Genomic DNA, 137,297 nt, shown 5'->3' with positions numbered 1-137,297 from the left:
AAGGAACAATAACTATTTTTTTGTGATGTTAATTTGTTCAGCTCAAAGCATAGAAACTGCTCATAATGATCCACACGGAGGTGGTTCTCCTTCAACCTGATTTGGATCAGAAGCTGTTGAGTTTCTCTAACAAACTCTTGATTAAAATTGCTGCACAGATGGGATTAGTGAGGCACTTCACTGACTGAGCCTCCATTTTCATCTCCTCCTGTTAGGAAGTGAAAGCGGTTTTCTTTGGCTAAAAAACCTCCACATATACGGTGTGTAATTGTTCCACTTTCACCCACCGTGCAGTTCACCGATTGATCTTTGAAGAAAAATTCATTAGTGATTGTTGTTTTCTTTTTAATGGTAATTGTCCAAACAATTACCATTTAGTTGTAAACATTTCGTTGTTTTTTTTCATTGAAAATGAATAAAAGGGGCTAACAACTGTTCAGCATTGTTTAAGAGAGACTTGTGGAAAGTCATTCTTTTCCTTTTTTTTTATTTTTATTTTTTAAAAAGCCATTTTTAAACGATTTATTCATTCTGCTTCTCATTGTTGCAACTATCAAGTTGTAAATGTAATTCCTAAACGTAAGGAGTCATTTTTTCTGACAGATTTTTGAATGTTTTGTGATGTGGAGCTTTGTCCAGGTCCTTAATGTTAAAAAGCTTTTGACTTCTTATGAATCTGACCGTAACAGAACTTCAGATTGTTTGATCCCAGGCAGTTATAGATTGGAGTTTTTGAGTTTTGAGCTATAACTTTCAGTAAAAACGTGATCTATACATCATGATCTAACCTCTTTTATTCATAACAGAAAAGCAACAATTCTCACTATATTATAATTATATTACTTAAAATAATAATTATATTATTTAAAATATAGTGTCTTACTCAAATATACATAAAGTTCTAATAGCATGTATAGATGAAAAAAAATCAGTTGGTAAAGAGTAGATGATTATTGCACAGAATATTATACCGTACATCTGTGCCGTCATGCTTTTAATAGAGTTACACAAGTACTGGTTAACTGGACTGTACTTTCAAAAAAAATTTAAATTAACAAATATTTGCCAAACTTGTCTTTCTTGTTAAGGAGGAAAAAGTTTAGAATCTTTATTTCAGCTAGCTTAACAGCAGTGTGCAGCAACAAATTAGAAATGGCCAGAACATTCTCTCGCTATCCCCCATACAGCTAGGGAATACGGTACGGCAGACACATTTTATTGTTTTTGAAATTCTCCATTTACCTTGGTACTGATTGATTCAGTACCAATCAACAACTGCAGGCTTGTTGTTTCTAGCCTGCATTTTCTGTATGTTTACAGTGTTGTTCTGTTAGAACATTCCGTTCCCTCCAGCCCATGTTTCTTTTGTCTAGAATCACATTTTCATGTATCTTTCAGGGTTCAAGCGTCGCAGCGGGTTTATGTTGAAGGATTTTAGCTTTTCTGATTTCTAGCATCTTCACCCGGATACTTCGGCAAACTCGTGGATCTTGGACTCAAACCAAGGAGCTCCCAATGTGACAGGAATGTACACGCTCACCATCGCTATTCAAAAACTTGGGACAAAGGATGTGTCGGTGAGATTAGACTTTAGAGAAACATTTTGGTGTGGATTCTGGAAAATCATCAAAGATTAAATGACCTCAGACGGACGAGGAGAAATGATTTGAGGACATTTTACTGGCCAAACACAGATCTTTAAAAGACATGATTAAGGAATATGAGACCGTCATGAACGGCGTTTTACGGCCAGAGGAACCTAAAGTCGAGCTGTTTGGGTTTCTGCTGTTTAACTTGGTTCATACTGACTGAGATAAAATTGAATGTAAAAGCATTAAAGCATAAGGGTCCCAACTCCCCTGTACGTACTCTCCTCGCTGACTGTGATTCGCTTACTGTTTCACCAGTTTTCCTTTTGCTTACATGACTGAAGCCAAGGAGTTATTTTTGGCCATAAGCCATTTCTCTGATGTAGAAAAAACTCACTTTTATTTAAAAACAAAGAAAAGTAAAGCTTTAGAAAATAAATTGCTTTATGTTTCAACATATTTACTTTCACCCTCAGGTTTATTTTCTGGTAATTTTCCTTTGGGATCCAGAAACTATTTTTGAATTGAATTGAATTTGGAGAGTTTTAAAGGAAAAAGGAAGTCCAACATGGTTTGTAAAGGTCACTTTAACAACGTTTCTGTTTTGCTTTATTTCGTCCTATGTCCCGTTGTTTTTTTAGGTTTAGATTTTCTGGCAGCCTCTTAATTGCTCTTTGGTTCTTAGTGAAATTAAGTCACATCTTGTTTAGCCCCTATTACAGAATCTGTGTTATTGCAATTTTCTGGTTAAATTGTAAGTTTACAAAAACACGACCAACAAACGCATTAGAGTGACGATATGCAAAATGCTCGTTAGTGAGCACAATAAAAGGTTTATGGCTCTGATGGCAAATAAAGGTTCTGCTGCTGATTAGTAAAAAGAAGGGATGTGAACATAAGCTAAAAAAAATAATAGAAGTAGCATAAATCAACACGTGTTAACATTTGAAGCATTTGTAAAATTTTGGAGGGGCGTGAATAATTTGTTGTATGTGTGTAATCAAACAAAATTAGCATTCATTAAAACTCACTAGGTACATTTTCTCTTAATTTCAGAGCAGTTGCAAAATAAACACTATCTGGAGCAAAAAAAAAAAAAAACATGCCAATAAATTACTAAAGGGTTTATGTAATTCATATAGCTCACCACTGAGTAATAATTAGTCATTTGTTGCAAGCTACTGCCACTTAGTCTACTGTTTGTATGAACTTTCTGAAGAGTCCAGATTTAAAAAAATAATAATTTGTGGTCACTAATAAAACAAATCATTTCACAGATTTTATTTTGTGATGCTAACGTAAGATTATTAAACCGAAGAAAGGACTTCCATTTGTAGTGTTTGGGTTACGTGGATATTTCAACATTATTTTAACCAGAATAAGGTTTAGATGGTGAGATGTCGGCACACTTCACAAACTATCAGCTCTAATAATACGCAGTTAGCTCAACAGGCTTCCCTTGTAAAAACCACAGCAGCTTTTATTGTCTGCGTACTTGATCTGTCGCCTCTTATAATGCCTTGTGTGCAATATGAGAACAAGCAGCGATGATGGATGTTACTGCAGGTTGTGTGTGTGTTTGTGTGCGTGTGTGTGAGGCAGACAGAAGCTGAAGGATGATGCAGAGTGAGTGTTAAAAGTGAGCCCTGTAGTTTGAAGGGATTTTCTGCTCCTTCCTCTCCACTCCACAGTGGCTGTCAGCTTTAATTATCTTTGACAAAGGGCTTTCTGAATCCTAATTATCCTGAGCTTTGTCTTTCCTGGAGCCCTTCAACGTTAACTCGAGCTGCTTGACGCATTCACTCGTTCCACTCCTTTTCACCCCAAATTAATTGGCCGCGTTTGCAGTTTTTCCTCCTGTCTCCTGACATCTTTTGGGAATCAAAGGTCATCATTATTTCGGGTGAGGATGTCGGGCGACAGCGAGACAGCTATGCATCAGACATCAGCGCTGTCATGTGGCTTTCCTGGTTATGACAGTGACCAGTCAGGCCACAGTCTCGTATGTGGAGAGTCGTTTAGCCGGCTGTGATCGCTTGCTGAAGCTGTTTGAGGAATTGTATTCATAATGTTTTCATTACTTTATTCTGTAATTGTGAAAGGTGCTCATAAAGGGTGATCTTGTCAAGCACTCACTTTTATTGGATTTGAGAAATGATTACATTGATGATATGGTGCCTTAATAAAAAGGTCTTCTATTGTTATTTTAGGATTTTATGTGATTGTTCAACACAAAATATACCATATTTGTGAAGTTGAAATAAAACGATTATTGGTTTAAAAATTTTTTTTAACAATAAAATCTGATAAGTGTACATTTTAATTTGTATTCCCTCCTGATAGGACCATGATGCTGCCACCACCAGCTTCACAGTGGAGAAGATGTGCAGAGGATGATATGTCTTATGTCATTCTTCTTGCCTGTCTCATGTTTGAAGAGTGTGTGAGAATTTGTTTTTTATTTTGTCAACAGGTTACACCTAAGCTGTGGGTCTCTGCAGTTCCTCCAGAGTAACTATGGGCCTCTTGGGTGCTACTCTTGTCAATGCTCACTTTGACCAGCCTTCATTGTCTTTCCTGGTCTTATGATGCCGTTTGTTCATTAAATGTTATTAATTTAAATTAAATCGTCTTGTCTGAGTAAACAAAATCGCAAAAACCTTTAGTTTTGCACGCGTTTCTCTGGGCTTGTATAAGCAGCCAATATCTTAGCCGTATTAAGCAACTCTCTGAATAAACACCTCATCAGGTCAAAGTTAATTCTTCAAAGGTTGAATAGGTATCCAAAGCAGTCAAGAGTAATATTGAAATTTCAGGCAATGCATCTATACTGTGGCAGTGTTTGACACAGAAATAGATGTTTTTGTTCTGCAGAATTGTCCACTGACTGCATTTATATAAAGACAAGTCTTTGTCTTTGTGGACCTGTGACTCTTGCGGGTCTCTTTTTTTAAAAATAACAATTAATCCTGGTTGATTTAGTCTGGATAGTATCATAAGCATTCATATCCAATTTGAAATAAAATATATATATATATATTTACATATACAGAAAGAAAATTGTATACCACAATTTTATCTCTTCCTTTTTTTGTATCTTTCAAATTGACAAAAACTAATTTTCAAAATAGGATATTTCTGCTTGCTTGCTGTAATTGAAACAGGAGGGGGTTCATTTTACTAAGTCAGACAAACCAACATTCCCAATCAGCAACTCTTATTGTCTGCTTAAAATAAGATAGGCAGTCAGATTGTAACATTAGCTTAAATGTATCTGTTGCAATCACTGTTTCATCCACTGACTATGTTATGGTTCAAATGTAATTGTATATTTGTGAAAAGTTGGAGATTTCTGCTTCTTTCTTATTTAACGTTCATGTTGTGTCTGAATATTGGTTTGATTCCCGACTATTTTAGGGGAGGAAAACGTTCCTCTTGGTTGTAATGTGTCCTCACATATCTTATCATGTAAAACCCAAGCTCAGAACGAGCAATTCAAATGTTCTATCATAGTTTTACCCAGAATGCACTATGTTGAATATGAGTGAGACGCAAAGGGCAAAGCAGGCTCTGGCTTCTGTCCAAAGAAATCTCTGCTGAAGAGGAAAACGAGACATATCTGAGAGGAGGATCTGTTTTCATTGCTTAGATAGACCACTAGACTAAGGTGGGGTTTCATTTTCATTAGCTAAATGCATGGCAGTTAACATTACTTGTTGGGGCCTGCCATAGCAATGCATAGGTCCTACACCTCAAAATAACTGCCTCTTCCTAGTGCCGCTAATGTGGTTCGTACCGCCGCCTGCCCCCTTCACAATATCAAAACGTGCGGCTCGATCCCATGAGGAGAGCTATTACTTTTGTTGCCATTTCGAGTAGTCTAACTGTGGCGACACAATTAACACAAAACGAGCCAAATTCAACTCAAAACAAAAGTCTAACTGACCCAAAACAGTGCCATTCAAAAATAGACGTAGACTTTTGTCTGCCCCTCTGAGCTGCTCTTTAGAACTACAGACATGGCGGAACACTCCGTTGCTAGTCCTTTTCCTTTTGTGTTTAATTTACCGTTGTCAAAGCAACTGAACTAATGGGCGCCGGGAGAAAAAGAGCAATGACGGTTCTAGTTAGCTGAGGTATAAACCTGCTGTACAGGAGCTGAATTGCGATCTGTTTATATGCTTAATACACCGTCAGTTATCAGCTTTGAGACAAAACGGTTCTGGAAGTTGTTGGAAAGTAATATTGACATGTTGTTTAGATTGTTTTTTCGTTACATGAGTCAAATCTGTTTAGCTATATTGTGTCTTTCTGTGAAAATGTGTACAGAAAAAAAAAAACAATCACCGCCTGGAGTCACTTCCTGTCCATCAGACACATGCTGAGCTTCCTCCCGGTTCCTCCGCGGTTCACCTTTGACCTCATTTAGTCTTTTTTTTTCAGTTTGTTTTCCTGTGCATGGTTTGCTGGTTTCAAAACGTTCTCACAGATTTTAATGAATTCTGAACAAAATGCTGAAACTTTCCAACAGAAATCAAAACGCTGTGAGTTTTTGTGGTCGCCCAGACAGAAGGGGTCTCACTCCCAGAAGGAACAATAGCAGACATTGTTCCTTCTGGCAGACATTGTTCCCAGGTACTTGTGGTATTCCAAGTACCTGGGAATACCACAAGCAAATGGCAACCTCGATGAGGTCACAAGGAAAGGAGCCACAGCCAAATACCTCCAACGAATAAGGCAAGTCCTGAGAAGCCAGCTCAATGGCAAGAACAAGATCCGTGCAATAAACAGCTATGCCTTACCAGTAATCAGATACCCTGCCGGAATAATTAGCTGGCCAATGGAAGAGATGAAGGCCACGGATGTTAAGACTAGGAAGCTACTAACCATGCATGGAGGATTCCACCCCAAATCCAGCACCCTGAGACTGTACACGAGCCGTAAGGAAGGAGGCAGAGGACTAGTGAGTGTGAGAGCCACTGTCCAGGATGAAACATCCAAGATCCATAAATACATCAAGGACAAAGCCTCAACGGACGATGTGCTCAGCGAATGTCTCAGGCAATGGGGAACAGAAGACAAGGTGCTGGAAGTACCATCATGTGGCTGATGTCAGGAAAACCTACCAATGGCTGGAGAAAGCTGGACTCAAGGACAGCACAGAGGCACTCATCCTGGCCGCCCAGGAACAGGCCCTAAACACCAGAGCAATAGAGGCTCAGATCTACCACACCAGACAAGACCCAAGGTGTAGGTTGTGCAAGGAGGCCCCTGAGACAGTCCAGCACATAATAGCAGGGTGCAAAATGCTGGCAGGGAAAGCGTACATGGAACGACATAACCAAGTGGCGGGCATAGTGTACAGGAACATCTGTGCAGAATATGGACTGGAAGCCCCGAGATCAAAGTGGGGAACACCCCCAAAAGTAGTGGAGAATGACCGAGCTAAGATCCTGTGGGACTTCCAGATCCAGACAGACAAGATGGTAATGGCGAACCAACCGGACATTGTGGTGGTGGATAAAGAACAGAGGAAAGCCGTTGTGGTGGATGTAGCAATACCAAGTGACTACAACATCAGGAAAAAGGAGCATGAGAAATTGGAGAAATACCAGGGCCTCAGGGAGGAACTGGAAAAGACCTGGAAGGTGAAGACCACAGTGGTGCCTGTGGTCATCGGGGCCCTCGGGGCAGTCACCCCCAAACTGGAGCAGTGGCTCAAACAGATCCCAGGAACAACATCAGACATCTCAGTCCAGAAATGTGCAGTTCTAGGCACAGCCAAGATACTGCGCAGAACCCTCAAGCTCCCAGGACCCGAGCTCAGAGGATGAAACAGACTACCCGCGGAGGGTGAGAAGGGAATTTCTTTTTATTATATATATATATAGTATATTTTTTATGCAGAAGCAGATTGGGGTTATTCTGAGACTTAAGAGTGACATAAGCTGTACCTTTGCATTAAAGGAGCCAAAACTGTTTATTACAGGAATAAGTATATTGTCTAGAATGACAAAGAAAATAACGTGGACACAATGATTATTTTGAAGAAAGATCAGATATGGTGCTGTTTGGAAATGCTAAATATTTAACCAGAACAGATTCCGGGAGGATTAGTGAAGTACATATTTGTTTCTGGCTCATCCCTCCAATCTGTTCTAGACTTTTTACAGGAAAATCAGCATCTGTTACACTGACACCAGCCCTTATATGTGGAACACATGCTACAATCTTTAATATGTTTTCTGGACATGTTGGCATCAGGGCCACTGCTATAAACTCATTGCATCTCTGAATAGTGCTGCTACCATAAGGTAGATCATCTAGCGGTGGAAAAAGCAACAAAAAAACTATTAGGCTATACTTAAGATGGAATATATGCACATATATTCATGACATGCGAAAGCATGAATTAAAGTAATTTATCCTCAGTGCAATCCAGCACCAAAAATGTACTTTATACATTCTCAGTCTTTCACCTGAGAATGTGAATGTACTAGGCTGATTCTGTGCCTTCAAATAATTTCAATGCTCCTGTAGAAGATTCATAACTTAAAAGTTACACAAACCTTCAAGTTAACATATAAGGAACAGGTTTGAAAAAACACTCTGTGTGCTACACTCAAGAGAGAGATTTCTTTGATGCATCAAAGAGTGATGTTATCACTGATGATGTCATTGTCACCATAGGAACTAAACATTCTAATGGCGCGTTCACACCAAACACGTTTTGAGAGTCAGGCGAGTCTGCTTTATATTCAAAGTCTATGTGAAGTATTAGATGCGCTGGACATGTCAAACACGTCAAACGCTCCAAACGGTTCAAATGCCGCTGTGCTAGATGCTTGAAACGAGCCGCAACAGCCCTCGACACGCCTCTACATAGAGTTTGAATGTAAACCAGATGCGCCTGACGGTCAAAATGTGTTTGGTGTGAACGCACCATTATATGTCCAGTGTCATGTTAGGTCCACCATATTAGGACCAAAGACTTGTCCTAATGTGATGGATTCATTGTTTTGGGTCAGGGGTAATGTTTAGAGGTAAGATGTGAATTAAGGTTCTGTTAATGTTAGGAATAGACTAGTATCGGTTTAGGTTAGAGAAAATGTCTGGGTTAGGCAAAATCGCAGCTAATAAAATGAAGGGAAATGAATGCAAAGTTCTAATATGGGTCGAAATAGTTTTGACAAGCCTGTATAGAATTTTGTTTTCTAAATCATTCTATAAATAATGATAGAATGATCATTATTTATCATAATGATCTATAATGATCATTATTGATCATTAATAATCAATAATGATCAATATTATTGATCATTAATAATCAATAATGATCAATATTATTGATCATTAATAATCAATAATGATCAATATTATTGATCATTATTGATCAATGGTTTGGGTTAGGGAAAATGTCTAACCCATTTCCCTAGTAGTGTACTACTAGTAGTGCACTAGTAGTAGTGGTAGTACACTACTACTAGTGTACTACTATTAGTAGTGTACTACTAGTGCAGTACACTAGTAGTCTAATGCAATGAATTATGGGAAACCAATCAGAACCAAAGGGCAAACTTTTTTTTCTGATTGGTTGTTTCTGCACAGTAACAGAGCCAAATGAATTTTCACAAATTCCTTGTTCTGTATTCTATTGTCAACTGTTTAACAAATATCCCTCCAACATGGATGATGACGTTAAATGATGGATGAATAAGGAACTTGTTAAACAGTTAAAATGATAATGATGAATATTTGTTAAACAGTTTGAGGCTTTGCCAAATTTGTGCAAAGCCTCAAATTGCCATAATGCAAAGTGTTAGCAAAACACTTTGCTAAGTCAAAACACTTTGCTAAGTGTTTTGCTGGGTGGTACTAACCTAGTACCCAGGTGGCACTAGGTTAGTGCCACCTGGGTGTGGGTCGCTTTAAAGGCCGAGCCGGGCTTAGCTTGACCTTTTTGCCAACGCCAACATGAAGACCCTCCACGGAACCAGTGGAGGTTGGTCGCATGGATGTCTGTTTTTCCTCGGACCTCCATGTTTGCGTGGAGGTTTGGCTTTGCGTGGACTCCTCTGTTTGCAACTTGAGTGTGGGTCGGCGCAAAGGCTGAGCCAGGCTATGTATGGATACCCCTTGTTGATTCAAGGTCTGTCTTTCTACAAACCTCCCTGGTTGATTGGAGGTCTGTCTTTCTTCGGACCTCCCTGGTTGATTAGAGGTCCATCTTTCCTCTGACCTCTCTGGTTGATTTGAGGTCCGTCTTTCTTCAGACCTCCCTGGTTGATTGGAGGTCCATCTTTCCTCGGACCTCCCTGGTTGATTGGAGGTCCCTCTTTCCTCGGACCTCCCTGGTTGATTGGAGGTCCATCTTTCCTCGGACCTCCCTGGTTGACTGGAGGTCCATCTTTCATTGGACTTCCTTGGTTGATTGGAGGCCCATCTTTCTTCAGACCTCCCTGGTTGATTGGAGGTCCATCTTTCTTCAGACCTCCCTGGTTGATTCAAGATCTGTCTTTCTTCAGACCTCCCTGGTTGATTGGAGGTCTGTCTATCCTTGGTCTCCACTGTTTGTAGGGAGCCTTCTCTTTGCAGGGGGACCTCTGGTCGGGTGGAGACTCTAGGATGGTTGTTTTCTAGAGCATGTTTCAACTCCACCTTCAGGTCCGCAACCTGACCCTGCAGAGCTTTCACTGTTTCCTCCTGAGCCTTAAATTTGGAAGCCTGCTCAGAGTGACTTTTGAGCTGCTCCTCATATTTAAGTCTCACTCTATATTCTTCAACCATCACTTCAATCAAACCATTATTGTGGGAGGCGTATTTTGCAGCCTCCCACTTGAAGTACTCCAGCTGTTGAAGAACGCTCTTGTCAGTTGTAACTTTGGTAGAGCAAGAAACCTGTTCACGATTGACTTGCAGGTGACGTTCTTTTTCCAACAGTTTTTGCAGTCTTTGAATCTCCTCCTGCTGGGATTTTACTTCAGCCTGACATGCAATCCTTCTGTCTCTTTCCTCATGGAGTTCAAAATTCTTTCTCTGCAGTTCTGTTTTAAGATCGTCTACCTGCTTAGTCAGATCTTTGACGTGTTGGCTAGTCTCTGCCACGTCTTCCACTGAGGGGGTGATCTTGAAGTCAGCAGAGGGTGTTGTTTCCTGCTGGACTTCCAAAGATGTTGGACTCTCAAAGTCGCCGGAAGGACTTGATTCCCCCTGGATCTCTGATTCAACTTCCGGCTCAATGGGGCTGTCATCTTCAACAGGGAAAATGACAGCGTCGTAGTCGACTTGGATGTTGCGGTCTACTATGTCGACCCATGAAAGCTTAGCTGGAAAAGCTTCATGTTCGCAAACAATCTGTTGTTGCTTCATGTCTGTATTCTAGTAACTTCTTGCTTCTCTGAACTTCGAACGTGCTCTGAAGGGTGATCTGTTGCGATAGAACTGTGGAACGGATCAGAAAAAATTCTGTCTGCAGGTACATTCAAGAGAGAGATTCCCTTGTGATATCATAGAGTAATGACATCACTGCTGATGTCATTGATACCATTGGAACTGAACATTCTATCCACCTTACTCCTGGGAGGCTTACTGGGGAAACAATTATGGGTCTTACTTCTGGCGGCTAGTGGAAGTAGCAATATTTCATTGTAATTTAAAGGATTTTTGGCTAATCTATATTCATGATAAAAGTTACATCTCTTCTTGTCTTTTAGCACAAACATTAGCATTTCACTACTACCCATTAGCATTAGCCTTTTCCCTAAAAATAGCTTTTATCTATTTTCCTTATTTATTAGTCACAGTACACTGAATGAAGGAAGAAAATGTAAAACAACATGTTAGCGACAGCATTTAGGCTAATGTTAGCAATTTGGCTCATTTTAACTTGTAAACTAATTTTAACACACAGAATGGAGTAAGTCCATGTTACTCAACATGTTTGTGACTCTCCACATGTTATTGAGTACATTGCAGCTTACTTTAGCATTGATGCTAATTTGTAGCATCAGACGGGCACACTTTGGCAGGCCCCATTTAAATTTCTTCAGAAATGTTCTAGTTTGAAGTATTACTTTACACTCTGGCTATGGAAACTCTAAAAATAAGACTAAACTCTGTCCTTTACGAAAGAAATCCAGACATACAGAATAAACAGTGTGTGATCTGAATTAGAGAGAAAGACAGAGAGTGAAAAAAAAAATTCAACTGTCATTTATATAGTTAATGTTCTTTTCCATTGCTAACCCAAACCTCCAATCTACAAGGTAGACCATATATATATATATATATATATATATAGAGATATATAGATATATAGATATATATATTATTTTTATTTATTTATTTTTTTTAATTGAAGTGGATCAAAATATGAACAGCTCAAAGAATGTCAGTTTTGACTTAAAACCTTTGGGTATTTACTAAAAAGTTGAAGGTTAAGATTGAATCTTTGCAGGGCAGAGCGGGGCGATATTGTCTAGTCAAGCTGAGGGATCCTGAGAGATTCCAACCAAAGAAAGAAGACTGAATCCCAGAATTTAGATCCAAAAGGGTTTGAAAATGCATTATTTTAAGAGTCTGGGGTCAAAAGTTGCCACTGCGTTATTGCAACCTTTAAGACCTTTGTCCTTCAAACAGGTTGACAGGCTTTTGACTGTCATATGTGGAAAAAGTTGAAATAATTTACAGCCCTCTTATTTTTTACTTTGCAAAATCTTGGCATTTTAACAAGGGGGTGAACACATTTGGGAATCACTTTATATAACAGCACACAGTAAACATATTTTACATATGAAATCCAATATTGGTCAAAATGTGAATTTATGTGAATTTACATAGAATGTGTTTGTGAGACATGATATCTTGCAATCAGATCAGAAAGAGTCTAGCAACAGGTTAATATATTAAAAAAATGTGAATTGATGTTAACTCAAATTAAATGTTAAAAGCTTTTCTAATCATTTTTAATTCTTGTAAATGTGCATTACAATGTAAATAAAATCAGAATGCTTACATTCCAGCCAGTATTTTAAATATATTTCTAAAGATGTTCATCTAAGCATGTATTTAGTTTACATTTAACCACTTTAAATGTAGGATAAAATATTTCTCCAGAAATGTGTGGTGAAATGTCTTTCGTGTCCCCTCCCCATGCTCCACTAAATTTAAGTTTTTTTCTTCCATCTTCTTTTCTTGTTAAAACAAGCAAATCACTTAGTCCATATTCATCTGTTTAATTAATGAGCATAGAACCAGATTGCAGAGAATCAAATTAAATCTTATTATAGCACAAGGGCTCATCATGGGTTCTTAATATTCTTTTTTATTGTTAATTAGAACTGAGATTAAAGGTCGCAATAACCTTGTTTTGTTTCTTAACCCTTTTTTTTTTTACCTGTCTGATCAAAGTAAAGGAACTCTGCTCCACTTTCACGTGACACAGTCGAGTCAGTAAATAGAGAAACAGGGACGGATTTGTTTAAGAAGAGAGAGAGAAAAAAAAGGCTCTTAAAAGAAAACAGTGAGAGGGGTGGGGTGATGATACAGAGATTGGGTGATAAATCTTGTTCTGATCAGGTTTCTGTGGTGCTCTCACACCTCAGTCTCTTTCATGGGGTAATTAATCAATCCCAGACTGGGGCCATTGATCGGCCTCTCGTGGCCCTCGCTATGTTTACACTCCTCGATTGTGTTTGCCACTAAGCCCCTCGATGCCGTTCAATCTCATCGGCAGAAAATGTGACACTCCACCCTCTGATGCCATCAGCAAAACAAAGCATCGATTGACATCTCGATGAAAATCAATCTACTTATATATTTTTTTTGTTGTTGCATGGAGAGGGTGGGATTTGAGTTTGCCGTAATCCTCTGCCGTAATCCCGTCCTCCAGGTGTCAATGCACAAAGTTTTACTCTGAGCAATCATAACAATCCAGGAATAAACAGTGGAGACTTCTGCATACAGATATGGACGTAGGAATGCAATGTGTTTACCCAGAAATAGTTTAACTTAATTTGCTTTATCTTTTAAAATGTCTTCCTCTTGCTTAAATACTTGTTTTAAAATGTTTATAAAATCTTGGGAATTCAGATAAACTGCATCAAAATTAAAATACTCCCCCTTCGCTTCAAACGCTCAAACCAACAGCTTTGATTTTGCTGTAACCTCTGAATAATTTATTATTGTGAAGTCTTGACATTTTCTTTTTTCTTTTTTTTTTTCCTCCTCTCTGGATAGAAACGTTTTGTATGACTTCCTATATTATTCCTCAGCGTTTCACAGACTGCAGCTCATGATTCAGTGTCTTATTCAAAGATGTGAGCAATGACATGTTTGGCTGTGAGCTCCTGCTGGAGGACAGGAGGACGCAGCAGAGAAACAGCCAGACGTGAACACTGAATTAGTAATATGAGGCAGCGCTAGAGTCACTGATCCCAAGTCATAAGATATTTGCAGAAGTTCCTTTGAATTGTTCTTGAACATTTTTACTGTTTTTTTTTTTCAGGTTAAGATAAAGTAAATCACAGACTTATTTACACACATTAAATTTTTGTTATAGTTTTCAACCACAAGATGCAGTGTTTCTTAATGGGATTTTATGTACTAGCACAGGACGAAAAATGGGATTTTCGACAGCTATTGACACCTTGTTCTGCCGTACGCATGGAGATTGAGGGCTTTCGGCAAGAGGTTTTTGTCAGAGTCCAACACTGCCAAAAATGGTCAAAAACACTGTGTGTCTGTGTTCCCCTATCCCCTTCTAGCAGAGGTTTTCGTATTTAAATGAAGTTGCTGAGTGCCATGGAAATGCAAATCAAATGTTGAGCACCGCCTTTTGACTCTTATTCATTTTGTAGCTAATCCTTTTTTACCTTCTGTTCACCATAAAGAAGTATGTTTGGAGAAAGACGCATATAGTGTAATACAGAAAGTGCATGAAAATCAAAAGTTGAAATGAATGTCATGCATCGGTCCTGATACAATAACTTAAACTAGAACCGCTTTCCTTTGCTGTGACATTCGAGTCTTTTTGGATGTATTTCTACCAGACTTCATCTAGATGATGGAGAACATGTGAACATCAATTGTCAAGTCTTGCCTCTGAACCTCAGTTAAATTTAGTTCTGAACTTTATCTAGGCCATTCTAACACGCAGAGGTGTTTTGATTGAAAGCGTCCAACTGTAACTCCAGCTGAATTTGCAGCTCCACTAGAGTCACAGTTGAACTCTTCACTGTTCTTCTGATTACTCGTCTCCTTGCCTAGTGTGTCACTTAAGGTGGATGGATCCAGGTTTCAGTTGAGCCATTCTTGAGCCAAATCGTAAGATGTTCTAGACTTAGGATATTGTTTTGTAATCTAACCGTTCTTTTTGCTTCTTCACAACTTTATCTCAGGCCAGTGTTATGTGTTCCTTTTGTCTTCATGATGCCGTTTGTTCACTAATGTTTCGTAAAATAACTTCACAGGACATATGGAGTTAGACTGAGATTAGACTACGCCCAGGCAAACCCTGATTACTAATTAGGCTACATGAAATTAAAGTTTGCGGTTTTACTATGACAAAGTTCAAAAGGTCTGAGCAGTTATGCAATACTCTGCTGACAGTTGTAGCTGCAAAAGTCGCTATAAGCTATGATGAAAGCAGAAGACCAAGACTCACCTCTGCTCCAGAGGATGACTTCATTCAAGTTAACAACCTCAAAAATCCCTCCACATTAGACTCACATGGAATACACAACCACTTCAGCATAAGCTACTTGATTCAGGTTCTTATTATCAAACTAATACAAAGAAAACAATTAAAACTAATGGGAGAACTCTGAGAACTACATAAAAAACAGAAGAGTTCAATCAATTTCTGATAGTTACCAAACTGATGTGATTTGATGACGTTTTAGGGGCCAAAGGTCAGTCCAGATTGAACTGGACCCCCAATGCCTGTTCAGAAATGCTTTGCATCATAACAACCAAGACTATCTGGCAGATTATCATTATGTTCCGACTGATCAGTGTTAATCTGACACGTTGGGAAGGTAAAGAAAATATCCAAGTTTAACTGAGTCTCTACATCTCCATATTTTTCTAAAAGGTTGCTGACAGTTTTAATGTCAAAAACTGCCCTGGACCACCTCTATGCTTTTGGCTGACTCATCCATCTCACTTCACAGTTTGCACCATCTGGCTCTCACACTCCTCTGACCTAAACACAGCTGGTAATTTCATTGTGTTGCTCTTTTATCCTTTTTACACATCAAGCTAATAAAAACTAGATTGGTCTCGCAGTTCATTTATCAGACTGTGAAGCCAAAGTAAGACATTGAAATTCACTCACGCATAAATGTCATGACTGTGGATTTTGATAATTATTATTTGTTTTGAACAGGGTGATTACACAACATACATTTTTTAAAGACAAAAATTGGAAACACAAGATTCAATTTATTGTGAATTTTCTCTAAGACAGAAATAACAATAATAATGCTGACTTATTTGGTTAAATGTCCTCTAACAGTTTGAACCTCAACCACAGACTTCTAGTAAAAATCAACAGGTTCCTGGTTGAAATTTGGTTGCATTTCTTTTGGGAAAACTGGAAGAATTCACTTTAATTAGATGGATTTTCTTGCACAGACTTCTCTTTTAAGCACAGTCCATACCTTTTCAACGCTCTTGAAGTCTGTGGTTTCTTCTCTGATGTTGCTGATTTTATCCACAAACCTGCCTCTCACTGGATGTTTTCTGTTTTGTTTTTTTAACTGTTCTTTCTAAACCAAAGAGTTGGTTGAGCACGAAAATCCCAGCAGCTTCCGAAACACTCAAATCAGCCCACCTGGCACCAACAACACCACGTTTAAACTCTTTCAAATAAACTTTCCTTCCCATTCTGATACTCGGCTTAAACTTCAGCAAGTCGTCTTCAGCAATCTTGATGCATTGATGCACAAAGTTGCTGGTATATGATTGACTGAGCCACTGTTTATGTTCACAACTGAACAGGTGTGCCTAACATAAGTTTCTGGTGAGTGTGTATACATATATATTGTAACTATATGTACGATTTGGGTCCTGTAAAGTTTCAAGAAAACGTAAATTAAGTCAAAAGCGTTTTTAAAAACGCTACAGTTTTTTAAAAAAATTAATTTTTCACCCTAAAAATCGTAAGAAATGCGTCATTAAAAGTGCACGGCGGATAATGCGTCCATGCTAATGATTATTGGATGGAAACGTCTGACCAGAACTAGAACTATGTGAGGCATGAGCTCCAAATCTATTTTGAGATATTCTTTTGTGCGGTTATAACTCATCTAATCTGAATTGATTATTTCCTAAGTCCACACAAGGACACCCCTCCCACGCCGGTAATTGAAATATGAAAAGACTCAGTGACACAAGGACATGCACCCAAATTGTTAGCTGGTTCGGCTGGAATTAAATAATGAAATCAAATAACACAATCGCACCTTGATTTTTGCTTGAATGTCCCACCAAGGACAACTGTGATTGCTTCTCCATCTAAAACACGGGGCAGGAGCAGCTTTGAGTGGGTGGTGTGTAAGCGCACGCTGTTGCCACCCCCTGCTGTGCTCAACGGTCGAGTCCAGCCTTCTCTTGGTTTTTCAGCGGAGACAAAAACAGAAATAAACAGCCAGATTCAGAAAGAGCAAAATGAGAAAAATACTGAGGCGGAGCACACATGGTGTGTTATCGGTTGATAAACACTTGGGTCACATAATGTTTCTGTTCATATTCCTGGCTGCTAATGAGGGGTCCATTCACTTTCCTTCCCATTCACCACTTCAGCTCCTTGACAAACCTGTCTCAGCTTTGATTGTCATAACCACATTTGAACTGCGCTTAGCCAATCTGACCAGGCTACATTAAGGTCATACATATTTCATGCCCTATCCCACTTATCTGACAAAGCTTTTTCTTTTTTTTCTTCTCTTTTTCCTCGCAAACCGGAATCACACCTCATATTTTATTAGGCTCTCGTCGAGCTTTCGCTCCGTGGTCAGATGGGCTGTATGTTTTATTCATGTCCTCTGAACATCTGCTTGTCTGGGTGTCAGAAAAATCATCAGACTCCCGGTGGACTCCTGCCTGACTGGTTGTAAATGAACTCTGAAGCTGAGACTCAAAACAACCTGTCAGGGCTCTCCACCACCAGAGGAAACTCTGGGCACAGTGAGCCGTGTAACGAAGATCCTGCACTGGACAGGAGTGATGGAAATGAGCTGCGGACAAGCAGCAAGTCACTCCCTTCCCAGCTTAAATGCGATATTTAGAATCTGATTCAGCCGTGCGAAAGTGCAAAAAAGCATCTATCACAAGTTGATTTTTGTTTGCCTTCCCACAGCTTTCGGTGAGTTTTGACACTGTTGTTCATGCTGGCTCCTGGTCGACAAGTCTCCCTGAGTCACTGGAGGTTTGTGCCAACTGGAGGGAAGGAGTCTGACCACTAACAAGTGCTCACTGACTCATAGCCGCCACAGTATGTCCTACTGTGTTTGTGCATGAGTGACTGTGCACCAGAGTTTTATATACTGTTCACTTATATACTTGTCTATGTATCACGCTTCCCACAGAAAATGTGTCCTTTTAGAAATGATAATGAGTCTTAGCTCACATGTGCTGCCCTTTAAACTTGCAAACACCTGTAAGACACTTAAGTCTAGTCTGACACCATAATGACTAACCGCCAATTAGTTGCGTCAAACCGTAGTGGGCATACAGTCGCTTTGGAGAAGTATTTTCATAGCTTGAACTTCCTCACGTTTTTCATAAGAATACCAGATGATTATTAATCAGATTTTATGATCAACACATAATACTGGATTATTGTGGAAGGGATAAGATACATGATTTTCAAAGGTTTTTACTAATAAAAAGCTGAATGTGTGCTATGCAGTTGTGTTCAGCCCGTTTACTCTGATACCGCTAAGTAAAATAAAACTCAAAACAATTATTTGCCTTTGGAATTATTATCTGGATTGTCTCTAAAACTTTTTGTAAAACCTTCTGTGAACTAATGAGAGAGAAGAGGACCGTTTGGGAAGGTGTGTCCCCCATTACATCTGGCGTAAAACTAACTAAGCATCTTAAAAATGGTGGTGGCTGTGTGATGGTTTGGACATGCTTTGTTGCTTCAGGACTTTGAAGAATTTCAGTAACTGAACCATGAACTCTGCTCTTCAGAAGAAAATCCCAGAGAAAGATTTTCCACCTGGTCCCAGACTGCACTTAAATTTAACTAAGAGGCTGTAGCCTAATCTTAAACACGCTGTTAGTGTTCAAAAACACAACAATGGTTTAATTGAAACAATTTTGCAAACAAGGGAAGGTCAAATTCCTCCAAAGGTGTAAAATACAGATGGGTAGTTGTTACAAACACTTGAGGCGGTTATTACCAGCTACAACCAGTTATTAGCTTTAGGAGATAATTAGTTTTTCAGGTTTGTTTGGATTGTTTTGTTCCCCCTACTTAGTTAAAGAAATCCTCATTTGAAAAGCTGTTTTTGTATTTACTCAGGTTCTTTAAATCTGATATGAATATTTGTTTGATAATCTGAAGCATCTGTGAGAGGATAAATACTTTTTCACAACACTGTACAGTGATTCTGTGAATTATCCTTAGTTAGTTTTTCACTGAATCCTCACCAAGTCTTTCATGACTTGGCCATCAAGTTGTTCTTATGTTGCGGATTGCTTTCTGTTTCAAAATGTTCACCTTCATTAAGATATACCAGCCCAATGCCAGAACCATTGGTTGTTTGTTCATGTCTAAGTAGTCCCAAGGCTAGAGCTCGGTGGTGGAGTATTCTTGGAACGAACCCAATAACAACGACTGCCATTCAATAACAAACTGAAAATTACATGGGACCTTGTTTCAGGGAAAAACTGAAACTGAATGTATTTATATACACTCCGACATCCTTAAACCATGAATAGTGTCTCTGCAAGGTGTACACAAGGCCTTTTATACATTACAATATTGGGTTATGGTGATGAAAAATAAAAAGCAGATCATGATAAATTACTTCAACGTTTTTTATGCATATACTTTTACATTTGTCCTGTTTAATTCAACTGTAAAACAAGCTAATATATTAGTGGGAAAAAAATAAAAAGCTTTAATGAAGGTTAGGCCCTTAAAGTAATACACTTTTCAATTCAGTTTCAACTTTTTATCTTTCCTTGAGTTTACATCTGTTGTCAGTGATGGTGAATTGCATTAACCTGAATTAAACTTCCACCGTCCTAGTTGGATTTTCTTGATATTTGCTCATCTGCATCCAAAACCCAAACACATATTTTCTAGAGAGGTTGCAAAGGATCGAGCGAATCTTTTTATAGAAAGCATCAGTCAGGGGAAGAGTGCAAAGAAAAGTCCACGCCATATATTCGTATGGAACTTAATTTCTTTTTCCAATATGGATGAAAATGATGCATGGCTTCAAACAGTGTGTTTTGGCTCAAAACCTTGAATTATCTGCCAGAAAGTTGAAGATGAAGAGGGATTTTTATTTTTCATCATCACAGTGACTCCAAGAATGCATCCAGATCAACTAAAGAATGACTTCATGGGAAGAAGATTAAAGTTTTGAATCAGGGACCGTAGACTATCTAATGTTGAATGCGGCTCAAAGTTCAACATTTTGACTTTTGAGTGGAAACAGAATGCTCCTCTTTCTGCTTGTTGCAAAATTATTGTTATTGGTAAAAGAGTGGATAAAGTGCCAATATTGACATCAGTTTGTTCAAACCCAATTATTTCTAATAACTGGCTTTCCCACACCCTCTAAATAAATTACTCAAACTGCAGCCTGAAATTTTCTTTTTTTTTTTTTATCTGTAGCATTTCCTCCTTTTTCTTTTATTTTATAGTATTTTATTTTAGCCTAGGTTTTAAACCTGCAAAGCAGAATTGTATTGTAGATTAGTCTCACAACCAGGTCAAGCCATGACAATATCTACCAAAATATAAAACATCATACAAGAAATGAAAATTAAAATAATAATAATTGAGGAGCTGAGAATATTTAGCATCTAATAAATCAACTATAATAAATAAAAATAATTTTAAAAAGTTAATATAAAAAAATCGAATAAAACAATAAGAATACTGTATATATATATTTTTTAAAATGGCTGAAATATTTCTGTTTTGTGAAAGCGGGTTTCTTTTTGCATTGAGTGATACACTGTTGTGCTTTCAGCTCCCCTGCAAAACTCTTTAAGAGAAGAGAACAAAAACCTAATGAGAAGCTGGATGAGATCAATCAGGATGGAGGGGAGAGTGCAGGGGTATGGCTCTAACTGCTTGATTCTCTTTACTGCACAAACACATCTGATGACAGCCTAAAGTTTTAGCAGTTTCTCTATCTAGGTCTCAGTCAAATTAACAAAGACTCTTTTTTTCCCCCCGTAAAGTTCTGAGAATTGAATTTCTGCCACAATCAACGCTTCAGAAATGTGTGCATCAATGTCACCGTTACTTCCCGTTTGAAATTCAGAGATGTTCATATTTAAAGCAAATATACAAAATGTGTATATTTTGTATAAGTTATAACAGGTTATAACTCAGGAATGTGTACACACATTCCTCTTAATGTGAGTTATAACCTGGATCACATTTATAAACCCCCCAGAAATCTGTGTGGTGGAACAAGTTATGAAATGATTTGTTCTGATCTCATTCCAAATACCTGTGGTTTATCAGATCTGGGCTACCGTTTCTAACCAACAGCCACTGCTTGATGCTAACTTCTAGATAATTAAGTTATTTTTGCCAGCTTTTTCTGTAAATGGCCCAACACTGGTTTCATCAGTATCTGTGGAGTCATCCTTCAACGCCAGCTCCTACTGACTCCTCTCCTCCTTTCAGTGGCTCTATAGATTTTCTCCAAATGATAAATTGGACACAGGGAGCCACTGAGGTGTGACCTTTTGTCTTAAATGGACCTAATTAAGTTGAAGTTGTTTGGGTAAGCCCTTACAACATATTGTAGGATGGAGCTTTGAAATAATCAATTGGAAAACTGATCCATATAAAATAAACCTCTCCTTTTACCCCACAGACAAAAAAAAAGCCAAAAAAAAACAAAACAACTTTTTTTTTTTCAAAGTTTTGAAGTTGCATCAGTGTTTGTATGTTGTTCATCCTCTCCCATTTGATTGAAGAAACGCACCGACTCTTTCCCATCCATCACTTCCACCCCTCCCCTCACTCTTCAATTCTAGAAAGGAGTAGCGCTTCATTTTGAGCCCATTTTCTCGGTGTTGCTCCGCGCTATAAGCGGAAACTTGCAGAAAGCTGCAGTCTTCATGTCCTCGTCTCCCCTGAAAGTCTTCTGAAGAAGGTGGAGATGAGCCGGCTGGATCGATCCTCCAAGGCGTAAAAGTTTTGGATGGTTACTTTTGCGCAGCGGTTTAAAGACTTTTCCACCTCCAGAGGTTGCGGTGCAATTCAAGGACGGGTCCGATTCTTTCTTCTGCAATTATATCGCCCGCAAGCAGGCTGGAAGACCATCAAATTGGAAGAACGCCGCGAATACGCAGGGCGCAGATGATCGCAACTGGTGTTTGCGGCGTGGCGCTGGTTCTGGTGCTGGTGGTGCTGATTCCGGTCATGGTGAACTCTGCCGGAACTCCTGCCCGATATGAGATGCTCGGATCTTGTCAGATGGTGTGCGATTCCCATGGGACCGCGACGGCAGCCACGGCGAAAGCGACCCACCCGAACAAAGACAACCGCCTGGTGCAGTCGCTGCCGACGTTCATCCAGGGTCCCCAGGGAGAGCCGGGGCGCGTCGGGCGGATGGGCCCCAGGGGTCCGGTTGGTGAGCCGGGGCCACCCGGATCGGCGGGTCCACCCGGGGAGAGAGGGCCACCTGGACCACCAGGTCCACCTGGGCTACCAGGAGCGAACGGACCAACCGGTGCCATCAGCGCAGCCACTTACAACACGGTGCCAAAGATAGCGTTTTACGCCGGGCTGAAGAAGCAGCATGAGGGCTATGAAGTTTTAAAATTTGACGACGTGGTCACAAATCTCGGCAACCACTACGATCCATCAACCGGAAAATTCACCTGTTCCATACCCGGAATTTACTTCTTCATTTACCATGTGTTGATGCGAGGCGGGGATGGAACAAGCATGTGGGCTGACCTCTGCAAAAACAACCAGGTAAGGATCGAAACCAGGGTTTGATTCGTTTTACCTGTACATAAAAACACTTTTAAGGTGAAACGCTGCGTTTTACGCACGAGAGCTACCCAAACAACTCAACGATAAACAGAAAACATTCCAGTGTTGATCGAACTGTCCATGGTTCTGATTACTGAGTGAAATCTACTGAGGGGTCACCAGGACTTCAGTTCAGGATAAAACGGCACAATTTATGCCTTTTGCGCTTTTACGCACAAATATATCACCTGCCTAAAAGTCAAGGCGATGATAAATGTTCAAATAAATTAATAAACCATTTTAGTATTCATCAAAAGTGTTGATGGTTCTGAATCTGAATCTAATCAGTAGAAATCCTCCCTTTTCAGGTGAGAGCTAGCGCCATCGCGCAGGACGCGGACCAAAACTACGACTATGCCAGCAACAGCGTCGTCCTCCACCTGGAACCCGGGGATGAGATTTACATCAAGCTGGACGGAGGGAAGGCGCACGGCGGCAACAACAACAAGTACAGCACCTTCTCCGGCTTCATGCTGTATGCTGACTGAAGCAGGCTGGAGGAATTGGGTCCGACTCTCTACATATAAGCTTGCTTTCACAGCTCCTGCTCAGTCCACCCGGGACATCAGAGACAGAAAGAGCTCACCGTTTCTGTTGAACATCATTCCAAGAGGTTTGCAGGAAGTCATGCACAAAGAAACTCTACTTTGCAGTAGTGAGGAGCTGAGAGTGTAATAACTCCAGTTTTCATTTTGTACAGCAAAGTCAGGTTGATGTTTTGTTGCTTGTGCGCTCTCAATGAACTGATATAGGCTTTACAAATTAATTAACTGTAGCTGCTGTGGTAAATTGAAAGTTTCAAGTGTCTACATTTAGCACTTACTCACAGATGCTTATTATATACCCACATAACCACTACTCACTTCAGTGTTTGTCGATTTATGTGCTTTATTCACCAATAAGAAAAAAAAAAAAAAAAAACAGTCCAAGCCACTGCATTTTGGGCAAAGATGTTAAAAGTCGTGATGCATGTTTATAAGACGTTGACATTTTAACACTGTGCAGCATCTAATGATGTGATGTTTATGAAGCACAAGTATATTGGCAAGAGGATCAGTGCAAGTCATTTTTCGTGTGTGTGTCAAACATGGCATCTGGTTTAAGCAGCAGGGTAGCCTGTTTAGTCACCAAAACTGGACAGCGACACTGACATATCTTTCCTAAAACTCTGAAACATTCACCAATCTGCTTACGGAACTTTATGCTTTCCCTGATCAGAAACATCAGTAAAAATGTAAAATGGAATCATCTGGCTTCCTTTGTAACGCCCTGACATGATTAATCCAACTTATGCACTTGTTCATGGTGAGCAGTCAGCTGTGGCGATCTCGCCATTGATCATGTGTTGAAGTCACCCTGTGAGGCCACCTGTTCCCAGATGAGGGAAGGACGCGTCCTTCATCTGGACCGGCCCGCCAGCGTTCTCCCACAGGCACACGGAGACACCCAATGAGGGGCCAACAGGACATCTCATCTAACACAAGCACACGGAGACGAGATCCGAGGAGCATACTGATTACGAGCAGACTCATTTATTCACCTGCCAGGAAGCATGTTCACAGAGATGTCTCAAATGGAGGAGGAGCGATGATGTTTAAATTAAAAAAAAGGTAATTACTGTAGCACCATATGTGTGAGCACCTCTTCCAGAGAATACAATCAGAGGGGAGAATATTTTGTCATTTTGGCCAATCAAACTGGCCAAATCAAACAAAAAAAAATCCCCTCCTTTATGAAATGACTAATAATCACAAAAACAAATGTGTAGTTTTAATTAGAGATGCACTGATCAGGTTTTCTATAGCTGATAGATTTGTGTTTTCATTTAGATCTGATTTGCCGATTTTGTCTGGTGTTTTTAAAAAAAAAAATTCTTAAGAACCATTACAGCTGACTGTGGTAGTACGTTTGAATCAACTTTGCTGATTCCAATCTCTGACTGATCGGTTGGTGTATTGCTAATTTTGACCAACCAATGCGATCAAAACAAGAAAAGAAAAAAGCACAAATATTGAGCAAAACTCCTTTGCAAAGTGACTAATGCATGACCCAAAGTGGAAAGAAAAAAAAAGTTTTTTCTTGTAGATTAGGCTTTTGATGACTAATACCAAGTTTGCGTTTTTGAGGTCTGACCAGGCAATTTCAGAACTGACCGATTAAAATAAAAAAAATAAAAAAATGTTATTCACTGTACTGGCAGGAGACAATAACAGCTCAATTTTCTTCCTGATGCATAAAACCACATGTCCCTAACATTTGTCTGTTTTTGATTTTGAACATAATATATCAGCATGTGAACATTTGTGTGAATGATTGAATGTAGTGTGAAGCGTTTTGGGGTCCTCTGGACTTGATAAGACGCTGTACAACTACAGTAGATCAGTGCATTTCTCATTTGAATCAGTTGAGGAGGCCACAGGGGGAAAAGCACATGAAACAGAGGGGAAATTATAAGTCTTGACAACAAAGTGAAAACTATCATCAAAAACACAAAGCAAATAGTATATATTACACCATAGTACTAATTAGCAAGGCCTCAATTACACTTTTTTTTAGATCGTTTCCATGCATCAACAATCGTATCTGTTTTTGCTTAAAATCAATAAAGAAGTGCATCTTGTTGGTCATTAAATATTAAAGACAACTGAGCTTTCATTCATGTAATAAAAATTCCTCAGTATTTGATCTGCCAACTACCGATGAGAGTCAGTCAAGGGAAAATTGGCCCATTCATTAGTAGATCTCAAGTTCTAATTTAAAATATATTTATAAAAGTTCTTCATCTGAACAATCTGCAGCAAACAATTATGTTTACAAAACACAGGAAAAAAATCACTAGCACCATTTATGTTTAACCATTGTGGGTTAAACAAATGGTTGTGATTACCGTAATGATCTCAAAATGTTCATTGTGTGATGCTGAAAAAAATAAAATCACAGCTCTGTCAAATCAGCTTCCATTATTCTTTTGTTTGTTTCATTTGAAGGTCAGCCAGCGTTTAGGGTTGTCGATTAGGATTTTGTCCACCTGGTGCTGAGTGATGCCTCTCGTCAGCATCTTCGGCACGATGTTCTTGAGGATATGGGAGTAGCCGTGGCCGCCAAACTTGGTCAGACGGTTCTTGGTGTGGATGTCGTGAGCCATCAGTACCTTGTCCTCGTAGCCCTCCTTCACTAGAAAAGCCAAGCTGGAAACGCAGCAGCAACAAGGATGTGAAATACCAAAGTGCAAAGTCTGCATATTGCAAACATAGACAGCTCTGACTCCAATGAAGTTGGGACGTTGTTTAAAACACAAACAAAACTGAATGCAATGATTAGAAAATCCTAATCAGCATATATTCAGTTTAATTATCATTAAAAATACAAGATATGTAATTCACAAATTAATAAACTATTGGGTTTTTTTTCACTTGGAATTTGATACCTGAAGCACGTTCCAAAAATGTTGTGACTGTGGCATGTTTAACACTGTGTTACATCTCCTTTCTTTTTAACAACACTCAGAAAGCATTTAGGAAATGAGAACACTGGAGCTGAAGATTTGCAGGTAGATTTCTTTCCTATTCTTGCTTGATGTAAAAACTTGTAACACAACAATCTGGCGTCTCTGCTGCAGTGTTTTGCAATTCATAATGTGACACACATTTTCAATGGGAGACAGGTCTGGACTGCAGGAAGGCCAGTCTAGTAATCATACTCTTTAACTATAAAGCTACTGTTACGTCCGCCAAGGACTCAACATACTTGAGGACACGAGACAAAAGGGGGTGAGGGTTCAACAAGATTTTATTCTTAACTCTTTCTTCACTTCTTCTGGTCTTTCCTGTGAAGAAGACAGAATCAAAAAGCCCTCAAATCCCGTGTCCCAAAATAACAAAACCCCCAAAAGTATTAACAGAAAGGTGGACCTGGTGAGCCGGTCAAACGGAACAAAACGGTACAGCAGAGGGCCAACACTATACAGGGTCGTCGAAGCCTCTGCTAATACTGGACTAAGCAAAAAAAAAGAACCTACTTCAAAGAAAGGATCGAAAACAGGACAACCGGTCCCACCAGGCCAAAATCGGAAAAACAAACAAAAGTTAACAAAAATACCCCATGGCAGGCTTGAAGCCTCAGCTGTGGCCCGCAGCGGCTGGACGGGCGTGCATGCGCTCCGGTGGTCGAACAAAAAGAGCGAGAGGGAAGGCGGAGTCCTCAACATGCCAGCGGCCTACCTATTTATAGGCGGACCAACAGCGCCCCTAATTAACATAACTAAATGACGCAAAGACGTTAGCCAAACCCCAACGTATATTAACAAAAGATTAATAAAAAAAAACGAGGGAAAAGAAATAGACATAAATCATACTGTGCCCAAGCACATAACAGCTACACTGTTATAACAGGCTTGACGATGGGATAAGCAGGAGTGACCCTGAAAAGACGCCACTTAGATGGCAGGATATGCCACAAACTTTATATACCTTTCAGCATTAATGTTGCCTTCACAGATGTGCAACACACCACCATGTTTTCACAGATGATGGCTTTTGGACTTGGAGCTGATAACAGTCCTTTTCCTTCTTAGCCTAGAAGAAAGAATGTCCATGGTTTCCACAAACAATCTGAAATGTGGACTCATGAGACCACAGAACACTTTTCCACTTTGCATCAGTTCATCACAGATGAGCTTGGAACCAGGGAAACCGGCAGCGTTTGTCAGTGTAGTTGGCTTTTGAATGACTGTAGTTGATGAAATTTGTAAAGTCCTTGGTATGGTGAAAAAGTTTGTATCTAAACCGTTGGACAATTTGCTCACACAGATGTTCACAAAGGGAACTCAAAGGGGAATGTCACCCCATCCTTAATTGTGAATGACTCAGTGGAAACACTCGCCTGTTTCCAATTAACCTGTTCACCTCGGGAAGGACCAAATAAGTTTCTTTTGAGCATTCGTTCTCAACTTTTCCAATATTTTATTGCCCTTATCCCAACTTTTTGTAATGTGCTGGAGGCATCAAATGCAAAAGTGAACAATTGCAAAAACAAGATCAAGTTTATCTGAACATTGCATGTCTTAGTGAATTGAACTGAATAAAGCTAGAAAAGGGTTTGCAAATTATAATATAATGTTTTTATGTTTTCCAAAATGTCCCAACTTCATTGGAATTGGGATGGTACATAAATCAGCTCATTGGCATAAACGTCATATTTTAGTATAACAGCATGACATAAAACAGATAATGCATAATAATGCACTAAATTAGAAGTGTTTGAACGAAGAATGTTGGATCCCTTACACAAGAGGAAAAACTTTTGATTGAGAGCAGCGGCATCACTCACGTTCTCACTCTCTGGCTGTCGCTGGGCATGTCCACCTTTAGGTTAAACGGGTAGTTCAGCATCTCCGTTCCGAACAGGTCGTACTCCAGGTAACTCCCCATATTTGCAAACTCAAGCAGCTCGCCTTCATCAAATATAGTCCTGAATGAAAGAAGCGGAGACCTGACTCATTTAGCTTCATCGTGACGCCAGTGTTTTACGAGAATCCGAAAGAAATTGCCATATTTCACACCAAACTCTTTCAAGGATCTAAGTGGTAACTAAGCAGTCTTTAGATATTTAGATTTGAACGTTGTATCACAAGGCCATCATAATACTATGTTTTATTTACGTTATTGTCCGAGTTGAATGTTCAGCTTTTTATTTCATTTCAGAAATGTGCAACTGAAAATTGCATGTTTTGCTGGTCGGATCTTTAAATATAGTCCTGATGAGCATGTTTGTCATTAGCTTTGGATGTTTAATGATTAATTAGAACAGCTAGGTAACCCACAACTACAGTGATGATAAAAAACAAGAGTTTGATGTAAAAGTATGAATTTTCTCTTAATTTGGATAACTGGCCCTTAGCAGGCTGTAGAAAAACCTCACACTTTGTGTAGCCATAAGAAACCTTGTGCCATTAATAAGCATGGAAATGGTTGAAGGCCTATGTGATGCTTCTTAAATGGATTTCCCAAGGCCTGACTTAAAACATTGTTGAAAATGTATAGGTTTTGGTTAAAAGATGGGTCTTAAATTGAAGACCAACTGGTTCAAATCAGAGAATTCAAACTTGGGTATGCAGTTCTGGTTATGTGTTGAGTATGGAGCACAAACATTCACAATGGAAAAAGAAAAGTTCAAAGTATAATACGCTTTTAGCAGATTTTTCATGAGAGCAATGAAGGTAATATGGTAAGGAAGCTGGCCAGCAGTTACAGCGAGGCACCCCGTTCCAGAACCTGGGTCTGATGAACTTCTCACCTGTCCAGGTGAGACATGACAGTTTTGCTAATGTCACCGCTGGCTTCCTGGAGAATCCGGACGACCTCAGCTGGAGCAGCCGGGTCCCTGCCAGGATGGATGATAACCGGGCAACCCAGCTGAGACTGAGCGTGGGCCGTGGCTCTCAACACCTTCTTCTCACTCTCCGTGATGGGCCAGCCGGTGCCGATCTCACCGATCACGCCGCATCGGACGCCTGTGTCGTCAGCGCCGTGGAGCACCTCGCTGACGATGTTATCCGTGAGCTGACGGAAACGAGGAGTGAAAGATGGAAAACATCCCGTTTTAGACAAGCGACTGACAAGTTAGTGACATTTTCTGATTCCTCTTCTTCTCTCCGTGAACAGACATGAACTTGAGCAGCAGTTTTGAATATTAATACGAGTGCATGCACACTGTCAATGTGTCAATACGGAAAGACTGAACAGCCAGAGATCCATTCAAATCAATCCAAAGTTTCAGAGAAAATCTTTGCATATTAACACAAAGTGTTGAGTGAAGGTGTGACGGATGAAAACAACAGCACAGCAATATCAAGTAGCGGTCCTCCAAACTTATATCATTGCAGCCCCTTTTTATCACATTTTGTCAGGTTACAACCACAAAGTTAAATGGATTGATTAATTTAAAGTTGGGCCTGAATTTATATTCAGCATCCTTTACTCTGATATCCGTAAAAAATTTCAGAAGTCACTTGTTAAGCAAAGTGAGTCATTTGAGTGTAATCTAATTTTAGTAAAAACACAAGTGCATCATGAAAAGGAAAGAAAACATCAGACAGGTCAGAGATAAAGGTGTGGAGAAGACTGTTGACTGTGGTAGAGGTTCACTTTTTCACAACTTTTCAGATAACAATCCCTATAAAAATTATACACTACTGTGTTTTGATCCGTTATGTAAATCCCAATAAAATATTGTTGTAGTTTTTGGTTGTAATGTGACAAAATGTGAGAAAGTAAAAGGGGTGTGAATACTTTTGATAGGCAGTCTAATTCGCCTTATTACTATAGAAAACTGTACACATAGACAATGAAAAGCTCATACTGCACAGGTACTCACCTTCTCCACACTCATTTTCTTGGTGGCCTCAGTGTGGGTGCAGTCTATATAGTACCCTGCCCCTGCAATGATGTGGACCCCTGTGTCCTTGGCCAGCTGTCGCAGGGCAGGCAGGTCCCGGTCGATGCCCGTCGTGGTGTTCTCCACTATCGTGCCCCCGCCAGCCTTCCTGTAGGCCAGCAGCTCATCCCGCAGGGCGCTGAGCTCCTGCGACAGGAACAAGTTCTCCCTGCAGCTGTAGGGGTGCTGCCGGAGCCAGTGCATGTGCTGCATCTGGAACGGGTTTTCTGCCACCGCCTCGTCACCAGGTGGAGGTGCAGTGTAGCTGCACTCAAAGCTCATGACCAGGTGCTCGTGGGTCATGGTGCGGCCCAGCTGGTCTGGATCAACAAGACCCAGGACGGTCTGGACCTTCCCACTTAATTCTGACATGATGCTCCAATCTGAGGTCAGGTTACAAAAAAAGAAAAAAAAAGTAAATAATTGTTTATTTGGAAAAGTACTCACACCCCTTAAACTGTTTTGGGAGTTTGTGGGACATTCCAAAACAAAGTAACCTGTAACCGTGAGGCGGATACTATTGTGACATGGTTCAATTTCTCTGGATTTGCGTGGACCACCATGAGTCAATATGTTGTAGAACCACCTCTAGCTGCCTCTGTCTTTTTCCCCAGTTTCAAAGCTTTTACTGCCTCTAACTGGTTTTCAACTTCCCTGCCACGGTAAAAGAAAAGCATTTCCCACAGCATCATGCTGCTACCATTGTGTTTCGCCATTTGGATTGTGTGTAGTGTTAATTTTTCTACAAACAAATGGCATTTATGTAGACCAATTATGTGAAAAATTGTAAACTGAACTTGGCTTCCTTTCTACCAAAAAGACCTGATATGTTTTGCTGTTGATGGTTGCTCACATCTTATCACTGTGTAATGTTAGCCTTGCCTGGTCAGTCAGTTTGGGATAATATGACTGTACGCCACGTTACTCTAATTTATTTTTATAAAAACATTAAAAAATGCATTTTTTTCCTCCACATTAACAACTATGTACGTGAACTTTGAGTACACAATATCCCCCTCCAGAAACATTTAAGTCTGAGGCTGGACCGTCACAAAGTTCAAAGGGCGTAAGTCGTAAGTCATTCAACAGAGTAAAATCAAGACTAGCCCGTACAGAATAACAACAGGTTATTTGGGTGTCTGTAAGCAGACGTGGCGTTAAATAATTGACAAACCATGTTATAATGCACGCACAAAGAATGACATTTGAACTACTAAATGCATATATTTAATCGATATTTAAAACTCCACCCGTAACTCTTGAACAAACTTGGCAACTATAAACTCCCCTTTGCAACAAGCTGCTGAGGAACAAACTCAAAACACATTAGCGTCGTGAAACTTTTACCGAAACAACATTTTGCAGCAGTTCGGAGTTCAAACACAGATGGGAAAACGTTTCTGAAATTAAATCCCTATATGTTAAAACGTCCAAAAACCCTCCCAGCATTCTAACCTTGTTTCTGTTCACCGTGCTCTACTTCCACCACCCGAGCTCGGATAGTCGCTGCAGCAGATTAGCTCCAAAACACGTCGCGTCTAAGAGCCAATTATCGCGAGAGAATTCGAGACTGTTGTTCAGACGACGCTTACTTTCAGGGTCTCCTTCAGAATCTGGAACAAGGAATTTGATTTCGGTTCAAAACAGAAACATTTAGAATATAAATAGTTATATTAATATTCAAAAAATATATATTTATTTGTCTTATTACTGTGTTTAGATAAAAGAGGAAAATGAGGTTGAATTAGTGCAAATAGTGTCAATCTAGGCACTGTGTTAAGGCTTCATAAGAGAGGCAGTCTGAGGGAAAAGTCTAAACAGTTTGTGTACAGGGTGTGTCAGGTTTGCAGAGATTTAAGCAGCTCTTGTTCTGAACTTAGACCTATTAAAATGTTGGAAAGAGATGATTAACCCTTATGATCTTCTCTGCAGACCTAATAGTTTGTTGTGGTTTGGGGCTGACCTGTTTTCTGGATAAGCCAAACCAGACATGAATTCATGAGCCAAACCACACAGTAATGGACAGATAAAGCACAGACTGAATAATGGCAGAATAGAAGATAAACAACATATCCCATGACAGGTTGTACTACTTAAGTTGCAGTAAGTAAGGTCTCTGCTTTCTTCTGAACAAAACATCCACCGTGTGTGAGGACCATCTCAGGTTCTGAGAAAGGGTGGGCCAATGAACTGCTGCAGTGGATCAGAATAACAGTGAAGTCATCAAAAAATTTCAGGAATTTCAGAGATTGCTCTGCAGAGGTGTGGTCCTTTGTGTCCAGAGTGAAGAGGTAAAGGAACTCTGTTCCACCTGTTCCCTAAGTGGTGCAGGATGTAGTTTCAAGATGACTGCATATTCTGCAGAGTTGTTTGCCCCGGCCTGTAGTCATTTATCCTGGTGATGGTACATTCTTGTTGACCATAATGATGGCGAAGTGCTTGAAGCAGGGCTGAGCCTGAGGATTTGAGTTAAGATGGGGGTCAGCACAGGCTTCTGGGCGCAGGAGGAGAAATTGTCAGGCTCTGGAAGTTTCTTGCTCTTCTTATGCTCAACGAACCTATTTACATCTTCTGAAGAGATCATATGTCCAGGCAGGTGGTCTGAGGAGGGAAGAGCGGCTGGTGCATGGGGAGCTTTCGTGTCAGAGTGAGATGTGGATAATGTGGTGGTGGGAGGTGTGAACGGCTGTTTTTTAAACCTGAGGTAAAAGCTGTTATGGGTCGTCTGCCAGATAAGGATTCTGCTCAGGGTTACGGGATGGTCAACTGTATAAATGCATTTAGACATTTGTATTGTTATTTATATTGTTGTTAATAAATGGTTGTTTCCTATCTAACATGGACTAATTTATGTGAAATACAAATGAATAAAACTGCTGTTAATAATTGCTTTACTAAATACAAGATTGAACAATTTTTGTATTTAGTGGCAAAATAATAACTTTAAAGTAATAACTTTGGAAGCTATTCGTTTCTTTATTGGTAAAGTTTGATTTTGCACTCCACCTATGAGGTTTGATTGTTTTGGGGGGAAAATTTCATAAAAAGTAGATCAATCTTATGCTTTTGGTTAATTCATTTAGAAATCACAGGTGCAGATCTTCTGCCTTTAACTCACCCTATTTCCAGCAGAACCCTTCTTCACTACATTCATGAATCTTCTCTGTCATTCCATTTTAAACATCCTTAGTCCAAACCATAACAGCATTGCCCGTCTAACTTTATCTCAAAACCTGAACTATCCTGCAGGAAAACTTATTCCTTATCCTGTTCATTTTAGCCACTAACAAAGAAAATGTCACCCTGCGACATCCGGCTTTGCCCCCTGTCTTTTTGCTGGTGCCACCATATCTAACTCATACATCACAGCAGGACTCACTGCCATTTTTCCCTTTCACCGTTTCTTTCACGCCTATTGCTATCCTTCTGACACAAATCATCCCTGACAATTGCTTACCTCCACTTCACCCTTCCTACACATTGCCATTCATTTTTCTTGTGCACTGGTTTTGAATTGTTGAGAACAAGGCGCTTAAAACCTGTTAATTTACCCGTCTCCCCCTCATTTACACACAAATGTTGTTTGGTTCATCTGAATTTGCCTCATTTTCCATCTACACCTTATCTCTACCTGTAACGGCTCTTTTTTTTCTCTAATCCCTGCTGTCGCAATAGATCAGAATCTCATTCTCAAACAGTTCAACACTTGGACTGTATCCAGAGACTGGATTGTATCTTGTGCCAAATTCTCCGATAATGTCTCTGAAAACACAAAGACATTATAAATTCTTCTGTTGTCCTTTCTACTCCCAGTTATCTCTCAAAGAAAATATTACATCTTTACTCTAAAATCATACTGCTGCTTTCTGTAGGTCACCTCTTTTATGAACTGATGAGCTTCAATATATCTTGCTTATGGCTCATCAACCTTATGTAAATTTGTACATCAGTATCATAATACTTCTCCATTCCTCAGGCATCACGCCACTCTTGATGATTGTATTTTGTCCTCTCTCACTCTGACATATCCACACCTTTACAGGTAACAGAGGTTGATAGGAATATCCAACCTCCTATTTTTCCACTAAAGTCCAAACTCGACGAGTTGGCTGAAAAGCAGTTGCTTCTCAATTATTTTACAGACGCTTCAAATATCTGACTCTAAATATCTACTAACAAAATGAGCTTTTGGTAATCTTTTCTAATCTGTCTATTATATGTTTTGTTGGTAAAAGATATAAATGTATTAATCCCAGCCAATTCGATGGATTCTTCACATGCCCACAATGACACAGTAAACACGTGAAGATGATGCATGCTCCAGGAAACAGATTGTGACTTTTTCTGTTTGCTCTCCACTCAGCAGATGGTGCCCACAGCAGAATTTTGGTCAGTTGTTGTAGGGAACTGCCCTGTGGATAGTCACCACCATAGAAGCGAATGGTCAAGCAAATTCACAGACTGTGGGACGTATATGCCACTAATTTGTCACTGAAGTTATTACTCTACAAATCAAGAAAGTAAACAGGGTTGAATGTGTTTGACATTGATGATCAAAGTGGTTAAGTGTCATTTTGTTTTTTCTGAACCAAAGCAAGCCATTTGAATGGTTATTCATCTCTTGTCTGGAGACTAAATTATTTCAGTCTTCTCTCACTTGTTTTATCCACCAATAAAAGGTTAAAGTTGTGTTCCTTAAATTCCTTCAACGTTTTAGAAATAAAACTGGCTGAAACGTTTCACTTGCCGCTAACAGCCTATTAATGTAAGCTATAGTTGTTTGTGGTTATTTTTTTATTCCTTGTTTATTTATTTTTAGTACATACTCTGTCCTCTTTAGTCGGGGGGGAGTCCATCCCAGCAGTCAACCAACAAAAGGTGGAGTACACTCTAAAAACGCTGGCAGTCTGACAGAGTGTATCTCTGTGTTATTTATCATTATCATCTCTCATGTTGACTACTTTTCTTGTTTAGCACATCTGATCTGTCCATGGAGTTGAAATGACAAATGTAAGCATGTCTACAGTCTTGCAAGATGAGCTCAAAATGTGTTAATAAAAAAATTGTTATTAGACATGAGAGTATGAAAAAAAAATCAAAGTGAGCAAATCAAAAAGATTTGTGTAATAAATCTAAAAGGATGGACATTGAAGCTAGAATAATAAAAGCACAAATAAACTCATAAATAAATCACTGACTTTAAGGACAATTGGAAAAAAAATACCCATAAAATCAACAGAGAAGCAGATTTCATGTTTAAAGTTACAGTATTACAAAATGTTGTTACTCATAAACCTGGAGTATCATTCCACTCCGGGGGTTTCTTATTACAGACAAGAGAAAATGTCACCTCCCATTCATCTGTATGACTGACATGTTTCAGACGGACACAGCCACAGGGAGCCTCTTAAATAGGGGGCTGACTAAAACCATCTCACTCATGTCGACAGGCCTCCAGACGAATAGCTCAAGCGATAACAAGCGTTTTCATCTCATGTACGGTTTGATGTTCTGAGACTGATTTACTTGCACAGTTCTGATGTAAATCAATAATTGACCACGGCACAGAAAACAAAAACTAAACTAATAGATGGGCCTTAACAAACCCATAATTTAGTTTGTAGCTTATAGTGTCTCTCCACATTTATAGCTTGCAGCTATGTCAGAATCCAGTATTGGAAAAACAGAAATTGCTGCAAAATATTTCAGTGATAAATATTTTCCTTCTAAATGAGGAGTGGTTTTGTGGATGTGACCAGTTTCATCCAAATCTCCAAAAAGACATTTGGAATCTCTTTCTGTCTCTCTCAAGGCACTTTGAACTGCCTTGTTGCTGAAAATGTGCTATATAAATAAAATTACCTTACATCTCTCTATTTATCTCTATCTTTCTATCTATCTATTTTACTTCCTTAAAAACATTTATGCTTAACTTTATGACTTTATCCCGAAAGCCAGAGCAAAAACGGCAGCGAACCTTTGTTTCTTAGCATTCTGTATCACAAAATGAGCAAATAAAACACATCTTGTGATGTGCTGCCCCCTGCAGACAGAGATGGGACACAGTATTTCAAATTAAATGTGACGGAGCACATTTAAAGGCCACATCCAGCACTTTATTGGTCAACAGAGAATCTGAAAGTAAACATGCAACATTAAAGTTTTGGTTCCATTCACAAAGACAAGCACACTGCTTTTACTTGATAAAAACAGTGACTTTATTTTGAAGGTGAACGTGTCACCTATAGCAATATGTGTGTACTTTACTGATATTGCAAAAAACTGTTTGCAATATTTGTAATATTTGTTGGACTAAGAGCTGGCTGCCAGTTATTCAAAACTTAAGTTTTTTACTTATCCTTAGCCATTGTGGCTTAATCTGGCACTTGTACATGACTCTTTGATGTTGATTAATATGGATGGTCCTTTATTGGATAAATTCAAATTCATGTGGTAAACAAAGCTCTCTAGTTCTCCTTGTGAATTTCTTTGGGGTAAATTTTCTATGTTAAAGATCTCCTTGTGTTTCTCCTTTTTAAAATGCAACCCTCGAGCTGAAGCCTACACCAGGGTTCCCGAATTTCAGGTCTCGAGGGCCACTGTGCTGCAACTTTTAGATGTGTCCCTGGTCTTACACATCTGAATCAAATGGCCAAATTACCTCCTCAGTATGCAGTCACATTCTCCAGAGTCTTGCTAATGACCTAATTATTTAACTGAGCAAGTCTAATAATGACCTGTCCACTCTCCAACATTTCAATTTACTCCTCCACTCCTTTGTTGTGTATAATCTGATTTAGATCTTATTTGGCTGACTGGAACTACTTTGTGGCATTTAGTAACTTTATAAGTCATAGAAAACAAGAATCACATGTGAGATTCCTCAAGGCTCCATTCTTGGATCACTTTTATATGAAATATATGATCCCCATAGCTCAGAATGTGAAGTACTATAGCTCATTCAATATTCAATATCTATGCTGATGACATACAACTATATTTCTGTGGCACCACTTGACCAGTCCTGTACAATTACTCGGTGTGTCCAAAATATCCAATGGATGGGTCAGAAAATCCACTGCCTTAATCCAGAGAAGACAAAAGTAATTGTCTGATGTTTTTTTTTGTAATTATGCTATCAAATAGAACACAAGGCTTAAAACCAAAGATCATCAGATCTGAATTTAAACCAAGTAAATTATTTTTGCTGAAGCAGCCTACTCCCACTTTAAGAACATGGGCAGAATAAAGTTTCCATTTAACACAGAAGACATAAACACAGGCACAGGTTGAATTTTTGTCATGGGTTTTTTACTGGTTACTGTAAAAATTGATCAGACAGCAGCACAGCTCTTCGAAACTTTTACTGCCAGAGTCCTGACCAAATTTATTATTCAACCCCTGTTCATTCTTTTCTCCTGTCAAGAAACTGGAATTACCTTTAGTATGAACGATGCTTCACAGATGAATTTGCCTAGTCTATAGATGTTGAATGTATTTGGGACTTTGATTCTGAGGCTTTTAATGACACTTTCAGACATATCCCGCTGTCCCACTGGTGTAAGCTGCAATTTGCATCTAGTTTATAAATCAGCTGACATAAATAAATAAAAACACCATATTCGTTTTTTCTTTCAAATCATGATTTCTTTGTGACCAACCCTCAATGCAGTCCCTGCAAACTTGTCACACAAATCCATTTTTCACAGCTCCACATGACAAGCCAATGGTTTTCCAGGTGCTTCTTCACATGACTGGCTTGTATAAATCATTTTCATTCGAAACATACATTCAATACTTCTTCTGGAACAACAAGAGACAAACAGCAGCTATGGCTACAAGGACCTTTGTAGTGGTAGTCGCGTGCACTCTCCTTTTGGGAGTGTGCATGATCACAAGAGGGAAAGAAGAAAATATCCCAACAACAAGCGCCTACTGCAAGATTGTCTGGTAAGACTTCAGCTGTTAGTTTTTTTTTTTAGAGATTTGGATGACATAAATGAATGAATTTATAATGAAAAAATATATTTCACTCATTTTCAGGCTACTTGGAATATCATGTGATCAAGTTAATGTCGCCATTGTCACGCAGATTAAAGCCATGGCATCATACAAAGTAAGGCAGACAGTGTCTTTTTTCATGATATATTTGCTTGAAGCACAGCATCATCTTAATTTCTCTATATTTGTGCTCTAGCTTGTTTCAGTGACTCCAAAACTAATTCAGGCCAATCACACATCTGGGTTTGGTCAACTTGAGAGAGTTAACTTCACCATGATACCGACCTCCATGATCCTGGGCTGCCATGTCCAAGTAAGAGATGCAACTATGGCAATGATGTTTGGCCAATATTTCCAAACACATTTAACTTTTTTCACGAAATCTGAAGTGTGCTGTAATGGAGTTTTATTTGATAAATACAGAGTAGGGCATAACTGTGAAGTGGAAGAAGACAGACACATGAAGTGTAAATATTTTTAGCTTAGTATGGCCTGTTTGTTGTAGATACTCAAATTTTCCATTTAATAGCTAGAAAAGGTGTTTTTACAGAGTATTAAATTAAGGGGAATCTGTACTACCCCATTAATCACTGATCAGCATTTTATTTGAAAATACCTTAATTTTTAAACATAATTTTTCTTTTCTTTTAATTCATGAGCATGAAATACTTTCTTTTGGTCTATCACCCAAAAATCCCAAGAATCTACAGTGACATTTGTGATTACAACATGACTAAATGTGGAAACATTTACAGGGGTGTGAATATTTTTGTAGGCATTACATATTCTATACAAGTTACATGCAAGTATTTTTTTTCCTTAACCCTGCATCAAACTGAAATAATCCTCTTTTCTGATCTGCAACTAGGGAATATCTGTGTCAGCAAATTGGTTCAGCCTGTTTGATAACGGCACCAACTACTGTAACCTTCGCAATGTAATCAAAGGTAAGTGTTCAAACACTTGGTAGTGAAAGAATTTCTAGATCCACTCTTAAGTGCTCTCCAATTTTAATTTTGATCTTTTCTCTCTGAGCAGGAAGTGCGCTGGACAAAGCTCCCGGCTTCTTGGAGTTCACTAACGAATGGCTCTGCCTTAGCTGCGGATTGTCAGCCTGCTGATCGTTCCCGAGTCCTGAAATGTGTGCAGAAACGTCAATTTCAACATACAACACAGTGAATCGATTAAATAAAAGCCCCGTTTGTAAAGATCATGAGTTTTCCTTCAGCGCTGCAGCATCTTTGCTGTGACCAAATATGCATGCTTCCAGGACTACAGCTGGAAAATCGTTTTGCTTGTGGAAAGTGTAAACATCCTGTCACAATCTAAGCTACAGTTTTGATTTTGACTTATGACATGGGCTACACACTTTCCATGAGCTAGAAAGTTAAATAAAACTGATCTGATGGTATGATCAAATTCAACCAAGTTAATTAGTGAATGATATTTGTTGAGAATAAATAAATACATTTAGTTTTCGGTTAGTTTAATTTGGTTTTCTATATTGGGAGCAGTTTTATAGAGTCCCTGTAATGCACACCAAAAGATTCCCTTGATTTCCAGCTTCACCCCCCTGTACAGTGGGTCCTCATTCAGTAATTACCCTCTTGATATTCATGCCCATCATCATTTTTGATTTATTATCAGGTCTTTCTGATTCCATTTAGATTCAGTTGTTACATCACGCTATTGTTAAGCTTCATTTACTTTTTTTTCATTTTACAAAAAAAATGAAATCCTTTTCTTTTTGCACCTTCATAAACAATTTATATATATATATATATATATATATATATATATATATATATATATATATAAAGACCAACCTTTTAACATACAAGGTTGGAATAAATAAGAAAAGACTTGTTCTTTATGTAACTCATATTTTCATCTTTAATTTTCTTGTAAACTGCTTAAAGGATTAAAGCAAGATCTCATCTTTTGCTGAAGATTTTCAGAATACATAGCTCTAAAAAATGTTGGTCAAGAATGAGGCCATTTTTAGTTTACAAATATTTAAACCCTTTAGCCAGGTGGTAAGTCAGAAAACAAGGAATAGGAATGGAAAACTCAGCTTGAATTTGAGTAGTTAATGTAAAACAGGAGAAAATCACAGGATGGAGACAGAGGCCCTTGCTGCGTTTATGACAACATTGGCATGATGCCACTGCAAGATGACACAATAAGTGGCCAATTATGGAGCTGTTCTCACATCAGAAGCTCTGAGGCAAAAAGTCATTTTGCAAGGTCACAACACAAAGTTTCTCTCAAAATGTATCAGAATCATTCAGTATATTAAATATCCTCATTTGAAAAAGGTACCACACCTACATCTTATTTTGGACACATACCAGGTTAAAAATGCAGCAAAAAGAAAGTAATGACGCTCCATGGCTTTTTCTGCAGAGTCGTGTGCTGGTTGTCCTGGACACCAGCATGTAAAGAAGGGAATCAATCCACAGTTGGCATCTGGCGCCCTCTGCAGACAAATTTAATGCAGCGTTCAATAAGAGGAAAATCTTGCTATCTCCGTTCAGAGTGCTGCAATAAGTATTTTCTCCCACTTTTTGTCTGGTTCAGGCCCTCAAACAAATCATGCAAATAAAAAGGAAAAAAGCCAGAGGAATTGCAAATTGTATGCCGCTTCCTTGGTGGGAACAGCTGCCATCAAGTGTGATGACTAGAGATGAGTCTTTTTATATCATTGAGCCTGAATGTTTGGCCCATTCTTAAGAGCAGAATTGTTTTAACTCAGCAAAGTGACCAGAGATTTTCTGTTTAAAGCAATGCTTTTCTTCCATCTATGAAGCAGAGCACACAAACTATTTAGCTGAAATTCTCCCTCAGGATTTTCTGGCAGAGAGCAGAAATCATGGTTCCATTAAGTTACATCATGTTGTCCAGATCCTGAAGCAGCGCAGTAGCTCAGACAATCACACTACCACCATTATATTTTACTGTGAGCTGTGGCATATGTTTTCTGAACAGGCACATTCCAAGAAATGTATTTGTCTCGTCAGTCCACTGAATACTATTTATTTATTTATTTATTTTTACAAAAGTTATGACTTAAGAAATATGAAACAGATCTTTGTGTTCTTTTGGTCAGCAGTGGCTTTGGCAATTTCCATTGAGTTTTTATGGTTAGGGGTTATGGTTAGGGGTCAGAAGAGAAATGTTACACTGTTTTTTATACAACAATGTATTTTTTTTATTGTTAAAATCATGACACTTAACTGAGGCTAACAATGTTAGCTTAACATTGCTTTAAATTCTGAGTGGTTAAATTACCTCCTACATGAGTCACTGATACACTCTTTAGTAACTGTGGACAATGTGTCACGTTTGGAATGGAGGATTCAAGTTCAGAGAACTGGCAGATGAAAGATCTTAATGAACAAGAATTAAAAAGAAATTTACAACAATGTATATATGGAGGACACTCAGGAAACCACTGGACCAAAGCAATCACCAGGCGCCAAAGAAGGACAGGAAGATCAGCAGAGTGCAACAGATGGAGCTCGTAAAAAATAATGAAACCAGGGAGCTTAAATATACTAGGAGGAAATGGAACAGGGATGACGACACAAGACCCAGAGGAACTAATTACAGGTGAACGGATGCAGCTGGAGAAGGAGCAGGTGGAGCCAAATGAGGAAATGATTATCAGCTGGGACTGGGAGCAGAATGATACGCTGAGGCGAAGTGAAACATGAACAAAGAGAATGAAAGAAGAAAGGAAAACTCACCAATAAACAAACATAATCTAACATCTAATTTAACAAAACAAATCCAAAACACAAGCAACGAGAACTGAACCAACACAAAGAACATCTCCATTGTTTCCGGTGTTGTTAATCCAATGTACGTAATTGCATTTTCACACTTCCTCATTTTCTAGAACTGATTAATTTGTCTTAATTTTAATCAGTTAGTGTGCCAATCGTCATTTATTTGTCTGTTTGCTTAGTTAATATAGTCATTTTGATCATTTAATTTTTTTTGTGTGTCTGTATTTTTTGTATGATAAATGTCTGTTTATGGTTTTACACTTGCCTTTATGAAAAGAGCTCTGCAACTAACCTTTGTTCTTAAGCTTCTGTCAATCGGGACATAGTGTGTTGCTTTTTGAGGTCTTTTACTCTACTCTGTGTAACGATGCAGACTCTATTTAGTGATTTATTGATTCTACAAGTTTGACAGTAACATTTTGAAAATGAAGCCATCATGTCACCACTACATTTTTTAAGTTATATTCGCCTGATACTAAAATTAGTTTGATGGTGTGAAACATACATTTTATTCACATTTTGTTAATGCCCCGGTCGTAATTATTTCTGCAAGTTCAAATGAGAAGAATGGCATTTAAAGTCAGCAGATTATTGTGGTTTCCCCTTTATTCTCCCTCCCTCATTTTCAAGCCATTTAGGCTGTGGAGGCTTCTGGCACTTTGAATTAATGAGCCAGTTTGTTGCTAGAAATAACAACGGGATAATGGATGTTAAGAGCTGTGAAGTGTGATCTATTCCACATCGACCAAAGGGGCAAGCGGGATCGTGCGTGGTTGTCCGTCTTGTGTGTCTCAGCGTTGGCTCTCTAACTAAATCTGCCCAGGGTTCACTTGCCTCTTTCCTTGTGACAGCTGGGAAATAATCCACCCACCACCAAAAGCAACTTGAACAAACTAAAATAGGGATGTTGATTGAAGGACGAAAATTTCACAGTTAAATCACTAAATCATTTTTAAGCTTTTTCATCACACCCCACATTCGACAAGCAAAAAAAAAATTATTTCCGCTACACCCGCCAGCGTCCTCTTAATTTCTTAATTAGTGGGAGGGTCCAACAATTAACAAACCAAATCACAACTTTTTAAATATAATAATTTATTACAGACTTACATTCCAGGCTAGTCTGAAAAGCCAGACTAGTGGAGCTTCACAAATATTTTTATATTTATATTTTCTTTTTCTTTCATTTTTCTATGAAATTAGCCAAGAAAACAGTGCAGAGGTGAAGCCGAAAGTACACATGTACTTCCAGAGCCATAACATCATCTGGACTTTCCCAATTAACCTGGGAAATTAATTTTAGCTGATATTAGCTTCTACCAATCTGGAAACGTTTCATAGAGTTCAAACACTTTAAAGGACTCATGCCTTGTGCAAACCACAAGAACCACAAGTCTTATTCCGGATCAAATCAATTTCAAGCAGACAAAGTTTCTATCTTCTACTTGTTCACAGCTCAGCTGGATTAGTCATAGTGCAAACCAACAATGTGAAAACAAAGAGTCACATGCATCACATAACCACAGCGGCTTAAATTCTTCTGGCATCATGACAAAAAAAAAAAAAAAAAAGCTTATACAAACTGTTATGGTTAGGGGTCAGAAGAGAAATGTTACACTGTCTTTTTTATACGACAATGTATTTTTTGTCTTACTAATATAGCATCTAGTTACAACAGATCTATGGGGAACATTTTCTTGGGGACACTCATACACTTTCAGTGCTTATTATATATATACACACTGCTCAAAAAAAATAAAGGGAACACGCAAATAACACATCCTAGATCTGAATGAATGAAATATTCTCATTGAATACTTTGTTCTGTGCAAAGTTGAATGTGCCGACAACAAAATCACACAAAAATCATCAATGGAAATCAAATTTATTAACCAATGGAGACCTGGATTTGGAGCCACACACAAAATTAAAGTGAAAAATCACACTACAGGCTGATCCAACTTTAATGTAATGTCCTTAAAGCAAGTCAAAATGAGGCTCAGTATTGTGTGTGGCCTCCACATGCCTGCATGACCTCCCTACAATGCCTGGGGATGCTCCTGATGAGGTGGCGGATGGTCTCCTGAGGGATCTCCTCCCAGACCTGGACCAAAGCATCCGCCAACTCCTGGACAGTCTGTGGTGCAATGTGACGTTGGTGGATGGAGCGAGACATGATGTCCCAGATGTGCTCAATCGGATTCAGGTCTGGGGAACGGGCGGACCAGTTCATAGCTTCAATGCCTTCATCTTGCAGGAACTGCTGACACACTCCAGCCACATGAGGTCTAGCATTGTCCTGCATTAGGAGGAACCCAGGGCCAACCACACCAGCATATGGTCTCACAAGGGGTCTGAGGATCTCATCTCGGTACCTAATCAGGCTACCTCTGGTGAGCACATGGAGGGCTGTGCGGCCCTCCAAAGAAATGCCAACCCACACCATTACTGACCCACTGCCAAACCGGTCATGCTGAAGGATGTTGCAGGCAGCAGACCGCTCTCCATGGCGTCTCCAGACTCTGTCACGTCTGTCACATGTGCTCAGTGTGAACCTGCTTTCATCTGTGAAGAGCACAAGGCGCCAGTGGCGAATTTGACAATCCTGGTGTTCTCTGGCAAATGCCAAGCGTCCTGCACGGTGTTGGGCTGTGAGCACAACCCCCATCTGTAGACGTCGGGCCCTCATACCATCCTCATGGAGTCGGTTTCTAACCGTTTGTGCAGACACATGCACATTTGTGGCCTGCTGGAGGTCATTTTGCAGGGCTCTGGCAGTGCTCCTCCTGTTCCTTCTTGCGCAAAGGCGGAGGTAGCGGTCCTGCTGCTGGGTTGTTGCCCTCCTACGGCCTCCTCCACGTCTCCTGGTGTACTGGCCTATCTCCTGGTAGCGCCTCCAGCCTCTGGACATTACTCTGACAGACACAGCAAACCTTCTTGCCACAGCTCGCATTGATGTGCCATCCTGGATGAACTGCACTACCTGAGCCACTTGTGTGGGTTGTAGAGTCCGTCTCATGCTACCACGAGTATGAAAGCACCACCAACATTCAAAACTGACCAAAACATCAGCCAGACAGCATAGGTACTGAGAAGTGGTCTGTGGTCCCCACCTGCAGAACCACTCCTTTATTGAGTGTGTCTTGCTAATTGCCAATAATTTCCATCTGTTGTCTATTCCATTTGCACAACAGCAGGGGAAATTGATTGTCAATCAGTGTTGCTTCCTAATTGGACAGTTTGATTTCACAGAAGTCTGATTTACTTGGAGTTACATTGTGTTGTTTAAGTGTTCCCTTTATTTTTTTGAGCAGTGTATTTATCTCAGGAAAACATTTATATTTAGAATTTTTTAAACCAGGAATTATCCCATTGCATGGTGACGAAGGAATCAGTCTGACTTCTTGGTACACAAAAAAATTGCCAAAAGGTTATGGTTGATTTATTCAAAAGTCTCTTTAGCTTTTGAAGACTTTCATATATATTATAATCTTATAGCTTTGTGCGCACTGATTGAGACTATGGTTGTGAATCTATTAATAGATAGATTCATGGCATGATGAATGTTGTAGGAAAATATTAAGATTGTGTTACAAACCATACCTCTGTCATAATTATTGTGAACATAAAATCAGAAATTTACAAAATAAAGATGGAGAATTTATTTTCCATGTTAGGGTTCACATGGATAAAGTAAGGAAAATATCACTGTGACTTGTGTCACCTCACAAGAGGCTAGAACCTGAACTTTATTTCAATGTGACACAGTGTTATTATACTTTAATATGGTCATGTTCTAGCCAAGGCCCATGGGTGCAGACTTCCTTAATCGTCCTAGTTCACACAAGATGCTCTGCTTACAGTTGGAAGGTCTGAATACCTTAATATAGCTGTAGAAAAAAAACTGAATTTCACAAGTGACTTTATTCACAGTTCCTCCTTGATTTGTGTAATTGTTTTTGTCTTTGAGAAAGTAGACACACATGCATGCCGCTCTTCCCAGATTTTTAGTAGAAAACCATTCCTGCAAATTTTTTCTTTCATGTAACAATCAAGGACAAAAACAGCACTTTGTCTTGATTTACAACATATATCACCATAAAATGCATTAATACTTGTGGATGTAATGTAAAAACAAATGACACAGTGCACATGATAGAAGAAACTCAACTTATTGTCCTAACTTTAGATTAATAAGTCTGATGTCTTTTCTGACATACAACAATAAAAGACAAAAGAAATACAAAAAGAATATTCAAAAACTTCTGACTTATGCATTTTACCCAACATTATTATCAATGTTCAGAGGTGCTTAAAACTTTATATTTCAATATTTTCTGCCTTATTGTAACCAAAAATATCAAACGTTTTGGTACAAAAGTAAAAATATGTATGGAAAAAAAAGAGTAGAGTATAGAACCACATAAAGAAATAAGATAAACAGACTTTATTTTGCAGAAGAACATAAAAAAAAAAATTTAAAAAAAGTAACCCCTTCTTAGCTATGTTGGTGAATCCAAAGCATTAATTGCTACATTTAATGAAACTCCAGTAATATCAGTAAGAAAGGAAAACTTCTTCATGGGGATCAGTTAATGGAAATTATCTTTAGAGAATATTAGGCACATGAAACCTAAAGAAACAGTGAAATGAGGAACACAGACATCTTAGAAATTACAATTATTTGTTGCATGTTGCCAATTCCACTGAAGGACACAAACCTTTGTTGCAGATCTCCATGTAGCCTGGGACCTGGTTCAGACTGCTTCCTGCTGTGTAGACATATAAGTTAGAGACTGGAGACACACACAGACTGATAAACACTGATTTGTGCAAAAAAAAAAAATATATATATATAAGGTATATATTTTTATATACAATTTGCATAACATTAACAAGATTGTGGAGGAGGCAGTAAGGATTTGTCACTGCGGGAGCCAAAGTGGTTGCGAGGCCCTGTGCAGAGTTAATAAGCTGCTCTATTACAGACAAATCTAGGCACCATAAAAATGGCATGGTGCAAGAATTGATTGCATAATCAAGACATAATACAGGTGTTTAAAAAAAATAAAATAAAAATCAAAAAACAGAAACCTACCCTCATTGAGCAGAAGGAGGGAGATGCAGATGGCTTGAATGTAAAGTTGAGGTTTGACGTTTTCAGGCTGCTCAGGTAAGTATGCTTGATCTCAAGATAAGAAGACATTTCATTTACAATCTGGAAGAAAAGAAAAATCATGTGAGAGAAATAAATAAATTTTGTTACAAATCATAACATTTCTATATCTCCTAATAGGATGCTGTAATCACCTGATAGGCACACTGCTCTTCACTGTCGAAGCACTTGTGTCGAAGCACAAGTGCTTCGACAGTGAAGAAATCTTGTGATGTGACTTGGGCACATCACAAGATTGCTTCAAACAAGCACAGAAAATTCACCAGACAGTAGAATAAGGACATACTATATCAATAAACTTAAATTGTACAAGTTCAGAAACTTCAGATAAATCAGTTGTTCTGAAAGTAGGAGGCATCCAACAAATGCTGTCGCATTTTGCGCGTTTTGCTTGATTAAGCCTTCTTTTGAAGTCATGAGATTCAATGACACATGAAAAGCTTTCGATGACTCAGTGAGCTGACCACATGTAGAGACGTTATTTATGAGAGAACATGCTATGTGAGGGCAAAATGTTTGATGGAACCACAAAAAAATCAAATCATGGTATTAAGTTTACAATTCATTTATTAAAGATGCTTTTTTTTCTTTTATTCCGTTTACAGAAATTTACTTAACTTGAATACTTTTTTGTTGAAAAGGTTGTCTTGTCAATAAAGATCATAAAATGTCAACATGCAGTTGTACTTTTGGTTCTATATAGTATTTATATGGGACATCAAGAAATTCATGAGAATAAACTTCTTTGTTAACTGACAATAATTCCAATTTCCTAACCCAATTAGAAAAGTAATGTATTCTGGAAAAAAAGTATGTTGGACATTTTTCTTATGTATAATTTGATTCTTTAAGGAACTGATAAATTTGTGATATACAGACATAAATATTATTGATTTAAAAAAATGGCTCACAGATATAGAGGCAAAGGGAAATCAGATGTTGGATTGGATGATTGGAAATTATAACCGCACTTTTGTTTAGTCACTCAACACACCAAATCATCTTTGGTGCACTCAAGTCTGAACTTTGACTAGGTCACCCAGAGCTTTCTTTTGAGGTATTCAGAGGTGCATTTACTTTGTGGGATTTGGATAAACGTCCTCCTGCAGTACCCAAGAGTACTCCAGCCGAAAGTTAAACATTTTCTATTAGAATTTCCTGCAAGAGAACAGAATTTATTATTCCATCAATACGGCAAGCTGTCCAGGTTCTGAAGCTGCGAAGCATCCCTATATTATCATACTACCACCCACCACCATGTCAGTTTGAGGTTGTTTTCTCATTTATCTGGTTTCTGGTTATCTCATCAAATATAACTGGAAACACACCTTCAAAAAGTCATCATTTTGTCAAGTTGGAGACTTTGAATTTGTATGCTTTGTATTTTTTTTTCTAGAATTTGTTTTTGATATATCTTTTCTCTTAATAAATGAAAATATAATTTAAACAGCTTCTTAGTATTTACACAGTGCATTTTTTTGTCCAATATGGAAAGGAATAAGAATAAGACTAAAACTGTTAAATGTGACAAAGAAAAACAGAAGAAACTGAAGAACTGAAAGGTGTACAGTTTTAGTAATTAAAAATCAGATCTGAGATTTCTTTTATACTACACCTGGATTATATTGTATGTATAATTTTTACTAGATTTCTTTCTTCCAAAAGAGAGAAATAAATCAATGAAACATTTTATGACAAAATTAAAAATATCTTTAAAAACTGGTTTGTTTCATCGAGATTGACTTTGTTGTTTAATTGAAGAAAATCAGCAGAATTCAACACTTGGTCAGACAATAACCACAAGACTTCAGTCACACAAATCAATTTCAAGCTCCATTGCTGCGCCTCATGACAAGCCTGATGTATAAATTGGCTTGCAGCTCTCTTACTCATTCATGATTTATTCAGCGAGGAAGCAAGTCGAACAAATACTTTCCCACTTCTGAAGAAAGACGCCATGAAGACCGCGCTGCTGGCCTCTGCTCTCCTTCTAGGCCTGTTCGGCTGCTTGGTCGCCATTCCTCCTCAGGATCCTTTCCCCTTTCCTGTTCCTTACCATGCTTTCTGCAGAGTTTTATGGTGAGTACATTTCCTTCCCCCCTCTACCTTGCTGGACTAAATCTGAATTTTGATTTCATTGTATGTGCTAAAAAAAACAAAAAACAAAAAAAACAAAAGAAAAGAAAAAACAACCCTCTTTTTCCCAGGCTCTTTGCAATACCTTGTGCAGAAATCAGCACCACAATTGCAAAGCAAATCCAAGCCTTCAGCCCTGAGTATATGGTAACAGAGCACAAGTTTCTCATTCTTCTTAAATAAATGAAAGGATCTGGTGTGATGTTCTGGGCTGGCTTTTTGTTTTTTTTACAGCTCTCTTTGGCAACTCCTTTGACAATCAAAGCAAACCACACTTCCCCTGATGGCATCACCGCTCAGAACATCACCTTCTCCTTCAGTTCCACCATCTTAACTGGAGGCTGCCGTGTTTCTGTGAGTAAAACATTTGTGTTGGAGCTGATTTATAGAAATGTTTTACATTTGTTTTGTTGTTTGATTTCAGTAGATTTTTTGCTATACAATTATATGCTTCTTTTTTAATCTAAATGAAGAAAATTGAAATATAATGATACATATATCTTAAATCAGCAAGCACAGAAACTCTTAAAACAATTGATAATTACCACTATTTTTAATTGGCTACGTAATCTGCTCTGTAGGCTCAGTCCATCTCTCTTGGATTCACCAGTCTTCTTGATGATGGGCTTAATTACTGCAATTTGTACAAGCTACTGTCAGGTAAGCAAACAAACTGGAAGAAAAACTTATTCTGGACAGCATTACTTCAAAATATGTGTTTGTTATAACAGAGCTGCTTGTTTCCTCAATGTTCTACTTCTAGCGAGCGGACTCACCTCAGCTCCAGGCTTCCTGGAGATAACAAACGAATGGGCCTGTCTGGGATTCGGGATGGCCAAATGCAAAGCTTGAAGAAAGGCTTTAGAATACCAGTCACCTAAAAAAATAATTCAAATTGCCTTTTGAACCAAAAAAAGATAAAACAGATTTTCTTTTACATGGTGGAATTTACTTCTTTGTGCATACTTAAAAAAATAATAAAAGCTGGAATTAAAATCTGCCACTGCTTGTCACTGCTGTCTTTTCTATTCTTCACACTGTTGTATTTATATTATCAGGTAAGATCTTGGAAATATGCCCAGAAATAACAGAAAATGACATTAAAATGTGTTGTTAAAAATGATTCTCAAATAATTATTTTTTCTAGTATCTATACCAATTTAATGACCCTTTTCTCCAGCAGTCACTTAGAAAGAGAGAGAGAGAGAGAGAGAGAGAGAGAGAGAGAGAGAGAGAGAGAGAGAGAGAGAGAGAGAGAGAGAGAGCTGTACGACTTAGACAGGTTGTCAGTCCTTCACAGGACAAAACAGAGACCAGATCAGGTATTAATTAATTACATTTGCTCAGGTGATTTAAAAAAAAAGGATTTCTCAAATTAGTTTTAGTCTAAAACTTACCTGAGTAATATTATTTTGAAGAAGGATACTGACAGAGAGGCATGGGGTAGGCATCCATGCATACATACAGTAAACTCATTCCTAGGGGCAATTTAGAGTAACCAATTGACCTAACAGACATGTTTTAGGCTGTGGGAGGAAACCACAATACTAGCAGTGACCCCATGCATACACAGTGAATATGCAAACTCCAGGCAGAAAGATTCCAGGCCAGAAATTGACCCTTCCTGCTGCAAGGTAACAAAAAATGTTGTATTTATTTGCAAAAAATGAGAAAAGAGCTTTCAGACCTCAAATAATGCAAAGAAAACAAGTTCAGGTTATTCTAGAAACAACAATACTAATGTTTTCACTCAGGAAGAGTTCAGAAATCAATATTTGGTGGAATAACCACAAGGTTTTCAGTGGAGTTCAGTTCAGTGGTCTCTTGATTTTTTTTTTCCAGAGCTGTACATTTTAGCAGGAGTGGTCATGTTTACAGCAAAACATAAGCTGTTTTCATTTTGGATTGTGTGGGTTTGTTTGCATGCCTTATTGTGTCAGCATTTTAATGTTGCAGACATGGTGCTTTTCCTTTGTACTTATATTACTACAAAAGAGATCAAAGCCATTCAGGAGGCAGATGATCCCTGATGGATCAAAGCCAGGATTGATTTGGAACCTGAATGCTAAGGAAGGAAAGACTTCAATCTCAACTGGTAAGGATGTAAATGTTCCACATATACATTCCTCTTGTCGTCTTTGGCACCAGATATTTGGAAAGAGTTGAGGATCCTACAGTATAAAAATCTCATAATGCAACCCTGACAGATGGTGCATAAATTTTAGGAAATGTTAATGGACTTCCTTCTCTAAGCTCACCATATAATTTAGCTGAAGTCGGACCCCATTAAAAGGACAGTGTGTCCACTGTGTGCTTCCACTGGACTGGACATGATGATTCTTTATCATAAATAGACCAGAAAAGATGGAGTTTGATCAGCATGTTTTTATGCCTTCATTTTCTGAACTTTTAAACTTTTTTATGCCACTATCACATGTATTTCACAGTCATATACAGCTCTGGAAAAAAAAGAGACAACTGCATTAAATCCCATTTGACCATTTCTCATTTTCTGCAAATAAAAACAAAATTTTTGTTTAGAATTTCAGAGACTTGCTGTCAGTACTTCATAGAATAAAACAACAATGTTCATTTTATTCAAACCTATAAATATTAGTTCTGTTTTAAACATGTAACTTAATAAATCTGTGCTGCCGAATCTATGCTGTTTGTTTTATAGTTTCTGTTTAATCTCTGAAACCACCTGTCTCATTTGATATCATTTCCCTTCAGATTTTATGTTCAGGCTATCGAAATGCACAAAGACACCACTGTCTTTGTGCGTTTGTGCATATGTTAAACTAATAGCGTCATTCTCTCGCCATGTTGATGCTTCAAGCTGTTAACGCAGACAAGATAGTCACGTCCTGAATCATCAGAACAACCAGAAGTTAGCCATCACATTGAACTTTATTGCTTCAATTTACATTTTTACATGATCAACGACAAATGCAGAATAATATGTCTGTCTTGGTCATGTTTTAGAAAATTTCTGATTGTTTACCTGGGCTTTAAACAAGCAAAAAAAAAAAAAAAAAAACAACAACAATATTATTGCCAAAATAATAATAAAATCAATCATTAAACTCAAGCAATGGAAGCATATAACTACACTAAATGCAAACCCTCCCCCCAAAAAACATATTTCTGCTCGTCAAGAAAAAACATGTTCTTGAGCTAAGAATCATTTCTCTGAATTCTATGGAACAATTCATCTATTGACTTTCCTTCCCAACTCCTGAAATATATTTATATGATCTAAGCCATTGTAACGCATACAATAATAACCATGCAATTATCCTCCAGGCTGTAGGACAGTCAGCAGGCTGTGGGTGCTGCAAGTGCAACAATTTTCTTTAGTAACGGAAAACAATCTCAAATCCACATGCATAATTGTTTGAGAACATAACAGTCTTGTGGTGAGCATGACTGGAGTGCAGCATTTTGTTGTCATTTTTTGTAAAATAAAAAGAATACAAGAAAATAATGTTATAGATCTTTTCAGACAAAGACAACAGTATTTCCATCAAGCAAATATTTATTCACACTTTTTAATCAGTGATCTTAGTCCATATGGAGAGATTTAAGTTTTAACAATGAGAGCTTTTTCATGGTCACTCCAACAAATGTGCATTTAGTCATGCGCAGGACAAGACAATCCTCCAGCAAAACATAGCCTTTGCTAAAGAATAAACATGTTTTCTTCTTTTTCTCCATTGTTTTTAATCACACATTTTTTGTTTTTCTTCTCATTTGCAGACAGAAGCGCCGAAGCCAAGACAGAGCCACTCATTGGTGAATTCAACAAAGCCTGGGGTTTTGTTGAGTCCACTTCCTGAACAAGAAAATACAAAACAAATTTAAAAAAATGCCAAGTGGGCAAATGCTGAAAAATGTCATGACTGGAATGATTGTTTAACTGAAAATTTGTCTTGCTGGTTATTATTTATCCAAGTGCACAAACTGACCTTTTATAACTTTGTAGAGGTTGCAGTAATTTGTTCCATTATCAAATGGGCTGAACCAAAACGGAGACACTGAGGAACCCTGGATAGATATGAATCCAGAATAGTTTACATGAAGAAAAAGCACTTAGCTTAGACACTTTTTTGCTCTTGCCTTTAACATTAAATAGTATATAACCGAGGTAAAAGTGGCTTGAACTCAAGAGACATTTGCCTCACCTGTACATGGCAGCCCATACTCAGGGTTGTAGAGTCCATTGTGAAATTAAGGTTTGCAATTTCACCATCTTTGGCTGTGTGATTGGCTAGAATCTGATCTGGTGTAACCGGGCCAAGCTGAGGTAGAAGACAGAAATGTTTTTAGCCTCTATTAATCTGTACAACTCTGAAAGTAGTACTGCACTTTTTTTGTATACCTTGTATGACTTCTTGTCGTCTTTTATGCCAGTCACAATGGCCATGTTGACCTGACCACACGGAACTCCAAATAACCTGGATCAGATCACAGTTAGAAGTCTGACTCCATGCACAAACACTTCGCTAAACAACATACACACAGACAAACAAACACTCCCTTACCAGATAATCCTGCAGAAGGCGTTTGAAGATGGAGCTGGTCTTCCACTTGTGATGATGATGCACATTCCTAAAAAGAGAAGGAATGCCACAAAAACAGTCCTCACAGCCATGATGAGGGTCTTTCTTCTGGTTTCCGAAGGCAGGACTGACTAATTATTTCTTCCTTTGGGGTTTATATGGAGCATTGGACTCAAAGGCAGCACCTGAAAGGCGCTTGGATTGTCATGTGGAGGCATGGAAATGCAATTTGGATGATGGTGAGCATGACCCAGGCAGCATGTTTGTCATCTTTCAAGGCTAATTAAGATATCTTAGTGAATCAAAAGGCCGGAGGAGGACAGCCATTGTGACTTATGCCTTAAAATAATCTGCACTGTCCCAACTGACCCAAACGTGAAAGCTTAGACTAATGTCAAAGTGAGAAAAATATTAGCATAAAATATATTTTAAATGAGCATCCCTTTATATTGGGGTGTTCATATTTGGTCTAAACTGTAAAACAGAAAATAAAATTGTGTTATAATTGTATTGTTATATAACATGTTGTTGAATATTTAATTACATTATTTCTTTGACCTTTTTGTAGAAATAATAATAATAATAAAAAACTTAACCTGACACACAGTTAAGTTATAAGATAATTTAAAACTATTAAGGAGCCACATTTATTTCTGAGCTATAGTGTAAATATATGTTTCTTTTATGTCATTTTTAGATGGAGATTGTGTTTTCCTTCAGTCAGACAAATGATTATGTTTTTCTGACAAACTTCTACCTATACAAGGATCAAGATATATTTTGATGTGCAAAACAGGTCAGATTGTATGTGCTCTTCCTGGTTGTATACATGTACATTTCTTAGGAGTGATTTAAAATGTATTTGTAAGAAAATTGAGCATCTGTGTAAATAATCAGTTTTTCAGAAGATGGAAAAACAAAGTCAGCAAAAAGTCACCATCCATCACAAGGACATTTGCTTTATTGCTTAGCTTGTTCTGCTTTGTGTCTGTGTCACTAACGTCACATTATGTCATCACAGAAGATATAAATGACTCCTCACATGGTGAATTTCTTTTCACAACACAGCTCTCCAGCTGCTGCCACCATGACTCTCAGATCTCTGTTGGTCTTTGCTTTATTCCTGCAGTTTGTTTTACCTGCCTCATCAGCTGTAGATCCATCAAAATGCATAGCAATATGGTAGGAAATCAAAATATTCACAATTGTTCAGATGTCTCTTTTTTATGTACTGCTTGTTACTTTCATTGTCTGTCTGTCTGTGTGTCTGTTCTAAGAAATGAGAGGAATCTTTCTTGCAGGACTTTTAGGCTGCCCTGCTCTGAACCTGTGAGTGATCTGGTGAACCAGCTGAAGGCTTGGAGCACAAAGAAGTGTCGAGACGGTCCGGAGAAGTGCTTGTGATGAAATACTGAGCAAAAACTGAGCAATGCAGTTCTTGCAGTGGTATATATATATATATATATATATATATATATATAATATATATATATAAAGGACATTTATTTGTTGATATTAAACTGTGATATTAAACAGTTGGTATTAAACTGTGGTATGTTTGTTCTAGTTTTTGTTCCTTAGATAATGAGCGAGTCCCCAGAAGAGCTTGAAGTAGCGCACACCTCCCCTAAGTCAGGCACAATTACAGAAATTAACTTCATCTTTGGCCCACTTGCTGCAAAGTCCTTCTGCAAAATTAAAGTTAGTTTGCGATACTGTATTGCAAATTAAAATAAAAAATAAAAAATTACAGCATGTTTGTTTTAAAACATATGTACAGTGTCCGTCCACCAGTGGTGGGAAGTACTTAAGTACAGTTTTCGTGTATCTGTACTTTACTTAAGTAGATTTAATAATAAGGACTTTCTACTTTTACTCCTCTACATTTTACAGTAAGTATCTGTACTTTCTACTTCACTACATTTCTACAAAACTGTCGCGTTACTCGTTACATCCAAGTCTCGTTGCTCTTTTCTTCCGTTAAAATGTGAAGTTCAGGGATTTAAGGTGGCGCCGTAAAATCCGAGCAATAACGTGACTTAGTGTCTGTTGTCACCCATCGGCTCCACCTTTACTCGCACTCGGAGCTCCAGACATGCGCAGTGGTTTCCTCTGAGCGGGAGGAGATGTTTGTCTATAATATAATAGCGCTGCATAAATTGATATGGCGACATGTAAAATCAGCAGCGCTTCGCTTTCACAGACGTCCAACTTTTGGCGTCACTTGGAAGGAAAGCTTAAAGAAAGGTAAGATCTGTGGACGTGATGCTAGCAAAGCTAGCTGTTCAGAGACACATGTTGCATCTGATGAAAAAAAGTTGTCACTCATGCGCTGAATTATTGTGTGGAGGTGTTGACTGAGGTGTCGCAAATATGGGACAACGCTGTGACCAAAGTCTGCGATATAGTGATATGACATTCAGGAACGATCCGATTCTTCTGGACGGATCTTTACTAAGTCCTAAGGACTGAAGCCTCACTGAGAGCCGTTCTTTGGTCTTATGTACACTGCGGTAGCTATATATATATATATATATATATAGACATTCATTTAATCGCTGAATAAGTAAAAGTTGAACGTATGAACACAGAGCATGCTCATTGCTCATTGATTGATTTCGTCTCCTGTCATGGTGGCAAACATCGCAGCAGGAGGGAGGGTGAGAACAGTCACGGTGCTCCTTCTGCTTGGTTACTTGTTGTGCCGTTGGACAGTGTTCATAGTTGAACGTTATTTACCGTTAATTGCGATGTTTCAGTTGTGGTTTCTGACATATGCAATATGGGCAACCGCCCAGGGCTTATTTTTCTAGGAATAGCAGGAGACCTCTGCAGATTGTAGCACAGCGATGAAAGCAAAACAGAATGAAGTGAGTTTTAATTGATACTGGTTAAATATATTTCAGCTCTAAGTATTTAATATCTAGGTGTTTTTATGGGAATGTGGATCTTTCAGATCAATCTGAAAACCAATTTTGATAAACTTAATGTTATTGTGTCATTTAGCGCGGGGCACTGGTCTTGGTCTTGGGTTCGGTGGTCTTGACTACAACTCTGCTACATGGCTCCTTGGTTGCATGTCCTCCACCCCGCCCGCACCGTCTTTACATCCCCTTTCAGTTAGATTTCTTTCTAAATAAATGTGACTAATGAAGTTCATGCTATGTTAAGACAGGAGACAAAATGTTTCCATCCCTGAAATTATGATTCATAGAATCACATATCTAAGTCTAAACTGTTACAGAGAATAAACACAATAAGAACATGTTTAATCTGTGGTAGTGTTAATTAAAATGGCACATTTCTGATGTATTTAAATTAAATACGATCGGCACACTTAATGATATTAGCGATTAGGTGATGCATTCACCAAGTACTTTTACTTTTAATACTTAAGTATTTTTAAAAGCCAGGACTTTTTTACTTTTACTTAAGTAAAATGTTAATGTGGTACTTTGACTTTTACTTAAGTACATTTTTGACTGTGTATTTGTACTTTTACTTAAGTAAATTTTTTGAGTACTTTCTCCACCACTGCCGTCCACAGGCTATTTCTACCACAAAATCAAAGAATGGAACCGATCCCAGTGACTATTGCCTCCTCTACGATCTAATAGATGGTAAACTATTTACTCATATTTACTTAGTAAATATTTTCTCCAATTTAAAAAAACTGATTTCATTTATTTTTGTTGTTGCTGTTTTTACCTAAAAAAGCAAGCGTGCTGACCCAGGCAGAAGGCTACAAAGAAATCTGCAAATAGGAGAAGTGTCCCTCGATGTCATCAGCAGACTGTGACAAAGATCAAATCATTTATGTGTGAATGATTTCCCTAAAGGCTCATGTTTTTAGTTGCTTATACAATTTTGTGCCTCTATTGCATCAAGGTTCAAAATCAGTTCACAATCATTCTTTCTGTGCTATTTCTCTCTCTTCTTGTTGAACAATTATTGTGGAGATTTAATTTTATGGTGATGACTGTTATTTTTTTTTTCCTTTTTCTTCATCTCAGTTTGTGCAAATAAACTATGCATTAAAGGATAGTTCAACATTCGATCAGTCGAGCTTCATTCGTAGAGCGTTTTCAAACAGATTGAATGATACAGACAGACAATAAAAACAGCAAAAGTAACCAAAAAAAAGTTGAATAACACTATTTTTTAAGATTAAGATAGGAAAAAATTCTAAACACAAAGAGAAGTGAAAATATAAGATCCAAATATTTGATCAAATCTAAAGTAAACACACACTGTTTAGATCCAGTTTGAGAATGAAATATCCAGTTGAACCTAAATTTAAAGTCATCTTTAAATTTTAAAGTTATCTTTAAATTTAGGTTGACTTATGTGGTGGTAAAATGACACATTTTTTATAGCATGTTTTCTTTTCAATTCATTATGTGTGCACAAAACTCTGAGTGGTTTCTCTGCTTTATAAATGAAATGCTTTGTTTTGAACATTTTAATTTACTCCACACTGTGGAGAGGGTTTGGACCAACTCGCTGTTCAGCCCGGATTTAAAAAAAAAAAAGTGTTGAACTTGAGTGCTTGTGTGAGAGCCTCACATCCAGTCAGATTTATTATGCACCTCTTTTATTTACAACACAAATCATCTTCTTTATCCATGGAGTCGATCAAAAAAAAGAAAGAAAATGTCCAAAACAGACAGCAAATAGCCTGGCTTGTACACTATATACAAATAATGCAATAATGTTAACATCTTATACAGTTTGTCTGTGAGAATAAACTTCACATATCTGCATAAAGCATCTAGAGTGCAGAGATTGCTCCTTGTCTTTTCTTCTTTACCCTCTCTGGTGTACTGACTGCTGTCCGATGAGTCCCCTCTGCTTCCTTTAATATCACTCCAAATTAGCCCTAATGCTTAGCAGCAAGTGTCAAGACAGACTTGGAAAAAAAGAAAGAGCACTAAAGAGTCAGCCACGATTGATACATCAACACAGGAATTAGTCAGACTTCAAAATAAAGCAAGAAAACTGCGTATAATCTCTAAGTGAGTAAGAGCTACAAGGAAATAAAAAGAATTGTAGACTATGGTATAACTTTATGGGCAATCACCTAGAGTCTGTCGAGCTGAAATAAAATGTTTTAAACTGAATTCTATTGACAGCTTCTTGCCCTTAATGCAATGCAAGACTTGAGGGAGGATAATTGCAAAGATATACAGTACAAAGTCTCCTTATTGGTCATGTGTAACTCACACTCTCATGAGCCCTCGCCATTAGTAAACAAACTCACACGACATCAAGCACAACACCTAGTAAAGGCTTTCCCCCTTCTCCAAGTTACACTGGTCAATGTGGGTAGATCTAAACTGTAGATCTAAAAACAGTTTCTACTGGTTTCACGTATTGTTTATAGATTTAATGATGAAAACTGGAATAGCAATGAGGAGAGATTTTACAAAAAGTCAAATGATGAAATCCTTTCAAACACCCAGTAGAGACCTGCTAATACAGTCCTGTCATTTAACCCCTCAGATAAAGACGGGTAAAAGAGCAGTTCAAGGTTGACAAATGTTGTCTCAAATCAAATCTGCATGCGTTAGCTTTTGCTGTATGTAAATTGTATCTATTACAAATGATGAAGCTAAATGTCAGAGTCATCAGCCACAGTTCACCCAGAGCTCCTCTACATAACTGATTTAGGGGAACGTCTCCAACTTCTGATCTACTTCGATACATTTTCGCCTTAACATCGGTGAAAGATAACATCTTTCACTGATTTAATAGAACAAAAATCAATGATGAACACAAATATTCAAGAAATCACAAATCATCTACCAAAAACACCATACAACTGTAGTAAATGGAGAACCTCAGGGCTTCAAACAAAAACAATAAAGCAAACAAATGGTTCCCTCGGTTTAAGAAATTCTCTCCGGGGATTTTCAATCAATGTCCTTACTGTAGTAAATGTTGTGCATGTTGAAAAGGAGATTTTGTGGAACGTTAATTCCTGTTGCGTCCACTTTGAATGGTGCAGGTGTCTTGGAGTTGAGTGTTCTGCTGCCCCAGGACACTGTACATCACTGCATCACTGCAGTGTTCCCTTTATACTGCACAAGACATCATAACACATTTTTTAGTCCATTCCTGCTTCAAACACATGAATGAACACAAATGTTTGCGAATCCAGTTTTTTTAAACCGAGGGAGCAAATTTCTAGCGCTTCTATTTTTGCTTTGCCAAGAGGCTCTTTGAAACCTCCACAATACTTTTGCATTTATGGCATTCCATAGACAATTCCAAAATAAGACATTAAACTAGCATTCATGAGTGTTATCATTTGCATCTGTACATATAATACGTAAAAAAAATGGTTTAAAAACTCTCATTCCTGATCATTTTAACTCCATTCTACAACAGAGAGTTTATCTTTCATTACAGCGATTAGTTTGACTGATTAAGTTAGCTGAAACAATATAAGATTTACATATACAGTTGAGTTGTATATACGTGTGTACAGAATATATGAAATGTCATGGTTTCATAGTATATATTTAGAATTGCGTTCATCAGATTTAACTTCACTCGTTTTGACTTTCCAATACGCAATTGGAATCCAACAATATTTAAATAGTTATAAACATTCATTAGTAATGTGTTAATTTGTTAATCTAACCAACCATATGTATCCGTTTGTATAACGTCTAATTGAGGTTACTAGTGTAGAAAACAGAAGACACAGGCAATATTGGTTTAAAATTTTTCCCCTAACACAAAACTTCAGCAAACTGTGAGATTAAAACAACAAATCATGTCCTGGTAAAGCTTAAAAAGGCTTTCTTCTCAAAAGCAGTTGAATTCAGCAAAAAAATAAAAAATAAATAAATAAAACAAACAAATGTTTAAAAGTTTTATAAGAAGATAGATAGCTAATAAAGTTTAAGTGCTTCTGGTATTAAAAGAAGCAGATTTTTTTTTTCCCTTCTCTTGTTCCGTTTTCCTCGCTATTCCCTGTCGGGCATGGGCCGGGATGACACTCTGCCTGCACTGCACTCTGTAAAACACCACGTTTTCACCATAGTGACACATATACTTAAGACAAATATGGAAAATCTGATCCAATTTATTTTATTTTGAACAAAAAGCAAACTTGTTTCTACGGATGTGACTATAATATAAAGCTCTATTACATTTATGACATTGTCTTCTGCATTTATGCCTATATCTTTACATCTATAAACAACTCTAGAGAAAAAAGGAGATCATTCCAAATTTTACATTGCTTAATTTTATGAGTAAAATTGTTCAATGACAAAATAAAATTTACTATTTTGAATACATGTATTTGCATAAAAAATGGCAAATGAGATAAAATGGCTGCCTTTCATAGAGATGCTGATTTAAAACTTTACACTGGTCTCTTAAATGTTTTCCAAAGCTAATTTTATCACATTGTTTTTATTTTAATACATAGAATTTAAAAAAATATAAAATAAACATCTCCTAAATTTAATCAAATGTTTTATTACACATACTTTCGTGCAAAAGATTATACCTTTTTTTTTCATTCTGCCCTTTATCGAGTACAACTAGAAGTGTAACAATACAAACAAACCAAATTTACGCACTGACTTACCGGAGAAACAACGGAAACTGACTTCCGCAGATGCACAGAAATTTCTCATCTACTTTTGACTCCACTAAGTGAGACGGCGAGCAGGCGCAAGGGCAGGAGCACAGCAGAGAACATGTGCAGTGCTTATTTGTTCTGCAGACCTCCCATGATGTCATCTTACTCGTCTTAATTTGTGTTGCCATCAACGCCAATGCATGTTGCTCCAAGTTTGCCATTCGGATTTTCAGAATACATGCCATGGTTGCAAATGTTTGTTTTGTTGCAACTAGAAATATTCCAGAGCAGCCAAATTAATATATTTTCTAAGTGAGAAAACAGTGTAGTAGCCTAAGTTCTGGTCACTCGGGCATATTCTCAGGTGTCTCATTAAAAGGACTTTTAAAAGTAGAACTGGTTTGATGGAAGGTTTTAGGAGTTTAAAACCTTGGTACACTTTGGAACCGGCCCATGCCTTCTTCTGACACAAACACTTAAAAGGTTGCTAAACTGGTTTAAAGTACATGAATCAACATAGATAATGATAAATTATAGCAGAGCTCAGTACTTACATAACAAGGGTGATTATTCATTCTTTCACACGTACACACAGACAAATTCACAACAAAATCTTCTCTCTCTCTTTCTCTCTTGTGAGGCTGCAAATGAAAGCTGATCTTTGGCAGCTGACATTTTCGAGATCTCCTCTGTGGACCGAAATGTCCTCAACTTCTGGTTTAGCGTTGCATTTTGGGCAGTAGTAATGACTTCACACGCATTTTCTGTCTTCCCGCTGTGTCACTCAGTATCCATCCTCCACACCAGTGGAACAGAAGGAGAAAGGATTGAAGCAATCTGTGATTAAGGCAGTCTCATTAGTATTGCAGAGTGTTTGTTTTTTTTATTATTATTTTGGCCCCTGTTGTGGAGACAGACTGCCACAACAGTCATGAGTTTCTTTTGCTCCTTCTTTTCTGTCCTTACAGAGAAGATGAGTAGGTGTGAACAGTAGCGGTGAAAGAAAATCAGAGTGTGATCCAAAACGTTAGATCCATGGAGGAAGAATATCCGATCAAAAACAACATCAAGCTGTAATCCTCTTTGGAAGAAAAACGTCATATTTGGTTTATGTATGATATTCGCATCTCCTCACGTTGAATTATGTTTTACAGGGGTCCTAGACTAAAAAAAAGCACAACCCAGGGCGATTGAATTAAGTAAAGTAGAAGCCTAGATCTAATTTGTCCTCTGAAGTCAGTGCTAGGGGGCTTTTTCAGCGGCGTGCAGAGACGGGGATAGACAAAGATCCCGCTTACAGTAGATTATTTCTGTCTCACTTAACTGAGTTCATTTCGAGATCCAGAGAAAAATCAAAGCAGATACATACACATTAGTAGGACAAAGAAGATGAAGCTCGGCCACTGTCATCTACTGAGGTCAGCTGATAGTTTCCCTTCCTTGTAGCGCACAGTTCACATGTTCCAGCTGTCCTGAGATCTGCCCAAACGGCAAACCTCGTGTACTGTACTTCTTTACAGTCCTTCAAGTTATAGGGCTTTAAGTAACAACTTTCTCAGAGCTCTCTATACTGTAACAGTCCCCTTAGACCCACTCCTGCATGGAGCGCTTGCAGTACAGTATGTGCCGCTGCGTGCTCTTCCTCCTGAACTGGAAAACGGTGTAGAGGAGGACCATCATGCACAGTGCCAGGACGCAAGGAATGGCAATGGCCACAGCCTTCTCCGTACCCCCAACGCTGTCCAGTTTGATGACGACATCCACGTCGTTGTTGTCACAGTGCCTTTCGTCTGCCGCCGGGGGATTCCAGCCCCAGTCAGGGTCAGCAGGGAGGCCGTCGCAGCCCATGAAGTCCCTCAGAATAGACCTGGGGTAGCCGGGCTCCACGCGAAGCAGCTGGTTGTTGAACTTCCAGTACTCTTTTCCCTTGTAGAAGTAGGTAAAACCTGCAATAGAGATATGAAAATAAAAGGGGAAAAATTAGTTTGTTCGGATTATTAACTATTAGTCTTGTTATGGTAGACTTAATGGTGACCGGTTCAGTTATTTTGCTGTCAAGTGACGCACTGCAAGTGGGATGTCATTATGATGATGTCTGATAGTATACTTTCATGCTGAGATGTTTAGGCATAAAATCATTCTGAAGATGGAAAACATATCTATTAAACTGTTACTATAAAATCCATCATCGAAAAATGAACCGCAAATTTACAAGCATAAAATTATTACATAAAATTAACAATCCAAATGTCATCAAATAAGTTGAAAAAGGCAGAAACAAATTAAACTTTTCAAATAAAAAAAAAATAATAATTTCAGGGTCTAAAGTTTAGTTCTGTCATCACAGATTGAAATTACAGTGAAGACAATGAAGACTATATTAATATATGGCACGATTGTTCTTGGAGTAAAGGACAATACAGTGAGATTGAAAACATTTTTCAGTACAATGCTAATAGATATGTATTAGCTAATATCATTATGCTAATATATATTTAAGCCCCAATTAACTAAATCTCTTAAAAGATAAAAACATGTAAAAGGAGTATCAATTCAAACAAAAATAATGAATGAAATTTAATCAGAAATGGCGTGTTAAAAATTATTTATATCCTTACTGAATACTTAATATTGCTGTCCAACTTTTTCAATGGTATTTTTGGTATTTTGGTATTTTTGATTATTTATCTTTACTTTGGAGCTCTAAATATTGTTGCTTCCAGAGAGAAGAAACGTAAAGATAAAATGTCATTAAAATCAAGAGACTACTTCATGTCCACATTTATTTACACATCAAATGTGCAAGTATAAAATGACTGTTATGATCTAATGATGATCATTTTAAAAAGGTTTAAGCTTTAATTTGAGTTTTCTTATTCATGTGTGAAAAAACCCTACATGAGAAAACAATAACATACCACTACTGATTATACTTTGTCAATACAACCCTCTTTTGCATATAGGACAGTATTTTGTCTCATAAGAACAAAACTCTTACATCAGGTCAGAGCCTACAGATAAGAAAACTCTGCAGGATGAATGTCTGGGAACTGTGATGGCCATGGAAGAAAGTTGCTTTCATATCTGGTCAACCATTGCTGTGTAGACTTTCTGCCTTTTTAGGAGTCAGTGATGGTAAATTAAATTTTTTCTGACAGAAACCACCAGATTTTAAAACAAAATTTCCTGGCATTTTCAAAAAGGCACTCGAGGTTAGCAAACAACACAAGCTTATACATCTGACATGAAGACATAAAATAATTGTTTTTCCCCATTTTCTTCCCCTAACAACCAGTTTGGATGTGGATTGTGTCTAATATTTTTTATGGAGACTTTTCAAGATAGCCTTGCTTGATGTAGTTCTCCAACAGTGAGCTCTGGAAGTTATTTAACATCCCTTAAAAACCTCCACACCCTTTGTGATGGAAAGATAAATATTGATCCCACTACAGCATTTATTTCATGGGGATCTTTAGAGATTCCTATAATTTTTGCAATCCACATACCATTTGCCTTGTCCACAAAAGCTCCCTGTGGAGAGTCAGGGATGCCCTTCCAGATGGTGATGGGTTTAGGGTAACCTGGGTCCATCGTCCTCATGTCCTCGTTATACCTCCAGTATCTAAAAAACAGAAGAGAGGAAGTGATAAATACCAACAGTCTGCTACTTCATAATTGATCCAATATGGACAAAGACTCTGTTCTCACAAAGACAGAACAGTTTTTTCTGCTACTATTTAAGACATATATAATTAGAACAAAAGCATGAAGTGTGTAGGTACTGCACTTTCTCTGTTCCTAAGATGCACACGAAGCAGAATATCCCCAAAAAAGAACAAGGTAAATTTGCTGAATTGTTTTTTTGGAGCCAGATAAAAATATGTAAGGCATTTATCTGCAGAGTCACAGCCTTTTGCTTGCATTTTCATATTTTGTAGTTGTTCATGTTGCTGTTTTTAGGGATGCTTTAGAGTTGCCGACAGCAGCTGGTGATGATGTGAAGAGCTAAGCAAATAAAATTAGATTTGAGCATCTCTCCAGCTCTGTGCCTACTAACTTATTAGATTTTCCAACACAACTTACTTTTATCAACCATATCCCCCTGTGTTTTAGTTTGCAAAGGCAATAAACTGAATGCTACAATTTCATAAGATGTGTTTTTAACGGTTCGATCTGAGTGCTTTGGTATGTTTTATTAAAGCTTCCTTTTATATTTCTAATGGACTCGTGTTAAACTCTTGCTTAGTGAAGAGATGAGAACTAATTTAAGCTCTAAGTTTGCAAACTAAACATGAAAATTTGTTCTTACTTTAGTTATTAATGAGAGTTGAGTGGATGTTACTTGCTATATAAAATTTTAAATGTGTAAATATACAGGATTTAAGCAACCTGATCGTCAGTGTTTCTTATATAAATGCTTAAACGGGTGGAGTCATTATTTTTATCCCAAAACAAAAATAAAAAAAAAGTTTAATTTATCTGTAGTTAGACAGAATTACTCCAACTGATACGATGGTACTTTTCAGAAAAAAAGACCATTAGCTGACTCATTTCACATGACGGGAAAATCCAATCAATCAGTCATCCACGGCGTGTCTATCTGCAATGCAGATTAGCCTCAGAAGTTTTTGTGAGTGACGAGCTCCTCACACGCTGCTGCTGCGCAAACCCGTAAAACTATAGATAAAAAAAGCCATTTGAATTAGAGCACCATCAGCCCCCCGTCACACATCCCTGCTGAGAGATAAAATCAACTTTAAAATTATCCGCACAACATCCCCCTTTTATTAAATGGAAGAATCTGTGGATGGAGATGACAAAGTGTTTTGTCAGCTCCATCCACAGGGTCCTGTGACCTTTCAGGATATGATTTATCTCAACAGCTGAACATGTGAGTCAGACGGGCATATTCTCATACTGTACAACGGCTCTGACGCACGTAAATAAACAACAGATCTTCTCCTTTAGGCATTCTGGAGAGACAACAAAAATAATTTTGAAGTTCCTTTGAACTAAGCTAACACCTGGCCCCATAAAAAAAACTTGAGTGTCACTTTTGTGGCTACAAAAAAAAATGCACTCAGGTGAAATCAGGAATAAAATATTTCACATGGAGATTGTTTAAAACACAGCTTGGGCTTTATTTGCTTGTCTTGTCTTCAAAGTAAGTAAGTATAAGTCTCCTTTTGTCTCATGTTCGTAATTCATAAATTGAAATACTAATATTAAAAAAAAAGATTTTTCTTTTACATGTTTTAATTAATTTATTTTGATATTATATAATATTATATTGGCTAAAGCACCTGCAATTGATTTTCAACAGCGCCCCTATCGGATGACTGGAACATACAAGTTGTTAAAAAGGCCAAAACCATCCTAGCCAGTAGAGACCACCCACATTTAGAGGATTGTTTCCTGTCCCTCAAGTCAAACACAGACCAACCATAAGGCGCAATCAGTACAAATGCTTTTTGTCCCGAGCACAATTAAAACTTCTAGAACATTTTATTACTTGTTGACGTGTGGCTTATGCCTCGACTGTCTTTGACTGCCGCTGTGCTCCAAATTTTCCCTTGTGGGGACAAAGACGAAGTGAAGTGAAGTGAAAAACTGGCACTGGAACTAATGATCCAAACAAACCTGTCTCCTTTGAAGAAGTAGGTCTTAGCAACATCTTCCCACCAGACGGCCGTCTCGATACTCTGTGTGGGCATGCCGCTACCGAACAGAGAAATGTCCTGAGGGTAGGAAGGCTGAAGATGCCGGTCCTTGAACACCCAGAAACGGTTTCCTGAAACACAGAAACAAGGTTAGTAAGCGCAACAACCTGGAATCACACCAAATAAATAAATAAATAAATAAACTGCAAGATTCCTGCTTGTTCTTGCCCCTCTTTGTGGGTTATTTTTTCTTCATGAGATTTCACAGACCAGATGTTTCATAAGCTTGTTTAAAGATTATCTTCGCAGCACAGAATGTAAGCTTGATGGTGCTCTGAAGGCAGCTCTGCTGAGTCTCGTTGTTTTGAGTCTTATTGAAGTTATTGTTGCGTTTAATTCAATTTGATCATAAGTGCCTCGGGCCGAGGGAAGAAAGCTGTTGTGGTGCAGTGTTTGCGTGTGCTTGTGTGAGTGCTAGGTGGCTAGACGCTCACGTGCACACACCCACGAGTACGCACATGGTTAAGTCCTTCAGAGTGAATAAATAAAGCATGAGGCTCTCTGATCCCACTGGGTGACAGATGTCATGTTAATCTGTCTGATGGACGGATGTCTCTCTGGGACCTACACCCATTCTCCAACCATGCAGACGTCTACGAAAGCCCACAGTGAACCACTCTGGATTCAAGTAGCAAAGAAGATATTGTGTGTTTAAGAGCTGACAGTTCAAGTTGTATCAGTCAAGATGTTTTCAGATTGATATTTTACTAATGCACCAACAACACCACTGTTTCTTTTTGTTTGTTTTGATGTATTTATCTGAGATTTCATGTGATGAACAATTGGGGAAAAAAATGATACGTGGTGCTCAATTAAAAAAAAAAAAAATCTGCAAAGTATTTAGTACATATCTGCAAACCAGAATTCTCAAACTTTGTAGGACCAACTTTGGCTGAAAGTACGGCTACAAATCTTTTGGGTTGTCTGTAGCAGCTGAAAAGCTGGCCGATTATGACCTCTGCATCTCCGCAGCTGCAGTTTGCTATGACCGCAATTGTGGACTTTATTGTGACAGACGAGACGACTTGTGGGCTTCATAAGAAAAGTTGTCAAGGACTGATGGAGGTTATAACTGTTAATGTCCTGTCAAAAGATTCTCCCATCTGACTTTCGCATCTCTACAGCTCCTCCAGAGTTACCATGGGCCACTTGGTTACTTCTCTGATCAATTCTCGATACTCCTTGCTTAGCCTATTAGTTAGTTTAGGTGAACAGTAATATCTAGATAGTTCCAGACTATTTACATTTTATTTTGTGGATTGAGCAGTGTTCTGTGAGAAGTGCATAGCTTATAATAAACCTGAGGCCTTTACAGAACAGATGCATATATGCTGAGATTAAACTATGCTGTTGTGGACTTTATGAATTAGTTGACATTGACATTTGAATTGAAGGGCTTATTACAAATCCACAACAAAGTGTTTAGATGTTTGTTTGCAAAAAAAAAAAAAAAGTCAATCATCTTGCTTCAATTCCCTGCAATTCAATTCACAAATATATACTTTATATTACCTTTAAAAAAGACGAACTTCCCTTCACTGTTTTCATACACTGCATCAATTTTGGGAGGCAAGCCTTGCCAGAAGTGGTTGATCGGCATGGGGTAGCCTGGGACTACTGAATTGTCCCGTACCCTCCAGAACCATTGGTCCTGCAGAAACAAACCATGCAAAATTGTTGTTACCTGACGTGGCTGAAACGTCAGCAGGAATGCTTTCCTCATGGTGATAATTCGCTTTACCTTGAAGACAAATAGCTCCTGGCGTAGAATGGCCAGAGTGTTGAAGCCTCCGTCGCAGATGTTTGGTTTGGAGTTGGGGTTAGACGGCTTGGACCCCTGCGGAGGGCGATGGGGTCTGGCATGGCGGTCGTGTTTCCGGGGGTCTGAGGGCGGATGGAAACGAGGAGGTGGAACTGTAGGCGGCGGACTGGTGGGCTGTGGAGCTTTATCTGGTGGTCCTATAAATACAAACTGCAGCATTACAACCTGTTCCTGTGAATCAGAACTTCACTGCTGTGCTTTTATGATATTTAGCAATTTCAAAGACTGTCCCCGCTGAGAGATATTTTAACCAATGCAACCATTTCTTTTGGCACTGATTATTTTCCTCTTTTGCAATCTGTTAGTTGACTCATGTTGCTTTGAAAAACACAGATTGGCTGACCTCTTTAGCAGCTGACAAATGCTGTTTACTGGCATTCAACCCAGCATGACTGACGCAGCAGCAGTTGCAATGTTGACGAAGTTTCAGAGCTTTGCAATTTGATGTTTTGTGATGTGGTGCATCTCTAATAAAGTGCTGGAACAGTTTTAACTCCTACAAACTGTTGCTTAATGATTTATCATTTAAAAGGAGATTGTATTGTGGTACATTACCATAGATTTTCTGGATTCCCTGCAAGTCATCTTGAGGTAGTTTGAAATTCTCTGTGTCCATGTACTGATAGAAAGGAGCCATGATGGCAGTGGGGTCATTTGAGTGCTCAAGGCCGAGGGCGTGCCCCAGCTCATGAACTGCAACCAAGAACAGATCATTTCCTGGAAAGGGGAAGAGAAGATCTGCAGTGAGAATCAAAATTCTTGATTATATCCAGGACGACATAAACAGACTTCACACAAGTCTAAATGTTAGAAATTGACTCTTGTGTATTTACCCACATCAAATAATTGAAATATATAGCAAGAGGCTGTCTAAGTAGATTTCAGAACATACCAAATGTAAAAGACATGGCACTCACTCTAAGAGAGAGAAAAAAGAAAAAAATGACCCAATATCCATACATAATGATTAGGCTCAAAAAATTTGATAAAAACAATTTTCAACATTCAAAAAGTTGGTTCTTGTCTCCAAAACCATTTCCTGATCGCACATGTTGTTTTCTTTACCCACCATATGTTCCTAGAGTGTGTTCAAAAGTAGTTTTTTTATTATTATTATTATTTCAGGATTGTACTTTATTCATCTCCATGATATTTCTCATCAACTCTGACCAGTATCCCCGTCCTGTATGATTACATTCTACCATGCAAGCTGCCATGTATCTTGACTTCTTCTCTAATTATTGCACTCCTTCTTCATCCTTTTTAGCCTAGATAAATGGCCAGCTCTTAAATGTCTGTATGATGGACAAAGGAAAAGGGTTTAACTGAATATTATTTAGGGGTATCAGTATAGAGGGGATGGAAGAAAGTACAATTTACATTTTTCTGACTGTATATGTTAAAATATTTTAAAACAGTGGTTCACTTTCTTTCCAATTCCACACTTATATGATCATTTGCAATGGTGCATCAAAAATAGCCCTCATAAAATGCACTGAAGTTTGCTGCTGTAAGGTCATGTATTCAGGAAAAGCTCAAGGGACATGAATACTTTTATAAGGCACTATATCTCTCAGCTTCAGGCAATGAGACACTGCGTTTGCATTTGGATTTATTTTTATACTTTGTATTATTCTTATTTAGAGCTGGTTACTTCTATGTCTAATTTTTAACACATATTGATTCATATTATTTTGCACACATGCTGTGAAGAGTGTGTCCATTTGGGAAGTAAGCGTTTAGCGACAACAAATCAACCATTTTAATGCAAATGCATGACTCAATCAATGTTTGTTATCAAGGCTTTTCATTTTTTTCCCCACACATTTAAAAAATGTTGTAGTTTTTACCTGCTTGTTTAAACTGAGGGTTTTAGCAGTCTTGCACAGACGTGTGCATTTAATTTTGTTGTATTTTTATGGTTTTTCACACAAATAATTAAAACACATAGGCCACAATATGAAAAATAATTACTCGCTTTCCCTGCTCCACAGTTGTAATAAAAATTGTACAAGACATTATGAGTTAAGATTACTGGAAGTGAATCATGAAGCAGCAAGACTTTCTCCTCAGCTCGAATAAAGCAGAAGGACACACATTCACATTTGTTGCCAAGGACATGTACATAATGCACCTGAGCATTAAAAAATGTCGGCCAAGAGCCGCTGTGTGTTACCGAAACACACACACGAAGACAGATGCAAAAGTAAAAATGTCACAACCAGTGGATGCAGTCAGCTCAGAGTGTCAGTCTGATTTAGGAGGAATTACGACTCTTATGTACAAACAGTGACTGAACCTGTCCCGAAGAGATGGTTGCCCTTTGCGAGGATGATATGCACTCACGCCAGGAGCGCGGCATAAAACCACCACTGACCCTCAGCCAGCAGCAAAAAGGTTACACTTTCCCCCCTCCCACTTTCACCTCATCCAACCAACTTCGATATGCGAAAACGCCCCACAAGGATTCCCTGGAGACAGACCGGAGCTATTAGCACACATGTCAACATGCAGCATTTACAGATCCACTGCTGTGAAAACCCATTAAAGATGGTGCAGCTTCTTTGGCACACATGCTGAGACAGGATCTTTTTTTTTTTTTTTTTCCTCCTTTAGCGTCAGACCTCCAAATGGATGACAATGGCATGCTGCTCAGGGGCGAGCATGCATCTGACTTTGGGAGTCTAAGACTATTACCATTAGAGAACAAAAAGAGAGAGCGAAGGAAAGGAGCTGATGGGTGGCAAGTGGTATTCCTGCACAAACACAATGCAAGCCACAGCCCTCCTCCCTCTCTAATGGAAGGGGAGAAAGTTTGTGCACAGCAGTTGGATAATAGCGAAACCGCCTGGTGGTGCTTTCACAAGCCTTCTACCCCGTAGGTAGAGTAATTAGGGAGTGTTTGGTTGAATGCCTCAAAAAGGTATCCTATTCTCCTCTCTGAGCCGTACCACTGCAACCACTCAGCTACATCAAATTCAATAAATGTGGATAACCATAATCATGTGCCAGCAAAAGCAAAAGTCCTAAAATAGCAGCGCTCTCTATCCTGTCATCTGACGAGCTTATTATACAGACAGAAACCAAAGTCCTGACAGATGGGGGGATGCATCTTTATAGAGCGGCGCCGCATCAAACACATCTTAGCGTTCTTTGTTTTTGGCTGAGCGTCCCTCACACTCTGCCCTGCGATGCCGTCGTTCTCATAACACCCTCCAGCCAGGCCATCTGTACTTCCCTGATCTGGCATCCATCACTTCTTATCCATCTCTCCACAAGACTGCACTTTTTACTGTTTGCTCTCCTCACCTCTTCCTCTCAGGGTTATTTATTTCTCCATCATCTTTGTCGTCTGTCTCTCTGCTGTTGCCTCTTCTCTCCTTTTCTATTATATCTAGCATCAATGCATTTTTTTTTCTAATTTAGTCATGTTGCAACCACAAACCTTCTTATATTTTATTGTTTACAACATTTTTACAAGCAAAATCTGAAAAGTGTGGCATGCATTGGTATTCAGCCCTGCCCGAGTCAAATCAATTATATAACCACCTGCTAGTCCTTTGGTCTATGTCTATATCGGTTTTTCATAGATAGATATTTTTCCCCCTTCTTCTTTATGCACTAATTCAAAAAAAATTGATATCAATAAAAATGTCAGATTCTCAATTAGATTTGGACCATTACTTTAACTTAGCCATTCTAACCCAGGAACACGTTGGGGTTCTTTTAAAGCGTCTAATAAATGTTCTTTTGGGATTTTTTTACATACACCTCCATCTAGCTTCCTTGCTGCAGGGACACATCCCATCACCATGGAGATGGTACTTTAATAATACAGTTAGTTTTGTGCAACATAGCATTTTACAGATTATTCATTTGATTTTTAGATGATGCACTGAATAGTGATCCGTGATGCAATCATGCCCATGATGCAACATTTGTTTTGATTAAATTAACATTTAACAATTTGTTGACTTCTGAAGGGCATTGATTACACTGGGTTTTATTTAGGTGTATCAGAGTAAAGGGTGCTGGGAACATATACCGCAGTTTTCTGATTTTTGTTTGTAAATCACTTTACAAACAAAATAATAATTTTAATTTACATTCCCTTCTCACCGTCATGGTTGGGGTTTCCGAGGGTCCAGGGCTCATCTGAATCAAAGTGTGTGTCCCCTCCTATGCCAGGCCCTGGGAAATAGGCATGGGCGAGGAATCCGCCCTCCCCATCGAAGGGCGAGCTGTCACCGTGAAAGCCAGAAGCGAAGATGATGGTGATGTCCACGTCACGCCTGCCAGTCTCCAGGGCACTGTATGGAACGGCCTCGAAGCGCAGGGGAGTCACACCCTGCCACACATCAAACGCCCTCCGGATGGCATCATGAGTCTCCCGGGCACCCACCTTTGGTGTGATATTTTTTATGCTGCAGGAAGATAAACAAGAAGCTGCTTGAGAGGCTTCAGAGGGGTGGAGGCTGGCAAAACATGGAAGTACAATTCTCCACACTTCTCCCCTTTGAGTTTTTAGCTCATTAATTTGGAGTGAATATTTCCAGTTTTAAGAATGAAGCGACACTGGGTAAAAAAGTTACACTTGACACAACTATTTAAAGACCAACAGCTTTCACTGAACTTTTAACACAGCAGTCGTTATCAGTCCCTGGCAGGCAGAGAGGAAGGGGGAAATCATCTTCTCCTCTCTTTCTCTCTCTCTATCCACTCATTTTCGTGAATAAAGCTTGGGCAGCGGCGGCGGCAGCACCGGCTCAGCACTGATTGACATTCCATTAGACGAGGTGGCTCATCAATTCAAATTCAGTGAGCAAGCAAGGAAGGATTTAAATAAATTGGCAGCGTTATCATCTATTACTGCTGTAACCTGTCAATTTGCGGTTGTGCTGCAGACCCGTTTATCAGTCCTCCTCAGGCCCATTAAAACCCAAAGTTTAATTATAGCAGATAAGATGAGTTTCACTATTTCTGCTGAGATTGTGGATAGTTTATTCTCCCAGTTTCATATATCAGGGTGAGGGCAGTTTGTTTGGATTAATGAACGGGAAAGAAATTGTGTAATGGTTCAAAACACATCCTAATTTGTTTTTAACTGTGCTACATGCTATTTATGCAATGAACAGCACACACGCAACACACAATTTAGGTGTTAATCTGTTGGTATGTGCATGTGCGAATACCCCCCACACAAGCAACATATTTGTTCAGTCTCTATGACAACATGTAGCATACAACCCCAGGTGGTTAGAGGCAGTAGAAATATATGAATAAATGGCGTAAAAGTAAATAAAATGAAAAGAACGAACAACATTTTCAAAATGTATTAAAAATAAAATAAGAAACATATATTTTTAAATATACAAGTTAATAAAAAATAAAAATAAAATAAACTACAAATTAAACAAATAAAAAAAATGCATGCTAGATTGAAACACTACTGAAATAAAATGCATTATGGGGAAAGTAATAAATCTGAAGAAACTTGCCGGCCATCACAGCTGATGTTTCTGTTTCTCACCTGTAGGTTATGTGCGTACGCTGCCACTTCTGCCCCGTCAGTGCGTATCTCCTCCTTCTTGACCTTGTGGCACTTTTAATTTTATCTGGAACTCCACAGCGTGGCCTCTGCATCCATCTAAAAAGTAAGGGAGAAAAAAAAAAAAAAAGTCAATGTTCCATTCAGCATTTTTTCCATCACAGTTCGCACTCTATATGATGACACAAAGCGTAGAAGTGAACTCGTCAGTTCTCTTCTCGGGCATTGAACCACAACGGCCAAAGAAAAAAATGGATGCAAAAACACTGCTAAACTACTTCTAAGACTACAGTTCTCATTCGTACAACATAATTTATCACAACTACTGAACAAACACAATATAATGGCAAAAACATTAGTTCTCACCTTAGAGTGATATCACTGCATGATCATGCAAAACGAGAAGAGGGAAAAGTGTTAAAACCTTCACCTGGTGTTGTTTCAGGTGAAGGTGAAAGGGGGAGCGGGAGGAGAAAAAAAAAATCTGTATCTGTCCTTTAGCAGCCCATTAAGGTAATCATAGTTCCTACTGGTATTTCTAAAAAAGCAGGCATTTCAGACTCAAATGTTCAGAATTCTCAATAAAATGTTGACCTACTGTTCAAGTATACATGGATGACAAGCGGCATCATGTGTCTTATTAAGGTGTTTGTGTTGCACGGGTTGTGTTTGTGTATCTGCAACACATGTCTTGTGTCCACTTACTCCTTGGTTGTCTCATCCAGCGTCCCTGTGACATTGAGACCGTAGATGCGCTGCATAGCAGCAATGGCTGACTGCATGGTTTTGGCAGAGCGCAGGACAGACATTCCCGGTTCTGTGTGGGGAAGGTATCCATACCTCTGTAGCCATCCCTGCAAGGGGTAAGATAAAAAAACAAAAAACAAAACAAAAAAAAACATAATCCTAACCCATCCCATCCAAGAACATTGCAATTTACACAGGTTTAATCAGACATGAAATTTAAAAAAATGCAAAGTTACAATAAAAAGCTACTTTAAATATAAAAGTGAAAGAAATGTTTGTTAGAGGAATGCTTGTTTCAAACACTCTATTCATGTTGTCTGTGCAGCATAAATGCAGATCACAAACATTCCTCCACTGCAATGCTGCTTTGCTTAAAGTTTCAAATACCACCGCAATCAAAAGAGAAAATATAACTTTGTTGAAATAACTTTAAGTAAATAAAAGTCTATTCTAATGCCCTTGTTCCCAAAAGGTTTTTAATGATGTCCCGTGGAAGCCTATATGGGTAAGATACAATAAAGTGGGTCTTGTTACCTTGCAGTTTTAGGACAGATTTGCATAACAACAGGTATTATTTCTGATTTTGCAGGGTTGACTTTAATGATTTAAGCCACAAAACACTGCATCTGGTTTTGGCAACAAAGTGGAGAGGCTGCAGTATCAGCTGAAACAAGACAACCGTTTCCCAAACTTGGGTCACAAACCGCCAACAGAGGACTTAGGTTTCACTTTAGAAAACAATTACTAACCCTATTTAAAAAGCAGATTTTGCTATAATTCCCTTCAAGAAATAAAGACACTATTTGCAAACAGATTAATTTAATATTTGGATTTATGATGGTCTTTATTTTACCGGCAAGTGAATTCTTGTAAAGTTAAGCACTAATCTGGATCATAAGTCTCTTCCAGTGTTATGTTGGTGATAAGCTGAGGAGTTTTGGAAACAACGCCCTAATGCAAAAGTTGCGCTTTTTTGTTGTGCTTTATCATATTGCCTGGCTACTAGTTGAGTAACGGTTTAACTTTTCTGAAAAATTCAACTTTACTTTGAAAAAAAATCAAAGTAAACTTATATTCCTTAAGTTCCACTCTCCTCTTCCAGTCTCTTGGAAGATTAGTAGAGCACTTAGAGAGGGAGCGAGAGAAGTTCAATGACAAAGTCTTACAAGTGTAAGTGATCTGGATCTGCTCCAAAATATAATGGGTACATCCTTTGTCTGCACTTCAGCTCCCTACCAGGACTGATTAAATCCATGTTGACAGAATTGGCAAAAACCTGCTAACAGACAAACATTAATGAAGATAGATCTCACTATGAAGTATGAAGATGTGTGTCTTGAAGCAGTGACCACCTTCCTCCAAAGGTCGATGGGTTGATTTTTATACGTGTTTCAGATTGGGGAGTCCTCATTATTTAACCCAGAAAAACACTCTAAAATTAGACAGTTCAGCCCATATGTCCATCCAAATGCATGAACCCCATTCTTTCTTGGTGCGTACAAGGTTGGAATCGCAATGAGCTTCTTAGAACCCACTTTGGTTCACCAAATAAAACTCATATTAGTAGAAAAATTTGTGCAAGTTTTATGCGGGTCTTAAATGGATTTTAGAGAAAATCTTTTAAATCGAGTAACATAATCAGACTCCATCTTTTTTAAAGACTTATCTTGCATCAAATGTATACAGGCAATTTACATGGGGGACATTATGTAACCCATGAACAATGCCTTACGTGGCCCAGTTTCCCGCCCATGTCCAGCCCATGTGAGTACCATGTGTAAATGTTGACTGAGGAGTTCCCAAGCTGATTTCCTCCCATTGTCTGTACCTGCTTATCTGTATGGAGTTGCAAGGGGGAGGGCACCTACTTCCAGCTATCACTAAGCAAGAGGCACAGTTCAACCTGCACAGGTTGCCAGGATACCACGGAAACAAACAACCATGCACACACTTCTAAGGGTAATTTAATAAGACCAATCAACATAACATGCATATTTTGAACCATGGATGCTGCAGTACTCAGAGAGAGTTCATGCATGCATTGGAGTGTCATGCAAACTCCATGCAGAGAGACTGCAGGCCTGAAATGAAACCCAGGACCTTCTTGTTGCAAGGCAACAGTACTAACAACCACTTCACCATGCAGCCCCCAAGCAGGTAGCCCAACCAGGTGAAATCAGCTTGTTCATACAGTTCACTGACACTATTTTTATTTTTTTTTCTCTTTAAGTTCTACAGTAACTAACATCTTAGGGGATATTTTCTCTCAATCTTCCAAGCAAATCTACTCATTCATGTCAATCCAAGTCCATTTTATTTCTCTCCAAATATGTTGAACTAGTCTCCCAAACATTTATAAACTGCCCCTGAAGTCACTCCTTTGTTTTTCTGAGTGTGTGCTTCAGTCTATTGATGTTTTGGAAGATAATTAATCTGAGGTCCAGAGAATTCTGGTATTCTTGAAAAATTTTAATACTGGGTTTAGTCATCTACCCATCTTTGCAGAATTGTTGCACTTCTTCTGCTGCAACACCACCAGATCATAATGCTGCCACCTCCATGCTTCAATGGGCAGTGAGATATTTTTGCCATGGTTTGACAGTCTCTAAGGTGCTTTTAGGCAGAGCTTAAATAAGCTATCATGAGCCGTTCAGTGACTGTTGGCTTCCGACAGGTCACTCTACCACAAAGCCTGATAAATGGAGCGTGTTAGTAGTAATTGAACTTCTAGATGGTTCTTCTATTTCCACAAAGAAACACCGAATCTTCATTTTAGCGACCTTTGAGTTATTTGTACCCTGTGGCAAAGGGTCTTGTTCCATAATAGCTCAGGTTAAGAGGGGGTCCTGGAGGTTTTGTAATTTTCTGTAAATAATAGACAACGGTGTTATTTTCAGAATGCTCTGATCTTGGAGGCCTAGAAATAAATTCCCTTGAAACTTCATTGCTTGGTTTTCACTGTAATATGCACCATTAAGTGTAAGACTTTATGTAGTCCACTGTTTTCCATTCCAATTCAAGTTCAGTCAACTAAGCATATTGGATCAGGTTACAGAAGCATGTCAATGGAAATCAGGGGCACTTGAGCTTAATTTAAGCCCTATTTACCAAAGTCAGCATATTCACCTTGGTTAAATGCATTTTTTTATATAAAGTTACAAATCAATCTCTGAAAACACAGTTTTATGCTGTATGGGCTATCATTCATTGAAAACTAAATTTTAACTGCATTGTATTATAACTGGGATTGAATTGGAATGAAAGAATTATAATCTGTTTATATGATTGGGATGTTTTCATAAAACATTTCTGAATGTAAACTGAGTTGTACCCTTTTACAAGTGTTTGTCTTGTAAAAGGGTCTTCAGATGACAGTTGTCTTGAATTAATGGTATAAATATAAACTGTATTTAAAATAATTTGAAATAGACTCAAACTGGTTTTAGAATAAGACTATGGAGTAAGAAAAAAAGTGCAAAAACCGATGGGGAGGGAATACTTTCTGATAGCATTTTGTATTATTTGAACAGCAAAAGGAATGATTGTTGCTGTTTTTTTTTGGGGAAAAAAGGCTGTTAGATATTCTCATTTGACATTTTTGTACAAATATTTTTATTCAGGATTATTATGCAGTGAGAATCTCATACCACCCAATGCCCTGCACCGACTGTTATCTATCATCTTACTCTTTTATGGTCAAGCCTCTACAGTGAGCCTGAAATGCTTATAGGAGGTAGTCAGCAGAATTGAAAATGTGCATCGTTAGAAACGGTCCACTCGGCAGGGCTTTAGATTTAAATGTATTCACCAGAAGCTGAGAAAGCACTGACGGTGACAGCAGTCAAGTGTTTGTGTCTTTGCAGCTTCCGGTTGGTGTGTGTGCATGTGAAAGACTGCGGCCCAGTCCTCTTTTCATCCTCTACGAAACCAGACTGGGGCTTAATGCATACAAAAAGAATTGCCAGACTCAGACCTAAAGACATCAGGTTCAGGTGTGTCCACATCATCTGGAGCTGATCTGCTTCCTCTGTCCATCCCTCCATATTTCTCCCCAATCTTTCCTTCTCTGCTCATCTAAACCTCTTGTTTATCCTCGTCTTGTCTCTGTGGCTTGTGTTTTGTCTATAGACAGTGATTTTTAGACAGATCCTGGACGGACTGAAGCGAGCCATTAAATTGAATAATGATGCGTGTGTGTTACTGTCAGTTTCAGCGTTTAATTTCTCCAGAGTGGAAGGAGGAGGGAGGCGGGGGAGGGAGGGGTGCAGCCTGTGGTGAGGATGGAAATGATATCAATTAATCAGGTACAAACTAGCAAATCCTATTATGCAACTTGTAAATGTTTAATCTTCTTTAACACTATATGATGCCGTCAAAACATCCCCCAGCCTCACCTCATGATAACCTGCCATGAAAACACCTTCAATGGGAAAACAAGCATCATATCTAGTTCAAACACCGCAATGTAACATCCTCATATGAGCTGTTTCACTATAAATGAAGGATCCAAGAAGCAAAATATTTTTATTTGCAGCTCATAATGTCTCCATCATGATCCTACAGAGCCACAGCGCGCTGATCCAGTCTGCATAGCATATATGTTGTTTTTCCACGCAGAGGCAGAGGATGTGGAGGAGAGGAGGAGGGAAGGCCGTGCAAAGAGAGGAAAAAAAAATCTTACCTCAACGCTGAACTGATGCTGCTCCTCTCCGTACACGGATCGTGAAATCCAAAGCAAGACATGCAAGCAGAGCGCTGCCGCGTAAAAGCAATCCGGTGGTTTTCTTTTACTGACGGATACTAAGGTCATAATGACCCGCTTTTCTTCCCGACTGTTTATTAGGAGAAGCCGCCTGTCTGCTTTGTGTCAAATGAAAACCATCGGTGCGGGCTGTCAAGGCGAGATTCGGCTGAATTCAAGAAGCGTCTTTTAATTTAAAAATAAAAATAAAAGACCAGATGATGGTCGAGGAAACGTGCTCGGGTGTCAAGCAGAGATAACTCGGCGCGCTATATTTGCTGTCCTCGCCATTCTGATTTACAACAGCGGCTACATCCATCCACAGCGGTATCAATGGCCATGTACAGTAAAGCTACCCAGTCTGCGCAAGATAGGCTCCCTCCCGACTCGACGCCTGCGCTTTGATTCCGCACACAGCGCAGCATCACAAGAGCTGCCCTATAGGCTGCAGACTGCATGAGAGAAAACCCTTCAGGACGCTCTGTACAGCTGCAGCTCAATCGGAAATCACAATATCATCGACAAGTCCTTTTATCCAACACCGTCACTGTTTGGAATTTGTGTAAATAGAGTCAAGACTCTGAGCAAATTGGATTGTTTCTGACTTGTCTGTGCTTGGAAGACTTTTTTTTATTCATCATCTATGTGGAATGATGACAAAGGGCAAAATGTCATTTAAAAAGAAGCTGAAAGTTCGCAATGTCGTATGTTAATGGAAAAATTAAGTGGAAGGAAAAAAAGTGGCTGAAATAAGCACATGATCGACAAGGATACCTGCGGTTTTAAGAGGATTGCGAAACAAAGCCAATTCAAGATATTGGAGGAAATTCACAAGTTGTGGACTGTAGCTGAAGTAAAACGTTAACCCTTTCCAGAACATGGCATTGGATGTACTGATCCCCTCCTGAAATAGTGACATCAAAGAGAAACGCAGCTAAAAATAAATGAAAATATATTTTTTAGTTCATCATAAAATTGGAATACAACATAATATGAACAAAGAACATATTTCTAAAACAAGAATCCTATTTTATAGCCTACACAGTAATAGAAGTCAGTTGACTTGTCCAGCCAACCATCAACGGCACCCTTCCCAAGAAGTGTAAGGTGCAAACGCCATTGGTAAAGAATTTGGGAGATCAGAGTGCTGCATATAAATGGAAATTTAAGTGGAAGTAATAAGAAGGTGGTTAAAAAAGGTCCACAAGCAACAGGCAGTCTTAAAAAGTATTTAAGCAAACAATTATAACAAATAATTTGAAAGAAATTTTCAAGAACCCAGGACATGGGCTACAACAGTCACATTCTTTGTGTTATGATGTGAAATTAAAAGAATATGAACTGTTGAAGGCTAACAGACTTATGTATTAATACAGACATTTGGAGAAATGCGGACGTAAAACAAGGACTGTCGTGTTTCTACCTCTTTGAAACAGATCATTTTTGATAGAAGCAAAAACAACCACAAGGTGGCGGCGTTTCATCGTGGAATTTAAAAAACGGCTATTTCTATTTCTGTGGTGTCACATTTCAATAAAAAATTCTACATACATGGCATCACATAAAATATAGGAACATAATTCATATGTAAATGAAAAGAAAAAGCATTTTTTTGTCAGTATATTGATTCTTGGGCAATGAAATAATAATAATAATAATAATAATAATAATAATAATAATAATAATAATAATAATAATAATAATAATAATAATAATAATAAAACAACAAGGAAGAAATACATAAAATCTACATCAAATATTTAACTCAACAAACTTGTCTTAATTTAGCCAACAAATTAACAATTAATAAATATATTTAATAATGAATTCATGGTCAAATGCTGCAGTTTTTTGTGACCTGTCAGACTCTCAGTGTATGGAGCTCTGAAGGTGACTTACTGTGGAAGTTAACCAGTCAGATCTCCTTCAAAGTGTCACAGTGACAGTATTTCACATTGCACAACAGCAGTTGTGCAATGAACATTACAACTGAACGGAACAGAATAATTTAAGATTTTATTTAAAAAAATATGCAAAAAAAAAAGAGAAAATTCACATTAAACTTTACTGAATTTAACATTCAGTTATATTGTATTTTAAATGAATCGTTGAGATTTTGACAATAATTTACAAAAACATAGTCATTTCTTGTTTTATTTGCATTTTCAATTTTGTCATGACTAAATAACTATTTAATTTTAAAAAATAGTTTCACTTTTTAACCTTTTTGGTACTAGATTACATAATAAATCACAGCCTCAGTCCAACCCATGAACAAATAAGCTGAGAAAGTAGGACTTTAACTTGATGTGACGACCGAGGAAGTTTGCTTTTTTAATCATTGTTAAAATGTAGTGAAACAAGTACAGAAGTTAGTGGTGCTTGTGTGGGGCAAAACTCATGGACCATCATGAATCATCAATCTGAAAAACCTATCCGCATATCTTGACCATATTCTTCAGTCATTCCTGCTGATGTAGCAAGGTTTTCAAAAACAGAAAGTAACTCAATTTGGGGTTTTTTTAAATTTATTTTTCTTTGTTTGTTTTTATCTGGCAAACTGTTATATTCCTTGTCTTTCAGAGTCATGCGGGAAACGTGAGCTTCTTCAGCCAGTTTAATCAAGCTTCTGATCGCCTTCATTCAACCATGCGAATGACTCAGATCTTCCAGAAGTGGCACCCACATCATCCAACAAAAACTTGAATGGAAGTGGAAGAGGGAGAGGGCAGCTGCTTACTGAAAAAGAAAGCAGTCTTCTCCAACAGTCTTCCAATTCAAAATCCTCTACACTTACTAACATCTCTGGTTAAAATTCATGAAAAGCTTCAAAATAAATCCGTACCTCTTTTGCTGTACCACAATCAATGTTGTAGTAACATTTTCGTTATTAATCAGTAATAAAACAATCCTATTTTTACCAAAGAAACAACCAATCAAAGTCAGGAGGAGGGTCTCAGTGCTGTCAATCATGCTCATGCTCGTCCACTCCCGCCTGCTCTTTGTTAAGCTACATCTGGTTCACCTCAACATAGCCTGCCACCAATCCTAAGGCTAATTAGCCTGGTCACAGTGATAATTGATGATGTTTTCCTGAAATGGTAAGTTGTTTCTCCACCATTAGCACATTAAGCAGCGCATACAGGAGGATGATTGGCTCCTCCTGGCTCCAATTGGATGTTTCTGGGCGCGGTGTATTTTTGCAGGCAGCAATAGTAGCACTGGGAGGAAGTTGAGGAGCTACATTTTTTTTTCACAAATGACCTGTCTCTTGCCAATGACATGATGACACTTTTAATAAAAGTTGGAAAAACATATTTTTGTAAAAGTTACATTCTGTGGCTTTAATGAGGATTAGGTGGTCTGCTGTGTTGTGGACAGCATGAGCATGGTCCAAAAAACATGCCAGTGTGCTATAACTCATCATGCAGACTTTTATTGAATTTACAGCTATAGATTCATTGTTAAATTAGGAGGCAATCAATTTTCTATATCAAGAGTTTGCAAAGGGACCCATTCACTCAAGAACCACCAACTGGTATAAGATCGGTGTGCTTTTAGCTTCTTTTATTCTCCGAGGGCCTCAAGACCTTTGTTAAAGAGCTTGGCATAATTGAGTCTTTGAAATACCAGGACCTTTTAATTACAAAAATCTTCTGACTGAAAAACTAAAAGTATAATCTTTGGATCTTTTAGCAGAATAATAATCCAAACATATCGCTAATTGTGTCCTATTGGCAAAGTATCAACTACAGGGTTGCCAATATGTAAGTGTGACCTTTACATAATATATTATCATTGTAACAATATATTATAATCATTTTGTAATATAAACCAATCTACTCTAATTAAAGCTTGGATAATCTTCAGTATGACTGCAATAAAGCAATTAATTTTAAGTTGTTTTACAAATCTTCCCCATGAATGCCTACAAACATAGGGAGCATTGTGCATTTTGTGATTACATTCCCATCATGCCACTCTCAATCTGTAAATCCTGAGCATGCTGATCTGTTAGGATCCTATTCACCTGCCTCAAAGCTGAGAACAAGGTGTTCGGTTGTGAAACAGGATGTGACATGTTGAGAAGTTGAGAAAGGGTTGCCTATCGGATTAAAGCGAGTTCATTCATTTACTTTTTAGGTGTTTACTGTGTAACCCATCGGGACGCCATGGAAACTGCATGCTTTGGCAAGTGAAGATGGCTCGAAGCCAAAGAGCAGAGGTCCTGGATGGTAAAGCTAAAAAAGAAAGAAAAAAGCAGAATGATCCAACCTGAGCACAAGTTATATTGTTCCTCACAAGAGATCAAAAACAATGGACATGTGTGGGATGGTGTAATCAGGGTCATTAATTAAAGGTTTACAGTTAAGATTTTGTTTAGGTTTAGCAGCTTTAGGTTTGCCTCTGGGCAGCCAGATGGTGAAGCGCAAGATAACATCACTGACGTCCGTAATTAAAACTAATTAATGGGTGCCAGACATTTTCCGACGAATGCTTGAGGCTTTTCAAACATAGTGTTGAAAACAAGAACCAGAATATTTTTATTAGACATGTGGTGGATTTGCTTAAATCTAATAGAAATATTCTCTGATTACCATGACAGTATAATTTCGCTGTGTTCCCAGTTCCGCCATCATAAGAGATCAAAAACAAAAGACGTGTGTGGGATGGTGTAGCTAATTTAATCTAATTTAGCTTTTTTGTAATTATTTTTGGCTTGTTGAGAAAAAACATACATCCAATCATTATGTTTTCTTCAGGTATATTTTGACATTTACAGTCAAAAAAGTAGATATTTTATTATTCTCAGATCTGAAGAATGAAGAAGTAACATATACAGAATCTCTTTGACAATGTGAAGTAGGCAAAAATATCTCAAATGAAAAACTGAGTTAAGAAATTAAGGAACAGGATGCCATCTGTTACCCTGGAAAGGTGTCACAGCCATTTCTAAAGTATTTTTAGGCTCCTGCAAACCACAGTGAGAGCTATCACTCACAAAACATGGAACAGTGTTGAACCTCCCCAGAGCCACTAGCCTTATTCGAGGAGTACTCCGAAGAAGGCCACAAACAAACCAAAGACAAAATCTAAAGCTCTGCAGGCCTCAGTCGCCTCATGTTTTTTTTTTTTTTTAATTTTAATTGTTTGGTGTTTAACATTTTGGTTGTTGTCTAAAACACAACTCGAGAGAAGTTTATGAGTGGCAGCAGCAATCACAATTGAGCGGTGACAGTAACTATTTTATATGATCCCAGATGGTTTTTTTCTCGCTTCCCCAGCGTATTCTCATCCCAACCACCTACTGTATGTGAAAGAGCGAAAGAAAATACAAATGACTGCGTCATAGATGGTGGTGTTTTCATATATTCTGGGATGTTGTCGGGTCCCCTTGGTTTCATCATGACCCTCTGATAGCATAGTTTCAGGATAACCAGCCATCATCCCATATCCTTCAGCTGCACAGCTATTCTGTCACATTCAAGCATTTAATAGGAGTCCTTGTCTAAATATTATCCCCAGAAGTGTTAACAGGGACGGGCACCATTTACAGCTCGGCTCTAATGGTTATTCTTAGGGGAACGTCATATATAATATGAGCTATTAACCTCATGCAGCTAATTTAAAATGTTCCGTGATCATCCACACGGTGCTTATAAAGTATGAAATAATACAGATAATACAGATCGTGCATAGCTGTAAGTTAGAGGAGCATTTCATTGTTTTTAAGTCTTTTTACAAATAAAAATTGGAGAAGTGTGGCAAGCTTTTGTATTCCATTCTAAATGAAATCTTCTACAATAAACTGTCCCCAGAAGCCACCCAATTTATAACTACAGTCCACCTGTGCGTAATATGCTCCATAAAGTCCTCAAACATTTGAATTAATAAACAAACTGCAACATGAAGATTAAGGAACACAGCAGACAGATCAGGAACAGAGTTTTCGTCAGAGAAACAGTGAAGGAGCTGCAGAGATCTATAGCGCAGGTGAGCAAATCTGTGTGCACGGTGTTCTGACTATCTGTGCTACCTCATCAGACTTTCCTACCGTAGCACGGATAGATAGCTATGTCTATATGTCGATGCTACCAGTCTAAAACTTCTACCGTCATGCTTACAAACCGAAAACCATAGTTGGTTACGAGACCGGAGCTTGGGAGTCATGCTTAGCATATAATTGGAACAATTTATATACACGATAAAACCACAAAAACATCATTTCCTTCATTAGAATATTCTACCAGTTTAAACTGAAAAGCTATCGCAGTTGTATGCACTAATCTTTTTTATTAGAATATCCTACTTTAAAAAAATTTATTTTAAATACCGAGGTGATTTTAAGAATGAAATGGTACAAGACAGTGGAAACAATTCCCAGGAATAGAAGGGAGCCAGGTTGGTTGGTTGGTTGGTTGGTTGGATGGATGGTTGGATGGATGGATGGATGGATGGATGGATGGATGGATGGATGGATGGATGGATGGATGGATGGATGGATGGATGGATGGATGGATGGATGGATGGATGGATGGATGGATGGATGGATGGATGGATGAATGAAGGGAACCGGGAAGGGATGGATGGAGTTCATCTGGGTCTGAAAGCAGCTTCTCATCAAGATGGTAAAGTTAAAGCTTCATTTTCTTCTCTCAGATCTGCCCGGTGTCCGTTGGCTCAGTGTGACGTAGTGACTCAAAGTGAACAGGTGAGGCTGTTTTTAGGCCGTTTGATCTCAAATCTCCCCCAGCAATGGCACCTCAGATGAGCGAGTCGTAGCGACACACTGGCGACCCGTTCGGCTCATTACTGACGGTACCGGAGTCCGACTCCATCAAGCTGCTGTGGGACACATGATGAAACTCTCCCACTGCTCAGACACAAATAAAAAAAGAGAAACAGGAACTCAGATGAATTATTTTCATCAACATTTATTATGGAAAATAAAAATCCAACTGAGAAGAAAGAAGCTGTTCAGTGCAGGACCTAAGGGAAGAAGTCTTAGCTTACTTCAGTTAAGTAAGCTAAACCAATGCCTCATATTTAGGATGCATATAGTGACAGTGGAGAGGATAAACTTCCTTTTAACAGGAAGAACCCTACAGCAGAACCAGAAGTTGGCTCTGTATGAAAGACCATCTATCACTACCCCCCGGGGATTTGAAAGGACAGAGTAAAGAGAGACAGAAAAAGAAAAAAAAACTGCTCCAGGAGTGTTTCTATAGGAGAAAAGAGAGTTCGTTGTAGTAGAAGCTACTTTGGTGGCTTTATACATGAGAAAAAAAAGTTATTTGCAACAAAAGCTCTGCCAGTTGCTTAGTTTAGGAAAGAAAATGGATTAAAAACAAACTTAAACACTGAAGGACAGCTCCCAGTCGATCCCCTCTACATGGAGTTCATCTGAAAACCTGCAAATAAGAGATGATGGATTACAGTGTGAATATTACCTCTGTGACCTCCAACCTGCAGCTCCAGAAGATCTCTCTATTGTCGTCCAGAAGAAATGAAGTCGCGTGACGAAATTGCACAAGGCCACGCATGTTGCAATTTCCATTTCTATGAACCATCTAGTTGTGAAATAGCAAAATAAAAACAGAATTTTCCACCACTTTTCAATTTTCTCTAATGCGTTTTGAAACAAAAAATTCAACTTAAAATAGCAGTGATTGCATAAAACAACACAGTGGTCGAATTGTGTATTAACATGCAAGACAACAGTTCAGCGTGGCTACAACCCCTAGGAACTTTCTGTCAGCTGTCGGCTGTTATCCTGTATTATGTCACAGCGTCATGGCAGCACAGTGCTTCCCATACATGGAGGGGAAAAAAATCATAGCAGTCTCTTAGTCCATTGAATACTACAGAATATAAGCAAGCAAAGAGATTATTATATTTTTATACCACCAAAAACCACAAATAGTGTTAAAATTTAAATTGTCTGTGTGTAACTAATGTCACATATTTTCTACATTATACTAAAACAATAACTTTGGTTGGGTTTAATTCTCTTTCATGTTCAGCCTTCAGTGAGAAACAGTTCAGGACGCCTCCTTGTGGATTTAAATAATCCCTTCACTCCTTTTAGAGCCTGAGATTTATTGCTGGTGTGTTTTTCAGAGAAGAAAAGCAACACATGGAACAAATTTAAAACCCATTACATTGGAGCAGCAAACTGTCATGTAACAGAAGCATTTTCTCTGATTGCTGGTTCAATACAAATACAAGTTTCAGACAAAATGGGAAGATTTCTGAATTAAAGGCTTGTGTTCCATCAATTATCTGCAGTTAAATCTGTAAATGTGGCCATCAAAAGCCAAATAACAAACTCATAAGGTATTTTAAAACTCAAAATGCACATTTCACTGTATGCTGACCCAAAAAAAGATCTGTTGAATATAGTCATTTCTGACTATGAGCTGATCTTTTTCATTTTGCCACATTTTCCTGTTGGATAATAAATTAAGGAACAAAAAAAATCTGAAGAGCAACTTTGGAGCCAACGCTTTTGAGTGATCCAAGTCAAAATTGATAAGAAATTTGCTGAGAAAGCAGTATCTTTCCGTCTTGACTGGTCTTGAGCTATTTTTGAAGATATTCTAACAAAAAAAACAAAAACATTTTGATGTATAGTTTTGCTTCTGCTTCATGACTATCACTTCCTATTAAACTGCATCATCATTTTAAATATTAAACCAGATGTTAACTATGTTTACTTGTTCTTGTGAATATGTTGGAGTAGTGCTAGTCTTACTTGAGTACCTCTGTTCCCAAAATACTTATACGCTATAACTTTTAAATGAATAACATTAACAGCTGAAAAGGTGTTTTTTGTCATGAATACACAAGACAGAGTACGTAACAAACATTTTTTTATTTCCCAAGGTATCTGAAAAAGCTTTCTACAGAAAGGTACCACAACCTGATGTAGATTTCTGTGGAAAGTAACTCTAGTTGGTTCCCTCAGTAAATACTTCACTTCTCAGTTTCACTAATCACATCAGCATTTGTCTGTTTAGCAGTTAAAGCCCTCAAACTGATGGTTGCATCACATCCACTGTGTAGACACAAATCTTACGGTGCTGCCACATGTGAAACGTTAGCCTCACATTAAGCAATTTCTTCTGGAGCAGAATGGCCATAATTTCACTCAACACTATAACCTCTTCCTCCAGCAGCACAACCAAGGACAGTTTGCAGAAGCATTAGGCTTCAATAATGAAATAAACACCACAGTGAAAAATGATTTCCATCCCTGCTGTCCCCATGGAGCCCAATATGGTTACGACAAACAAACACATTTTAGGAGCTTTGATGTCCAATTAGATTCAGATCCGGTAAGATTGAAGATTTGTCAGCAATTTAGACATTTTGTGTTCCACCCCTGTTCCCTGCTGCTATTTATGACTTTCATTCATCTTACACACATATTTAATATATATATATATATACCAGTAAAATGATATTAGAACCTAAATATTGTCTCCTTTATCAGGCCCAAATTTCATAAAACCTTCAATGTGAAGTATGACATCCTGAGTGAATCATCACCATGGACACTTTTCATACACGTTCACCAAAAAAAAAAAAAAAAAAAAAAACAGCCGCAGGGATGTCATTGTTTATTTATTTGTAGCAACTATGCAGCCACAATAATACCAGATTTAAAAAAAAAAGTATGATATTTATGGTGAAAACACCTATAAATTGCATCTGTCAAGTAAAGGTTAAGTAAAATTACCAAGACACCGAAGAACTTCAGTGAACTTTTTCGGATGTTATAAAATTACAACCACAAACTATTTATTATATATATTATATTTTATTTGGATTTCAGTGATATAACAGCGCAGCGTGAACAATAGATTGGACGGAAAACAGTTTTGAACATTACTGAATCTTGATAAAGGGGCATGTTAAAAAAAAAACATTTACCATTAAGTAAGTTACATCTTATGTTCTTACAGAAAGAATATTCTTTTTAAAGATTTACACAGATTACTCATAATGCCTAATATGATGCTGTTTCCCCCTTTTTCAGTCGTAAAAGTCTTGGCCTATCGAGGTGCAGATTCCGTTAGACTCAAAAAGTTGTGGTGTCTGCCAGGAAGATCCCTATAGTTGTCCAGCACAACTCGCAGATGCTCAACTGGACTGAGATTGAGGGAATTTGGTTTTACTGCAGTGCTGCTCAAACCCTACCTGAGTCCTGTTTTGCTTTGAAGCAGGATGTATTATCCCCCTGAAAGAGGTCACAGCAATCAGGAACATCTATTTGGAGAAAGAATGCTTATAAATTTGGAGAAAGAATGCTTATATATTTAGCAGATCAGGCCAGATTTTTACCAGCCCAGGTTCACCCAAAGCTTCCCAAAAGTACTTTAAAGAAACAGGTGACAGAGCATTCAGCTGCTCCTCTTCCCCTTTATGCAGCACTGAATCAGAATTATTGACAGTTCATCAAAAAACTCACTTTACTTCTTTGTCTGAATCTTTTCCCTAAATGTTTTTATATGTTAGAGAAATAATTTCATCCATTTTTATTTGTATTCAGCACTTTTAAGCATTCTTGATGAATGAATGTTTGGTGGTCATTTTAATGCTTCACTGTTGTTTCTGTTTTAAATTATTTCAGTACTAGTGTGTATGGCTTTTACTTTGGATCAGTATTGTTATTTTTATACAGTATAAGAGAGGACAAACACCCACGTGGAATGGGGCAAAGCCTGCAGTCTGACTTATCTTCTTTTAGTGATTGAGCACAAAATGTAGCTATGCTCAACCAAAATAATAACATTTTTAATTGACATATAAGTTACATTTTTATGTTTCAGACCAACATGTATGCTTGCACATAAAGTATGCTTTACAAAGATGTTAAAGCAATAGCTAAGGCTCTTTTAACCCCTAAACATACAGACACAAATTCACTTCTTTGTTTTCAAAGATAAAACATGTCTTTTTAAGTTCTCTAGTAAAAAAAAATTTTTTTGCTTTTGCATCTGCTTTTAACAACCTAAGCTAAACTGAAAATTAAAACATTTGTTGAAAGTCTGTTAAACGGGTTTGCTTCTCCTTGCTATGCCTTCGCGTTCATCCACCAGAGGAAACCGGCCATAAAAACGTACTCAGTGCAACTGCTGTGGTTTCATTGCAAGAGATCTATTGAAATTGAAAAACCTTGAAGTTTTCACCTTAAATATACATCTACATCCGATCATCTGCGTCTTTGCGGTGTGCAAAGCGTGCAGCGTCAGTGCAGTGAACAGATTTGTGTCCTGGATTTCTCCTCTGTGTGCGTGTATACCTGAGGGGCGCACCCGTCCTTCCTCCTGCTGCTGACGTCGCAGCAGTCGGAGGTTTGCCCTCGTAGGCTGAAGGCAGACTACTGCTGGAGATATCTGAAGAGAAGGAGGAGGAGGAGGAGGAGCTGTCAAAGTTGGACTTTCTCGGAGAAGGAAAACTCTTCCACACATCGACACGGGAATTAGATTAAATTAAGGTGTTTGTTTATATCCAGCCGGGATATCGCGTCCTGTTGACATGGAATGACATCGCGCTCGAACATACAGGAGCTTCGAAAACACCATGGCAGCCCGTTTTCTGCGGTGGATCAGCCTCACCTCTCTGCTCTGCTTTGGCTCCCGTGTTCTGGCGGAAAAGAAAGGTATGCCTGGACAATGGGTCTCAAAAGGCAGAACGCCAGCGGGGCTTTCGCTTCCCTGTTTGCCGCCTGTGCTGCTTTTTCTTAAATTTGAGAGAGACGGAGACGGAGCTGCGCGGAAACTTGATCCTGCATTGGGAGAAAAGTTTCTCACAGTCCCGCTGTTCACCCTGTGACCTGTTGTAAAGCTAGATTTGAGCCTTCAGTGAAAGTACAACCTAGTAACTGCCATGACAATTGAAAGTGGGATTGGCAGAGGTTATTATTAATTGGTTAATTGAATCATTGAGGAAGTGAACATCTGTCAGGATCCAAGTGTGAAATTTTGAACTATACTGATGATGATGACGATGGTGGTGGTGGTGATGAAGACGATGATGGGAAATGATGTTGGTTGAGCAATATTTTGGACTTTTCCACTCTTCCTTTAAACTGTATGACATTGTTTTAAGGAAAATCATATTTTCTAGATAAAATGTTGTGATTCTGAACAATTAGTTGCATAGAAAATAATGAAACAAACAAAAAAGCCATATCTCTTGAAGAGTGATATTCTTTTCTGCTACAGTATAAACCTCAACTAACTTACCTGCTGAAATAGAGGTTTTAAGGGAAAGTTCAGCTCATCAACTTTGCAAATGCAAAAGTCAAACTTTTCATCTCGTTTACTTTCTTTACTCTGACCCCTTCAGTTGAAGAGAACTACATGTGCTAGCTTTAGTTATTTGTTATGGTTTACATGACAACTTGCTTAGAATAATTTAAAAAAAAAAATGTTTTACTTCTCCTTTTATGCCTTAATCACAGACGACTTCTAAAGTTTTGTTTCTTAACATTTAGGTCAAACCAGATGAGAAAAAATGATTATAATTGTTAAACTTACATAATTTCTCTTAAGAAAAATTGATTAGATACAATGTATGCAAATAGCTACCTTTAGTTTATTGGTAAAGGTCAATTTGATTTACATGTTTACTTGAAGTTCTTTTCTCTGATGGCCCTGAAGCAGCAGGGTTTTGTCTATTACTTAACAATTTTTTAATGTTTTGTCTATATGTTTTATATAATTTTAGTTGGTTTAAGTAAATCAGACTTCATGAAGGCCACATGTAAGGGGAGAAAGTGACGAGTAGTATCACTTTACTCCCTAATGACTGTAATTTCCTATTCTCATGAATCATAATGGCCCAACGCTCACATCGTCTCTGTGCTGTTTGTCCCAATGAGTGGATGAGCACATGTTTCAGTTCCAGCAGCCCACATGAGCGTCTTTGCTCCAATCAATGCATGTTTTATATATTTATTTATTTATATACTTGTTAACCATAACCATTGTAAGCATATTTGTGAGCCAAAAAGACAGTCCTCTCTGTCTTACTTGTGGGAAGACAGCTTATATCTCAAGCAGCAACATGTCTCCCACCATAAATAATAAATTAGGAATTTTATTAAGACCAGATGAGGTGAATAATGAGCAGCTGTACCGACAGACATGTTGTACTATTTGGTTTGTTGCTGTTCTGGGGCAGGACAGATGTTTCCATTTGGCAAATATCCTCAGTGTCCAGTTGGATTTTAAACCTCCTCCACGTTGCATGTTGTAAATCTTGCTACGGTCACATAACAGAGAACCGAAGAAATATCGGTGTGCATTAAAAATGGTAGGAGCTGAAATGTAGCTCAGCGTGTTTTTGGGTTTGCACCTGACGACAAACTGTTTATCTATAATTTATATTTTACCATAGATGAGAACTGAATTCTAATAACATTTCTATCATATAGTTATATTTTGAGAGAGTTCTGCTTTGTAAATGGGGTAGAGCTTGATTTTGAGAGTATTTCTAAATCTGAGATGGATTTTACAGCTTGTGGCTTGCAGTCACAGCCAGTTTGAGTCTGCTTCTAGGAAAATCCAACATACTTTAACAGAAGTTCCCAAGCATCTAAAACAGAAGAACTCAAATTCAAAACATAATCCTATGCTTCTACTTGTTCTTGTCAAATCAGATCTTCTTGTACGTGTTTGCACGTATCTTGTATGTTTAATAAACAGGGCATTTTTTCAGCTCATGACAAGAAAATAAATATATTTTATTTTGGATGTTTGAAGAAACAACAAAATGGCTGGCATGGCCCCCTTTTTGGTGTCTGCCGCAACAGAAAGAACCGTGGTGAAGATTATACCTTTAAAATCTGCTGTAACTCATTCCACCCACCTTCAGTCAATATGACTTTGTTGTTTATTTATTTATTTTATTTATCTCTGTCTGTTAATTGCAGTAGGCCTCCTGTGCGTTTTTCAATCACTCAATAACATTTGAAGAGTTTGCAGCAGATTTCTTAGTTAGTAAAAAAAACAAGCATCTAAGAAATAATTGTCAAAACAGCAAATTGTCAAAACATTTAACACTCCACTTTACTTTCTTTCGTAGTGCTGGTACTTTAGAGCTATTTGTTCCAACTGCGCTGTTGTAGTGATAATTTTCATGTGAACGAAATATCCTTTTCTATTCTGTCATGTCATGACTACAAACTTCTGTGCATTTCGTTTTGGCTTTATGTAGTAGATCGACATAAAGCACTGCATATTGTGAAGTGGAAGGAAAATTGTATCTGCTATCAGAATCCTTTTACAAATAAAAAAAGGAAAGATGATATGTGCATTTATGTCCCTATTTACTAAATTTTTTTGCTGTCAATCTCTACCACTTTTTAACATCTATACATGAAAATATTTACTTTATGTCCTCCAACCATCTGTAAATCTAGATTTCTACATTTTAGCACAGACAGTTTGATTTAGGTCTGAACTTTAACTAGGTCAATCTTGTGAGGTTGGAACGGGCCTTTAGGCCCATTCTGCTGTTCTGCTGAATGCGCATCCCTATCTTAAGTATTTTGCATTCTCTAACTGTTTTTCTTCCTGGATTGCCCTGCATATATCTCCATCCATCTTCTTCACCAGTGCTATCTTCCCACTGCACATAGCAGTATGGATGTGACCAAAACTAAATCATAAAGTTTAGTTTTGGTCACATCCATTCAGAGAACCTTCTGCCACATGCTTGCTGTGTCTCTTGCATGGTGTGGACAGGAAACTGTGAACATGGTCTTTTTATTTCTTTCTTTCAACAATGGACTTCTTCTTGCCCCTTTTCCATACAGGCTAAATTTCAGGAAAACATTGAAGTTTTCCTCAAATTTAACACACTCTTCAGTTCATCTCATCTTTATTTTATTTTGTAAGCGACACATCAAGCTTGTACCTGAATTAGTTCGGCGTTACATCTGAGCCCGGCCAGACGTTCTCCCCAGTGAAGTCCCTCCTGTCATGTGTGTGGTCAGGGACAGCATTCCCCTGTTCGTGTCTTCAATTGAGTGTAAAAGCTACTTTTTATAGAAACAATCCTTACCTTAGGCTCTAGTATATTGAATTTATAAAAAGTGGACAGGTCCATTGGGGTTATCTGATTAGTCTATTTCTGACTGGAGTGTAACTGGAAGTGATTGCAGCATTTTGTTCCTATGAGAAGTGTTTTACCAGTAGAAAGCTGCTAAAGTGGTGACTATCCTGCCTCTGCCAAAAAGTTTACCTGTGAAAGATCAGACTAGTCACATGAGCTTGTCTAAGATAAATCAGTAATCCCTAATGCTTGAAGCATGATTTGGGTAAGAGTAGCCTGCTGATGCCAGTATGTTTTGTCTAAGTTAGTTAGTTCAATAAAATTTAAAGATAGTACAAGTTTCATTAAGCTTTATGTATTCTCTTTTGTTAACTATTGAGCTGATTAATGGCAAAAGTTTCCAGCTCGAAGCACAATTCAACATTTCAGCTAAGTGTTTTTCCTGGTGCGGTCAGTTAGAGTCTTAAAAAACCAGATTCTTTCATCGGTCCATCTGTTTTTTCCCAGCTTCCCTATAACCCATGCCTTTTTCCATTCATTAAAGCCAATCTCCTAAGAGCGATAGTGAAGTGCAGCTTGGGATCCAGTGTAATCTTAGACCCACAAGAGGTCCTGCTGGTGCTGATGCTACTGCAACTTCAGTTTCCTGTCCCTCTGACGAACAAACCAGACTTACATCTGCTGCAGCCATTGTTGGGGAAGAAAGGATTTTTTTGTTAAAACTGTGGGGGATGGAGTGTAATTTCTGGTCATCCTCAGCGTAGCTTTGAGAACCTGCATCAAGTCTGAGTGGTAGTAATTTTATAGAACTGCTGGCAAGGTGCAGGTTTTCAAGACAATAGTGGCTTTGTAGAGAGCAGGTCATCTGGCATCAGTGATACTTTGCAGAGCAGCACAGATCTGCAACCTGATGCAGACGCACCTGAAAGCAGGTATGCAGGTCATCTGCATCAACAGTGTCGTTATTTCGCTTCCTTTTCACTGTTGGGGGATTTTGAAAAACAGTGAATCCAGTGTAAGTCAAGTGGCACTGCACTTATTCACGTGTTAATTGTGTGTCTGGTTGCACTTCAGTAGCTTGTATACCTCCAGCATGGAATAAGTGAGTGAATATGTAGTTACTCATTGAACAGATTTGCTCCCTTTGTTTGTTCATGGTAACAAAGTCATCCGCAACATTTATGGCCTTTCCATGATCGTCTGGTTGTGTCAAGTGGAAAGAGACCCAGCCGTCTAGGCTGGAAAAAAGGTCCTGTACTATCTTCTCATCAGCTTTAGTGTTGTGTTAACAGGAAAAGCATCCTACGTCTAATTAAACTAATAACCCTCTGTGTGGGGGGATGTTTTTGCTTTTGAGAAAGAGATTCTTTTACTCGCGGGCATATTTTTATTGCATGCCATTGTACTGTTAAATAATAATATTTCTTAAAACATAAGTTCCCTTTTTACTGTAGGAATAACTCCTGATGAAAAGCTCTGATGCAAAATCTACTGCTTTTGATTTTAAGCAATGCATTACTAAATGAGGTAAATATATGATTGCTTATTTGCTACAGATTGAAAGATTAAAGAAGAAATATTTAGCCCATCAGGAAGAGATGAATGAAATCAAAAAGCGTGTCTAAAGTCTTTATCTATAAAATAACAATAGCAACAATATTGCAGTGTCATGTTAAATGGTCAGTATATCTTCAAAACATTTAGCTAATCGTAGCTTTAAAATAGCATTACTGTTATTGTCATGACTGTTGGCTATCTTTTTGTATCCACATCATTGCTCTCTGTCTGTTCCCAAAGTAACATTTTGAACGTTTAAAAGTGAAAGCTAAAATATTTCTGCATGCTTGTCATAGTTATGCAAATATTTCTTATTTGTGTTACATTAGGATATAATTTAGAAGTTAAAAAAATGCAATTTTCACTTTACTGTTTGTTAAAAATACTAAGATTTGCAGCATTGAAATAGCCATTGAAAAAGATCCATTAAGCTACAAATATGTCTTTTACTACTAAATGTAAATGCAGACACACAATTTTCTCAGGCTTGTATGAGAAATGGAAAAGGATAGTATCCCTGTTTGAGCCAGCTGACAAACAGTGTGTAGCTGCAGGTGGAAAAAGGGAGGGACTGCATTATTCTATACTTTATGCACTTGGCCACTCTGAACTTCACTTACCTGTGAAGGAAGCTGTAACTTTTAAAATTTCAGTATACTTTCTTACCAATAACTAGGCTGTTTTTGGTAATCTGATTTCAAATTATTTTTTTAAATATTACTAACTATGCAATTAACTACTACTTTGAGATTAATTCATAAAAATTAAATGGGTTGTAGTTCTAAACAGATGACAAAGGCAAATTTTGATTTTTTTAGAGCTCTGCACTGCTATAAGTGTTGAAATATTTAAATTTAGAACAAAGCTTTGTAGTCGATTCATGTTCGTTCTTATGGTTTCTAATGTTTAATGTTAATCTGCAATAACTACAAACATTTTTTATTATTTGTGGTAATTATAGAATCGCATTTCTTTCCCACAAACAAATATGTTTTATTTGCATTAAAACATACACCATATGGATGGACAGTGGTGGTGAGCTAATTAAAGTGAAGAAAACCCGGAAAATTGGGGGCCGGGGTGCGAAAACAAAACATCAGACAGAAGGTTTCAGTTTTTTCATATTTTTGATTGTTTAAATGTCCATCAAAGAGAGCCTATATCCTGCTGCTTTTAGGTACCACTGCTTCAATGGAAGCATCCAAACTGCAGGTGAGAGACTCTCCCCATTGTCCCGCGGACCTCCTGTCGGTCTGTCATCTCCTCGCGTGACCCACAGGTTGCTCTGAGGAGCAGAGCTACAATGTGCGCTCGCCCGCAGAAGAAATCCCCTACAGGGAGGAGAACAATGGCTTCGCAAACAAACCTCCATCCTATAGTGTTTCAGAAGAAACCATTGTTTGAAGGGTGGTGCCTGATTATTGAAACTGGCTTTCCTAATGCGGATTAGCATGTTTTCGGATTACTTCTTATTAACAGTTACATTTTTTTCCATGGATATTTTAAACGTAATTTTTCCAGTTTACATAAAAAACAAACAAAAAAAAAACTGGATTTGTATACTCTTCTCATTAGTTTGGAGGACTTTAGTACTTCAGATAAAGAAGCCCCGTTTTGCAGTTTTAGGAGGTTTTGACTCATGAGGGCGACAAAATTATAGTCTGTTGTAAAGACGTTTCCACACTTCTTCTCTTACTACTAAGATCAAAGACAGACATGGAGATTTAACTGTTATTGCCACTGAGGTAAAATGGCTTGACTCAACTTGAAATTTCTTCACTAAGTGCAGGATTTTGTAAACCCGAGTGCAGAGATATGTTTGATTAAAAAAACAAAACAAAAAAAAACTCTGTATCTTTTTAAATGAATCCTGATCAGACTTGTCTACCCACTGCATTTAACACCCAGAGGTCCATTAAAATAATGTTTTCTCCTCAACTGTTATTAAGGCATTACATGCTTCACTACAAAGGTGTGGTGAAATGTCAATCAAGATCCTCTCTTTTTCAGTAATCACGGAAACTGAGGTTGTTCAGAGAGTTAATGAGCCAAATACAAAAAAAGAGAAACGTCTTGCTTCAGGAGATGGATAACAAAAAACCAGACAAAATAAGACTGCATTTTGTAAGGAGCTTTTGCAAATATGACAACTTTCAAATACTGCACAAAAACCCAGATGTTAATCGGAAACCTGTAGTACTTCACTGGATTTTAGATCAGACACCCTGTTCCATCTTTAAACGGTCCAAGTCAGAGTCCAAAACAAGTTCTCAGCTTACACTGCCTATTGTGTTGGCCTTCTCCAATAGAAGTGTCTCTTACGACTGAAAACTAATCAGCATAAATACAGGCTTTCAAACTCACTTCCAGATTGGATAATGACATGCTACCAAGACAGACAATATGTCAAAGAGAAAGAAAAGGAAAATAAAAAAAGTTTCACACATGACTGCAGAAGCCCAAATCTTTGGACAAAAGGCTTTTTATTTAGGTCTTTGTTGTCTCCTTTGACACTGGCTTATCTGTCTTCCTTGACCTTAGCTTGGCTTGTAGACATGTCTGTGTCAACAGAGAGGAGAAAGAAAATCTAGCTGAAAGTTACAATGGTTAGAAGGCAAAAAGACATTTAGATGGCATTAACAGTGTATTTAAGTTGATATATCACCAAAGAAACAAGACCAAGAATGGTTGAGGAAATCAAAATAACACTGCAAAAGGCAATGACAACTATTATTTCTAGCTGCTTGTAACAAAGTAATTAGTTTGACTAATGAGCATAAATGCTTGGGTTTATATGGTTGCTGGATTAAAGCAACCATTTAATTTTCACCTGTTCCTGGGAATCTTTCTCAGATATTTAAAATCACACTCAGTTAGTGTGGATATTTTGGTATCCCCCTCTTTTATTTTGTTCATGGCCAGCTATTAAAGTTAAGATCTTAAACTTTGTCGCATGTAATATAACTTTTTTTAGTTGTAGGATTATTAAATTGTGTTCTCAACATTTATACCACAGTTTCTGCCATTTTCAAAATTCAAGTTTAAAGTTCTAGGAACATATCCCTGGATCTATTAATGTCATTTGGGTTCCCCTTGTAGAAGTGACAAATTGCCATCAAAAAATGTTATCCAGTGTGACTAGTAAATCCTAATGTGTAAACTGAATTTGCAATGGTCACAGTTTTGTAGCCACTTTACTATGATGAAGTTTTAACCTGCCAACTCTAATTTTGTTACTGTATTTAGTTTAACTCCCCTAGTTTGAATATAAAAAGCTCCAGATCCCCATGGCTGAACATTTTTGAAATTGCTCTGTGCATTTCAACTACTCCACTGAGCTCTGAATTAATTTCCTAGTGGGACTTTGAGCAGAACATCTTTATTACAGTGTTTTGTTTTGTTTTTTTCATAAGTGAAGCCAGACACACATAAAATAAACAAATAAAACGTTAATCATGATCAAAATAATAACACTAAAGAGAACTGTACTCTCATTTTCTCATTTGCAGGGTCATAACCAATAAACCTGTTATTGCAACAGCCTGAGTTGTTAGTTGAGACCACACATTTTAAGTGTGTAACCAAGTACTTCATCATATTACAGCTCTGTGCCACTTAAAGCATCATTAGATGGCCATTGTCTGCAACTGTACTTTAATTTCATAACAAATCACTTGAAGCTTAATGGCTGTGTGACTAGTGGGAAAACTGGAAGGGTTGAAATGCTCTAGAGTGTATTGTTGGAGTTGAGCCAGGAAGTAAGGATTAGCCCTTTGGACCCGCAATATATCCACTACATCAACAACCTCCCCCTGAGCTGATTAACTGGCAACCTGGTGTTTTATTTTTTTAATATGTATCCACTGGATTTATTTATATCTGAACATTATTACAATGATCAGGTGCCAAGAAGATTTGCAAAAGATTAAAAACTCTGAAAACCGTATCGGATTTTCAGGTCAATGGAGACTTCTACAGCTGAGTGAATTGGATTTATTTAACCGTTGAGGCTGGGCTTTTTGAGGTTCAGGTATGGGTGGGAGACAAATTAAATGCGGAAAAGTTGTAGGGTTTTTTTTGTTCTGCCTAATGCCCCTTTTCAGGGTGAGAGGTCACCAGAAAGTAATTTACTCTGAAGTAAAGGCCCCAGTTGTTCTTAACGGTCAACCTAATCCTGTGATTAAAAAAAAAGGAAGCAATTTTAGAATGACGAAGGTGGCCTCCTCTAGTGTGATGTTTAAGAAGATTATTAGTTTTGTAGAATGACTGAAGGTCTCTACATCCTTTGGACCTCGGTGACTTTCATTCCTCCTACATTGTACTCAGAAAAATACATTTTTAGTGGAGAGGTGATACTGAACTGGTTTATAGCTCTGGTCAATTGTGTACTCAGTGGAGAACAAATAAATTAAAGGACTGAAGTGACCAGCATATCAATGAAGGTTTTATGTCCTTATTGTACTATAAAGATTAATTATAAGGGAAACCACATATCTCCCCACACAGTTGTCTTTCATGGGATATTTCTTACCAGACTTGTGTAAATTTGTACGCACCTTGAGAACATTTTAAACCTGCTTTCACAACCAATGATCTGCTATAAAGGAAGGAGGCTCTCTGGCAGTAATAAATTATGTACATATAAATAGGAAGTCGCTCATAGCTCTTTTGTTTTGACTCGGTATCTGATTCAAATGTAATTTAGAACTACAATTAATGGAGATAAGGTTCTTTTTTTCCTATTGTTTATCTCCAAAATGCATCAAAAGGCATTACGAGGCCACAAGATAGTGTAGTGCCCCCAGTGGGATCTGGGTCAGCTCAGGGATCTGTTTCCAGTGAAATATCCAAAGGGAAACACCCAGAAGGCATTCTAATCACATGCCTGATTGACAACTAGTGGGAAAGCAGCTCTACTTCGATCTCCCTATGGATGGCTGAGCTTCTCACCGTATCTCCAAGGCTGAGCAATGAGGCTGCTTGAATGCAAGATCTTGTTTATAGATAAGCCTGTAAATCAAGAGCTTTGCCTTTTGGCTTGCTCCTTCATTGCAACAACAGACAGACGCATTCCTGCAGACAATGCCAGGATTCATCAGGTTGAGGATTTAAATCCAACTTCAACAAACACATTACAGTGCCATTTGCCAAGGCTCTTGATGCCAAGTAGCTTACTGAGGTGCTAATCAATGTGTGAGCATTTTCACTGATCCATGACCTGAAGGGAGCAGTCCACCTTTTTTTTTTTTGGTGGAGTGAGCTAATGATATAATATATGGCTGGTTTATCACACCATCATACTTTATAGGTAGAGATTACCTGAAAATGTTGGATGGGATCAGTTTACCCTGACATCTCCTTCCTGTTGATACAGAAGTAAGGGTAGTCTCCCATAGGGGCTCCAGTTATATAAAAAACATCTTCTTTGGAAGCAGGCTTTGCATTTGAGACATGTTTTTTTCTTATTTTTAAATACTTTTGATGTGTTTTGCCTGAGAAACTGAATATGGAAATAGTATTTGATGTGCCAGTCACACTGATAATCTAAACATTTTAATTTTGACAGTTTTGTAACATATCTGATGAGAGATCCAATCTGTTCACATTAAAAATGGCAAAAAGCTGAAAGTTTTTCCTCAACAAAGAGAGATTGGTTCAGTTTAACCTTTAACCGAATTTTAGTGTTGCAGAGGTTATGAATCCTTGCTTGTACTTTGACTGTCAAGGATTCACTGTGTATTTCATAGACACTTCATCCAAGCCAGGGTCCTTGTGTTCAGCAGTGTAGCTGATAATGAGAAAAGGGGTTTTGTCTGCCAAGTCTCTTGCCTTTGATGACTGACGGAAAGCAGCCCAGCCTTTGCCTGAGCTAAATGCCTCAGTGTGTTTCTAGTTAAGAGGGTGGCCTTGAAACAACAACCCTCCTCAGTCATAATTATCTTAAACAAGCATTAGACATCATTGTGAGGATGTGCTAAACATGCCTGATGTGCCCTTTTGTTTTCTCCTTTTGGTCAACAGCATATCAACTCGCACATTAACAATGGATGCAATTTGAGCCGTCGGGTTTGGGGTGAGGTGCTAGCTGCAAAGCCAGTACAACCTTATGTCATTCTGTTCTATTCACACTGCAGCCGAATGTGTGCATGTGTGTGTGTGCTTTTTTTTTTTGTTTTGTTTTAGAGGTGCTTGTGAATTTTACTAGAACTCCACAGGGGCAGACATGCTTGGCAGCGGTACTCTGTAGCATTTCAGACATTTCCGTTGTATTTGTCATCATTCTGTTTCCAAGCTTTTCCTGTTCTTAATAAATTGGTCATGTTTTAGATGAGAACAACAGCACATCTAACACAAAACAGTTCTGAGACACTAGAAATTATATAATGTTCCCCTCTCCACATAATCCTTCCCCTTGAAGTCTATCAGTTTCTGACTCTTGGCCTCTGCCAGGATCAAGGAGGAAGAATTTACTCAGCAGTGGATTTGCCGGCCCAATGATGTGCAAAGTTTTTTCTTTAAGTGGTGAGTAACGTCTGACCAGCAGTGAGGTTTAATAGCCCAAACCCCAAGGCTTTTTGTGCTATATTCCTTTTATGGGAACACTCTGGGTATAAATTAACAGTTTGGTTGGCAGGCGACAATCTGAAACATTGGTTAGATCTACACAGAAAGGGACCAGTCACTTATCGGGCTAAAAATAAGAAGCTCTTGAGTAGAAAGGCTGCCTCAGAGAGTGTCTATCTCATAGTTGAAGCGAGAGTTATCTTTCCTCCTTGTTCGAGTGCTCCAACTTCACCCCATTGGTTCACACTGGGAATGCTTGAACCAACAAGGGAATTCCCAAATTACAGCTGCATTCTCCTTCTAGAGTAATGTGTGAAATGTGTGGGTCGCTACACTTTTGTGGTTGGTGGGATTTTTTTTTCTGTTTCTTTCCTCTCTGCTCTTCTTTTCCAGGCATGGCTCACTGGTGGTTGCTGGAATGAGAGTTTTAAGGAGGGGGTGTATAGACTTAGCGTTGAGTTAAACACAGCACGTACGCCCACTACATTTCTAGCCTTCCCTTCAGTCTTCCTGTGGGAGTAAAGAAGAGTAAAGTTTTAATAGAGGAAGGAGTAAAAGAAAAAAAAATACAAGTGTTTGGTGAAGGGGCGTGGCATCTTGGCTAGGATGGACTTCAAATAGAAGAATGCCTGGACGTTGAAGAGGAAGTGGTTGAATGTTGGAACATGCTGCAGAGATGGTGGCTGCTTTATTGTACTTTCAATGTAAGTTAAGAGAACCAGCAGGCAGATTGTATGGTGATTTTTATACAACAATAATGGACTTTCCAGCAAAGAATGATGGAGAGTTGTTTGATTAAAACTCGATTATTTAGGCCAGGGATCATTTCACGTCACACTGAAAGATTTTGTGTGGCCCCCCAAGCACAATTCAAGAATAATACAAATTTGGCACAGGCATTTCATGTAGAAGAACACTCTGGACCCATGTTTTAAAATCTAAACTAAATCCTGCTGAATATATCATTTTCCAAAGTCTCTCTGGGTTTTAGTCATTCTTTTCTTAACTCTTTCTCTGAATGGTGTTGTTGAACATGTAAAGTCCACATTATGGTCAACCCCAGTGGTTGATCTATGATCTGTGACACTTCTTACAACTGATCCCACATAAAAACCTTGTTGTGAGGCTTGGTTTTGAAAGCATTTTGCTGTTGGTCAGTGTATTCCTTACTCCAGTCGTAAAAAGTGGGATCAGGTTGTGTTTTAACAACGTGTCACTTGTGGATTATTGTGAGAGCAAGTTAAACTTTGAAAAGTAGGTCCAGTGCACTTTTTTCCTTGGGAAGAAAGTCTGGTCTGTTGTGTAAATCCCTTATAAATTCAATTCATATGGATGTCATAGAAACTACTTAGACAATTAAAGGTCACTATTTTTGCTTCGTTGACTTTCTAAGGAAATAGGAGCCCAAAAAAATGAATATTCAGCACTTTAGGTTTCTATCATATCTGTGGCGACCCTGGATGCTGTCAGTGAAGTTGTCCAATGTTCAGTTTTTCTTGTGTGTGTGTTCTAAATAGCTTTGTTATTCATACACACAGTTTCCTGTGTTGGGTTTGTTTTATTCTCTCACTTCCTTTCCATGAGTTTTACGTTACAAATCATTCTCTGAGCTTCATTTAGGTCATCCATTGCCGTCCCCTCACAGAGAAAACGATCAACTATGGTACCTCTGCCAAGTGTTGCAGGGTAACTTTCTCAACTGACCCCTGTGCAAAGACGAACTTGTCTTGTTGCAACTAAAAACTTCAATGTGTGAATAAACAGCCTCATGAAGACCAAGAAAAAACACGAGACAATTAAACTTGCGGAGAAGTTTGGATCCAGATTTAAACATTATCTCAAGCTTTTAAGATCTCGTTCAGTTCAGGATTAAAACATTTTAAGGGCATTGCAGAAACAAACAACCAGATCTACAATGGAATGTTTAACTCAGTGCTCGTATGTGTAACTTAATGGTCCAGTCAAAGTCCAGACCTAATTCCAATTTCTGTTCATGGGTAAAAATCTAAGGGGTATGAATCCACTTGACAGCCACTCTAATTACTGACTACTAACCAGCTCTATGACTATTGAAAAGAGTATCTCACCAGGTGTTTAAAACCCGCAGTAGGGAATATGGAGTTTGAGTGAGTATACATTCTGTTTTTTCCTGTGTTTGTGCTGAACCTAAATCCATGGTTTCCTCACTCTGAGGCTGAGAGTAAACACCACGAGGGCTGCAGCTCCAGGTATCTGGAGTGTCTCACTGACTGTAAAGGGCACTCATCGCAAGCGGAAAGTAAACACAAGCCTTTTTGGTCTTTATTTGGTCACTTTGCTGAGCTTTCCACAGACTAAACTTCACTGAACTCGAGCCGAGGCAGATCCTGCAAGTGTCATCTCAGAGGTTTTAAATGTTTAGAAGACACGTGATGTAATGATGCTTCGCTTGCATCACTGCTGGCCTTAAAGGAAAGGTCATCCACGTGCATGCGTCAAGTGTGATGCCGTACATCCCATTCTCCACTGTTTGACCCCACCGCCACTGTCTGTTTCCCACATCTACAAATCTCAACCGAACCACATACCACAGCAGACTATTTTTTAAAATACCCTCACTTACTCTCTTTTCCTTTCCGTAAGTTTAGCTTCACGAGTCATTCTCTGAGCATGATTTAGATCATGCTTTTGCCTTGCCCCCACAGAGAAAACAATCAGCTACCTCTCCTCCAGTGTTGTAGGGTGACTTTCTCAACTGACCCCTGTGCAAAGACCAGCTTCCCGCGATGCCAGAATGGCTAGTGTTGTTACGTTCAGAGAATGGGGGCGGAGAGGAGGTATCCTCAAGCCTTTAGGAAGGGATCTGTCTTTCTTTTCAAAGGCCACAGGACGTTTTTCTCTAAGGGGATATTTCATCTCCCACACAAAGGAAGTCTGCATTTCCCCTGGTCAGAGAGCAGGACATTTAAACTTCAAAACTTAAAGTGCTTCAACTGGTTTCATCTTTATGTGATATAAAATCTCTCATGTCCTCTTTAATATATAAAAACATTTGAGCAGGAAGTTTGAGCTGAATGCGCAGAGAATCAAGGAAATCGGCTTTGGAAGATTTACATCTCCATAAAGTCTGGAGTTTTGGAAACAGGAGACAACCCACAGGAGCCCCAACTTTAAATCAATAAAAGCAGATTGCTTCTGGGTTTTTTCTTTTGTCTGCTCATCTCCCCTTCAGCCTACGTGTCCAAGATAGAGAAGAGAGTTACTCATAATTTAACATTAACACTGGAATTCATCTTGGCATCGATCTCAGCAGAAGAGCGCTGCAGAGTGTCTTATGTAAGATTCTTTGGTGTAATGCTGTTGACTTGGGGACAAAAATAAACGAGTCCTGTCAGCTAGCATAGTTACCTCTCTTTATCCCTGTGTGAGCTTTCATATAATGCAATCACCTGGTTCTGGACATGGCCTAATTGAATTGGACTTGGTGAATCAGAGGAAGTGAAAGTGGCAGGACAATTTCTCCTGTCTCTGGAACAGATTCCCAGTTGCCCAGGACAAACCAATCCTAAGTTCTGGATATTGGCTCTCTCTTCTTGTTAGAAATGCTAGAGCTCATTTGAATTTGTTGGATTCCCACCACATATCTGACTTTAAAACATATGGGCTTTAAATTCTTATAAAAGAGATCTTGCCCTTTTTGTGAGCTACTATAGAGTACTTTATTTAATCATTTTTATCATTCTTGCAGATGTGTCTATGTAAAACCTCTTACAAATTAGGTAGCATTTTAAATTACTCTTTCCTCTCGTATCTATCCCATGCATCAGAAAAGAACGACAATATACCCCCCAAAAAACCAAACTGCAGTGTAACAAAATAGTTCCAACTCAAATATCCACATTATTTTCAACCGTTTTACTACACATTTTCCTATGCCATTGTGATTTTCCTGGATAATGTGCAACTTTAATTTACCCCAGATCTGCCCACTCACATTGTAAACTGTTTATAGATCCAGATACCTCTAACTTGTTGCAAGTATTTCACAACCATTAGACAGTAGGGCAGAGTGGGAAAACAAAACACCTTTCTTTAATCACGGTTTACTTCGAAACCATGAGTCAGAAAATGCATTTCTTCACATGAAGTCTTTATTTTGATCTGAACTGCACATCTGACTTGATCTTTCCAAGATTTTAATTATGTCATGCTGAGGCTGAGGCCTTGCTCATACCTTGAACTTGAATACATGTTTGGCTAAAAGCACATGTGTAGGATCAGACAGACTTAAAAAGTAACTAATTATTCCAAGTGATAATCACAAGCAGTTTCTGTTTCTATAGCTGTCCAGACTTTATAGCCTCAAGAAACAAATATCTGCCCACACCCTTGACTTCCACAGCATTAGTCCCCAAGTAAACATCAAAAGCGTGATGTGCAGCCACACATTGCAGCAAGCTTAGATGACTAATGACAGGGTTTATTGAGTCTATTGTTGAGCTCTGACTGAGTGCTGATCAGTGCAGCTCAGTCCAGGGAGCGTTGTGTGCTGCACACGGTGCTGCACACACACACATACACACGCATGCAAGCAAACACACCCTTGCACACACTCATGTATGAAGCACTGAGGCAGAGATACACCAGACCTGCCACTCCTTGCTTCGGTTTTTACCTTCTGGACATTTAGTGACGACAGTACAGCTGGAAGTGAGTGAAGCAATCTGTAATTAGTCACTGTCACAGTATCTGTTGCGTCACTGAGAAAACCTCCCTTCCCTGGATCGTACACCTTTTAGCTCACTAAATTTTATTACGGATGAGTCAGGTTATGTGAAAAAAATAATTCTTAGAAAGTAAACATTGTTTTATTCATTCATCTTGGCTTTTATAAGGGTAGTTTGCATATTGTGCAAGATTTTATGGGATGTGAGCTTCATCCCATAAAAATCAGAGTCATTTCCCGTGTAGAGAAAGGTACAGGTTGTGTTGTTCAAGAAGAAATTTCACAAAATATATATTAAAAAAAATCCTACTTCCTTCTAATGTGCTGCAGTTGAATGAGGAGGCGTGTTAATGGTTGTGGAACATCAGGTTATTCACCACCTGCAACTCGGTTATGAAACGAACAACTGGGCAAGCGGCATGTTTACTGTGGATATACGCCTGCAAGCTTAAGTAATAAACAGTTTTTTTTTTCTTCCTTCCTGGATTTGGGCTCAAAGTGTGAGCTTCAGTAAGAGGAAGTTTGCTGCACCTTAAGTCACCTGTTTCAGCTGGCCGTTGAAACTCATTGTAGCTGAAACAAAGGCATTTGTAGCTCTTGAAATAACTAGACCTGTCAGGTCATCAGAGACCTGCTTACTCGGTGTCCCAAGACCAGAACTAAACAACGTGAGGTAGAGTTTAGTTTTTATGCTCCTCACTTCTGGAATAAACTTGCTGAAAACATGAGGCACACAGAATCTGTTGGCTCCTTTAAGTCAACAATTAAAACCTAGAGATTTGTTACGCAAATCTCAAATTCGGTCACAATAGAAGAAAACCATTGTTTAAGGGAGTCTGAGTTTGTTAAAACAGTAAATTTTTTTATGTGGCAATGTGAATACGTTTGCAAGTAATCGTGATGAGCTGTATTTGTAAATTTGCATTCTGGGTGCTCTGATATTCACAGCTGAATAATCAGAAAAACCTTGCGCTTATTAGTGTTTCCAGTTTGACTAATAATTACGGGGATAATTACATCTCACATGACTACCCTAATTAAAGCAGTCAGCTTGCCTTGGCTCATCTGCTTTTGTTGCTAGGGTCTGAACTTCATGCCACCGAGATCCCTGGGGGATGAACTAATGAGGATTAAGAAAAGGGAGGGCAGTAGGCAGATGTTTCTGCCTAATTCTTACTGATCTGGTAAGAACTGTTGTTTCTTTGTGTGGGAAAAGAAAGAATATGATGATACAATGTACTGTGAAATGATTTAACTGGAAGAGAGTGTATCTCTTTATTTGTGGCTTGGTCTCAGTACAATGACTTGAGCTCCATGTTTGTATGTGAAGTGAGGTGTGTCCCAGTATTCAGATTGCATGCTTTGACTTTCTTAACTCTCAAGAGCAGACATGTTGAGGAATGTGTCTGGGACACTACAGTGGCCCCTGCATTTTTAATAAACAAGGCACAGTCGTCTGTTTTTTTTTCTTTTTTAACTCGTTTCTCTTTACATCCTCCTTAGAACATGAATCAAAAAATGAGCTGCTTAGACACAACTTAAGCATGAGGAAAAATATTTTTTATGCTTATGGCTGTGTATGTTTTGCATGTCAGTATTTAGGATAGATAACTCCAACATCACAAACAGTCAGGACCTGTCCATGACTGATAAGATGACTGGAAACAAGTTTCAGAAAATGACATTGTTTGAAAGCTTTATTCGGAGCAAGTCCTTTGTGCTTTCTTTTCTTATCAATTATTGCCTTCTTGTTAATAATGTTTATCAGCAAACAAGCCTACATTATCTGCCCGTAGTTGTAATACCGCAATATTGTTAGTGATACTTGTGAAAGTGAAAGTTGATCGAAATGCCTGGAAACACTTGTTCTGTTTTTTCCCCCCAACTATTCTCAGGAAATATTCAGATCTGTGCCAGAGTACACAAAGCCAGAGCGAGAACCTGCTGCATTACTGAGATTTGAGGTCTTTTGTAGATTAACCCCCGATTAGCAGTTTCGAGTCAAATTCACCACAGTTGTGTCTGTGCAGACAGAATTTTACCAATAATGATACAAACACAAAGGGTCACAACTGAGCTAGATTCCTGCACGATAAGAAGATGTGTGTAATGATGAGAACCACAGTGCTTTTGTGGTATTCACAGAATCAAATTATTTTCTTATTTTTTTATTTCTTCCCAGTTTGCCAGGGCTTCACCAATCGCTTCAATCTTATGGACAATAAAGAGGACCACTACCTGAACATGGTGAAGACCTACAGCAATTGTACTATCGTCCTGGAAAACTTGGAGATCACTCACGTAGAGGAGCACCGTGACCTGTCCTTCCTCAAGGTAAAAGCCTACACTATGTTACTATTACATTTGAAACAAGATGTAGTCGTTTCTATACTTTATAAAATGGATCACTTAAATATGAATAAAGGTTTCCAACTTTAGGTCAGGTATTATTAATTTAGCAAACAGCCTCTGTTTTTGGTTATTCCTTCCCTTAAATACATGATAGTTGTTCCCCGACCCTTAGGCAAAAAGTGTTTCTCACACAGGAAAATCCACCCTCAACACCAGCGTTTTCCTCGACAGGACACATTCCAGATAAAATGCACTTTTTTTCTTCAAGAATATCTGTCTGCAGCATTAGAGAGTGACCAGCCATTAGTGGTTGCCAGTACAGATACAACTTCATAATTCATATACGACAGTGCTTCCCCAGTTCAGTGGTTATGAACAATAGCTCTTTACGTTTAACGAAAGTGCATTTTAAATTAACCTGTCCACTTTGAAAAACAATAGATGCACAAAATCTCATATACAAATATTATTTGGATTATGCAACATTTTATTTATTTTAGTAGTTAAATTCAATCAGTGAAAAACATGATTGATAAAATATGGACTGATGTTTTCAAGTCTTTATTTCTTAATTATGCCAATTTTTCCTTTGTTTTACACCTAATAAAAACACAACATATAAGACTAAAATTTTACATCAGACCAATGCAAAAGACATTGTGAAAACCAAAACGGGAGGTTAATGAAATTTGTTTATTACCTGCTTTAGGGTTGCTTTCAAAAGGTACTTTGAATCTGTCAAATTGCCTTCATCCAAACACATTTTCTCATTTATTGAATGCGAGTGTATATTTTCCACTTTTTAGACTGATTTCTGCAGACTCTTCACAGTTGTAGTTGGCTAAAACCTGTGCAGAACAAGTGCTTATAATGATTCATTGTGTTTGTACAGCTCTGGTTAAAACTTCGTTCAAAGATCAGCTGTAACTGCAAGATTTTGAGCACTGGGGAGATGTGTTAGGGGACCACACACGCTCATGGGCTTCAGGCTAGCCCACACAAACACAAAGTAAAATAGTCAGCAGATTCAATACAGCAGTTTCAAGGGTAATCTTTTTAATGTCCCATTTACACCTTGTGCACTGTTCTCTGTACAGATGTCAAAAACCAAATGTGTGCGAATCTGAGTTAAATGTTTGAGTTAATGGATATCTCTCTTAGTGGTGTTTTAACCCTGGATTAACATACTTGTTGGATTAACTTTTAACTTTGTGCCGACAGTGAGAAAGATCTGCCAATCATAACAGAGCCACAAAACAAATCATGTTTTTGAAAGGAACAGGTTCAGTTCATTTGTGACATTGTTGGCATTTTCACATCAATGTGTGTCAGTATCATAATCAGTTATTGGAAATATTATCTTTATTGGAATTTATTTTTAAAACGTCGAACAAAAGAAATGCTCTCCTTCTTCCCAAAGCAATATAAAACCTTGGACACGTGTTTAACAGATTTCCTGTGTTTCTTTGCTTTGTTCTGGGAGCATGAAAAAGGATGTGCATTTATGACATACTTAATATGGGACAAACAAAACATTTTCCTACTGAAACCTTTCTTGAAATGTTAAAATTGGCAAACAAAAAAAATACATTGACCCTTATATTTTTCTGTGAAAACCCTTTTGAAGATTTCTTCTTTTGCTTTTTTTTTTTGCTATTCTTGAAAGGTTGAGATCATCAAACAAACTGTCTTGCCAACTAAAACCCTTTAATGGTTTTATGGAAATATTCTGTGGACTCATAAGATAGGGTCTGACATTACAGTTGTTTGATGATCAGAAACATTTAATGTGACCAAAAAAAAATAAAAAAACTGAAGAAATTTAAATGAGGCAAATTCTGCCTCAATGATTGATGAATCATTTTAAGAAATGATTCATCAATCATTTGATTGATGAATCAAATGATTGATGAATCATTTGATTGATGAATCAAATGATTGATGAATCATTTCTTAAAGGAATCGTCAACTAATTTAGTAATCAATTCATTGTTAACAGGTTTGTACAAATTCAAAAAAAGGTTGAGACAAAACTCAAGTGGCATAGTTTTAGTTTCACCAGGTTCAAATTCTGTTAAAATGTATTTTCTTAAGACCAAATTTTATTATTTCTTTACTTTAAGTGGTTAAATGAAAAATCAGCAGAATGTGTAGATTGCGATTAATAATCAAAATAATCAAAGTAGTTGATCCTATGATCAACTACTAAAATAATTGTTTGCTGCAGCCCTAATGTATGTATATATAATATAATAACTAACTATATTATTACTCACCATGTCTTCAGTTTTATTGACATAGCTGAAAAAAAAAACCGAAGTCTTTTTTTTCTTTCCCCTCTCCACAGTCAATTGAAGAAGTGAGTGGCTACGTTCTGATAGCTCTCAACACAGTTTCTAGGATTCCCCTGGAGAATCTGCGCATCATTCGGGGTCACTCCCTCTACGAGGAAAAGTTTGCACTTTCTGTGCTTGCTAATATTGATAAAAATACAAGTCTTGGAACCACCGAGCTTCTTCTGACCAGCCTGACAGGTAGAAGGAGCCCTAAAAGGATCATATATTTCATGACGTTACGTTTGACACTGAGCAGTTGAGCATCATAATTTGGAACTGCCTTTCGTGTTTGTTTGCAGAAATTCTCAAAGGAGGTGTAAAGTTTGTGAACAACAAGCTTTGCAATGTAGAAACAATTCAGTGGTTTGATATTGTCAATGCCGAAACTAAACCCAGCATGGAACTTCCAGCGGCCGGAAACAACCCACTCTGTAAGCGATTCCATTCACAGCACAAGGAAAAACAAGCAAAACTTTGTTTTCTCTGTTAATTTGTGATATTTTTAAGGTGAAATGTGACTTACTTTTCTTCTGACAGGTAACAAATGCCACTCGAGCTGTTACAATGGTTCATGTTGGGCACCTGGTGCAGAAAACTGTCAGACCCGTAAGCTCTTGCTGATTTAAAAAAATATATCACAGTCAGAATCCAAACTATCCTATCCACTAAATAGTACAATTCTGTATTTCTAGTTTTATTATTCATGTTCACACACACTTCATCATCATTTTAGTATTTCAAATATCTTAAGCATTGAAGGATTTGGTGTTTTTAAATTATTTCTTTATCAGAATAAGAAAAGGACCTCTTGTAAAGGGTAAACCCACTGTGTTTGTACCTGTGTCATCTCCAGTGACCAAGCTGAACTGTGCACAGCAGTGCTCAAAGAGGTGCAAAGGACCTTCACCAAGCGACTGTTGCAATGAGCATTGTGCAGCAGGATGCACAGGACCCACAGCCGCTGACTGTCTGGTGAGATAAAGAACACAACTAATGATACACTCAATATTTCATATAGTTCTATTCAATCTGGCTGAGAACTCTATTTAAAACTCAGTCCTGTCTTAGCAACCTCTGCTTTTTATGATTGGAGATGATGTTTTTGTTTTAATACCAGAGAGACGCATAACTGCTGATTAAATCTTTTATTTGGCAGGGCCTTGAGCACCAGTGTCTGCACACTCGCTCTGTACAGCTTTGAGAATTAAGCCAAGGCTATGATAGAGGAATGCAGTGTTATCATTAGGAAGGGGCTCTGTTTTGGTCCCGCTGCACTAGATGACTGTTGTTTGTGCTGCAGGCCTGTCGGGACTTCCAGGATGACGGGGTTTGTAAGGACTCCTGCCCTGGCCTCATGCGCTATGATCCCAACCTACACCAGCTGGTCCCTAACCCCCAAGGAAAGTACAACTTTGGAGCCACCTGTGTGAAAAACTGCCCACGTAAGAATATAGTTTTCAGTTTGTTTTCTTGTTGCAAATCCATCCATCCACAAATACATCCATCCATGCGGCTGTGTATACAGTATCACTAAGCTGTTTAATGAGGATAACTATCACTTAGCAACCCAAAATGAACTTTTTCAGAAAATGTTTATATTACTAGCCTGGAAGCAGAATTGCTTCCAATGCAATTCTGCTCAATTCTCGTCTGCCTTCACTGCTCTGTCTGGGATTTCTCCCATTGAACTTGATTCTCTGGTGGAATTTCAACTGGGCCAACAGAAGGAAAAGTTGTGAACGATGACTGTGCTGTTTCAGAAGAAGTGTAGTCTGTTCGCAGTGGCAGCGGAGGAAGTGAACAAAGTCCGTGTCGACCATGGTTCCAAATATTGAATTAATATTAAGTGTTGCCTTGTTCTGCTCGGGACAGCTCTCTTCGCAGTGGGGAATGGTTGTTTACAGTGCACCCAATTTCTCGTAAACGTCATAGTTGGTTTAGATGCAGCACATCTCGTATGTCATGGCCAAGCATTAGCATTTAGTTACAATTTAAAAACTTCAGCAGACTATCTGTGTGAAGCAAATCATAGAACAAGGACATGTCTTTTACCAGGCTAGTAAATTATACAAGTCCAACAAAAGTTATTGATTCCAGGACCAGTTCACGCCTGCTGTTTCTATCCCTGTTGCATTTTATTTTACCACGCCGTTTCCTTCCACTTCACTTTACATACATTTTCTTAGACAAAACTCTATGTAAACAAGCATCTTCTTTAACAACAACCTTTTCTGGCTTACTGTCCTTGTGGAGTGTGTCTGGTACTGTCTGCTGGACAATTGGTGAAATCAGCAGTAAATCCCTATTATTGTGCAGGCCATAACAAGGTCACAACATAGCATCTCTGTATTAAAATCAATTTCTGGCGCCACTCCATTTTTGCTTATATTTTGTGAAGAATGACGTTTTTGTGTCTTTTCCTTCAGTAGTTCTCTGTGAAGCGCCTCCACAGGTGAGGGCAGCAAAAGGTTTTTCAGCTATTTTGGGTCATTTGGCACAGTGCAGTGTGAAGGTGAACCACAGCAGCTGAAAATGTAACATATGTTAGAATTTTGGTCCCTAATCGAACCGAATATACTGGACTATCAGATGTGAAAACACCCTATAACATGGAGGGTGGTGCATCTTGAGAAACAGAGTTGGAAAACGCTGTTGCAAACCACACTCTTAAGAAATGACAGAAATAAAGTCTTGCACCTGTTTACCCTAACAAAAACGTTTGCGTCTGCACCGACATGGATACATACTGCAAATAGAATTAGCCGGTTGTATGTGTAGCACACATGATGCATGATAAGAAAAATTGTGCATGTTGTGCAATACTAAACATTTGCTCAGGTTGTCTTTGAGGGTTGTTAGACATTAAAAGGCGAGTTTGTTCAAGTTTAATAATAAACTATAGAGAAAAGGAAAGAAAACTATTGTGCAAGTTTAACTTAATTCAGTCCATGTGACCTACAAGACGTACCTCCAGCTAAGCTCCTTAAAATCATCTGCAGAATATTTCTGTCTTCTGTTCTAATAGTCTGACTGTGTTTGATAAATGTGACGGTGTTGGCCTGAATAGCTCTATTCTTCAATCGTTCCAGATAATTATGTTGTGACTGATCATGGTGCGTGTGTGCGGACATGCAGCGGTAACACATATGAAGTGGAAGAAGGAGGTGTCAGGAAGTGTGCCAAGTGTAACGGACTGTGCCCAAAAGGTTCGAGGTTGAACTTTTACTATCCAAATGAAGAAATGTTTCTGACAAAAATGCAGCAATGACTGTGGTGTACAGTGACTAATGCTTCTAAAAAACATGTATCTTTACATGTTTTTTAGAAAACATGTATAGTTTTATATAAAATGTTTAGTAACGCATGCAAATACATGTTTTTTAGAAGCATTAGTCACTACACCACAGTCATTGCTGCATTTTGATTTATATTTTTTATTCTTTTTGTTTTTATTTTTTTTTAGCTTAAGCCGACTTGTATAATAATGCAATTAGGAACAATTTATGACTAGGTATAACTAAGTTTAATACTCTTATATTAGATATATGGCCAATATTCTTTGAGTGTCATTCAAAGCATTACATAAATTGAATCAGTTATTATTGTTAATATTAAAACAGAAAATAATGACAAAAGTGACATGTTTCAATTTTTATGCCTGGAGCGTACATCAGTGTTGTCGCTCTGACATGGATCTCCATCAGCTGACATCTCAGTTTACCAGATTCATCTCCAGTTGTTAGAAAAAATGCTGGAAAATAAAGTCTTATCTGATTTGTGTTTTGGGGATTTTAAATATCTCTGCTAGTTTTTCTTTGTGGAAATAATGCCATTTTCAACACATTATTTGCTTTTTTAATCGTTCCACAGTGTGTAAAGGACTTGGGTATGGAGACCTGACTTACATACTATCTGTCAATGCCACCAACATCGGCTCCTTTAAAAACTGCACTAAAATCACTGGTGACATTACTATCCTTAGAACATCGATTCATGGGTAAGATGAATTGATTAATTCATATTGCTCCGATATTTGATCTCAACATTTGTTCTCCTGACCACTATAATGTGTTGTTGTTGTTGTTTTAAGTGATCCCTATACCAAAACGCCAAAGATGGAGCCAGCTCAGCTGGATGTGTTTAAAACGGTTAAGGAAATTACAGGTAAGATTACATAAAATGTGACTACTCCATGACATACCCGATGAACCTTCATAATTAACAAATCATCTGTCCCTTCAGGACACCTGTGGATTCAAGATTGGCCGCAGAGCATGAACTCGCTCTCGCCTTTTGAAAATCTAGAAATCATTCGAGGAAGAACAAAGCGGTATGTTTGTTGTAAAGACCCCCGTGAATCCCCTGCTACTTTATCAAGATGGTGAAATTTGTTTATAACGGCTGTTTTAGATTATCAGTCATTCAGAGGATTATGAGACCTTGCCTCCTTTCCTATGTGCTAAACCTGTTTAATTTCTTATCCCAGTGGACTCTTCATCTCTACAAAAACATTAAAGGACTAACACTTGGAATTTTATGTACTATAAGAAATTATCCGAGGATGTCATTTTTATTTCATCCTTTTTTCACACTTATATTTTGGGTAGTGGTAGCCGCAGCTTGGTTGTGACACAGCTCGATATCGACTACCTTGGCCTTCGGTCACTAAAGGAGATCAGCGACGGAGACGTGGTCATTATCAAAAATCACAACCTTTGCTACACGGATGACAGCCACTGGAAGAGGTTCTTCAAATCAGGAGGCCAAACTGCAACAGTCAATGAAAATGCAAATGCTACCGTTTGTGGTGAGATTTCCGTTACTTTTCACGCATTTGATTTTGCAATGAACCAGCAAATTTCAAAACTGGGGCGATTATCAAGAACTCTGTTTAAAATTTTACATCTGGTTTTAGTCCTGAGGAATAAGACCTGTGACAGGAAGTGCACAGCAGACGGTTGCTGGGGCCCAGGCCCTGACATGTGTTTCGCCTGCCGTGACTACAGCCGCAGCGGGAGTTGTGTTGACTTCTGCAACATCCTGGAGGGGTAAGGGAAGAATCTGGGCTTGATTCCTTTTTAAGCATTGAAATCTGCTGTCCTTTATGTCAGACAAACAAACAGTCTGAAACATCAGATCTCGGTGCGAGATAGTTCATTTCTTCAAAGTCTGTTGTCATACCACGAGTATTTCCAGACTATGTCATTAGATAAATTAGAGGATTATTGAAAGAAAGCTGAAGATCCAGGGTATTTCTGAAGTTAAATCTCCAGAAGATGTAAGACAAACATTGTTGGAAAAATGGCACATAGCACTCACATCTGTTTATCTTTGGAGATATTTGTCAAACATTGAATCTTGACATGCTTACAGTTTAACTTGGCCCTCCAAAAACCAGATCAAATGAAGCTGTTTGAATTGAAGCTGCCCTGCAGCAACAGTCTTGTCAGCTTTGCTAATTTTATTTTATTTTATTTTTTGCAGCGAGCCACGGGAGGCGGTCATGAATAAAACCTGCATGGAGTGTGACCCCGAGTGTCTACGCATGAACGGGACAGCAACCTGTTGGGCGCCGGTACGTACATTTTGTGCAGTTAAAGAAAAGACACTCATGCTTAGCACATTTGTGAACATAATTGATGAACATCTTAACATTAATGCTGCATGAAATCCCTTCCAGAAGTGTCAGCGATTTCTCCATCAGCGGCAGCTTTAGCAGATCATCCTGCAGGGCAGCCGCAAGACATGTTGTGTTTGAAGGAGGGGTGTGACTGTCAGATGAAGTTGGCTAACTGTTTGCTTTTTTATGCGCATAATGCTGTATTTTGATTAAAACAAGTTTAGGCCTCTGCTTTTTTTTTTAAATATAACAGGGGAAATGTATGCCATCATTGTCAACAACAGAAATGCTGACTGAGTAAAGATGCTCACCTGTGGCATTAAGACGTTAAGATACTGCAATCCTGTGCAGAAGACAAGCACAGCGCCTTGGGAAATGATCCGAAGTTTTTCAAGTTTTCTCACATTACAGCCACAGTCTTCAGTATGTTTTACTTGGACTTTATTTGACAGAGCACTGCAAAGTAGCTTATAATTGTGAAGTGGAAGAAAAATTATATGTGGCACTGGCATCCATTTGAGGCAGTAGCTTGTGGAGTGAAATTTTGCTGCAATTACAGCTGCAAGTCTTTTGGAGTACTGTAAGTCTCCAGCGTTGATCATAGAAACTTGATCTTTTGGCCAATTATTTTTTGCTTAAGTTAATTTCTTGTCTCTGTAATGAGAGCATCAGTGAACATTAATGTTTTTTTGTGTGTTTTTTTTGGAGGGTGTTTCTCTAAACTGAAAAAAGAAAATAGTTGAACCAACTTAATTGAATTTCTTCAATTGGTAACAATTAATCAAATTAAGTTTATCTAACTTAATTTATTAAGTTAGTTTAACTTGGCAAATTTAAGTCAGTCATACTCAAATCATTTAGTTTACTTCAAATAAATAAGTAAACTAATACAGGATCTTTTTTAAGGTATTTTGGCTCAGGTTGCCTTTATTTGACAGTAGTTGGACAGGAAAGAGGGTAATGACAGAGGGGGAAGGCATGCAGCAAAGGTCATCTGTACTGGAATTGAACCTGTGACACAAGTGTCGAGGACTAAGGTCTCCTTATGTGGGTTCTGCTCTGCCCTGTGCCACCACAGCAGTCTGGTTGGTACAGGATCTGTCCCTGGCGAAGCTTGCACCATGACGTCAGACGCAGGATACGAACATGACATTGAACTTAATTGTTTCGAGTCAAAGTAAAAAGTTCATTTCAGTTAAAAAGCTTTTCAGTTAATTCAACACAAAAAAAGCAATTTGTCATCTAACCCACTTAATACCAAAAGTATTAAGTGGGTTTAATGTAAATAAGTCCATAACATGAACAACAGCCCAAATGCACTTTTCATTTGGCCCAGTACTGCATTACTGGGCCATTCTAACATATGAATCTGTTAGATTCATTCCTTTATAACATTTTCTCTTTCTGGTGTCTGCTTGCTACACTTACAAGCTTTTCCTCCAGGACTGGTTTGGGTTTTACTCAGTCCTTCTTATAATGAACTCTAGCTAATATATGCTAAAAAGCCTCCCCACATCATGATCCTGCCAACACCCTGTTGCAGGCTTAATTTTGTAGGGTTATCATATATATATATATATATATATATATATATATATATATATATATATATATATATAATATAAAAAACATTCTAAACCAATTTTTATTTTCCTTCAAAGGGAATGGATTTTGCAAACATTTTCCACATTTATTTAGGATGATAAATGCAGCTTCCTTTGAAGAATTATTATTGTAATATTTGACAATATAATATTTGCAGCAATTGTCTTTAGAGTTGTAAACATGAAAAGTATGTTTTTGGGGGTTTTTTTCTTCCAGGGTCCTGGAAACTGTACGAAGTGTGCCAACTTTCAGGATGGACTGTACTGCGTGCCCCGTTGTCCCCAAGGCGTGCCGGGAGAGGGTGACACCTTGGTGTGGAAATACGTAGATGAGAAACGAATGTGCCAGCTGTGCCACAAGAACTGCACCAAGGGGTAAACACGGTTGATACCAGAGAGCTGAGCATTAAGTTTCTGAGTTGAAAATGTTTGTTTGGTGGAACAATGGCATGAATCTGAAAGGGTTCAGCTAAGTTTACAGAAGTCAGGAGATTTTATTGGAGACAAAATAATAAAAAAAAGAAAACAGACGAGTATGTTGGTATGTTTTTTCCAGATATTGTTGCTCTCTTCATTTGAAGTCTCCATTGGTTTCCCTTTTTTATTGTATTTATTTATTCTCTAGCTGCAGTGTTTAATTTTAGTGGTCTGTAGTCCTTTTGTGGAGCAAAACCATACCAATACAAATCTGAAATGAAAGCGAGCCAAATGTTCCCTGTGATATACAATCAACACTGAGCCTCGGTGGTATATGGATGAGTGAGAAGGAAAATGGGTCTGACATACCTTCAGACCACGGAGAGCAGTCATGTTACTGGGCCTTTTGTGTGTGTCTTGTAAAGAAAGAAGAAACTGATACATATTTCTAAAACATTTCAATAGCTTGGAAATGTGGAAATAAATAGTTCCCAGCTGAACTGAGTGATTTATGAATCCATTCAGAATATTTAGTCTGAGTTGAATATTTTTGCTGGCAGAAGTAAAGAAGACTAGGACGTGTAGCAACAGTCATAGGTTTTTGATGGTTACCGCCTGCAGAGCCTGGCTTTCCTTCATGTTGTTGTGTTTGTGGACCATATTTTCATTAGATTTGTTGTGTCTTCAGGTGTGTGGGACCAGGTCCTGAAGGTTGCCAAGGTGAAAGGTGAGCTTACATTTGACTGAATGCATTTGAGCCATTCACAGTTTGAATGTTACTGTGTAAGTGTTGCGTAGGACAAATGGAAACGCAATTAACTCATTTTAAAAAATGTACTTGATTAATTTGAACCATTTTAGTCAGAATTATGTGTTTTCAATAAATAGGAAAAGGTTCTTGAACAAACTGTAAAAGTATGGAGAACTATGCAATCTGAATACTTTTTTTTTCCAGTAGCAAAATGTTGTCCTTTATTCCATCTACCTTCCCATGTATTTCTATTCTTCCTCAACCCCTTTCTTTCTTCCTTGTTTTCATTTTTCCTCATGTTCCTTTGTTCCATTCTCATGTTCTTTCCTTCTTTTTTCCTTTCTACCTTTCATCCTTATTTCCTTTTTGTCCTAAATTGGTTCCTTCCTTCCTTCTTTCCTTTCTTCTTTTTTTGTGTTCCTTTCTACCTTTTTTCCTTCTTTCTGTTCTTTGTTTCTTCTCTCCTTTCCTCCCCCTTTCATTCCTTCCTTCCTATCTGCAATAATTAAGGAAACTTCAGTATTTTATCATCTGAAATTAACTTTATAGGAGGTTGAACTCCGGAGAACGGAGTTTGTAAAGTGTATTGAGTTTTTATATAACATTTGTTCAGGAACCTTGATAGAATGACAAACATTTTTTATCCACCACATTTAATTTATCAAAGTTTGAACTTCCAAAAAGAAGTTGATTGATTTTGTACTATGACTCAAACAAAGCAGATCTCTGAAGACCACCAAAAAAGAAGCAGTCAATCCTCATCAGGCTGGAAAATGTTACTAATTTATCTCTGGGATCTGTTTGGACTCCGACAATCCGCAGTCAGACAGATTGTGTACAAATGTGGGGAAACTCGAGATCATTGTTACTCTGACCAGAACTGGTTGACCAACGACTATCGGTCACGTCATGAAGAAACCCAGTATAACTTCTAAGAAACTGAGCAGTCCTCTCCCACATTGGCTAAGATTTAAGGGCGTCATCTTGCGAACACTGAGCAACAATGGTGTTCATGGAAAAAGCTGCTGCCTGCCAAAAATACAAGCCTTGCTACCTGTGCGCGGATTGTCACAGGAACTGTGCTCAAGGTGCTGGACATTAGACTTGAACTACTTTTGAGAAGCAGCAGGAAAACCATAAGCACACAATTCGTGCAACAGAAGACAAACTAAGCTTTTGTGGTGACTGAGTCAGTGCTATAATTTCAAGCCAAAAGAAATACTGTAAAGAGACAAGAACAGACCAATTTTTGTAAGTACAAGCAAACCCGATCTGAAATCAAAAGAATAGGCATTGGAATGGTCACCACAAAGGTTTTCTATTAGATTCAGGCCTCTGGACTGAGATGGCCATGGAAGAAGGGTGACTTTGTGTCTGGTGAATATTTTAATGTTGATTTAGTGTTTTCTTTTGGAGCATAAATCTGCCGAAGATAACACATTTTCAGCTTATCTTTAGAAACTATACGCCTGAAAAAATTTTCAAACAAAGTTAATATGAAGTTATTGTACTGTAATAAAATAATAGTTTATTTTAATGTTGTTTTTTTCCGCAGGCCAACAAACTAACTCCCATCTGTTTAAAATATGTTTGGATCAGTTTTTTCTGGTTCAGTTTATCTATCAGTTTATTTCTTCTCTCTTGTGTCTTCATGTATGTTAGTGTTCTTTATATTTAATATACTTACATATTTTTATATATATCTCTTGGAAGGCCCTCAGGTCTCTCCATAATTGCAGCTGGGGTTGTTGGTGGACTGCTGGCAGTTTTGATCGCAGGCCTCTCTGTCTTTGTGCTCCTACGCCGCCGCCACATCAAGAGGAAGAGGACAATGCGCAGACTGCTCCAGGAGAGAGAGGTAAGGAGAGACGGCTTAAGCTCAAAGCACAAATTCACAGGGTTTTTTTTTTTTTTTTTTCTTCTGGTCATGTTTTTATGGGTCCCACTCCCTCCATGCAGCTAGTTGAACCTCTCACTCCGAGTGGACAGGCACCAAACCAAGCTCTGCTGCGGATACTGAAGGAACCAGAGTTTAAGAAAATTAAAGTGCTTGGATCAGGAGCCTTCGGTACAGTTTACAAGGTAATTACAGGTTTGGCTTGCATAATGGCTTATTGTAAAATAGAAACTCAAGTGCTGAGCAGTTCTGAAACTCTGTTGCTCCGTCATGCTGACTTTTCACAGATCTACATGTGTTTTCGATTTTTCAATTACAACACATTTTTAACTTGCTACATCATGCATGACTGGCTTCAATGTTTCCTGTCAGAGCCGTTGCTCTAATCACATTTGGGGATTTGTATTTAGGACACAAAAATCTGCCCTTTGGACTGTCTATTTATTTCCATCCGTAATTAAGTGGTAAATCTTCTAATAGAGGACAGATAAGTCAAATACAGTGTGCAAGGGTGTATTTTGGTGTTTGTAGGACTGATTAGAATGTCAATGAAGAGTTAATTTATTTCAGTAATGCCTCTGTAAATGGGAAGCTGGGAAAGAATCTGGGTTTTATGTCTACAAAGGGATATTTCAAGCTTTTATTTTGGATTGTTTTGATGATTATGGCTTACAGCTACTGAAGGTTCAAAATTCTAAATTTTAGAATATTTCTGAAGAGACCAATGAAAATATTTTAATAAAGAGAGTTGAGGAAAGCTTCAGGTGATGGCTTTGCTGTTAAAACACATTGGATCTACAACAGCAAGTGGCTCAGTTCCCCAAAACATCACAAAATGAGCACCTTCTTCCTGCCACACTTTATTCTTCCAGTCAACTTTCTAAATTCAAACCTATGTGTAAAGTCTGCTTCAGCCTGTTCTTTGTCAATGAGTCTTTGTGGCTTCTTCTCTTAATAGTTTGTCAGCGATGGTCTGCTGGACAACTATCAAAAGAGTCTTCCCGTAATTGTGTGGGGCATGACAAAATATTTCTGTTGGTTGTATATATCAGTTTGCGTGTTATGACTCTATAATATGAGTTTTGCTAAACAGTTTGTGGGCTGTTGTGATTAAAAAGTAAATAAGTAAGTTAAAATTTCCAAAATATTGCAAACAAAACTGCAAACTGTTGATGAGAAAGCTATTAAATGTGCATGTATACAAATCTTTATAATCACTTTGTACATTGTATAATATCCCTGTGTCTCTTGACATTTCAAGCATAGAAAATGACACAACAGAAACACTGTGTTCCTGCAGGGTCTTTGGGTCCCAGAAGGAGAGGATGTGAAGATCCCAGTGGCTATCAAGGTTCTGAGAGAGGCCACATCACCAAAAGCCAATCAGGAGATCTTGGATGTAGGTGCTCTCATTTTTTTTCTGCGGGGGTGGGGGGAATTGTGGTCTTCAAGTTGAAGGAGGTGCTTGGGATAAGAGACATTCATTAAATGTGGTCTTTTTCTCATCTATTTTGGTCGTACCTGAGTTTTTAATTGGAAACGAAAGTGAAAGGAAATATCAGAATGTTTTCGTGTCGTGTAAAAAAAAAAAAAAGCAAGGATGAGGTTAGGCTTTTATTTATTGAGGGTGAGCCGCTGTCAGCCGATTGCCAGAAGAACTTCAATTTATCTGGGAGTTTATAGCAAACCCAGACGATCTTTTTAAGCTAACGAGGGCTTGTTTTCTTTGCAATAAAGTGTGTCACATTACACACAGAGTCTCTTGTGGAGTTTTGTGAAACAGGATTTATTCATTGGAGGGCAACGTGTAGGCGTTGGTGTGTAATTAAGAAGACGATGGTGCTCGGAAATGAAATGCAGCTTCGAAGCCGCAGGCCGTTCTAGTTCACCTTTACAAACAGAAAAATCAGTGTCTCAAATCTTGTTATGTGGTCATGCTGCTGGGTTTTCCTTGTGCATAAATCCTGCCATGTACATGAATTCACATCAAAGTCTAACTCTGGGGCATGGAGAAAAAAAAAAGAAAGATTAAGATCTTTGAAGCCTCCTTTTTTTATCTTGCTGTCAGAATAACAAAGCTTCATGCAAGGGGTTTATTTACTGAACAGCACTGACACGCAGTAATAAGCATGAAGAAAATATTTGGCCTGCAATTATTACAGCAGTGACAGGGAACATACCAAGTAAAGCTTGATTTAAAGTACTGTTTGCTCACGCCTCCATGCGAGAAGCAGAAGATTTTTTTTTCTTTTTCTTGTGCTTGCTATCCATTTTTTTTTCTAAAGCAGCTTTTCTGGTATGATGACTGAGAGTTTCCACTCTCGGGCTATAAAATAGAGCAGGCTGTGTGTGACCGCTGCTAAGAGACTTATCCCCCAACACTCTGTATCCCACAGATGTTTCTCAAGCTATCAGTTGCTTGGATAAACATGTACATTTCTACCAGGGGTTCTGCGAAATGGCCTGCAAGACACATAATTCTTTTTGCTGTGTTTTTGCAGTGTTGTTTCAATCCTTAAAAAACAGATGTAACATGCAATATGTTCATGTGCATTATAGGAAGCTTATGTGATGGCCAGTGTGGAACACCCCCATGTGTGCCGTCTGCTGGGTATCTGCCTCACCTCGACGGTTCAGCTCATAACGCAGCTGATGCCGTACGGCTGCCTGCTGGACTACGTCAAAGAAAAAAAGGACAATATTGGCTCCCAGCACCTGCTCAACTGGTGTGTTCAGATAGCCAAGGTGAGCGAATCACTTTTTATTTTACTTTTTGCTATTTATATAAAACCCACCACATTAAACTTCTGTTAAACGATCTGCTCTCATGCATTAGTTCATTTTTGTTTGATTAAAGGGTATGAACTACCTGGAGGAGCGCCACCTAGTGCACCGTGACTTGGCAGCCAGAAACGTCCTGGTCAAGACTCCTCATCATGTCAAGATCACTGACTTTGGGCTGGCCAAACTCCTCAACGCAGACGAGAAGGAATACCATGCAGATGGAGGAAAGGTTGGTTTGGTCTTAAAGGCACAGTGTGTTATTTTTGTTGTTTTTTATTATGATGGGATTGGGTCATCGATGGAACCACATTGATCGTTTTAATTTGATCAAAGTTATTAAACCTTTTCATGTTCATGCTTTTGAGAAAATTTATATGATAATGTAAAAAAAAATAATAAAAGGTATCTACATAATATCAGGAATGCAAGAATTTGAAGTACTTTCAAATGGTCATAAACTACAGACTAAAAGTTTTGAAAGATTATATTTAATACAAAATTAGGATTCATTCATTGGTATATTTTGCAACAATCCATCCATCCATTTTCTGAACACCCTTGTCCCTTAGTGGGGTCGGGAGGTGCTGGTGCCTATCTCCAGCTAACGTTCCAGGCGAGAGGCAGGGTCACCCTGGACAGGTCGCCAGTCTGTCGCAGGGCAACACAGAGACACACAGTACATACAACCATGGACACACACTCACACCTAGGAGCAATTTAGACAGACCAATTAACCTAACAGTCATGTTTTTGGGCCGTGGGAGGAAACCGGAGTACCCGGAGAAAACCCACGCATGCACAGGGAGAACATGCAAACTCCATGCAGAAAGACCAGGGCCGGGAATCGAACCCAGAACCTTCTTGCTGCAAGGCAACAGCTCTACCAACTGCGCCACTGTGCTGCCCTATATTTTGCAACAAGATGAACATAATTATTCTATCAATCTAAAATGTGTTTTCAGAACAATTTTTAACATTTTCAGTGACTTTTTCTTGTCCGTACTTTTTAGTAACCTCCTCTGATTTGAAGAACATCATAGCATTCGTATTAAAATACAAACTGTAATTTTTTTGCATACTTTTGCACTGTAGTTTTGACTCAGGAAAATCTTCTTGGCACTTTTTCTTTTGTAAAATGTATTTGTTAAAGATCTTAAAGCATCATTATACTTGCAGATATACTAAGAAAATCTGTAAATTATTGAAAGCAAAATCTGATTATCCAGTCGACATCTCCCACAATCTGTGAAATTCATTTAAGGTTTTTTAAGAGAAGCAAAAGATTAAAATTGCGTCCAAATACTTGTCTTATATAGAGCTTCCCTTGAGACTTCTGACCTGTAGAGCAGAGTCAGGTTTACTGAAAATTACAAATAGCCTCATTCACTTCATACATTGTTAAATATCTGGCAAACTGGCTCTAAAAGCTTTCTTATAGTGAAAAACTGTTTATGTTATTCACTTTCTTTAATTTCTTATTTGCTAGATATGCTGCCATATCTAAACAAATATTTTTATTTGTTTTGAAAATGAATCAAGGAATTTGGTGAAACTTCCAGTCTTGTCACAACTTCAAAGTATGTGTCATTTCAAATGCTCTCATATTGTAGTATTGGTTTGATAAGTGACTGAAGTGTCCAGTAATCAACTGACTGGTTTTGATTGAAAGTTCAGTCCAGTGCACAGTTTTGTGCTACATGATTTGTTAAGTAATTATTAGCTGGACTAACCCCCATTTCCTGGCATTCATGATTTAACTCATAAAACAGGTTCCAGGGCTTTTTAGATAATCTTATGCTTTTTACCCATTTTTGTTCTTTAGGTGCCGATAAAATGGATGGCTCTTGAATCAATCCTGAACAGAACTTACACTCATCAGAGCGACGTCTGGAGCTACGGTAAGACTAATGCTCTGTATTTAAAGCAAACACTTCTAGTGCCCCAGATTGAGCTTTGAATAGCTAAAACAGCTGAACCTGTGTGCTTCTCCTGAGTATTAATGACAGACTCACTGAAAATCATTGTTGAATAAAGTGTTTTAGCAGCAAGCAAAGCATAGAGCAGATTCTATTTCACGCTGGATGTTGACTTTGGGGTTTTTGAAGCTGTTAAACATTTTAGAACACAATAAAAAGGGAATATTTCTCTCCAGCATCTGAAACAGGTATTACTCACCTACACAGTAGCAGGTTCAGGTGGATGATTTTACGTCAGAGGAAATCGTTATCTCATCCCACTCAAATCATCCCTTCACCTCAGGACTGAACATACGGAGAAATGCCTACACACACGCGCGCACGCACACCCTCACACACACGTGCGCACACACGCACCTACACACACACTCACACACCCCCACGCACGCACGCACGCACGCACGCACGCACGCACGCACACACACACACACAACCAAACACAGCAAGGCTTTTTTAGAGCAGGCCTGCTTCCAACATTTCCTTTCCCGAGGGTTTGATCGCGCCTCCCGCTCAATCTGGCAAAAGCATCAGCAGACCCTGGCAGAAGTGATCGACTTCCTTTCCTCCTTTCTTCCCCCTCCTTTGGTTCCTCCAGCCCTGCGATGCATCCTGTCAACTCCCACTCCTGCATGTGGAGCCAATTTGTCCATGTTTTGATAGCATGTGATATTTGAGGAGCGTACATCCTGTCAACTTCTGTTTCTTCTCCTTTATTGGGGGCAAAAACAAAAGTGAATGACAGCTCATTGCCCTAACATTTACCAACTGCCTCTCGCGTCTGTCTCGTAGGTGTAACCGTCTGGGAACTGATGACGTTCGGGACCAAACCATATGATGGGATTCCAGCCAGTGAAATAGCCGGAATCCTGGAGAAAGGAGAGCGCCTCCCTCAACCACCGATCTGTACCATAGACGTCTACATGATCATGGTGAAATGTAAGCACTTCCTCTTCAGGTTCTATTTACACAACTTTGAAAAAGTAATCTTTTTCACATTACAAGTGGAAGAATGCATGGATTTTATTTATAAGATGTCGTGCATACATTTGAAGAGGATGAAAAATGACACGTTGTTTTCTAATATGTTTACAAATAAAAATCAGAAACCGATGGCTTTCAGATTATTCTTAACTTTGACTAACTTTGACATAAAGTGCTGTCAAAATATATCGATTCTTGTGTTTCTTGTGTATCGATTACAACATCGCAGTCTTACATACTTGCGTTTTTGTTGGCCCTGGTAATCAATAAGTTGGGATTTTTCCAACTTCAAACCTTTATGCTTAAAAGTGTAACGTTAATTATCTTTGCGAATGTGTCTGCGCAGGTTGGATGATTGATGCAGACAGCCGGCCTCATTTTCGAGAACTAATAGCCGAGTTCACGAAGATGGCTCGAGATCCACCGCGCTATCTTGTCATTCAGGTAAAAATGTACCTCACCTCTCAGATGTGCTGTAAGTCCGCTGAAGGACTTTACTGGTGTGTTGGAGCAACTAAGGCATATTTCTTTTTCAGGGCGATGACCGCATGCATCTGCCGAGTCCAACGGACACCACGTTTTACCGCAGCCTGATCAGTGGGGGGGACCTGGATTATGGCGTAGATGCAGATGAATACTTGGTGCCACAGCACAGCTTCTTCAGCAGCCCAAGCACCTCCTACACCCCGCTGCTTCACTCCACAGTATGTTCCTCCATGCGCAAAATTGCAGCGACAAGACAAGTTGTGAAGCTACTTCTCTTTCACAAAAGTAACATTCATATTACTAAAAGGCTATTCATTCTCAAAAAGCAAATCCAATTGAAATATTTCTCCCAAATTCGCTCTGATATTTGAGAAATATGTGGCCACAATTACTGCTTAATTTTGCAATTATTTTTTACTTTGAAGAGAACATGCTGTTGGCTCATCTGGTCTGATTTGAAGCAAAGCAATTACTGATACGGACGAAAGGTTTAGTAGTGACATAAATGATGTATTGTAGCTCCAAGTTCTTTGAAAACAGACAACCCGTTCCCAGAGGCATTAAGATCTGGGGTCTTTCTGTTCTCGGGTTCAAAATGTCTAAGTTCTGATCTTCAAACAAGTTCTTCAACACTTTTCCCTTATGAATTTTGCTCCATTGTGCTGGAAAATACCCAGATAACTGTTATATTGTTTTAGGTTTCTTAGAAGACCTCGTGGTCCGATTTATTTGTGGCAGAGCTCTTAAACAGAATTATGAATAATCCCAGTCTATCGGATGAGAATCAGCTGCACACATGGATTTTTCATTGTTGGCACCATACAACACTCATGGTAGTTTTATCTACAAATGGTTTTCCAAGTGTCAAAAGTAATCAGAAGTAGAATCCATCAAATGAACAAACTCCCTGCCAATTCTCAAATGTCCATACTTGTAATTCCTGCACAGTTTCAGGCTGTGCTTGATTTTTTATTTTTTTGGACAGAAGTGTTTTCTTTGCAGCCTCACTTTGGTCCAAAAGTCCTTTCCAGGTTGTACAGGCAGATTCACCAAACCGCTCCAAATGTTGCGCAAGCTCAGACAGAAGTAGGTTAGGTCAGCTCCTCTGTAGATCTCACCTTCAACTTTATGATAGTCAATAAAATTGAAGGCGTTATTAAACGTGTACTTTTATTTGCAGCAGTTTTTAATCAATTAATTTATTTTTTGTACATGGGTCCATCTTGGTGCATAGTAAAGTTGGCAACATGCTTTTCTGGACACAACTGTTAACATAAAATGGTAATAAAGTCAAGCACATTTAAGTATTGTTTATATAAATTGGGCTGCTAATAAGATTGATTGACTCTTTAATAGTTCTAATGCTGTGCTTTAAATGTGGCTTCAATAATAAAAAAAAACTAGCATATTTATTTTGTTTGAGAGCAAAAATACAATAAAAATATTAATTTTAGTACAAAGTGATTTTCTTTTGCCTATTTAAGCTAACTGCTAACTATAAATAGACATCAAGTCAATCTGGAAATAGTTTTTAAAGCAATATTAATAATCCTGAAAAAAAAAACACTGCACATCAATTTAATATTCTTTGCCTTCCACAAGATGGCGCTGTTTTACACAAAATCTGACCCTAATCTACTGCGTATTTATGTGCATTTTGATGCACAATTCTTTACCTGATATTCATTAATACTGCTCTTCCTTTAAATACATTTAAATAAAAGAGGCGTAATGAGCTGGTTCAAGATAATTACCGGCTCAAATGAATACTGGGGCCTGGAATAATCTTGTAATTATTTTTATTTTCCTCATTTCCTTTTTTGATTCAAAACTACAACGTCTTAAGTGACACGTAGCACACATTTCCTCCCTTATATTTTAAAATCTTGACAGAAAATATAACGCATAAGCAGAAATCTGAATGGGCAAGTCAAAGAAAGAAAACTAGAATTCAGAACCAGCCATGTGTTTTCCATCGCCAACATGATTGGTGCATCTCATTCAACATATTTGCTTTGAATTTGTGATCATTTATTTGGATGTTAGTAATTCAAATGAGCTATTTATTGATTTGATCTGCATGATTAATAAAAATTATTTAACATCTCAGATTGGCGATTGACAGTTCCAACACAAAGAAGTCTAATTTTAACTCTTTTTCTGTCCTGTTCAGTTTATGTTTCAAAAGTTTAAAAAAATACAATTTTTGATCTATAAACATATCAACTAACAATATCTGCTTTGATCTTTTTTTGCTACGTTTAATAAAGAGTAGATGAACACTTGAGACACACGTTTGATTAGGTCAAGTGTTTAAAATTGAAAAGTTAACAGAGATATTTTCACCGTGTTTTTGTAAAAATCGGATTTCTGCAGAAATCATTACTCTGCAAGTCAGACGGAAAAAATCAGCCATCTTTCATCTCAAGGGGATAAAAATACCTTCTGCTTACCGTAAGTCAGCAATAGTAAAATTGAAAAAAAAAAAACATCAGCATCTAAACTAATCATGAAACTGGAGCCAGTAAAATTGGAAAAGTGGCCAGCGTTACCTGGATTGACCCACATTGGCGGCAGCCGCCCTCCCTCTGACAGCTGTCCTGGCCTGATCTCACCCACACGGCGTCCTCCAGCTGCCTCGCACCCACGTTTCCTCCCAGATGGCTTTTTGATTGATAAGGACCTTCTGTGTAGGCCATCAGTGAACCAGACTCTTCTACCTGGAACTGTTGTCAGCCGCCAGTCGGTTCAGTTCATGTGAGCTTTCAAGCTCGATTACCTTTTCAGAGAGTCAGGAGGACTGTAGTAAAGCCTCAGTGTGAGCCTTCTTTTGTTATATCACTCACTGTTAGGCAGAAATGTTTTTCTGCTTCACTGTGTTTAATTTCCTTTTCTTGTTGAAAGTAATTGCATTGTCACACCTGTCATTCCCGTCTTCATTCTTGCTTCCTTTTAAGCGTTTACAGTCCAGACAGATGCAACAAGGCGTGGCATATGAATTTATGTAAATATGCCCTGTGGATTTTTAATTTGATCTTTGTGTTTTCCTGAAAAGGCTAGTTTGCCTTTTTAGAATTTAAGTAAAAACACATAATTGTCATTAACCTTTCTGTCCCCTGAGAGACTTTTAAAAAATTCACAGCAAAGTGATGGTATACAGTGGAGACATAAAATATAAAATAAAATAAAAAGATTGTTGGGATTGAAAGTGAAAGAAAAATCATAGGATACATTATATGAGAAGTTAATTGGATATTTCATTATTTTCTGTTTCAGAGCACTAATAGCAGCATAGGGACGAGCAAAACCAGAAATGGCTTAATGGTAAGCAAAAACTGAACTTAGAATTCCTTAATAATTGTGCTTACTTCCTTGTGTTATCTGTTTGCATTATTTTTCAATTGGAATTGTTTCAGATTATTGAAAATCTATGTATTTTGTTTCAGAACGGAGTCCCAAGCAGAGACGGAAGTATGGTTCTCCGATATATGCCTGACCCCACAGACAGATTCCTGGACAAGGCCTTCCAGCCGGCTCCAGGCGAGTATTTGCCTTTTAAATGTGAACCTCCTCAATGTCTGTAGATTCTCTGCAGAGCTTTCTCCATGTCCTTCAGTTTGATACAGTAAAAACTGAGACATCTAGTGGTCAGGAAAAAGGACTGAAAATGCCTTTTATAATAGGCTTACTCTCTTTTGGGTTTTTTTTTTATTTACTTTGATTAAAGAGTATCTCCTGATAGTTAAACTTGACCTATTGAGAAATTGAACAATTCAAAGCAATGTGCAAGTCATTTTTCAATAAGCCTAGCAGTTTTATGAATAGAAAGGAACGTCTTTGAATGGCTCAAAGTTCAAACCTAAATCCAATGGAGAATCTTTTGCAAGACTTAAAGTGCTGTTCACAGATACTCTTCATCCAATCTGAGTGAACTTGATATATTATGGAATGACGTATAGGCAAAAAAAAAATCTTTTGTGTATGATTTGTATGTGATATGTACTGATAGGGGTGTACTCTAAAAGATTTGTACTTGTAATAAAAGAAAAAGGGTCCATAGTTACACACAATTACTACTTCATGTTAATCTATCACGTTATAGTTCAAAAAATACTTTACTTTAAAGATTGTTGTTGTAACAAGAAAAAAAGTGGAGTACCCTGACAACAAGCAGCATCATCTTACTGCTTTATCCAATAAGATCCCTTTGCTTGTCATTGAAAATATCTTTCCACTGATTGTCATTTCAGCTAAAAAAGAAGGAAAACCTATAAAATGTATCATAAACGCTATCAATTGTTTTGTTTTTTTTTTCTTTTTCTGCAGACTACATGAACCAGAACGGAGTCTCCAATGTGATAAATCCCGTCTACCAACATTCAGGTCAACCTCGCACCCTTCTTCCAACCATCTCTTCAGACGATACAGAGTCAGAGTACCTGAACTGCTTTAAGAACGGAGCCAACGGACCTGAATACCTCAATGAGCTCCCGTCCTCCACCGCCCTACCCCTCAACTCCAGCAACACGGCCATCGGCGGTCAAAACTACAGGCCTCAGAACAGCATGGACAACCCAGACTACCAACAGGATTTCACTCCCACTTTCAAGACACACACAAATGGACACATACCAGCAGCAGAGAACGTGGAGTACCTTGGTCCGGACTGAGGAAGGAAATTGAATAAATATGTGAATAAGAGTCTGTTTTTTTTTTTTTCTTCCTTTGGGAAAGTTATTCTCTGTGGCTGGAAACTCAATATGTTGTACCATCAGTGAAAACATATGCAAGAGTTTGTTTCTCAGCACCAAACTCAAATGACTTTTCTCGCCTGAAAACAGGATAGCAAATGGGTTTAGTGTGTCTCAGTCAACCTTTGAACTGCTGGTTCTAACTGAAGGACGACTGCAGAATGGATTGGAACCTTTGTTGTTTGAAACTGAACAGCTCAACCTGAAACGACGAGTGGTACACATATTGCTGCAGACCTGTTCTTTGAAGCAAGCACTACTTTTAGGCTTACGGAAGTCCAATTCGGGGAAAAATAAAACCTTAGGTGTAAAATGTAGAATCGGTGTAAAGGTTCTGTTCAGAAACAGTTTGGTGTCCATTAAATACTGAATATATGAGCAAATGCAACTCCTGGGACTGTGGTGGTTTTCACACTGATGTTTTGTGGCTCATAATTTGCAGCACTTTGTAACATGAAAGTATATATATTTTTTGTTTTCCAGATTTGACAGAGGGCTTCCCTACAACAATTATCTAAAATCAGAGGCTGTCTTTATTTTTATGCTTGCCAAACGCAAGCACAAAAACATCTGTTTTTATCCCAGATGCATTTTGTTTTCTGTCTGAATAATGTTTATGAAAAGCTGGGTGATCTGTCTGAGGCCATGCGCATGTAATTTTTAGCTGTAGAATTTCATTGTGCGGTATTTTAAATAATGAGACTGTAAAAAAAAAAAAAGATTACAAAAGTCTGTTTCTTATTTGTTTTATAAGATAGATGTTTCACATGGTGTTGACGCCATATGTGAGAGACCGCCTCTTTGCTTTATAGTCAGTCCTCTGCAAATGTTGTTCCTAGTTTTAAAGGAATAAACTAATGTAGCATCTTTTTTTTTTAAATAATTTACACAGGTACATGTACAGCCAATGTTTAATATCCTTAAATATACTCAAAATTAGCTGTCATGAATACTCCATACAGTTTTGTCATACATCTATGTGAATATGCACTTGTTTCTGATTGTGACTGTATAATTCAACAAAGTACGTGAATAAATTTTCTTTCTATAGAAAGGTATGCTTTTGGTGTCGCAGCTTTTCATGTGAATGTTGAAATGCAAGAACACAGGACCTGATTCACTCAACCGCTGAGCTTGTTTTTATGGTAATGTCAGAACTTCAGTCAACCATTTAATTAAGTCTTTAATCATCTTATGGTCAGCTTCAAAATCCTTATTCACTGTCTTTCTGTCTTAAATTTAGGCTACAAGGCAACTAAGAATATCCATAAAATAGAAACCGTTATCCAGCAATATGAAAGGAAATAATGATTTTTAATTTATGCTTATCTAAGAACTTGTGAATTGTTTGTATTTATGTTGAAAATGCTGATGAGGCTTGCTGCAGCAATTTAATATTAACAAAATGTTTTTTGTTTTTTTACATTACATTTAGATTTTTGGACATGGTGGTGGCCAGAAATATTGCTAGCCCTTAGTTGTGTTAATATAGTACAAATAAAAAACATTAATTGAGACATAGAAGCTTTTACACAGTAAAATATTAATTCTTATCACATGTACAAGTATGTATTTGAATTTCTAAAACTAGAATCAAAACATGAAAGAATGCAACCGAATGAAGCTGTTCCAGTGAGATCACGAGGCTTCTCAGCATTGCATTTTTCCTGTTTATTTTTGTTTAAAAGTATTACTGTGTTTAACAATCTAGAAAAACTATCATTAAGATAGCCAAACATAACATTTCTATAAATGCCAGAACATACCAGCTGTTGTACTGCTCATGATACAAAAGCAATGAATTTTCTGGATGTCTGGTTGCGTTCTGTAATACAGCAACAGTCTTTGGAAGTTACAAAACCACAGTTAATTATTATTGTTAGGAAGAAGAAAATGGTGTTTCCCATCAAGGGTATCCACCCACCCAGGCCTCACCACTTCTTATCTGTGCACACTTCCTGAAACCCTTAGTAATAATTTTATAGTCATATAGTGTAGATTTAGATAGCGTGTAAAACACTCCTTTACAATGGGAAATGTATTTTTACTTCTCTTCATAATAAAACTTAAATAAATGTTACGATATATCAAAAGGGGATGTACACTATAAAACAGAATAACATTTTGTGAGGCATAACAACACACCAACTTATTCAAAACAAACATCAGCCGTTTTTCCAAGAAGATCAATGTCACAACATCAACTTCTTGTCTGACTCATAATGCAGGGCTGGAAGGCCTTTTGTGTTTTCTGGGCAAAGTGCAACAATTTAGACAAGTAGAAAATATTAGTAAATGGTTTAATTGGGTGTTTTCACTCTCACTTGAAAGAGAATCAAGATCAAGGTTTTCTTATTGAACAAAAACTGAACAGAAATTAGCATGACTCTCTCTTCCTGAAGGTCCTTAAGACAAATGTATTACAAAAATGAATAAGTCTCATAAGACATGCTACTTACCTAAAAATAATCCCAATCTTTTATTTTGTTGAACAGATTTATATGACTACTTAAATACATAACTCCATAAACATAAAGAGTTAGAAACCGCCAGTCAACATTATTTAGTTCTGATAGGCAAATACTTTAAACAAACTACTAATAACCCTACCGTACTATAAAAGAGTTATTAGTGCAAAAACACTATTTGTACCACTCTTTTAAGTGGTAGTTGAACATGCTGCAGTGAAGTCTAACGGGAAGGGTGAGTTTTAGTGCAATTTGAAATGATTGATGGTCACTACCTTAATATTTCTAAAATGTTTTAATTTCTTTTTTTTCTTTGTTTTAAAAGTCTCAATACTGAAAATGTATTTTTTATCAAATATTTACTGAATAGGAACTAGTCAATATATGTTACCAGTAGGTACTAGGTAACTGTATAATTTATTTTACTGAATAACACCATATTGTGTTATCATCTTGAGACATAGCAAGGTTTGTATGAAAAACTCAATATATCTGTAAAGACCTTTATGACCCTTTTTCTCAATGAGAAACTGATAACAGGGAATGCTTTACAGGTTGAAAGAATCGAAAGTCGGACTCTGGTCCTGATTGACTAAACATCTCCTATCTAAGGACAAGTCTTATTTGAATACAGTAAATGCAACTGATTATCTGATCAATCTGTGTTTGTGTCTGTGTTTGTACATTAATCAGTAATTAGTGAGTCAATATTGTCTTTTAAAATAAAATTTAAAATAAATCTAATTGCTTAATTAAGTTAATTAAATAATTCATTATTAAAATGAAACAAATGTTTAATGTTAATATTATGGACTACCCTGAGATAACTGCTTAAGTCTAAAGTTTGAAAAAATGTTGTACT

The 137,297-nt window shown here is 38.2% G+C and overlaps 7 protein-coding genes and 1 long non-coding RNA gene across 9 annotated transcripts; 4 read left to right on the top strand and 4 right to left on the bottom strand.

Annotated features, from left to right (window-relative positions):
* The first annotated feature begins 21,725 nt into the window (after positions 1-21,725).
* Positions 21,726-24,084, top strand: c1ql3b (complement component 1, q subcomponent-like 3b). The gene is made up of 2 exons (XM_008434550.3): positions 21,726-22,779; positions 23,148-24,084. The coding sequence occupies exons 1-2, from the start codon at positions 22,159-22,161 to the stop codon at positions 23,325-23,327; spliced, it is 801 nt and encodes a 266-aa protein (XP_008432772.1). The 5' UTR covers positions 21,726-22,158; the 3' UTR covers positions 23,328-24,084.
* Positions 24,085-24,351: 267 nt separating this feature from the next.
* On the bottom strand, positions 24,352-31,833 carry pter (phosphotriesterase related). Its single transcript, XM_008434551.3, has 5 exons — positions 31,729-31,833; positions 30,214-30,656; positions 29,134-29,399; positions 28,168-28,308; positions 24,352-26,027 (listed from the first exon to the last, which is right to left on the bottom strand). Exons 2-5 carry the CDS (start codon positions 30,643-30,645, stop codon positions 25,817-25,819), a joined length of 1,050 nt encoding a protein of 349 aa, XP_008432773.2. The 5' UTR covers positions 30,646-30,656; positions 31,729-31,833; the 3' UTR covers positions 24,352-25,816.
* Positions 31,834-38,058: 6,225 nt separating this feature from the next.
* Positions 38,059-39,482, top strand: LOC145548120 (uncharacterized). Its single transcript, XM_081598797.1, has 5 exons — positions 38,059-38,223; positions 38,317-38,389; positions 38,471-38,587; positions 39,143-39,221; positions 39,313-39,482. Exons 1-5 carry the CDS (start codon positions 38,105-38,107, stop codon positions 39,393-39,395), a joined length of 471 nt encoding a protein of 156 aa, XP_081454923.1. The 5' UTR covers positions 38,059-38,104; the 3' UTR covers positions 39,396-39,482.
* A 9,661-nt stretch (positions 39,483-49,143) lies between these two features.
* On the top strand, positions 49,144-50,377 carry LOC145548031 (uncharacterized). Its single transcript, XM_081598468.1, has 5 exons — positions 49,144-49,320; positions 49,449-49,524; positions 49,612-49,731; positions 49,959-50,037; positions 50,141-50,377. Exons 1-5 carry the CDS (start codon positions 49,199-49,201, stop codon positions 50,227-50,229), a joined length of 486 nt encoding a protein of 161 aa, XP_081454594.1. The 5' UTR covers positions 49,144-49,198; the 3' UTR covers positions 50,230-50,377.
* A 1,891-nt stretch (positions 50,378-52,268) lies between these two features.
* Positions 52,269-54,106, bottom strand: LOC145547973 (uncharacterized). Its single transcript, XM_081598254.1, has 5 exons — positions 53,922-54,106; positions 53,759-53,834; positions 53,562-53,678; positions 53,346-53,424; positions 52,269-53,212 (listed from the first exon to the last, which is right to left on the bottom strand). Exons 1-5 carry the CDS (start codon positions 54,029-54,031, stop codon positions 53,127-53,129), a joined length of 468 nt encoding a protein of 155 aa, XP_081454380.1. The 5' UTR covers positions 54,032-54,106; the 3' UTR covers positions 52,269-53,126.
* A 4,379-nt stretch (positions 54,107-58,485) lies between these two features.
* Positions 58,486-80,592, bottom strand: mmp16b (matrix metallopeptidase 16b (membrane-inserted)). 2 transcript variants are annotated; one of them, XM_008434553.3, is made up of 11 exons: positions 80,058-80,591; positions 75,335-75,483; positions 74,996-75,010; positions 74,612-74,728; positions 73,201-73,505; positions 69,637-69,798; positions 69,001-69,218; positions 68,772-68,910; positions 67,180-67,330; positions 65,046-65,161; positions 58,486-63,485 (listed from the first exon to the last, which is right to left on the bottom strand). In XM_008434553.3, the coding sequence occupies exons 1-11, from the start codon at positions 80,184-80,186 to the stop codon at positions 63,124-63,126; spliced, it is 1,863 nt and encodes a 620-aa protein (XP_008432775.1). In that variant the 5' UTR covers positions 80,187-80,591; the 3' UTR covers positions 58,486-63,123. The 2 variants fall into 2 exon arrangements, with proteins under 2 accessions (XP_008432775.1, XP_008432776.1); XM_008434554.3 differs by lacking the exon at positions 74,996-75,010 and having other exon boundaries at positions 80,058-80,592.
* A 4,191-nt stretch (positions 80,593-84,783) lies between these two features.
* Positions 84,784-91,514, bottom strand: LOC145547929 (uncharacterized). Its single transcript, XR_014084212.1, has 2 exons — positions 91,426-91,514; positions 84,784-86,991 (listed from the first exon to the last, which is right to left on the bottom strand). It is a non-coding gene; the product is annotated as an uncharacterized LOC145547929 (long non-coding RNA).
* Positions 91,515-91,546: 32 nt separating this feature from the next.
* Positions 91,547-135,025, top strand: egfra (epidermal growth factor receptor a (erythroblastic leukemia viral (v-erb-b) oncogene homolog, avian)). The gene is made up of 28 exons (XM_008434555.3): positions 91,547-91,785; positions 110,195-110,346; positions 112,712-112,898; positions 113,000-113,131; positions 113,238-113,306; positions 113,554-113,672; positions 114,001-114,142; positions 115,790-115,906; positions 116,571-116,697; positions 116,791-116,864; positions 116,943-117,030; positions 117,308-117,507; positions 117,616-117,748; positions 118,185-118,275; positions 120,142-120,299; positions 121,030-121,068; positions 122,806-122,950; positions 123,052-123,174; positions 124,290-124,388; positions 125,549-125,734; positions 125,847-126,002; positions 127,596-127,671; positions 128,539-128,685; positions 129,077-129,174; positions 129,267-129,434; positions 132,493-132,540; positions 132,663-132,756; positions 133,543-135,025. Exons 1-28 carry the CDS (start codon positions 91,707-91,709, stop codon positions 133,884-133,886), a joined length of 3,591 nt encoding a protein of 1,196 aa, XP_008432777.1. The 5' UTR covers positions 91,547-91,706; the 3' UTR covers positions 133,887-135,025.
* Positions 135,026-137,297: the final 2,272 nt, after the last annotated feature.

Source organism: Poecilia reticulata, chromosome 17 (assembly GCF_904066995.2).
Source record: "Poecilia reticulata chromosome 17, P_reticulata-male-v2, whole genome shotgun sequence".
NCBI lineage: Eukaryota > Metazoa > Chordata > Actinopteri > Cyprinodontiformes > Poeciliidae > Poecilia > Poecilia reticulata.
The sequence above is the reverse complement of the archived record's forward strand: the minus strand, read 5'-3'. Positions and strand labels throughout refer to the sequence as shown.

Excerpts from the sequence above, each read along its gene's own strand:
- c1ql3b (XM_008434550.3), top strand. The coding sequence starts at position 22,159 with ATGATCGCAACTGGTGTTTGCGGCGTGGCGCTGGTTCTGGTGCTGGTG. Across the intron at positions 22,780-23,147 it reads ACCTCTGCAAAAACAACCAG|GTGAGAGCTAGCGCCATCGC; the intron begins GTAAGGATCGAA and ends CTCCCTTTTCAG.
- pter (XM_008434551.3), bottom strand. The coding sequence starts at position 30,645 with ATGTCAGAATTAAGTGGGAAGGTCCAGACCGTCCTGGGTCTTGTTGAT. Across the intron at positions 29,400-30,213 it reads AGAAAATGAGTGTGGAGAAG|CTCACGGATAACATCGTCAG; the intron begins GTGAGTACCTGT and ends CGTTTCCGTCAG. Across the intron at positions 28,309-29,133 it reads GTCATGTCTCACCTGGACAG|GACTATATTTGATGAAGGCG; the intron begins GTGAGAAGTTCA and ends TCTTTCATTCAG.
- LOC145548120 (XM_081598797.1), top strand. The coding sequence starts at position 38,105 with ATGGCTACAAGGACCTTTGTAGTGGTAGTCGCGTGCACTCTCCTTTTG. Across the intron at positions 38,390-38,470 it reads AAGCCATGGCATCATACAAA|CTTGTTTCAGTGACTCCAAA; the intron begins GTAAGGCAGACA and ends TTTGTGCTCTAG. Across the intron at positions 38,588-39,142 it reads TCCTGGGCTGCCATGTCCAA|GGAATATCTGTGTCAGCAAA; the intron begins GTAAGAGATGCA and ends ATCTGCAACTAG.
- LOC145548031 (XM_081598468.1), top strand. The coding sequence starts at position 49,199 with ATGAAGACCGCGCTGCTGGCCTCTGCTCTCCTTCTAGGCCTGTTCGGC. Across the intron at positions 49,321-49,448 it reads GCTTTCTGCAGAGTTTTATG|GCTCTTTGCAATACCTTGTG; the intron begins GTGAGTACATTT and ends TCTTTTTCCCAG. Across the intron at positions 50,038-50,140 it reads TTTGTACAAGCTACTGTCAG|CGAGCGGACTCACCTCAGCT; the intron begins GTAAGCAAACAA and ends TTCTACTTCTAG.
- LOC145547973 (XM_081598254.1), bottom strand. The coding sequence starts at position 54,031 with ATGGCTGTGAGGACTGTTTTTGTGGCATTCCTTCTCTTTTTAGGAATG. Across the intron at positions 53,835-53,921 it reads GCCTTCTGCAGGATTATCTG|GTTATTTGGAGTTCCGTGTG; the intron begins GTAAGGGAGTGT and ends GATCTGATCCAG. Across the intron at positions 53,213-53,345 it reads CCTCTACAAAGTTATAAAAG|GAAGTGGACTCAACAAAACC; the intron begins GTCAGTTTGTGC and ends TTTCTTGTTCAG.
- mmp16b (XM_008434553.3), bottom strand. The coding sequence starts at position 80,186 with ATGACCTTAGTATCCGTCAGTAAAAGAAAACCACCGGATTGCTTTTAC. Across the intron at positions 75,484-80,057 it reads AGCATCAGTTCAGCGTTGAG|GGATGGCTACAGAGGTATGG; the intron begins GTAAGATTTTTT and ends TACCCCTTGCAG. Across the intron at positions 63,486-65,045 it reads TTTTGTGGACAAGGCAAATG|GTTTTACCTACTTCTACAAG; the intron begins GTATGTGGATTG and ends TCTCTATTGCAG.
- egfra (XM_008434555.3), top strand. The coding sequence starts at position 91,707 with ATGGCAGCCCGTTTTCTGCGGTGGATCAGCCTCACCTCTCTGCTCTGC. Across the intron at positions 120,300-121,029 it reads CACAAGAACTGCACCAAGGG|GTGTGTGGGACCAGGTCCTG; the intron begins GTAAACACGGTT and ends TTGTGTCTTCAG. Across the intron at positions 122,951-123,051 it reads GACTGCTCCAGGAGAGAGAG|CTAGTTGAACCTCTCACTCC; the intron begins GTAAGGAGAGAC and ends CCCTCCATGCAG.